The sequence below is a fragment of the Sturnus vulgaris genome, chromosome Z (assembly GCF_052056855.1).
Source record: "Sturnus vulgaris isolate bStuVul1 chromosome Z, bStuVul1.hap1, whole genome shotgun sequence".
In the NCBI taxonomy this organism is placed as follows: Eukaryota; Metazoa; Chordata; class Aves; order Passeriformes; family Sturnidae; genus Sturnus; species Sturnus vulgaris.
In genome coordinates, this window is record NC_142283.1 from 70,576,493 (window position 1) to 70,680,380 (window position 103,888).

Genomic DNA, 103,888 nt, shown 5'->3' on the forward strand with positions numbered 1-103,888 from the left:
CACTGCTAGTGTCAGCCAGTATAACATGGAGAGAGAGGGAAAGAGCATCCTCATTTCCCTTAGATGGGTTTTAGAGGCCTTACCACAGGGGCATACTGGCAGGAAAATTTAGAAAAAGCATGCATGGCCTATTCTCCACCAGTTCTCTATCTAAAAAGTGGACTTCAAATCTACAACAGTTTATGTTTCACAAACACTAAAGTTATTTGTACAACATAATGTGTCTGCAGCTGTTTGAGCATATTCAAATTGCTTCTGAAATGTTGAAGTCAATTGTATTAGGCCACTTGAGGGATGGTGTAGTTTGCTTTGCGTAAGCAAAGACTGGGAAGAAAAGTAGAAAAGTAAATCTCTGATAATTAAAATATGTTCTAATGGAAGTGTGGACAAGAAAGATTGCTATTCCAATTGGTTTTGTGTCAAAAAAAATTCAGTAATTTGCATAGCTGCACTTACTGTGCTTTTTCTTAAGCTTCTTTGATTTTGTAATCTGGAATTTCTAAAACAAATTTTATGACTCAACTATCAGTAATCATTGATGAGGGTACACAGATAGGATCTGGGATCAGAAATTCTATCAGACTATACCTGCTAATATGTTCATCTACTTGCCTTGTAAGACTCTGATGTGTTGCATGAGTGACATGTTCTCTAAGCATTAGTCTGGAGTTTTCCTCTGGATTATCAGAATTAACAGCTGTGATCAGCTGGTCTCAAAATCCGAAGACTTTCTTTTATGTAATGTTACAGTGATGGTGTGTTTACCTCCTCCCCTGTGAATGCATCTAACACTGACAGCATCACCATTTAAACACAAACAAACCACCGTTTTTCATTATCAGTAGCACTGAGGGTCACACAGAGTAAGTCTGGACAATGCAAATAACTGGATAAGTTAATTATATACTGGTTATTGATTAAACTATGACAATAGTGCATTATTCACAGACTTCAAGGAGTAGAATTGAATAGTTGTCCCAGATTGTAACTGCACTACAAGCAACATATACATTTTTTTGGGTGGAAATAGGCTGCATATGGAGATAATCTTATATAAAACAGCTGGCATTGCCAGTTTTGCAGCTAGTGAAATTTAGGGAATAATTTATGTAGAAATTTTTCCAGTTACTTTGTTACACAGAATATTTTGTGCATTACATAGGTATTTTTTAAAGTTCACTGTATACTTTGAAGCATATAGAGCTAAGGATGCCTGGTTTTCTATGGATTTGTATCTTGAAATTTACATTATGTACTATAACCCAGAGTCAAAAATGGGCATTTCTCTGAAGCATTTTTCAAATTGCAGACAATATTGAGGCATCTGTTTTCATGAAAAATTTTTAAGTACCCTATGCCCAAACCAAATTTGGTTTTGGTCAGCCAGGGGTTAAAAAAATTATTACGGTGGGAATTCACTCCTAGTCCATATTTGTGTCCTATAAGGATACCAGGTTTAAATGCCTATATTTATTAGTTTAATTTTGCATTAAAGAATCTGCCCCTTAATCCATTGATATATTTACTGTTTTAAAGTCATTGAAAATGAGGCATGAAGACATATCATATGTCACGAATTGAATATATCTCAAAATAGGTAAAGGGTCATTTGACATATATGTGTGTCTTCTTGCTGTATATCAGGTGTATGTTCAAATCAGGAATTGTGGTGAGGGAGGGTTTAGTGTCTAATGAACATTTTGTAAGTAGGTCCATTTATAAAGTAAGATGCAAACTGTAAGTAACATTCCACAAACTTTATTTTATATGTTATAGAAAGTTTAATTCCTTTTCCACAAAGACAATGGGGTATCAGACAATCAGTGTACTCTGACAAAGAGCTAGTCTGTCAGAGACTTCCTTCTGAGAGCTATGGATTAATCACTTCATAACCCGTGCATCAGTATTGTTTCCAGAACTTTAAGGTATCATCTACTGATTTGAATTTACACTTTAAAACACATATTTCATATTTTATGCTTATAAGCCTGCTGTGGGAATTAATTCAAAAGACCATAACATGATAATTACATGACTTAATAAAATACTGTTCCATATTTAAACTTAGTGGTTGAAACGGATTTGATTTTCAAAGACCAAAACTATTCAATATAAATCGACAATACACAAAGCACAAAATCTTAGAGGAGCAGCTAAATGGTCAAATAAGTTATAAAATAGAACAGAGTAATAAATTTTCAAAATCTCCTATCTTTTGGGTCTCCAGGATGTTGTATTACCTACTGCTTTGTACAACATAAAAGTTAATGGTTATACAGAATGAGGCATTTTTCTGGTTATCAAGGGAATTAGTTATGTTTAATTGGTCTCCTGGTAATCTGTTTTGTGATATTTTTCTTCAAGGCTAAGCTAATCAGTAGACAAAAAAATCCTCCTACCCACCGGCAAAGACTGGAGAGAGCCTTTGTCTTGTGGGAAGGTTTTAACGGCGGCAGCTATACTCATTTCCTAAGACTCTTGGCAAAGCACTGTGGAAGATAGGCAAGAGCTGCTGCTTCAATCCATTCCCCCAGGGAAGATTAGGAGCAAGGTGAGTAATGAGAAATGCGTGTCTAAGTGAAGCCTTCAGTGCAGAAGGACCGTCTATGGCAGTTAATCATGCAAACCCCCACAGAATTTCTGGACAGCTTGCTTACAATATTAAAAAGTAAATGAGGATCGATTTTTAAGTTTTTTTCAATTTTTTTTTTACCTGGGCTCGCCAGACGCTGTCTCGCAGCGCTGCAGCCAGATCCTTTCTGCCCTTCCTGACACTTTCAGATGTCACAACGACCAGAACAGGCATGGACAACAAAAAGAGCTTTTAACCTACATGTATCTCGCCAGCTCTCCAAACCAGATGCAGTATTTCGTCCTTCTAAAACACAGCGCGTGCTGTGTTTTCCCACCTTTCTGAATTCTTTTCCGAAAGCTTTTTCCCTCCGCCGCCAGTTTCCCCGGGAAGCAGGCCAGCCCCGCAGCGCAGCAATCCCACCGGCGTGCCACAGCCTGCGTGGGGCCGACCCCACAGCCGCTGCTCCAACGGGGCCTTGTGCCACAGCTTACGGGGGACTCTGGCGTGTGGGAGCACCGAGTTTAGGAGCACTGTTTAGTCTCAGAATACTGCTTAGTCTCTGAATTCCTGTATATTCCCCCAAGCTATCTGAAGTTTCGCTAATAAACTATTATCAGTTCCTATTTGCCTTTCTGCGGTGCTGTAAAGCTATCAAAGGCCGAGACAGGAGCAGCAACACAGGAGATTTACAGACACACCAACTAAGACCAAGTAATTTCTCCCTCTTTATAACACTATCGCTGCCTCCCGGAACACTGATAGTACTGGTGGGGCACTGGTGGCATTGTCACTGTCCCCTGGGACATGGGAGCACTGAGGGGCACTGGGAACACCGTTTGGCTCGGGAAGCACTGAAGGTACTGCTGCTGTGCGGCGGGACACTGGGGAGCAGCGGAGAGCACTGGAGACATTGTCAACTGTCCCCTCACGGCGGGAGTCGGTTCCGCGCCCCTCATGGCGGCCGGGGGCGCAGAGCGCGAGCACATCCGCAGCCCGGGGCCTACGTGCCTCGCGCCCCGTCCCGCGCGCCACCAGGAGCCGGGGCGGAGCCAAGCAGGGGCGGGTGGGGAGCGGGGCCCTCTCCTCTGCGCATGCGCAGGCGGCCCTACCCGGGGCGCAGGGTGGGGCACACCCTCGCCGCGCGCTGTGTCCCGGTTGGCTGGAGAGAGCGCACGCGCTGAGGCGAGCTCCTCGGCCACGCCCCCGAGGGGGGCGGCTGCCCGGCGGAGCCGCTCTCTATTGGCGGAGCCGGCGGCTGCGCACGGAGAGGGCGGGGCGGCGGGCGCGGCCGGGCCATGTGTGCCGGGCGCCGTCGCAGAGCGGCCGCAGCCGCTGCCGGCAGCGCTGCGCCCGTCTCGGGGAGCGGCGCAGAGCCCCGGAGATGTTCTCCTCCTGGGGCTTCCCCTGCAGCCGACTCAGCTTCGCCGGCCGGGCTGCAGCTCGCCGCTCCGCGGTGCTCTGCCAGCGGGCGGCGGCTTCCCCCGCCCCGCCGTGGCTGCCGCTGCTCGGATGCGCCCACCGGCGCCTACTCGCGCTCGGCGGGCTGAGCCCCTCCGCGGCGGCTGCGGCCGGGTGGGGGGCGGCGGGCGCCGCGCCGTGCGGGACGGGGGTGGCAGGGAGCGGGTTCCGGCCATCGCGGGTGGCAGTGGTGGTGAAGACGACGCGGTACGAGTTCGAGCAGCAGCGGTACCGCTACGCCGGGCTCTCCGAGGAGGACCTGAAGCAGCTGGTGAGCAGCGGGAGGGGCCGGCGGTCCCGGCCACCGAGGGCGTTGCCGGCATGGCTGCAGCAGTGGTGGGGGGATACCCAGGGTGATGCCCGGCTCCGGAGAGGATGCCCGGCTCCGGGGGCCCCGCCGGGCCGCTGTGTCTGAGTGTCCCTGGGGCTTCCCCGGGCCTTGGTGGGGCGGAGCCGGCGGCCGTGAAGGTGAGCGGGGCCGCTGTCCCCGCGCTCTGCCTCTGCTGCCGGCGGCTCTGCCCTCCCGCCGCCTCCCTCCCCGGGCCCCCGATCCCAATGGAGCCGCCGCGCGGCACAGCCTGGGAGAGGGGCACGAGCCGCGCCGCTGGACATTCATCCAGGCTGCCGAGAGATTTGTGTAGTAAGCGTGTTTGGGTTTTACTCTCGGAGGGATTCCAGCAGCCCTCAGCAAACTGCAGTTTTTCTGGTTGTGTGTAGTATAAAGACTGGAGAAGTGCATGCTGAGGAGAGCACAATGAAAAATCCCCTCTGTGTCTTAGAGTGGGCTGATTCGCATTTCTTCCGTTTTCTTGCCTCACATCCTCACTGCATCCTTACGTATTTTCCTCCATCCAGACAGCCAGATCTCTCTCAGATCCACCCTTCTTGTTGCAGTTTTTAGAGAAGCCTTTTTCTTTAATCTCTAAGAAACCTTTAAAGGTCCGTTACTGAAGGCATACTAAGGAAGACATTTCCGAGATTTGATATGTGCACCCACTGCCTTGTTGTCTTCATCTGCATCATGCTCAGTGAACGCACACAGTTCTCCCCTTACCCTGTGTCTGTCTCCTTCCGGTGTTCCTCTGCCACCGGTGGGCTGAAAGATGGTACCTGCAGGAGTTACTTTGGCTGCCAGCAGTCTCTGAAGTCCATGTCATGAGTTCATATTATTATGCCTTTATTTCGAATAAGTCCATTGCATTAATTTGTCCACACATTAGTTTATGTCTGAGAAGTCTGTCAAGGCTTTGGTCTCTTACAACTGGAAATATTTTAGATCTCTGTTAGTTTGCAACATTTGGATTGAACTTGTACATGTGCTTAACTTGCGTAGCAAGGACAAATGGCTGCATAGCCTTGCTTTGTAAAGAATTGAGATAAAATGTGCAGTATCTACAGCAATGTCTGTGTGCTTCAGTTGGTCATCTACTTCCTATCGAATTCCTTCCCAAATACTTTTTACATGTTTTGTATAACTCTGTAGCTACAGTTCAACAGGTTTAATGTCAGTCTGTGTCGATTCTCGTGTAGGTTCCTGTTACTGAGGTATCCCATACTTTCCTTCATAGGGTGGTTAGAGAAAAAAAGGTCTCTCACAGCTCAACTGTAAGACTTTTTCTTTTCATTTAGCTTTTTGTGAGAAGTTGGTTCTTGTTGCGAAGTATAGAGGTTGTCCTCAGTGTGCAGCTAAACCCAGGAAGAGCAGTCTGGGTTTGTTTGGTGACTTTTCTCTAACTGCTTCTGTATAGGCAGGACACTGAATCTGTGGGCAGCATTGCACATCCCTTAAGGTGCTCATGACTGTAGTGGTAGCTGCAGTTTCTTTACTCACGAGAATGCATATTTTGCTTGATTAGTAACCGGTGTCACTCTGGATATGTATTTTTTAAAAAGTAACTGTGAACTCAGTGGGTGATTGTAATAGTTGCAGAAACACTTCAGAATTTGTCCTTTTGGAGAAATTTACAGGTATGCAATAATTCTCGGTATTTCTGACAGTTCTAGAATTTCGGCTCTAGGATTGGTGCATTTTAAAGATCTACCTTTCCCCTTAAAATACTGCCTTGTGAGGAATTGCAGCAATAAAACTTGGTGTCGCCAGGTAGACAAAGCCCAACTTGCCTAACTATGTGTGTAGCAATATTGAGTTAAGCTCTTGCTGTATGGGCAAGAATACAAAGATTTGTGCAAGAACGCATTGAAAAGGTGTTGCAGAATTTTGTTTTTGAAATAGAAAATAAGAGAGCAAAGGAATGATTCTTGGTCGCCATTCCTTAAATTTTTTAGCTAACCTGTAAAAATTTCTGCATTTGCATTCTGCTGTGACTCTGGTCTCAGATCTTTTTTCCTCAGATTGAGTTAATGGCAGCCTCACTGAGATATTATATGAAGATTCAGAAGACTCTTATCGTCTCTGTTGGGGACAGAAATCACTTTGTAGCAGAGTGATTGCTGTGGAGTGTCCTTCCCCGCAGAGCCATTGTGGGCAGCTTGGGAACACGATGCATTATGCTTCCTGCTGATTGCTGCAGTCCGTGCTCCCTGTCTCTGTTTCGCCTGGGGAGACTTCAGAAGTTGCTCCAAGGAAGCTGATCTCAGAAATGAGCCCAGACAGTGTTTTTGGGTTTGCAGGTCAGTTGTGTTGAAGGTCCACACAGAGGCCAGGGTGGGAGTTGAGTTCATGTGAAATGTATCACACAGGGATACAGGCAAAGTGAAAGCAAAAGAGCATAGGAAAAGTTTGTCTTGATCAGAGCTGCTGGCCGACCCCGATGGGTTTGGTGGTGGTGGAGGTAGCATTGCAGGGGCTCCGTCTTGGGTGATCCTGGAGGAGGCTTGTGGTTTGAGGGAGCTAGCACCAAAGGCGAAGCATGGTGCTGTCATCCTCTGTCGTGGACCTTAAAATGTCCAGACGCTGGCTATCTGAAATACAGAAATTCAATTTCAAGACCATGTTGGAGGTTTAGATTTGAGCAACCATACCTGGGCTTGTTGTCTGTTTCTAGAAGATAACTGATGTCTGTACTTGGAAGCTTCAGGTATCAGTATAGCATAATTAATGAAAACTGTAAGCTTAATCAGTTCTGCCTGATCACCAAGACAGGAGAGGAGTCCTGGACATAGCAGTTTCAATCAGTGTGTTTATGTACTAAGGCTGAATATGCAGTAAGTAACTCAATGCAGAAATGGTGGTGCCTTTGGGTGCACATCCTAATGAGATGAGATTTGTTCCATGTTAAAGGAGGCTGAAGATGAATTGTTGGCATATAACAATGTGTACTAAAATACGATATGGATCATTGTATATATCGTTGTCTGTGATATACACAGTATAAATCACAATGCTCTCCAAGAAGAAGAGTACCAGTAGTGAGGGTGACTGGCTGGCGTTTCTAATAAGCCATAAAGGCCCTGGGCACCTATACCTTAAACCCTTCTGTGGTCTTTTTTTTTTGGACACCAAGTGTGAGTTATATTATACGAACACTATGAAATGTTGCTAAGTCAAAGCTGCAAGGTCACAATTCCATAATTCTTTCTCTGTGTAAACAGAGATATGAGAGGTAAAGAAACAGTCCAGACAGCAGAAGAGCAAACTAATGGAGGAGAGATGGAGAGCAAGGTCTACTTTCACAGATCTATTAAGCACTCCAGAGAGTGGTTTAGTAGATCTGTGAAAGATGAAATCTTCCATTGCCTCTCTACATGTGTGCTGTACATGCCTGCTCCAGGCAGTTGTTTTTACCTATCTTGTGGCAGATTCTCATACATGCTTACAGATAAGTTATTAAAATATGTTTATAACTCTACATATAAACACATCTGACTATCATAATTAGTAGTCTAATTCTGACCTAGTTTGAAAAGTGTAATTAAATGCTATATGCTGTTGCACAGGGAGGGTTTCAGAGTCTTTTTTCATGAGGGAGATTAGAGACATATAAAAATGGATTTCTAATACCACAAAACAAAAATGCTCCAAAATGACTCGGCAGCTTTAAAAAGTGTTACATCAGTAAATTTTGTGCATCATATAATGCAAGAAATACTTTCTTTGCCTTTATGAAATTTAAAGAGGCTGTTGGATTTCTAAAACTTGCAGTTACCAACTTTTAGTTATACTCATCTTTCTCCCAAGTCCTGACAGTTTGTTACCATAAGTGGCAGCAATTTGCATTTCTTGTGACCTGATTTACTGGGATTAGCATCTAAATATGACTAGTTGCAGAAGTGAATGATCCAGTCAGCTAATACTGAAGGCTATTTCATGTTCTGTTTATTTTACTCTTAATAAATCCATGCAGAGGAAGCACTGCTGTTGTCCTTACGTAAACTAAGATAATATAATGCCCCAGTAATAGATAGAGCTCATTTACTGTCTTCTGGTTTATGTTTTGTTTGACAGTGCAGGTGTGATAAGTTGCTGACTTGTACAGCTGTAAGGTACTTTGGGAAGATGAACAATTTACCTGTCCAAACACATTTCATACACAGTTCTAATTATCTCTGAAAACGTCTTATCATATGAAAAGTTACGTTTGTCTTGGTATTAATTGGAAGGAAGTTGTTCAGTATGGGCTAGAGTTGATATTCTGTTGTGGCTGGTTTGTATCTTTGGAGCAGCAAAGGAGAGCGCAGAGGAGGTTTGGAACAAGTTTCAGCTCTTTTGGACACCACTGTAACTAATTGCAAGGGCTGGTCATCTCCGTGATGTGAAGTTCATACAGCTTTACAGAAAACTGGTGTCTGCTCAGGGAAGAGGTAACCTGTTGTCAGGATATTGCCTCCCCTGAATGAGGCCACTGTGAACTCGCACAGGTGATGCATAGGGCAGCAGCAACATCCTGAGCAGGGCTGGCCAGGAAGGAAGGAAGGAGTGTTGCCCAGCAGGTAGGTGAGCTTCAGGTGGGGCTCCTGTATTGTGCACCAGAGCAACCCCACAGAACTGTGGATGATGTGTGTAGCAGAGCACTATCCTCCCACCCTCCAGCTTCTGATTTAGAAGTGTACAGCACCAGTTGTTGCTAGCCTGTGCAGTAAAGATTTCATGTCTCTTAGAAAATTCCCTCTTTTGGTTAATGTACTGTTTTACATTTAACTTGGTAGGTGATAGGTTTTTTGCTTTTAATTACTGAAAAATTCTTTGCTGCTTTTTACATTAAGTGGTGAAAGATACCCTTTTAGTATCACTTCTGAATTACTTTTCCTAGGTAGTAGTGTTACAGGCTTGTAATTCTCATACCACCACCTGAAGATGCAGTTTTGGAAGATAGCCAGGTGTTTTGTTCTTAGATTTCTGTTTTAGAAGACTCCATTTCAATACTGATGCCTGTGATTCTCTTGAGCACTTACTTAGGGAGTGCTACTCAAATATTTTCAGAGCACTGGGATTTTTGCAAAGGAAGGCAGGAGAATGAAAAAGCAATATGCAAACTTCAAAGTTGAACTGAATTATAATTTTAAAATGAAATCTGGTAATTCAGCAGACAACTAATAAAAAGTTGCTTTTCTGAAAATCTGTAAATATTAGGTCATTTAACCCTGTATCCCCTTGTGGATCCAGATGTACAGGGTATATTTGAATTTATTTAAATATTTATATTTAAATAGAAACTTCCTTAATGAATGAGATGATACTGTGGAGTTTTTCATTGTTCTGTCAAATTCAGACTACCCATGTTTTCTTACCTTCTAATGTGAATTTTTTCAGTAGATATTCTTTTTCAGAGCATGTAGAAGTGTTTTAAAGTTGTTCTGTACCTTATCCTGAAAAGAGGGAGAAGTACTAATTCAGTTTAGTGAGCATACAGAAGCATACAAAATTCAAGACACAGGTTGTATTCCACTAGGATTATGTAAAGCTAAAGACACTTTTTTTTCAGAAACGGAATTTTTTAACTAATCCACTGGAAACTTGAGATGGGTGTAAATACTTTTCAAGTTACACAAACGTGGTGTGCATTTGTTTATCTTTGCCTTTGAAGTTTGATATATTTGCATCAGTGTTAAGTCACATTATTTGCATCTGCTTTATTAAAAAGTTCTTCTGATGTTGTTCTAAGAGGGGTCTGGAAAATGATGGAAATAGTTAAATGCGATGTAGTAATTATTTTTTCCATGAGATTTGTTTTTCCAGTACACTATTCAAGTATACTCAGTCACATATAGCAAATAGATATAAAAGTAGGGAATTTGAGTGTAATTCTCCTAAATTAAACTTCTGGGACTATATCACGAAGCATATGATGCTTTATAGAGCTGAAGAAGGCTGCTTCTTGGAAGTGACTTGAATGCTAGTTTGAAGTACGTCATTAGTTGTGATTTACAGCATCATGTTGGTGTTGTGCTGAATTAATGAGAATGATTGAATTGCCCGGATTGCACAGACTTTCTATAAATCTGTTAGTGCAGAAAGGAGTTGCCGCTGTTTATAGTTAATACAATGATTTGCTCTACATTACCCTTTGAATTGCAAAGCTCTATGTGTATTCTTCAGATGTGGTTAAAATGACAATAATGCTTTAATGTGGTGGATGAACAATTAGAAAACAGTTCATGGCATTTTAACTTTTGTTCATGTATACATCAAACTCTTGCCCTAAAGCGGCATTTCTGTAAAACTTCCAGAACTTAATGTTGCAAGTGAATTCCGCTATTACAGAAGTAATGGTATATGAAATCTACAATATCTATATTTCACAGTCATTATTTTACAGAAGATACATTCAACTACAGCAGCATTTGAAGGCCTACCGTGACTGTGTAATAAAAGTGAAGAGTCTAAGTTACTGAAGAAAAAAGTGAGGAAAATCAAAGGAAAAAATATTCCTCGCTAAAGTAGCCCATTGGACATCTGCAGTATGAGGGGTGATGCAGAAACATATCAAATAGCGAGGAGCAATATTGGGAAAAATACTGAGCAATTGACAGCAAATTGGTAAATTAGTCAGTAATGCTGGTTGGGTAACTCCAGCCTTATTTCCTTACTTGTGTGACTGACTTACTGCATTGGTTAACTTAGTATATATTTTTTAAGAACAGGTGGCTAGAGGCCTGTATACTATGTAATAATCCAGACTGGGAAGGGAGGAGGAATTTGATTTGATGCTATGACTTAGACCTCAACAGTAGTTTGTATTGAAAAACTTGATTCACGTTCAAGGCCTTATGGAAAACTTAAATCTGAGCCTTGGCACTTCTGATTCACAGTAGAAATTTGTTTCAGGAACCCGATTGGTTTCTCTGATGCTTTAGTTAAAGCACATACTCATTATTAAGGTCTTCCTGTAAACAATGCGTTGCCTTTGGAGATAGGATTTTTTAGCTATTAAATTATCAGAAGCCAGTGCATTTGAAGTTCAGTCAGGACCTGCAGCTGCTCACTGAGACAGGTTGTAAGGTTTCACTTTAGAGAGGGTTTCAGAGCACTTGTGCAAGTCTGAATGAGCTGGACTGTAGGCCCTTGAAGGAGCTGGGTGTCCTAAAATGGGTTAATCCACTGGTACTGCAAACACAATTCTACTGAAACCGGCCCTATTGTTAGCAAAAGGTTGAGTGTTTTGGGTTTGTGGCCATGTTTTGGTAGCGGGGAGGACTACAGGTGTGGCTTCTGTAAGAAGCTGCCAGAAGGTTCCCCTATGTCTGAACAGCTGATGCCGGATGGATCCAGGATGGACCCTCCCTGGTACAGGTCGTGCCATTTAGAGGTGGTAGTGTCATCTTGGTTGGCAATGTATTTAAGAGGGGAAACAATATTACTGTGCAAATGTAATTGCTCTCGGAGAGGAGTGAGAATATGTGAGCAGAGCAGCTCTGCAGACGCCAGGTCGGTGAAGGAGGAGGGGCAGGAGCTGCTCCAGCTGCCAGAGCAGAGATTCCCCTGCAGCCCCTGGTGCAGCCCATGGGGAGGCAGCTGTGCCCCCACAGCCCAGGGAGGTCTGGGGGGAGCAGAGATCCACCTGCAGCCCCTGGAGGAGCCCACACCAGAGCAGGTGGGTGCCTGAAGGAGGCTGTGAGCCCATGGGAAACCCTCCTGGCAGGAGCTGTGGCCCGTGTAGAGCAGCCCATGCTGGAGCAGGTTTGCTGGCAGCACTTGTGACCCATGGGCACCCACAGTGGAGCAGCCTGCTCCTGAGGGACTGCACCCTGTGGAGGACACAGACTGGAACAGTTTCTGGAGAACTGCAGGCCATGGGAAAGACTTACGCTGGAGAGGTTTTGGAAAAATTATCTCCCATGGGAGATCCCCCAGGCTCCTCTACTTGAGCATTGTCTAAAACAACTTGAGGTGAACTCACTGTATTTGCCATGCTCATGTCCCTGTTCTGCTGTGGGGCGGGAGAGCTGGGACAAATGGAGGGATGGACAGAAGGTGTTTTAAAGATATGTTTTACTTTTCATTATCCTGATTTTGAGTCATAATAAATTCAGTTGATTTCTCAAAGCTGAGTCTGTTTAGTCTTTGATAACTGGTGAGTAATCTCTCTCTGTCTTTATCTCAATTTGTGAGCCATTCCTTATATTTTCTCTTCCCTGTCTTATTGTGAAGGGGTGCGATAAGATCAGCTTTGGTGGTCACCTGGCTTCCAGCCAGTCAGGGTCAACATGCTACATTAAGCCAGTGAGTGACTTATCAAACATTATTATTCAATAAGTCTGGATTTTTTCAATAAATACTTAAATTTGACTAGGTTTTTTTTCCAAATATGGTTGCCTTACTGTCTTGAGTCTTTATTATAGCCAAACCTTATGAGGTCTAATCATGCATTTGCTAGTTCTAGTGCAAGAACAATTAGACCACATTTCCTCTTTTAAGAAGTCCTTCTGTGGAAGGAAGGATATTAAAGATATCTCTCAGCCTCTCTTCACAGGAGACGTGCTCCAGTCCTCTGATCATCTCTGTGTCTCTCCTCTGGAGTCATTCCAACAGTTCTGTGCCCTTCCTGTGCAGGGAACCTAGCTCTGGGTGCTCCAGGTGGGTCTCAGCAGAGCAGAGGGGCAGAATCCCCTCCCTGCCCTACTGCCCACGGGGCTCTGGATGCAGCCTGGGGTGTCTTTCTGGGCTGTGAGCTCAAGTTTCGAGCCACATCCAGCTGTTCATTCATCCAGTCCTTCTCCATGGCTGCTCTTAATCCCTTCATCCCGCAGTGAGTATTGAGATTGCCCCGACCCAGGTAGAGCCCCTTGCATTTGGCCTTGTTGAATTTTAGGAGGTTTATGCAGACCACCCCTCAAGCCTGTCCAGGTCCCATGGATGACACCTCCACTGCCCAGCGTATCAGCTGCACCACACGTCTTGGTGTTGACAGCAAACTTGCTGTCTGTCACAGGTGTGAATACAGCAGTTGAAGCTCACAAATGATACTTGTTTTCTGCTATAAATTGAGGGTAGGTGTGCTGTTCTGTGCTTACTGAGAAAGTTAGTATCATGTCCAAATCTGGGTATCTGTTGTGTACAACCACCAAATTCAGCTCCCCCATCAGTTCCAGCTGGTGACTGGTAAAAACACTAACCTTTCAGAGTTGGGGTTCAAGCTTGCCGTGCCTGCCCTGGCAGACTCTTTTCTGTGAGACACTTGAAATGTGTCTCCAAGGTACAGATTTCTGTTGGGCAAGTTCTGCTGAGGCTAGCTGCTCAGTTTGTTTATCTGTTTTGTTGCTGGCATTGTATTATCTAAGATTCTGAAGCTGAACCATGCTTTAATCCCATGTACTTTGTATGCAGATTATTTTTACATTTTGAAATAGAGAAGCTTAATATTTCGTTTGAGCTCCTAAGAAATCTAGAAGTTTAGTGTGTGCCTGACCTGTGCGGAAAACTGCATTTGCTTTCAGTGTGACAAATTAAGCTTTGTCTTAACTAGTTAACACTAGAACATAGGATAATGATAATTACTTGCATATAGATTGACAGTCTTTGACTTCAATGATTTAGGAGGTTTTGAATGAAAGCCAAGTTTAGTCAGGAAAGCTAAGAGAAGTGTATGGCTTGAAACACATCCTATATTCAAAGTGCTTTCCCGTTCAAAATTTGATGTATTGAGAAAAATACTCTATAATTCTGTCAAAATCTGGTTTCTTTTAAAGCAGAACAAAACTGAACACTGACTTTGGCTATACTTGAGACGTGGTTAAATCTCAAGAGACAATTTCTGAAAATACAGGACTTAAAGCACTGTGCTCTGTTTAGAAACAGATTGTTATGTTAGGGCTCATCGTATTTTTGCCTTTAGGTTAAAATTCAAATTATTTTCTATTCAGCTGTTCATCTCTAAATCCATTGTATTGTTAGTTGGTTCTTTCTGTAGAAATTAAGCAGATTGTAAAGCAGTGATCTGTTCTTGTTTTCCAGCTGGGGTACTTGTGTGGGCATGTTTATTGTGGAAATTTGAGAGAGTAATTGTTTCTAGATCTGTGCTTTCTGTTGTTGTTAGTTTTTTGTTTTGTTTTTTTTTCTTTCTAGTCAGACATTTAGTTTAACTCTTGAATGACCTACAGTCATAAAACAAGTGATTGGTATACCAAGGCATTAACTCCACCCTGGTGCAGTTTAAAGCTGCACAAAGGTTAGTGCTGTAAATTGAACATAAGCCTAGTGATTAGAATATACATGCATTCATATAAGGCCAAAGTACATCTGAAAAGTTCCATTTAATCTTACTGGAAAAGTCTAGGAATGAGCCGCAAAGATGATCATGGGGCTGGAGCACCTCTCCTGTGAGTACAAGACAGTTTGAACTGTTCAGCCTCGAGAAGAGAAGGCTCTGAGGAGAGCTTATTGTGCCTTCCAGTTCCTGGGGGGACTCCACAGGAAAGCTCGAGAGGGACCTTTTGTCCGTGAATGTATTGATAGGCTGAAGGGAATGGCTTTAAGCTGAAAGAAGGAAGATGCAGTTTAGCTATTAGGAAGAAATTCTTTACTGTGAAGGTGGTGAGGCTCTGGCACAGGTTGCCCAGAGAACTTGTGAATGCACCATTCCTCAGTGTCCAAGTCCAGCCTGAATGGAGCACTAAGAAGCCTAGTCTAGTGGAAGGTGTCCCTGTCCAGAGCAAGGTGGCTGGAGCTAGGTGATCTTTCAGGTCCCTTCCAATCCAAATCACTCTGTGATTCTACTAGGATGAGATGCAGAAGGTGCTCAGTTGACGAATTCACTCCAGACAATATCAATGTTACTGTATTGAGAGAACATAATCTTTTATCCTAATGCTTAATGAGCAATGCCAGTAGGACTCAGCTATGGCTTTTCTTTTCCCATTTTCTAAATCAAGGGTCATAATCCAAATATGTAGACAACAGTGGGTATTCTGATGTTACTTGGCTTTGTGTTGGCTTCTATATTTGTGTCTAGAAGCCATGTTCTTGTTGTGCAGCGTTGTTCCTGCAAGGCAAGCATTACTAAAGGACAGCAGACCCACAGTTTAAACCAACTGAGGTGGGATTTGCCAGAGGTGCAGGCTAAGACTACAGAAGAAAGGCAGTCAAGCAAAAGTCCCTTGAATATATAACAATTAGAGGAACTTTGTAAAAAATCATGCTTTCCTTAAAGAAGGATCAGGTCAGGATATTCAAGAACAGCTATTCTTAGGTATTGATTTAGACCTTTTCTCCTTCAGTCTAAGAAAAAATAGCTCCATTCATAGGAAATGTTCTTTTCCCTTGAGTATGTTTTCTTACACGAGCTCTTCTGGAAGCCTACTTTGCATTGCATTTCTGCTGTGAGGTTTAAGACTACTACTGAAGTTGTGCCTGAATGTGTTTTTGTCCAATTTGTCCTTGTTTTCATATGCTAATGCACTTTTTGCTAGAATAGCTCTTGTATATGTATTCATGCATGTTTTGTGTGGTATTAAGGTCAGATTAACGGGCCTAGTTGTAAATCAGAGCTTCCTCCAAAGGAAGAAGAGCTTGAAATTTGTCTTCATGCAGAATCTAATACCTCTGTGCCTTTTTGAGGAGTCAGTTGACAAAACCCAAGCCTGGCATAGGTCTGGGGATCTGTCTGATGATTGGGCTTGGAAGCCAGGCTGTCCTTGTGCTGTCTGCATATCCCAAATGTCTTCAAGGTTCTTTAGGGAGGTGATCATGTGCAAACTGCCTGATCTTTGCCTTCAGCTCTTTTGAAGTAAAAAGCGGGTGCTAGTCTCAGTTTGGTCTTACACTTTTCCCTGAGTGCAACCCTCTTTCCAGCAGCAGCATGTCATAGTTTTAGTGTGGTACTCAGGTGCTGGATATGAGGCAGGAGCAGAGGCAGTGAGATATAAGTACATCTCTCTGAATACTGGGAGACGCCTTTGAGGGTGACTTGGACACTGGCACAGTTTGCCCGGAGATGTGGTAGAGGCTCCATCTGTGAGTATCTTCTAAAGCCATCCGGATCTGGACAGGTGGATTCGGGTGGACCTGCTTGAGCTTGAGGTTGGCCAGAGGCTCTCCAGAGGGCCATTGTAGCTCAGCCACTGTGTGCCTCTGAGCACAAGGACTGTAGGCACTTCTCTGGTTCTTTGGAGTGGAGTAGTTGAATGAATGAGAGCAGCTGATGATTAGAATTCTTGTTGGATACACTTGACTGTGGTTAGGCTCAGTCAGGCTTCCCCTTTGTAAGTTCTCAGATGAATGAACTTGCAAGTTATTAATATCCATACATGGAGAGATGAGGCTGAAGATGAACAGACTGTTGTGATCTCTGGAGCCTTTGCAGATCAGGACAATTGATAAACTCCATAGATGTAGCACAGCCATTTAAACTAAAGGCCCTAACTTCTCTTTTTTTTTTTTTTTTTTTTTTTTTTGCTTAGTAATGTGTGCTTACTTGTTCTAGAGCTAAATTCAAAGAGATTTGCAATGGCATTACCCATACCTCTCCTTCCTGGTAATGCCAGGGAAATGCTAGCTTTTGGCTTACCACTGATGTTGGTGGCTCAAAAACCTGCTAATGATCACACAGAATTACTACATTGTTACTGTTCTGAGATAAAAGGTCTCTTCCATCAAGTTGAAAGATAGCATGCTGAAAAATTAGCCAAATAAATGAGGTACCTAAAATTTCAAGATGTAGTTTGTGGTTTCTAGTTTGTGTGGAACTAACTGCAGACTGAAAAAAGTATGCTTCCGCAGTATTCTACTTTCAGATACTTGTTTCATTTGCAGCAGATACTTCTGGAGGAACCCTGATTTTAGTAATGGTGGGTTTTTGAAATTGTTTGATTATGGATTTCTTGTTCTTTCGGTGAAGCAAGATCAATTTGTGCTTCAAACGTGCAATTGAAAATTATCCTAGCAAATTAGACCAATGGTGCTCAGCAGCAGACGTCTGTGGAAGGCAAATACCTCCTTTTTTGCTTTCTACCTTTTCCTTTCCCCTCCAAGTGGATGATGGGAGGCTGACAGCAGATCCAGCAATGGGCAGTGCTGTAACTATCATAGCCCTGTGTAGTCTTTCACTCCCCAGGGGCATCGTTCAAATTCCTGGTGCAACACCATTGTATTCTACAGGACCAAGGGATGTCCAGGGTGCACAGGCATTGTAGCTCAGGAATAGGAACAAGAGGTTTAAATGTGTGAGGCAAGTATTGGCACATAACACCCTGTATCCCAGTTAATCAATGTGAGCAACCTTTGAAAAAATAACCTGCAGTATTGTTTGGGATGTTTTCTGATCATCCACATGCCTGTTCCTGTGTGTGATCATGTATAGCTGGCAGGCAGCTACTCCCACTGTCTTCCTTTAGTGGTGTTGATGCACCCAAGCAGCCTGTGAATCTCTGCTGGAAGTTGTTTCCTGATCCCAGCTATAAGACTACCTGAAGATTTTGTTCCTGCAAGTTAATTGCCAATTGCACTGAGTGGAACAGCAATCCATTTCCAGAGCAGCCAATTACATTCTTTTCTGTAACTTTGATGCTGAATCTGTCTTACCTGCCTAGCCCATGGCTGGATTTCTTGACTTGAATGGGTGTCAGATGAATAAAGATTTCATTCCTGAGTGTTGGATTGGGGGTGTCATGTCGTGACAGTCCTCTCCCCTTCCCTCTGGAGTGGAGAAGTCTATGAAAATGGGATTAGACAAGGCTGTCTGGCACCACTTTCTCTTGGAATGGTATAAAACTTCGAATAAAGGCACTTGAATAATTTGCTGGAAGTGCCTGTTTAGAACTGGCACAGATGAATTCCTCTACACAAACTCAAGGAGAAGTTCTGTTTCTCTGCTGATAAATTAGTTTTAGCTGTTCAGGGAAAAGAAAACAGTGACAGTATAATTGTAGATTAATTCAGGCTAGAAGGAGCATCAGGAGCCTGCTGCTCAAAGCAGGATCACTTTCACTATGAATGTATTTATAGACTCCTTTTGCTTAACATCCTTTGCACCCTCTTTCTTTCACTTTCTTTATCTCCACGCACACACATATTTGGCAGTATCAGCCCCAGACGAGGGCCCCCCTTGCTAAATAAGATAAAGAACGAATGGGGACTGAGTTACTCACAAAAAAACTTGTTGCAAAACTAATCTGCAACAAGTCAGTAATCTCACCTGCCTGTTCACGAGTGTATCTGTATAAACTGCAAAATGTTTCCATGGTCTGAAGAGTGTGTTGAGATTAAGTATTCAAATTCTCCAGTTTTGACGAAGGACGAGACTAGAATGCACTGCACAGTTTGTCTTGTTATTGATATCAATTTGTTTGAAAAATGTGGCATATAATCCAGGGGACAGTATTAAAGGCAGTAGGTAGATTGTCCTTAAGCTTGTTTTGATGCAGAAAAAAATGTCACCTTTGTCCACACTTGGCAGTCTTCCATTTTAGCTCAAATACAATTTGAAGGGTAATGCTGGAGGTATTTCAGGCTCTGTTTTCTTAATTGTTATTCCTGTTGCTTTTCCTATTGTTTGTCTCCTCTACAGCACAGTTGTGAGTTAACTGAGTGCTTCAGCACATATAGTTAGTGTAACTGTATGGATTCATGTAGAATTTAAATCAGCTGGCAGATTCAGGAGGAGCAAAGTGTCTGAAGTTGCATGGAAGTCAATGTAGTATGCTTGTTTGCATATTTGTAGTCTGTGATTCTCTACTGCTGAGGCCAATTAATTATTTTAATGAACTAGTCAATATAACCTGACTGCTGTAGATACAGAAATGTAATTAATGGAACGCTTATAAAAATGTATCTCTGTTGAGAGAAAATACATGCTTTTTTATAGCTTTTTTTTTGCACTGCTCAGGAGCACTTGCTTCTACAAAAACCATTTGTGTCTTACAGCTTGCCTTGAAGGGATCTAACTATGCTGGTCTGCTGGAACGGCATCGCATTCATACAAAAAACGTGGAGCATGTTGTAGACAGCTTACGGTAAGGATGTATGGATGCTGAGGATTTCAGACACAGTGCAAATACCCATGGATTGTGTGAAACAAAAGGAAGCCTCGTGTTACAAATGCTAGTAGAATAGGAATACTGAAAAGAGAGGGGTGGAGATGGACAGTCATTTCCTGAAAGAACTGTCATGTGAATTGGCTCAGTTCAGCTGACTAGCATGTTCTATTATCATCTTGAAAGTAGTACAGGATTTGTGTGTCAAAAGTTTTTAAGCCAATATGACTCTTAATTACTCCTTAGCTGCACGACAGCTTTTTGGAAGGCTGTGACAAGGAGCAGTACAGGACAGAATTGAGACTTTTCTGAACTTTACAGGAACGAAAGGATAGAAGTTCGTCTTGTTAAGCGTCGAGAGTATAACGAAGAGACAGTTCGGTGGGCAGATGCTGTTATATCAGCAGGAGGTATGACTTTATGGAAGGGAAGTATTTGTTTCAGTATGTTTTCATAGATATGTTTCTCAAAAATACTTTGTGTTTGAAGCAAATGGAAATATGCACATTCTGAAAACAAATTGCTAATCTAATTGTCAGAAAATCTGACAAAAAAGCAGTGGCCCATGCATTGTAGCTCATGGAAGTGAATCCCATTGCATGGCTATTACAAAAGTTTTTCACGTGTGAAATTATATAAACCATGAAATGATATAAACCGTGAAACTTACTATAGTTTTCAGCTAAAGAGGATAAAATGCTTGATGTCATGTGATTTTATGCAGCCCTAAAACCTACTCATTGTTTTTTGGGATGTGAGGTGTAGACTAACATAATACCTCATGGTCCCCTTGCTCAAACTGTCTTTCTTGCTTTCACACTTAATCCAGTGACTGGCGTATCAAGTTGGATGGTACAGGTAAAACTCTGCAGCTTCTGAGCATCTTGTGCCACTGATCAGTGTTTTCCAGATGAACCAAAAGAGCAATTAACCTGATTGTTTATTTTTAATACTGGATTGCAGCAGTTCATTCAGTGTTACTTTTTGGGATATGCTGTAAATACAGCATTGTGTTGTTGGGCTCTGACATAGTGTTCACTCATCTGTGGCAAATAGGCTTGACCACAGCTTTCTCTCTTCCCACTAGTCCAGTTTTGCCCTTAGGTACTGATCACCATGAAGAATGACTAGAAAGGTTTATTCCTGGAGCATCCCATTACACTCTTGTAGATTTCAAAGAACTTCCCTAAAGTGCCTTCCCTAAAGTTTGTCTGTGGCAAAATTTTTCGTGGTTGAGGCAAGCAGCTGGGAAGTGATACATCATCTGAGATTTTCAGAGCTTATGTCTTCATGCTGTTCAGAGCTTACATCTTCATGCAAAGACTGAATGAGGTTATAGTTTTCTTTCTGTTTAACAGACAGGAAAAATTACCAATATCTGGATAAACCAGTACATTTCAAGATTTCTACTTACCTAAGACTTCTTTTCCAAGTGTGCCTATTTGGGGCCAAATAAGACCTTTAAATTGCCTTTTAGGAGAACAACTGTGTTGAAACTAAAGTCATAGTTTTTATGTGATTCACAGTAACATTTGGTTTTGTTTCCTGTCTCGTGTGGCTTTGTTTAGCAATACTTTCCAAATTTACTTTTGTTAAAGAATTTCTTTTACCTGCTGATAAACATACAGAAGTTTCCGTACATCTCTTTTAAAGCTTGCTTCTGCCACGTTCAATTGCCTGGGCATGTGTAGCTGTCAGTTAAGCTGTACTTTCTCCAGTCATGTTTTTCATGTTTTCCATCTCAAATTTGGTTGTCACTACTCCTAAGAGTAGTTGTCACTACTCTTACTTGATAAGGTGTCAGTAGTTTTGTCCCACTGTAATTTTTGTCCAGCTTGCCTGAGTTGTTGTTGATATAAATGCACATAATACTAATGCTGGAGTACATTCTGTTTGGGGTACTGGAATGTGACGTTAAACTAACTTTGGATCTTCTTTTTCTGTAGGTGATGGTACAATGTTGTTGGCAGCCAGTAAGGTCTTTGATAAATTTAAACCAGTCATTGGAATAAATACTGATCCTGAAAGGTAAAAACATATTTGGGAAAGCAATGCTTTATTTAATATTAGACACACTGTGCATCTGTCTTCATGATATGTGAGGCATGCCTGTAGCATTTGACAGCATAAACGTCTGTTGTTGATACCAAGGGAATCTGTTGTTTTTTTGAGAAAAGTTTCCACAAGGAATTATTCTGTCCCACCTGAGAGGACATTAAGTAGTACTGGGAAAGCATGGCTATGTTACACTGCCACAAATGTTCTCATATACCAGTGTAGCAACAACTAGTTAACTTGTGTTACTAACCAGAAATTTGAGGCTAGAGATGGCAAAATAGAACTTAGCAATAAGGACTTGGTAAAAGCAGCTAAGTATGGTGCCTGAACGCACAGAAACTTAACTTCTTTGTGAAGAAGGTGAATCCAGTAGAGCCTCGGATGCAGAAGTTTGTTGTGGTTTCTTAATGTAAACCATGAGATACCTCAGAAAACTCAGTCTCGTGAGCCAGTTGTTGGCACTTAGCTGTCCTATTATAAACTCTGCACAAGCTGCACCCACCTGCCCACATCAATCTTAGAGCTCAGTGGATGCAGTGTGTTAGTACTGCTTGGTTGGTACAACCTTCAAGTGCATGTCGAGTGAAACGCAGAATTCACCAAGGCTCTGCCTGCTCAGAAGTCCAGATTTAGATTTCTGCTTTTGATACTGATAGTTACTTTATTCCTAGTATATAAAGTGGTAGTCAAAAGGTTTAATTCCTTTCATACCTTCTCTTCCAAAACTTTTCAAGTGCTCTGAGTAGCTATTCTGCATTATCAAGTCTGACTAGTAGGGTTCAAATAACAAGTGCCTTCAAATTGTCACGTGCTACTCATGGAAGGGAGCAGTGTTTATCTTCTAGTTTTGGCATGAGATTCTTTTGATCTCAGACATGTTGTTTAGCTGTTCATGTTGCTAACTTGTGTGTAAGTGGAGGAAGTTTTTTTTTTCTCACTTGCCAGGTTTATTAAGCTTTAATTGCTTGCCTAGAATGGTGACAGGAGCTATATTAGTGTTTACATACTCCTGCAGGATTATTAGCTGGGCATACAGTTTTTAGGGGAAGTGTGGGAGAAATATCCTGGCTCAGACACACAGACTCCAGGAGCTGAGAGCAGTGTCTTGTTGCTGATGTGGTACTGTGAAAGAATAGCAGATATTCATAAAGGTCTAAGAAGTGTAGCTTTGCTAGATGTAACACATAGGGAGATTTGCTTTATGTTTTCCAAAGGTACCAAATCTGAACAGTAATACTGTAATTTTTGTTGTCATTTTTTGCTACCAGATCAGAAGGTCACCTGTGCTTACCTGTGAGATACACACATTCATTTCCTGAAGCACTACAGAAGCTTTATCGTGGTGAGTTCAGGTAGGATTCACTGATCTTTGGTTTTCAAAAATATATAGGGGTTGGAAAACACCTAATTATGTGTAATTTCTAAGGAGCAGATGAAGCTTAGTAAAATCTTAATGGCCCAAATTGTGAATTCTGTGTAGATGTTTATAATGTTGGAAAATGAGTTTGTGGTCAAGAGTGAGACTGGAATACAAATGATAAAACTGACTGCCAGTTCCAGCAAAAAGTCTTTTGGTATGACCTGTAATAATTTATTTTCACTTCTGACTTAATAAACTCATAAATGAGGAACTGCATTCTTGAAAGGGGTATATTGATTTATGTATTTTAGGACTGCCCTGGTGTAGGGCAGATTTTGGAAGAAACTTTTCAAGTGGTCTCCTCTAGAAAGCAAATTCAAGCTCCTTCTCTCCCAGCTGCTTTGGGAGGAAAATCTCCTTTGAGAAAAGTGGGGAAAACTGTTTATTTAACAAGCAAAGTACTCAGAAACATGAATGATATTAAACAATAAAACCTCTCACTGTTCCGAGGAGATGGCAAATTCAGAGAGTCTGTCCTTGTCATGGGCTGTAGCTCGGCTGGCTCAGTCTCTCTCAGTCCCTCCTGCTGGGAAACGCTGCATCCCAGCCCCGGTGGGCCACAGGTGAGAGCAACTGGTGTTTTCTGGGTTTTCATTCCAGAGCAGGGTTGATAGTGTCAAGAAAAAGAAAAACCACAGTCCGGGGAAGTTTTGTGCCTCAGCTAGCTAAAAACTAACAAAAAGCCAAGGAGAGCTCTCCCCTGCTGTCTGTCCGTGCTGGAGAGAAGGAATGAGGGGGAGCAAGGGCAGCTTCTGCAGACAAACTGTGCAGAACTTCTCCCTCTTCACTCTTGGAATCTGTCCCAAAGGTGCAGAACTCAATATCCAGCATAAACAGAACAGCCAACTGGGGATACAAGCATCATAAAGTCACCCTAGGACAAGGACTCAAAAACATGTAGTACAGTGATGGCCATAAAAAGCTAATAAAACACATAGGAAATGGTCAGTGTGTTACATTTGGGGTTTTGGTGACTGAGATTAAGTGGTTTAAATTTTGCCAACAGATTAGTGTAAAGCGGAACATTACTTCATGCTGAATATAGCTTGATGTTTTCAGTACTAAATATTAAAATAGAATAATCTCACTCAATTTAAAAAGAAACAGGCTGAATTTTAGAGGACAGACTAGGGAAGAGTTTTTAATAACTACTTAAGAAGAGATACTATTCTGTAGTAGAATAACTTTCCAGAATATTTTTGTTACGAAAAACCACCAAACAGAAATCAGTCACTCATGTGAAAATGTATAGCAATTGATTTTTGTTTATACTTCTAGCATATTAAATTTGTGACTTGAAGTGTAACTGTATTTGAGCCGTAGAAAAGTTCTGAAATTAAATTAATACAGTTGCCAGGATAAATAACTGAAGGACTTTCAATATGTATTGCTAAAGGAACAGGTACTTTCAACTCGCATATTCTATGATTTAGAAAACAGAAGCTTTTTAGTCTCCATCATGTTAATTTGCTTAAGTAAAATTCATAGTGCTTATTCAGATAACCTCCTGTGACATTTGGCAATTCTGATGTTTTGTTGCAAACAAAGTTATATTTTTGTTGCTGACATGCCTCATTATGGAGCTGAAACCTCACCAGAGCAGAACAGAAAGGATTTCTCTAATTATTTTTCTGAAAAAATAGGAACTTTATTCTTAAGCAAGGACGTGAGCAGGTGTTTAATTTGAGAGTTCTTAGATTTGTTTGGCCATAAGCAAACTTTGAAATCCTTATCTGGAAGGGCTTCTGGTATCTTGGAGTTGCAGTGGATGGTAAGTTGCCAGAAACTGGAAAAGGGCAATTGTTTTTTTTTCCTTATCCCTGACATATCAGTTAGTGCAACAATCTGTGTTAACATGGACCTTGTAATCCATGAGACAACCAACACTAGTGATTTATAAAAGACAAACTCTATCAAATTAACCATGTTTTTTATCTTGGTGTTCAGTGGTGTAGCAGGTTCTCAGAATATGGGCATTAATAGGAGCACAGTCCCATTTTCTAAATTTGTGGGGCGTGTGACATGCTCTAGGCAGGAGCATTGTAAGGAAGCTACTATAGCAATACTCACTGCCTGCTTTCTGCATGGCTGTCTAAAATCATGCGATTTAAGGGCAGATAGGATGTATAAATGAGTCTCTACAAAGATGACAAGAGGAAAAACTAGCAGTGTAGTCATATAAAGCATAAGTCTCTTGTAGTTTTAGGAAAAACTCATTAGTGTCACCTGGATGTCAACAGTATGAACAGGGAAAAGCTGTGCTCATAACACTTTCTTGTGATTCACTTTCTTAGTCAAAACTATTGTTATTTTGTCTTATGAAATATCTTAGGTTGTAAGAGGAAAAGGAATTGATATTTCTAGGGAAAAAAATCTGAATATTGTAACATGGTTTTTATATCCTTCTCTTCCTGCAAATGAATTCCTCTTAAGCACCCTAAATTCCTGGGCCCAAAGGGATTGTTAAAATGAGAGGATACTTGGGGCCTTATATAGAGCTGCTTTTCTGGACATGTACAAAATAAAAGCAAAAGATGTTAGAAACACAGCTTGTATTTCTGTAAATTCTTGAGATCTCTTTATTCTCAAAAGCGTTGTATCAGTTATTCATTCACATATTAGAATCGCATGCCTAAAAAGGAGAGTTTGTTACATACCATTTTTGTAGGCTACTTTTGGCCAGTGTCCTTTTATTTTACACATGCGAAAAACCATTAGGTAGCAAACTGATAAATGTAAAGAATTTACTATTAGTATTATTAACTTTCTAAATTTAGAAGTTGTAGTGGAAACTTATAAAACTTGAAATATGACTTTGAATATATTTAGCTCCTAATCTTAAGATGTTCTGCTTTGAGAGTGAAGACTCTCCGATGCTATCTAATTTTGTGATGAATATTTCATACTGACTTCTTTCTCCTCTCTCAGGTGGCAGTGGCGGCAAAGAATCCGACTGTATCTTGAAGGAACTGGGATTAACACCACCCCTGTGGATTTACATGAACAACAGCTAAGCCAAGAGCAACACAGCAGGGCTCACATAAATGAAAGATTCCAGGATCAAAGTAGGTTAAAATCTGACAAGAATGTAATCACTTTGCTATGATAACTTGGAATAGAAGATAGAGATTTATAAAAGTTTTAGATATTTAAATACCTGCTGTCAAAATACCTGATCTTTTATAAAATGCTTTCTCTTAGAGTTACTGTAACTACGTGAGCATGTGTGTGTGTTTGTGTACACATGCTAACTTTAAAGTTAGGTTAATAGAGCATTGTAAAAGCTGGTATTGGACTACCATCAAGCAGATGAGACACTAGAAGTTTGGATCTGTCTGTAGATAATTTTTAACACCTTCAGCTCTTTTCTTTATGATGGGTTGAAAGATGCATGGTTTTGTGCCTAACCCGTGTCCAATACTGCATTTGCTCACTAAGAGGTCCTTGTCAACATGAACTATTTGTTAATCCCCTTTAATTACGTTGTGATATGAAGTTAATTCTCTGAACTTCATCAGAAATGTTTGTTAAGTCACTGGCAGTGAATTTAATTTGGCTGGAAGAGTGACTGACAGAAGAGGTGACTTTATTCTGCCTGGCTGCCTGTGGCTTTTCAGGGAAAAGTGTCTGAACTTAAATGTCATTGCTGATCTTGGTTTAAATATTTGTTGTCTCCAGTAAAGGACAGTGACTGGCCACAGAGTAAATCAGTGAAAATATGAGTCTTTGAAGAAAAAGGAGCATTAAAGTCTAGAAAACAAATCCAGAAAGCAGAATCTGTCCTCCAGTGAATTGTGAATGGTTTTTGAAAACTTGTGTTTGAAATCCATGATTCAAAACGGTTATATTTGATATCTGCAGGGTCTGATATTTCTGGTCCACATCTTTTACCAGTGAGAGCACTCAATGAAGTCTTTATTGGGGAATCTCTTTCATCTAGGTATGTTTGACTATTTGTTGTTACAGCAAGGCACAATTGACTTAGTTTCTTTTTATGACATTGCAGTGGGCACTCAGTGATGAGATTTTACTGTCAGATTTCAGTTCTAGTCTATAAATATTTAAAACTGATTGTATTATCTCTGATTACAAAATGTATTTTCAAAGATTCAAGTGCATTTGGTTTTTCTGGTTTTCTGCCTCCTCTCTGGTTATTCCTTAATTTTTCCTGGCTTTTTTTCTTTCCCTTTTACTGATGATTTAAATATCTGTCCTTAAACTGCCTCCTCTCCTGCACATCTTATTTATCTTTTCATAAGCTTTTAGTATGACCAAGCAGAAATAGCTTTTATCACAACTCCTTTTTCTGCCTTTCTGTCATTAGATGCAAAGCCTGCTTTTGGCAGATATTGATAAACATTGTTATTGATGGAAAATAGTAATTTCGTCCGTTTAAGAAATGTGTCAAATCATGGTACTGCCTTATCCAGGATACATTTGACTGTCCTTTCTGTCCTGAAGATCAATGCATTTTTGGCATCCAAACAATAAGAAGGACACAGGGAATATGACTGGGGCTGTGGTAAAAGACATGAGTCAGGATGTCTGCTGTTTTTTTCAGACAAAAAGACTTTAGGAGCTTCTTTTAAGGACTTACTCTGTGTCAGTGATGAAAACAAGTAAATTGAAAAAAAAATCCCTAGAAAACCTGTCATACCCAGCTTGCAAATATTGCATTAAACTGAGTCAAGCTGTGCACCTGTGTTCTTAATTTACTTCCAGTTCTCTAATCTCCCCATCTTCTCAAGAGTGATTACACAGCATGCCCTTAGTTACTGAGTATAAACTGCTTGACCTAACAGCCAAGAGCTGTTTCTAGTGGATCCAGACTGAAATAATAGCTCAGTAAGTTCTGTTCTCTAAGAAAGGTGAAGCTCAGTTATGCATGAAGCAGTGAATGTGGCATTTCTGGGATGATACCTGTTAGTCTGAAGCCTGTATCACACTTTTTGAATTGGGCAGTATAAATATCAACAAGTTCATAAATATACTCGTGGGTAATCTGAACCTTGTAGAGAGAAACTTTGGTCTCTAGGCCTAACACTAGGAATCCCCTGACAGATGAACAGTAACATGAAGGGAGATGATTGTACACCAAGACCTAGTACTTTTGAGTTTTAGGAATAATTTGGAGAGAAATGTAAGTCTGTTGATTGTGTAAAGCTATTAATGAAGAATCACTGGATTTTTCATTACAGAAGTGATCAAGAATTCAGGTTCAATCATGCTCTTACTGATGTTGAAGTGTTTAGTGTTCCTTGACTAAATATAATGAGACCCAATCATAGCATAAACACAGTTTTTGTACTACAGTTATGCAAGGAAGGTAATTATTTATAGTTTTATTTGTAGGTCCAGCAAGCCCTACAGATGAACCACAGAGATGGTTTTGTGCATAAATTAACATGAGAAATGACTGCACAAGAAGTGCCTAAAAGTTCATGCTATAAATCATTTTAGTCCATTATAAAAACTGCTATAAAATAGTTCATCAGAAGTAGCTGTCAAATGGGAAACTGTGTACAAAGCCTGTGAAATTGTGATCCAGATGTGAAAGTAGCCCCTCTGAATTGTTATGTGCCTGATAAGGCTGTGTGTTCTGTCTTATTCAGGGAGAACTTTAAGTCCTGCAAACCCAGTTTTAAATTCTCGCTTCATAGGGCCTCCTATTATGAAATATCAGTTGATGATGGTCCTTGGGAGAAACAGAAGAGTTCAGGGCTTAATGTGTGTACTGGAACAGGATCAAAAGCATGGTGAGTACTCGTTGCTGCTTTGACAGAAAATACCATTTCAGATAAGCTAGATGAACTTATTTGGCCTATGCATTTTGTCCTTACTGAGGCTCTGTTGGGCTATGGGTAAGTCAGTCTGATATTGTCACTGTCAGTATGGCTCAGAGCTGTTCCAGGTGTGTGAGAAGAGCAGGGCACTCATTACTTGTGGGTGTGGAGTGAAGCCATGAAAGGGTGAGGAGCTGTGGCACTGAGACAGAAGTTTGCCTTAGGTGTAATTTCAGTGAAAGATGTGGCGTGCCACACGTGAGGATGAATGATTGGGAGTGGTGGGGGAAGGAGATTCTGCTGTGACTTGCAGAGACTATACTGGGGTGATCTATGAACTACTCTTGTTGGCTAAAATTAAAATGCTTAGATGATGTAGCCCAGTAAACTTAGAAAAATCTAAGCTCTAAGAAGAATTGGAAAACATGTATTTAGAAACTGTGTTAAGTGTTGTCTGGCACATCTACTGTCCATTCCCCTTTAAAGCCTCTTGTTTCTTTCATATTTAATTGACAGGGAACAATCTCTTTGCCAAAATACTCCCCTTAAATAAAGATGGCTATTTCTACATAGAACTGTGCTAGCTTAATTAGAGGGATAAATTATTTAAACTTCGGTTTAAACATGCTGCAGTACTGCATGAAAGTCTAATCAATTTAATTTTGAGATGCAAGAGATGTTTGTGCTCGTAATTTAAAGTTGTACTATAGGCACTGGATTTATGTGGCAGGCTAAGATAACTAAAACAGAAGCTTTTAATGAAATTCAAAAATGAGTATTCATGCTGTAACCGTGGTTACTGGGTTCTTCTCTTCATTGTAATTCAGAATTTTGTATTCAGGCAGCATAGCCTAGTCCTGGAGCCTGCCAAGGTTGAAATTGGCAGACTGCTAGGGAAACTTTCCTAGTGTTCAGTACCTTGGGAAAGTACAGTCTTAATTCAATATGGTTCTTATGCATTTCATTTATACACTCTGTGCTGAGCATACCCAGAACCAGGGACCAAGCTCAAGGATTTTCCCTCTCCTTGCTGTAATGAGTATGTGTTGCTGGACTTCTCTAAACTGAGGCCAGGCCTTAGTGAGTGATCTCCCTTAGCCTGTTGTCTAGGGTCTCTCCTGAAATTTCAGACTTCCTGGGACTGAGGGACATTTAAATGTCCAGGTGCTTTCTGTAGCTGCCAAAATGTGTGTAAAAGGTTATCTTGATAGCTTCTGCTCAGGCTTGCATGTAGGCAGTAAGTGTAAGAGGGAGAGCCTTGGACAGCCGTGCTCAGCAGCTCTGTGGTCAGATAGGGACATAGTGGACCTGTAGTGCAGTCTCAGGTGTTTTGCTGCCGTGACAGAAGTGCTGGACTGAGGGTTTTATGCGAGATCTTCATGGTACTGCTGCGCAGTGGCTGTGGTTAGTGCCTACTCCCTTTTGAGCCTGGGCAGAGGATGGAGACTTTTTTTGGAGTTTTGACTTAGTTGAGACTGAGGCCATGTTGATTTGTTCATCCAAATGTGTCATATGCAGAAGAGCCTGATCTGACTGTTTTTCTCTATACACCAGTTCTTGTGAGATTCAAGACCACACCTTAGGTATAAATAAACAGGTAAAATATTTGTAAAGAAGTGTTGGGCTCATAAATGAGAACTAAGAGAACAAATCAGTTAGCAAGGGTTGGATAGACCCTTAGGTAAGAAGACAACCTCTAGAACTGTTGTGCTTCCGTTTTTTAGTGCAGACTTAATTCTGCAGTTGCTGGGGTTTTAAGGCAGGGGGATTATTGACAAGGAGACAACATCCTATGCTCTTCTTTCCTGAAGACCTTACTTAATGGATTTTGAAAGTTTACAAGGCTACAACTAGATGCCAAAGCAAGAGTTGATTTAAGATTTTTTTTAAAAATAAACTGTTATCAGCTCACACTTAATGGCATTTTTTTCCCCTCCCCAAATGCTGAATTTAGTTTTTCATCACTGTGGAAGATTTTTTTGGTTTTGCTTGGTTTTTGTCCTAAGTTGTACTGTTTAGCAAACAAGACTTTTTCTCTGTCTAGGTCCTATAATATTAACAAGGTTGCACATCAAGCTATTGAAGAGATCCTTAAGATTGGTGAGTGAAAAATGTGGCATTACTAGCCAAGTTTATATAAAGATAGATCTATCTAACTGGGGCTCTCTCTCGATTTAACAGCGAAAGAGCACGGAAGTTTGAATATGCCATTGAACACCGAACTGGTACAGAAAGGTTAGTGGAGAAAGGCAAGATTATTTTTTAAAGTGTTTTTGTCCAGTTCATTTTGTTTGTATTCTGTACCACTCAGCTTTCATGTTTTAGCACTCTTGCAGTAATAGTCTATCTTACAGACATTAATTAGCACAGTTGGCAAACAATGTCTTACTTGAAATAAAAGCACTTATTTAGACTTCTGTGTATCCTCTTAAGGAGAATTTCAGTTCTCCTAAAATTTCAAACAGTTAGTATTTAATCACCAGAAGAGAGCTATTGAGTGTTCATCATGCAGTAGAACTGAAAGGAATCTTCCCTAAAAGTAATTTTTTTTGCATGTAAAGACTCTTAAACATCTGTCAAGACTTGATGTTTTGTCTTGAAAGAGAAGCCAGTCTTCCCTGGAGGAGTGTGTGTTTTTGAGAGTAACTGATTTTCTCTGGAAAAACTAATGGCTGACTCCTCTGCTTACAGTAACAAATGATTACAATGAGTCTCTGCTCTACAGTCCAGAGGAACCAAAGATGTTTTTCAGTGTTCGAGAGCCTATTGTAAACAGAGTTTTCTCAAGTAGCCGTCAGCGTGGCTTCTCTTCAAAGTAAGTGTTGGTTGCAATAGCAAAGAGTTACTTCATTCTGTGTATCTGTCAAAGTACGAGCAATCCAGGACTTTGCCTTGTTTCAACATCCAGTTTGTGCTTTGAATGACTTGAGTATTGTTCTTGTAACAGCAGGATGAAAATGTTTCCTAGTAGTGTTATGGCTTTTTAATGTTTGATCCCTGCACAATCTTACAGAATAAAAGAATCTCAGTGTGCCCAGTTTTGGATATGTGCCATTTCTCAGTATGAGACACAGACATTGACAATTGGAGTGAATTCAGGAAAGGGCCACTGGGAGGATAAAGGGTCCGGAACAAGTGATTTTTAAGGAAAGACTCAAACAGTGCTTCCCTTTAGCCTGGAGGAGAAAAGACTAAGGGGGAATCCAGTTGCTGTCTTCAGCTACCAAAGTATGGTTTCAGAGGACACTTGAGTTTTTCAGAGCAGAGTATAATGTAACAGCCATAATTTTTTAGGATGTGAGATTCTGATTAAATTTTCACAGTGGGAATAGTCAAGCAGTCGACTAGGTTGTCTCTATAGATTGTCTTATCTCTGTTTTTGGAGATGCTCGAACACCTGGGCAAGGTCTTAAGCAACCTAACCCATCATTTAAGTAAGGCGTGCTTTGAGCAGAAGGTTGAACTAAATACATTTCCAAACTGAATTATTTGCTAATTCATAATTTTAACTTAGGGCACTTGTGCCAATGGAAGTTTAGATTCAATATTAGGAAACATGGGAAGGGTTGTAAAGCAGTGGAACATGCTGCCCATGAAGTAGTGGAATCATCATCCCTGAAGGTATTTAAAGACACGTAGGCATGGCATCTGCAGACATAGTCATGGGTTCGGTAGTGCTTGTTTAATGGTTGAACTCAATGATCTTGCACATCTTTCCCAATCTAAATGATTTTATGATATGTGGAGCTTGCCACAGTTAAATATAAACACGTGCAGCCATTAGTTATATGATCAGAATAACTGAACATACAACAATAACATGGAAAATATTGAAAGCAATACAGTATTTCAATTATAATTAAATGTAAATTCAACCTTTTGTATCAAAGCAAATGTCTAAAGGAGCTCTGAGACAAATTCTTTAGTCTGTCTTGTCCAGCTCTGAAAGAGATGCCTTAAATTTTATAAGATTAGATTTAAACTTATTAAATATGGCATAGTCAGACTCCAGTATTGACAATAGTAATGCTGCAGTTCTTGAAGTTGCCTGACAAGCATCCTAACCTTGAGCTTTTGTTTATAATCATTCAGAGAGAGGAAAAGTAATTAATGTAACAAAATAAATTACATCAATGTCCAAATTATTTGAATCTCAAGTATTGCTACTTGAAAATATATATTTCTTATTATAAGAAGACCACATATTAGAATCTTAAATTAATGGTAAACTTTTCTGTGAAGATTAAGTAAATCACAGTTAAATGGGATCATCAGTAGCTTTCTTTAAAAATTACAACACCAAGTGTTATATTACAGGCTGTGCTCAGACTCTGGGAGCAATAGGCTCCATTGGCCAAGTCCTTCAGTCCTCTCTGGACTCTTTGCTAAGTCCATACAAAGCATTGATAACTTGGAGGGTTCTAGTGCTTATATATATATAACCATGCTAAGTGGAGGTTAAGCATTTACTGGCCCAAGCAAAAGAATGTCCTAGAATCAGTTTTATTGTTAAGTGCTTGTGTGAAATACGTAAATTTTTAAGCTGTTTTGTGATAACTTCCTTGTTGGGTTTTTGCAGAGTCTGTGTCCGTTCCCGTTGTTGGGATGCTTGTATGGTTGTGGATGGAGGAACATCTTTTGAGTTCAATGATGGGGCAATAGCTTCGATACTGATTGACACAGAGGATTCACTGTGCACTGTTCTGCTGGAAGAATGAAGGACCCTGATGTCTTTTGCTGAAACATTTATGCATCCATAGAGGGAAACCATGGGGATATCACAATGCTGCATTATATTGGAAGTTGGCCTTTTCAGATGCAAGAGCATTTGGAAGAAGCTTGAAATGCTTTTCATTCCTTTGGGTTGGGGAATCATTAGCCTGATATTTAAGCTCTTTTTGCATCTAGTGTAAAATATGTCTGAAGTGTTACCTCTAACTTTAGTGAAAATTGACATTTTAAGCTGTTAAGGCAAACATGAAAGCTTTGTAAACACAGGTAAATGGGTTCAAGTATTAAGTCAGTAGCATTAAATATTGAAATGTACAGTTTTTTAGTAACAGTCTGGGACTGATGAAACTAAATACTTAATACATACACTTTTGTAGAAAAGTTGACTGTCAAACTAGCAATTTGATGCAAGGATATATAGATTTTGGTAAACCATGATGTTGATGTAAAAGAAATGAAAATACAAATCTTTTGTATGCTTTTCAAAAATTGTACAACTTTGTAGTTTCATACAACTTGTGGCAATTTTTTTTTTGTTCTTCCAGTATTTTTTCTACTTTGTAGACTTACATCAAGAGTATAAGTCTGGTTTAATACATCTTGAATGAGGTAGCTTTTACTCTTTCTGTTTGGCTAGATAGGGACTTGAAACCCAAAGGTTTTCTTTACCCCTTCATAAGGAATATGCAAAATATAGAAATCAAGTTGTAGTAGGATAAATTCCTTCACTGAATGGATTAAGTAGAAAGCAGATGATCAGAGACACTAGTATATGAAGTGTCTATCATTAAGAAATAGATTTGGCCTTATTAAGTTGAATGGTTTGGAATTTTAGGTTTTTCTTATATTTAAAGAAGAATGAGATATGCTGGGTACTAGGAGTTGGAGCACAAGCTAATACCTATGTCTTCCAGTTTTCCCAGCATGTTTTTACCTTCTCCAGAGAATTTAAATTTCCAATACTATGATGAATTCTAGTAATATGTAAATGACAACAAATTAATTTCATGTGTCTCTGCTCATGTTAGGTAGTCAAGCTGACAATAGAAAGAAAAAGCTCTGATTAAAGAAGAACCAAGTGACCTTTTAAATCTTTTAGAAAAACTGTGAACTGTGACTGCCTTTTGAAATCTGTGCTTATAATTGCATAGGTGAGGCAGAATTTGACAAAACAAATATTCCTACAGCAGGAACTCTTCTGCTACATGACTTGAAAATAGTATGTTTTGTCTACTACAGATGGGTTTCCAAGAGTGAGTTGTCTTCAAATGACTTTTGAATGAAGAGACTTCTGTAACAGATGTTCTCAGGTCTAATGGAAATGTTCTCCAGTGTGGCCAATCCATCAGTGTATTTATTGCCACTTGCAAAATGTAAACTGCTCTTTATTGGTGGAGGAAATGGACAAAGGGTTTTTTCCTTCTAGACTTGAGAGTGAATAGAACTTAAAACATAATTTAGAGGATATTGATTTGACCAGACCATTTAGTTCCAGGAAAATGTGAAATCGCTGCAAGTGTCTGAATAAGCTATCACTGTGTACATTTCACCTTCTAAGTGTGCTGCAGGGTTATTTACACTGTCCGGTTGTTAGGATTGTAGAAGGGAAAATCAAAGTAGCCAAATAAGCTTTCAAAAATTGCTAAGTTCAGGAGCTAAAAGAATAAAGCTCTTACTGTCTAAAATAATGTGCAAAGCTTGTCTAAAGGTAAAGACACAAAAGACTAATGTTTCCAAAAGTTGTTCCACAGCTAAGGTGTTCTAAGTTATTCTCAATCCATCTGTAACCAGTTAGGGATTGTTTATTATGTGCCTCTATCCAAGTACACTAGTCAGTATGTTGTTAGGATTCAAAAAATCCCCAATCTCACCAATGCCATTAACACTATTTTATTACTTCCTAGGACTCTATCACTCTTAGATCAGATGTAGGTGTTGAACACATGCACAGCAAATCTTTCCCCTGCTTATTTAGACATTTGTATGCTGTAATATTTTAATGGAGACTGGTTAGTCTGATCAGTAAGCATACCTCTTAAACATGCCTGTCATTCCTTATTATGAATGTCGAGACTAAAAGGAAATGTTTTCAGGCCCTACAGCCCCAAAGGACAATCTAGATTAGGATTTAGTAAATTTTCACAATCAAATTCCTAATTTAGCAAAATGGAAGCCTGACCTACTCATGAGTGGCCTCTACTGGTTTTGTATGTAATTGCAGCTCTGTTGAGGCATTTACTGGTGAATGCTTAAATTGAGTAGGATAATTCAAAAATCTATAATTAATAGTAAGCAGCTACCTTTTTTTTCTTAAAAGAATTGTAGGACCCTTTTAAAGGATCCTTTATGATGAAGGATTGCAGTACAGACAACTTACTTGGTAAACAGTATTCCAGGAGAGGACTGAGTCTTGGTTTAACACTGATTTAATCTGCACGGACTGGCAGTGATTTTTACACCCCTTCTACTTACTGATTCAAGTCCATGGTCTTTTTATTTAGTGCTAGTCTACACTGTGTTCTGCTAAATTAGACCTGTTACTCTTTGCTTCTTTTTTTTCCCTCAAGTGGTGTTTATATATTATGTAATAAAAATTAAAAGGTTAATTGATAAATGAAGCTGTCCTGTGCCTTATTTCAACCTTCAAAAGTGTTTCATGTGCTCAGTTTCTTCTCACTTACTGTTTCAAGTTGTTTTTAATGGTTTGTGAGCCTTAATGCTCATGTAGCACAGAACCTAAGCAATATAGAAGGTTTTGTTATGGAGTGCTTAGGGCTACTTATTGTTTCCCTTAGGATAAGGTCAGTTGAGCACCTTATCCGGAGGGTTTTCATTATGTCTGCTACAGCTGCCATCATAAGCAGTAAAAAGGCAACAGTGATGCTGATCCCCTTCCAACACTGAACCTGGTATGTAAAGTTATTCCTTCTAGTTAAAGGCCTACTACTATTCCAATTCGGCACAGGATTTAAAGCATAGTCTAATATATGCTGAAAGTATTTATGATAACACCCTGTCCTTGAAACCACCATTGAGACACAGTACTTTGAAAAATTTCTTTTTGACCCATGACACAAAGTTGGTGGCAAATCAGGAAAAGCATTCTCCCATCCATCACTCATTTTGTACAATCTGGCAATTTCTTCAATCTCTACTAAATGCAAGAGAAGATGCATGGAGTTACATTGTGCAGAAGAAGAACTTACAGTAATGCTGTGCTGCAAAGATGTACTTTTTCTTCTTGAAGTAATTTAAGATATAATTCTAAAGCTGCAAACTGAGGCAGTAGAGTATTCTGTAACCTCCAGCCTCCTATCATTCCTCCAACTTTCAAAAGGTATGTTGCCCATTAACCCCTTCATAAGGGATACAAGCCCTATTAACACCTGTTACTTACACTGTTAAATTTAATAAAAAACAAACCAACTTAGATTACCAAGATAATGCTTTATTTACTATATTCTACAAAGTCAAGCTGATTATCAGATTCTAGTACTCCTACAATCTTTCCACAGTAATTCATCTGTTCTGCATTACCAGGTATTCATTCCTGAATGCTTTTTCTCAAGACTGGAATGGGAAAAGCTGCATCTGTGCAAAGGCCTATGGTAACAAGTTGGCTACTCTTAAAAACATCCATGAATAAATTCAGCTGCTTTCTTACTGCATTCATGGGAAAAACAGCAGGATGTTTATGTCCTACAAAGGGTCCAAGTTTTGCCCTAGGAATTACCAGCTTAAACACATGCTGGAACATTCTAGGCTTATGCATGAGGACCCTGATAACAGATGCAAATGAAAGGTTCATTTAAAGTCCCTATCTTGTTTTTTTTTTTCCTTTTTCGACAGTTACTCAGCTTCTCCTACAACTTTCAAAAAAAAAAAAATCAATACTAGACAATAGTGGTTAGTGATACAAATACAAGAAATGAAGTGCTACTACAAACTAATACAAAAGAGAAATTAATGTCTCTTGATAGCACCAAAGCATCTCTCCCTTACATAGCAGTCCCAGGTTCTGGGTTTTGGTCATATCTAGAACTCTTTTGAGCCTTCCTCCTGCAAAACTTCTACCAATTTATCAGTTGAAATTGAAGGATCATATCTATGATCAGGCTCACAGAAGCTACAGTAATTTTCTGAAATACATAATCAGAAAACCTAGGACCACAACATGAAATAATGGATAACCAGCATCTTTTTTTACAGATGCTAATTTTGAATGGACTTTTCAGACTTTATTTGGCTAAAAATGAAGGCTACTAAAGACAAGTTTCCTTTGTGGCCTCCTAAATACAAACTTTACTATAGCTCCTTTATGCTGCTTAGCTGCTTCGGTGTAGATATCCCCAATTTACTGTTTTCAAGTTTAATTCATTCATCCTATTGTACCTTTTCTTCAGTTACGTAGTTGAATAGATTTAATACATACGGATTCATTTTTAATTCTGCAAATTCCTTTATCAACCCTGTATCTGGCACCTCTGCAAGCTGTTCCAGAAGCTGCAGACAGTTGCTAGAGGCTGACATTATGTAATTATGGTGGTTAATTTTTTTTTTTCAAAGATCCCCTGTAAAAAAGAAAGACTGAAAGAAATATTCTGTAATTGCTCACAGATCATCAAATTTCTCAAGCCTTTACATACAAAAAAAATGGATATATTATCAAACAACAATAGGGTGTTGAAACCAAGTTAGGCAGTAACAGTACTATGATAAAAGGTGCTCAAGCACGTTTTTTCCTAAGGAGCTTCAACACACAGTGTGTCCATGGCATCCAGTGCATTGTACATGATCACAAGAAACTAGGATTTCTCAGTGTCAATCTGCATTTGATGCCCCAAATCTCATGGCTCTTTTTATTGCCAACAGTTGGCCTTGCAATGCTGGTGAAGTGTGAACCATTGATCTTCATGTCAGGCAGTGCTTCCTCAAGGAGCTGCAGGGAACTATCAGTCACTATTCCAAATACCTGAAGAGTCTTAAGTGTTCTAATTTCACCAAGCTCTCTAGAATGAGAAAAAGATGAAACAATCATGAAACTGAAAACACTTTTTGGTGTTTTTCAGCCTGCACCCAAGCTAGATAACCCCATTTCTACTCATTTTTTTGAGGAGGGTCAACTACTTAAGCACATGTTTAATTGAAACTAGTACTCAGCACTGGCACTTCATGAAACTGGCTGAGTAAATGACTTATTTGCTAATGTCTCACAGACGGAAAACAAACTCATTCCTCTTCTTTCATATCCTTGGAGTTAAAAATCTAGAACAAGTGAAGGAAATTGCCCAGATGAAGTTCCGGGATGTGGCTCAGAGGACACAAGACCCTAAGTACTATCAATGAATCTCTAATTTGTAGCAATATTTGGTGAGTAGCCAGACCCTGCTCTTGATTGCTTTACATTTACCCAGTCATCATCTGAACTGTGTATCTCATCCAGCAGGCAATGGACAAAATAAAAAAGCTGAGGCACGTGCTGCCACAGCAAAGGTTCTTCAGATCCTCATTTTCCATAGTCCTTTTCCTCAACCTTTTTTCTTATTGTCGGCCATTTCCTTTGTGTTGACATCTTTCCTGAAAGTATTGTGATTGAATGCTTCTATACTAACAAAAGGCAGAATCAAGTCACTCTATGCCATGTTTCAGTCACAATCAATAACTGATAAAGGTGCACACAAAAGCAAATATACACAGCTTACTAGTCCCGCCAGTACTGTGAACTCTGCCAGCTTTTCCAAACTCGCTGCACACTCAAAAGTCTGGTATTGACAACAATACTGGTCAGTGGCAGGACTGCCAGCAATGAGTACTGGTATAATGCCACTAACAGAAGACACGAGGCATATATGGAGACAGTTCTGTAAGTACAGACTGACACTACTGAAAGATTATCTCAGCTTTGGTTCTAGCTGACAGGTTATTTTATCTTAGTTTTACCACCAATTCCTCATACCATTAAGTTTTTTGAAACAGTATTTGCCATTCTAAACCTAAAATAAAGCAAATTCAAATTAACTTACCCTCTGCATGAACGGCAAACCAAAGCTAATTAGAGGTTACTTACACTAAGGCAGCAGGTGATATCTGATAACATCGACTAAGGCACAGGTGTTGTAGGAACACAAGTTGTTTAAAATACTGGAAGCACTCAGGCTTTAACATCATGCTGTCACTGTACAGAGAACATATTAAAAGGTTTAAGTATAGAGCAGCAGTAAATTTGTTATTTTGAAAATTCAGGCAGAGGAATTTTTTGAATATCTATTTTTCCTACCACCAAAGTATGTTTTCACTGAATATGAAAGCAACCCATTTCTCATGTATGTGTTGGGCAAGTGAAGCAGAAGTGTCTCTTCAAACAGATACTCTGCTGCAGAACTTATGCCATGAATAGGCAAGTTCTTCAGAGATTTCAAAATACTGTAACTGACTAGGTAGGTCAAAACCAAAATAACACCTTTTTTTACAGCTACATGACCAAGTAACAAATTTGTATTGATGCCTTTAGTTTTAAGTTTTCCTATTCTCCTTGGATGTGCTTTTCTGATGTGCTAGGGTGATGAAGACAAAACAGTCCTATTTTAGTTAAGAACTCAAGCACAGTTTCTCCAAACTTCAGGCCCTAAGCACAAACTACGTGGAAAGGTGGAGGGTGGGTTCATGCAAATTAACCAGAACCTATAAAAGTGTAAGATTTTGTGACCAACCCCCTCCTTTCCTTCCATCTTGGAGCCATCCAGGCAGGGGCCGAAACTGTGGCACTTGTACTGCTAGGGTGTGGCTTTTGTAGGCCTTTTGTAGGCCTCACAATAAATACCCATTTTATTCTCCTTAACTCTGTGTGCAGCCTCTGTTCCAGCACCTCAAGGCATCAGTATTAGAGATGACTTAAAACCCTCTCTCAGATGCTAGGCTAATGAACTGTAGACATCTAAATACTTCCCTCCATTTACCTATTAATTACTATCTCTTGGTAGTTAACAAATCCTGTAAGTATCTGACCTTTATGCTAGGGTAACAAAAAATTATATTATTATTATTATAATAATTGAATTGTTATTATAATATTATTAAATCTTTTAAAGGTTTAGCATGAGTAGTATTTTCTGGATATGTAGTGCTACACAACCTTGCCTCAGTGCTAATCCCCTGAACCACAAGGATTTAAGGACTGGCTGCACAGGTCTTCTTACCTGAGATCTAAATGGACAAGCAAAGGACATCTCTCCACCAGCGTTTTCACATCTGAAAAGAGGTCACATAGAGTAAGTCCTTCTTCCAGTAAGAAAATGGACATGCTTTACACAGCCTACATATGTCCACACATGTTCATTTATATCTTTTCTTCTGGAACCCCACAACTGAAGCACAATTTTTAAACTAAACAATACATGGTTAAGACTTACAGCATACAGTCTGCCTATGAAGATACCTTACATGGACTTCTTTTAGCCCTCTGCAAAAGATACATTTCATTCAGCAAACTATCCCTAGAAGAGAGTTGAATCAACCATCAATTTAGGAAGACAGCAATTCCAGTGGTATTTTTGTGAAATTTCCTGAAACTTAGTAATGGTGAGCTGCATGAAATACTTACATGTAGTGAAAAAGTAATGCAAATTTTCCATGCATCAAATATTCTTTCAGAGCACCAAATCCTTCAGGCATCTCCACTTTTACCCACAAAAAGTTCTCTCCTTATGACAAAAAGTTACGGTTTTTCTGATTTAAATTGTAAAATTTTTACTTTCTTTTCACTGTCTGCAAATAACACTGAATCACCCGTGGTTCAGATAAAAGCCATAGCAAGGTGCTCAACTAAACAAAACAATGCCTTAATTATGATGATTAATGTATTATTCAAGTCTTATGCTTGATAAATTGCAGTGGAACAGAGTAAAGTCACTCAGAGAAAGTATCTGACAAATAGAAGAGGTCAGCACATGGTCTCTAATTAGAAGGGTCTTCAATTAGAAGGCCCAAGGTTCAAACTCCTAATGTGAGAAGATTATGTACCGTATTTGTTTATGGGTTTGGGGCTGAGATAAGAAATTTCGCCTATTTCCCCACAAAGGGAATGGATGAAGGAGTCTGTGTGGGTCTTAAACAGAAATGAGAGGTCACCCCCTGCCTGTCATCCAATGCCCTATTGTCATATTCACTCATTGCAAAAATTAAATTCTCTTTACCACAAAAGGACTTTCACCCTTCGGCTTCAGTTCTTCTTCATTTTCATGTACCCTCCCCTAAATCTTGACTTACCTGCATTTTCTATAACCATCCAACATAATAAATCTTTTCTTCCTAGAACTATTAGCATGTAAATGGTTAAATGTTGATTCCTGAGATAATGTGCCTTCCAAATTAACTGGTATCTGGATGTCAGTCTGAAACTCAAGCACTTACTATGATTGTTCTCTTTTAGAAGATGCTTTCAGCAGACACAACAGCAGAGGCTTTAAGAAAGCTTTCCAGATACTGTTCCTGGCGCTAATTCATAGCACAAAGTCCTGCTTCCAGGACTTACTTCACAAGTAAAGGCTGTTCCTTTCAGCTGAAGAAATGAGTTTTCACTTGACTGTTCCTAAATTCAGAAGAAAAATCATCTCACCCTTCACAGCAAGAGTTTCTGTCAGCAAGAACTTCAAACTATAAAAACTACAAAAGTTTCTGTTGGTATATGATTCTTCTATACAAAGAGTGAATGCCAACCAGAAGAAAATGTAAAGCCTGCTGCTTCATCCCACAGTGGGATAAAGGTTTGTCACACTGCTATTTACCTGCTATTTGTAGATTCTCTCTGTATCCACTTAAATTTAACTGAGTGACCTTTGAAGTAATGTGATTGACTGCTGCTTTGACGTGAGTGGCTGTAAATTCACACCAGGACAAGTTCAGCTCCTCCAGCCTACAAACAAACAGAGTTGATAACAAGAATGGCTGAAACACAGTTCAAATTCTGGTATTTTCCATTACAGCTGACACTTTTAAAGGAAACACTTGTAACATGTCTACTGCAAACTTACTGTATTCATGACTAGCAATTCTACTATGACAATAATTAAGCACTAATGAATGGAGCAGGTTACCCACCCAAATCTGTACTTGGATATTTTCAAGACGCAACCAGAGAACATCCTCACCCACCTGGACAGTCCTAATTTTAGGCCCTGATCTGGGAAAAGGGTTAAAGTGACTTCCCAAAGCCACTTTCAACTGGAATGATTTGCTAATATAGTAGAAGTATAGCAGTACAGCAGTACAGGCTCTCTCCAGGAACTGCCACAAGGAGACACTGTCTTTTCATCGGGTTTGTGACCTGAATCTGTTACAGCTGAACAGATGGTCACATTGAGAGGAAAAACCACTATCCATTATTAGCATTGGTCAGATGAGCAATTAATCCTAATTAGCATAAAATAATTCATAGTTTTATATAAACACTGGTCATGCTATGAGCTCAACTCTATTTACGTGCTTGATTACCTATAGTCTGTCACCATGGGGCTGGGACAAAGTACTGTTCTGTGTCCAGGTGTTGTAGCTGTGACCAAGGGACAAATATACAGCGAATGCACAACTAGAGCATTTAGCTGGCACTCTCTACATAAAATGAAAAAACAGTTAAATTGCCACTAGCATTCCGAGGATCAGGTTTGCCATCTGGTATTCACTGTGCACTGCACAGACTGCCATCCCCTAAAGAGCTCACGATCTGCGTCATCAGACCAAGCAACACAACGATTAAGGCTCTGGCTGCCCAGTAACAATTCGATTAAAATACATGCTTTTGCAGAAAAAAATGACTATTTATGTTGTCCTGCAGGTCACAGGAAGTCAGCAGAATGACTAGGATATAAATCCTGAATTCACTGGAGCCCAGTTCCATGACGTTCTGCCAGCAGATGGCTTAATCACTGGAGCTGTCAATCTGAACACAGCCCTTCATAAACTAGAACATTACTGAAGGATTATTCTAACGTGGAAAGGCACAGTGTTCTCAAGTACTCATGTCATACTCTGATTGCAAAGGGAGCTCTGGAACTCCACTTTCCAGTTCCAAAACAGACACTTCATCTTTGTGAGAATCACATACTATTTTCATAAAGAAAATCAAATTTACATGATATCAAAGGAACATAAATGGGTTTACCCACCCAAAAAGATGATGCAGAAAACCCATGAAAAACTACCAAAGTACATCTTTGCTATTAAAAAAGAAAATAGCTTAATGGAAAAAAATTACCTGACTATTCAGCTTATAATCAACTGTTAGGCATCCAGAACAAAACCAGGCACATTAAAAAATTACATTACAAAACATTGCACATGAAAAAAAAACATTAAAAAGTATTAGACACAAGAATAACAGGGATGCCCAAAGAAAAAAGTAAATCCTTTCTTTCAGGAATAGCAAAACCTCTTTTTTCTTACATAGAACAGCTGCTCAACATCAGCTCCAACGCTTCAGCAGAAAACCCTGAGCACCCACAGAGATTTAGTCGTATCAAACTGGGATTTCTAGCAATGCTCCTGTAGAGAGAAAAAAAAAAAAAAATAAAAATTTGATAAAATTTAAATATTGGAACATTGCTTGCTTTGCTAGGATGTGACTATTTTAAAGACCTAATTTCCTGGACAGGGATTTGTTCATAAAACATGAAGTACTGCATCTTTAATCAAATGACCAACCTGAGTCACTAAGGGTTTTAACTCTGTACTTGCTGCATCAAGGCACAACAGTTAAAGGGATATCTGTCTACTTACTTGACGCTGCTGACATGTCTGCACATTTATAAACTAGTAAGTTTACAAGGAAATTATTTATTTCCACTTTCTCTGATAAGCTGTGGTGTATGTTTATTGGCATACAACAAGAGATGACTACACCTCTATAAAAGACAAAGCAAACATCCCATTTCTGGTGTCACCCCTCTGCAAGATGGAGTTATTCCAGGACAAATGATGTCCAAAGAGCATCCCCTGAATACATTTGTTTCCAAGACTAGAGCAAACGTGCAGTTAACAAAACCTGGAAAAACTCTTACATTCAGTACAAATATTTGTTCAGAAGGCAATAAAACTTCATCAGTAGTGCTTAATTAGTACCCAATTTTCAGATAGTTTTAACTTTTACTACTGATCATATGAAAAGCCAAACTATACTGGTCTGTTTGTATTCTGGTTCCCCCTTCCTGGAGTGAGGAAGGCAGCAGAAAGCAGGACAGCCAGAGTCTCTGCCATCTGACCTATGGTCCCTGGCACCTCTACAGTCCCCTGGTGTGACTGAACAGGTTGACTGCATGCCCATTAGTGTCTTTGCAGTTGAACCAAGGAACACTTCTGCTTGACAGAATCTGTAATCTTCCAGGACTTCAGAAGTTCAACAAATAAGTGAGCAACACTGCAGAAGCACTATGGGCACCTGGTGGGAGAACTACTGAGAGCCCCTGGCATAGAAAAGAACCTGCACACCAAACACAAAGGTCTCTTGGGAGCACAAAAATGGCAAAATACAAGTAGCTCTGCCATACATCTTAGCTATGGGAATATGGACACATAAACCCGAGAGAGATGAGTAGTTTTTCCAACCTCCTGCTAACTCTGGAGAATTGGGAGAAAAAAAAAAGGCACCTAAAACTGGCCATTTTAAAAGACTCCCACAATGAACAATTTTCCACTGCATTCTTTCATTAGCCAGCACAAAACGATGGAACCATAAAGAAGGTATTTACTGAATATTCCCAAACATGTCACTCACTTGATGATGTTGTCAGAAAGCACTAGACCCTCCAAGCTGAGGTTCTGCAGCTTTTCACATAGACAAAGAATACTGTGGAGATCTGCAGCAGACACTGTGCAGTTTGACAAATCCAGGTGCTGAATTTTAAGAAGACTAACAAAAAAGAAGAAAGAGAAAGGTTACTAAAATTACATTAAAACCTGCTCCGTATCACAAATACATCCCAGACACTAAAAGCATGCAAAACTTGCAAAAAAAAACTTCTACTGATTCCTTGTAACACCTGAAAGTCTATCCTTCTGGAGTTGAATGAATTTTTTGTATGTACCACATAAAAATGGTGGAGATTATGTTAATTCTTTGCTCTACAAGATACAAACTGCAAGGGCATTATGGTGCTTGGTATTTTCAAAAAGAAAAAAAAAAAATCACATCAACTTGATTTTAAATAACTGACAGGTGAATGCAGGTCCTCCTGTTTCAACCCAGGCTTAACCACTGATTAGCTCTTCCACACTCCAGAGACAGCACAAACACTGCTTATGATTGCTATTACTTAAAACCAAAAACACACAGACTGTGAATATCTGAGACACAGTTTCAGGATCCAAAACATGCAGAAAAAGCCTTACTTGCTTGTTTTAAACAATGGATCCCCAATGCAAGATCTTGGGCAACGGAACACAGTAACACCTGCAGGCAACAACTGTCCAAGAACGCCTGGCAGCAGATTCCCACCAGTCAAATCAAGAGTCTGCCAGAGAGATTCATCAAACCTGGGGCATAGAGTTTTACTTGTTAGTGAGTTCAAACAGGTGATGGGTCAATGTTGTAAGTGCAAACACATGAACTTTCCAGTGTCAAAAACAGACAGAGAAGGGAAAGCTATTTAATAGACCACAATACAATAATGTTGAAACATGTGAGGCATCTTTTGATTATACATATTCACATATGGCCTAAATTGAATTATATATATAAATAAGATGAGAACCAGACCATTTGCCAGTCTGTGGAAATATGGAAACAAAGGTTTTCCTTGGTACTAAATGACGACAAGTAATACTCACGAAAGTCGATGCCATCTCTTGCAAATCATAGAAACTTTCAGTAAATCCTTTAAGGGCAAATAGGCAAAGATTGCCAAAAGCAGTTCATCTGGAAGTGCATCCAAAGAAATACCTTTAGGGAAAAAGCAAAACGTGATCTAGTTAAAGCTGGTTCATTTTTGCCTGCTGGTCAGATGCCTTGTTTGGTTTGGTTGTTACAAGCCCCTCTACAGTTTCTCTGTAGCCTATACATCACACTTAGCCCCACTATATATCTCCCTTGCAGCTCACCACTGTAGGAATACATTTTTCCATCTTTGTTTAGGCACGTCTGGTAACTGCATAGGTTCCAATAATATCAACTTTGTACACATAGTAGAGCCATTGATACTACTCACATATTCACTTAGGGAACAAGAGCACCTTAACTACTGCCTTTGTAGTCTAACACTTGTATGATTCTCTGGGATTTTTTTTCCCCTCTGCTGAAATGCCCACTCCTCCTATTGCATGCAAGGGTCCCAGAAGATGAGCCATGCTGCTGTGTGATACAGGCAAAAAAATCGGGTACTACAAACTGCTTCCTAAAACATCCGTGCTACCACCACTCCAAGAATTATGTGAAACAACGTGGTGCAATCACAGTTTCTCTCAGGGCTCCAGAAGGTATCATGATTCATGACATAGGAGATTTCTGGGTGGTAGAGCTCAGTAACAGCTGCCTTTGACCCAGCACTCCATCTTATATAAAAACAGGATTGTCTGAAGGCATTCCCACCTTCTGTGTTACAGCATAATGCCCGGAGAGAGCTGCTTATTTATTTTGCATCCCATACTCAGCCAGAGTAAGATCCACATTTTGACACCAGGGAAAGAAATATCCCTTTCAAGAGTCCTAGAACCCTGCTCTTTCCCTTTCCAGCCCAGCAGCCTTCCACCCTTTGATGTGCTTTCCCTGTAGCTCTCTGGCATGGTCCCTCACGTTGTTCATTTCCATTGGGAGCTGGGACACAGCCCCAGTGACACACTTCAGCCTGCACTCCTTACTTACCCTTCTCCTCCTGCCTCTAAACAGATAACTTTTCAATTGACTTTGGTTTTAGACTGATTGATTTTCGCTTGCTTTTTCTCCGTGTACTTTACCCATGTAGTAACTAGAGTGAACGTTGCCAACAAACTTTGTCACACTTTTGCTTTTATATTAAACCTACTTTTGCTGCTGATTCTTTGAACAACCTTAAAACATCAATCCACAACACAGCCCTGCTGGGCCAAAGTGCCACCTATGTCACATACATAAGAGCAGACAGGCACAGGGACATGCAGCACAACCTCCCCAGCACATACACACACACAGGTGCTCATGGGGTTAGGCAGCAGAGGACCATGCTTTTCATGCGCCACAATTCTGGAGCTAGACGCACCACCCCTGTTTAAAGGCATACATAAAAGAGGATTTATCACCCAAGCCTGAAAACCACTAGATCTACAAGTGGCAATCTGCTAGGTAAGAGCAAAAGAAGTAAACAATAAAGCAGGGCGAACTTGAGATGCCCAGACTCCATCTCTACTTGAAGCAGAACCCAGACCAGGGTGACAGTACCTGACTCTGCCTCTCGGAGCAGCCATGGCCGGCGCACGATAACAAAGTCCTTTTCGTTGTCCTTCACCTTCTGCCGTTTTGGAGGAAGGCACGGCGACGACACCAGCAGGTCCTGCGGTGTGTTTTCATTGCGCAGCTTGTCTTTCTTAAGGGCCGACACTCCCACGCCCGAGAGAAGCTCCGAGGTCTTGCCGGAGTCCCATTCCAAGCTGGTGGAAACATTAGTGCTAGAGGATGGGATCTCCTGGAGGTGCTTTCTGCAGACACAGCAAAACCCAGAGGCTCTAAGGGTACTGCCAGACTGACACCAAACACAGGATGGGGATCCTTGAAGCATTTCTGTCACTCCTACTCCACATTCACAAGCAGGGCGATTAAGTGTGGGATCTGCGAGCGCTGGAAGCACAAGCAGCGGCGAGAGCGCAGGCGTGTGCTCGGTCTGGCAGACTTTGGGGAAGATCCCGCCAGGGATTGAGCGCGCCCCACTCCCGGATGGGGCGGGCGAGGGACCCGGAGAGCGGAGCCAATAGAGGCGGCGACACACGGCAGCCTCCCAACACCACCAAACCCGGACACAGCCGCGACAGCACCGGGCGGGACCCTCGCACGGCGGGGCGGGATGCCCGGGCCGGCGGGGCGGGGGAAGCTCTCCCCGCGGCTGCCGCCCGCTGCGGGCGGGGGAAGCGGCCCGCAGATCCCGCGCACGCCGGCCGGCCCCAAGGGCAGAGCCCCCGCTCCCCCAGGACCACCCGCGGGGCCGCACACGCACGTGTGATCCCCGCACCGCTCCCACGGCCAGGAGCCCCTTCCCGCTCCCCCGGGTCCCGCACCGCTCCCGGAACTCCCAGGCACAGCCCCTCAGCCACCCCCACGCAGCCAGGGGACCCGAGGGAGCCCGCGAAGGCTCACGCTCAGCCCCGGCGCCACAAGGCTCCCGCGCAGCCCAGCAGCGGGACTTGTACGCCCATGTTCCGGCGCATCCCCGCATCCCGGTGTTCCAGTATCGCCGTGCTCCCGTACCTGTACATGGCGCTGGAAGACCCGCGCGCGCCGCCGCGCGCCCCGCGCCTTTCAGCACCGCGCCATACCAGCGCCGGCCGGAAGCCGCAGCGGGGGGGGCGGGGGGAAAGCGCAGAGGCTGCCGGGAGTTGTAGTTCACAGCCATGTGCCCGCCCCGGGGCGGGGCCGTGTCGGGCCGGCGGCGGTGAGCGGCGAATGGCGGCGGCACCGACGCGGAAGAAGCCGGGAGCGGCCGCCGCTCCCTGCGCCACGCTTTGAGCCCGGTGCCGGCCGGGATGGCGGGCGGCGGAGCCCCGCGAGGGACGGGGCGCTGAGCGGCGGCTCGGCCGTGGTGAGGAGGCGGTGGCGGGCGGGACGCGGGACCGGGCGGAACGCGTCCGCAGTGCCGAGTCACGGCCGGGCCGGTTCTTTCAAGCGGGGACGAGAGCCGAGTGGGAATCGGCAGCCCCCGGGCACGTCCCCTGTGCCAAGGACGCGGAGGGAAGGATGGTGGCGAGGCAGCGCTGGGTGAGGGCGGTCGACGCGTTCGTTTCCAGGCTCTTTATGCTGAGCATTCCCTCCCTCCCGTCAGGGACCCCGAGCGCGTCGCGCTGGGCCGTGCGGTTCCGTGTCCCTGGAGCTCGGTGCTGTGCCGCACAGGCCTGTGCGCACACGGCCGGGCGGGGAGCGCTGGCACATTCCACCGTGGAAGGTTTTCTCTGGGGACACCTGAAACTGCCCGTGTGTGGCTGGTCCTGACCCTCGGCATTCGTGTTCAAACCCTGCAGTCTTTTCGCACAGTGTATCACAGCCCGTGGGAATTTCAGCAATGCAGCCCTTCCTGCGTTTTTGGCTTTTTTTTTTTCCTTAAGTGCTTGTTTTGAAATTGATGGGGATGGAGAATTAATTCGGAGCACACCTACAACCTCGCTCTTAGTCAACCACTTGCTTGCAAATGCTGTCCTTTGTTCACTGCATAACGATGGAGAGACGTGCATGTAAAATTGAGGGTGGTAATGGAACCCGTGGCAAAGAGTGCACAACTTTAGGTCACATACAAAGAATGATATGACTCAAATTAACATTCATATAATCTTAAAAAAATACTTCTTAACCGTTTCCGGTTTTAACTTAAGTCACGGAACAGTTGTTCAAAGGTTATTTAAGCAGATAATCAGATGAAAAAGAGGTAGAGTTTTGACTTAAAAAAGAAAAAGCTGAGTTTATTTCACCTTTTCTGCAGCCCTTTTTCTCTTCGTGAATCATGTCACTCTTTTCTATTAATGTATGGGAAATTGTGGGATGTTTTTCCAGAAAATCCACGTGTTTTTTACAGTCTGGAAATTAACGATTAGTCTGTTTGCCTGAATGCAGTGTTGGGCTGTAGTCATGTGACTGCCTTACTGACACCTGCTTTGTGTGAGTGCATTAGTCTGGTAGCCCAGATAGTGATTTCTATTCTTTTTTTAGATTCTGCTTGCAACTGTATAATGCTTGTATTTGATTCTATTTCTGTTCCTACGATAAGTGAGTTATTTTCTTCTATGTTTTGTTTTCAGCACTCTTCCCTAAACTGTTTGAAATCTTCAGCCTCTGTGTTGGTTAATATATTAAAAATTTGACTTGGTGATCTTGAAGATCTTTTACAACCTTAATGATTCTGTGATCCTTTAGTGGAGTACAAGGCAGCACCATGTAAAGCAAATGAGCTTGCCATGGTTTTGTACTAATGGTCCCTGCTTGCATTTGAACACAAAAATCTTAATGTTCCTTGATCAAGCATTTGTCTTGCATTTAGTACTGAGTGGAACCTAATCTCCTGCAAAATCAGAGACTACTGCTATTTTGAGTAGTGTCAGCACAGCATTTTTTTTTTAAATTCGAAGATACAAAACTTGTTTGCCTAAATATCGATCTATTGTCAATTAAACATTTAGTCAATTTAAAATTTTTCATCATTGTAAAATAGTTCAGCTGACAGGTACTAATAAAGGATCAGTCAGTATATAGACTAACTAGTGTGTCTTAGAAGAACAAAGCCATGCAAATTGCTTTCTTCACTAATCTCAGACGTTGTTTCTCTCAAATAGTGGATTCAGATAATTTCTCTGGTTGGTTTTCCTGGGCAGTTTGGGGCTATTTTCTTTCTTTAGATAGTTTCTCACTGAATAAAGATAAAGCAGCTCTTTGTTGTATGTTTATAAATACTTAATATTTTCCCCAAGCTGTTAGGGCCAGTGTGTAATAATAAAGTAAACAGAAAAACCCAAACTTACCAACCAAACAAAACCCAGGATGCTCCCCCTCCCCTGAATCTGAAACCAACCTAAAATAAATTCCCACAACACACTATGCAGACTGGGATATTAAAATAGCTGAAGAGACTATTTCTGCTGTTGTTTTGACTCTTGCTCTTCTCTGTTTATAAGTTCTGAAATGTAACTTAGCCCATTTTGTTGTTTTAAGATGAAAGCGTCAAGGGCTTGTAGTATGGGGCAGTTCTATCAGTACTAAAGGCTGTAGTCTACTACTGCATGTCTGTAGAGTCAAGTCTATAATTTTGCCAAGCAGGGCAGGCTTCAGTAACCAAACTCTGAGGCTTTTTTTGTCAAGTGAAATATGCTGGTAGAATCTCAATAAGAATTAGCAGATTGTGCCCTGACATAAAAGTAGAAGGTCATCAGTGAGCTGGCTATTGATATATTGCTGGAGATGGCAACTTTTGTACTTGCAGGTGAGCTGTGAACTCAGCTTGAAGTAGGAGATGCTGTTGCCCAGATGTTTTTGGGGTTTTTTTGGTATGTTAAGGCTCTCAGTTCTGTCCCTGACTGTCTCTGGAAGGGATCTTCCATAGTTCGGCAAATTTTTTGGTGACAGGTTTTCTTCAGATGTAATTTTGATCTTTAAAAATACAGAATAAGGCTGCTTGATTTTTCACATGTTTCAACTGAAATATCCAAAATGTCTAGAAATGCAGCTATTTCAAATCTGCTTGGTCTCTACCTGAGAATGCTTGAAGAACAAGGGGAAAAAAAAGTCTTTAGTATTCTAGAAATGTCTGAGGTACCAGACAGGAAAAACAGAGGCATGGTGGTTGTCTTTATTAGTAATGTTTGAAGGACAGGCAGAGCTACAGATTGGCAGACTCCTTTTTGAATTCCTGAAAAAAATTCTGGCGTTATTTGTAAGTATGTAGTATAATAGGTAAAAGACAGCATCAGTTTATCAAAAACAAGTAATTGAAGTTACCTAATCTAGTTCATTAATGACTGATAGACCTACTGTATAAAGAGGATCAGTTTATAATCTTATATATTACTTAGTAGGACTTTGATTCTGTTCCTTAGGATGTTTTTGCTTGGGAAAGAAAGCTGAGAAGAACCACTGTTGTGGCTAAGGAGGCCATTCCTTTGTCAAATACTTGTAATGGTTTTCAGAGCTTCTCTAATGAAATAGTTTGATGGTTAAAACTATAGAAGGCACAAAACTATGAGAGATTTACGGTCTTTCTGAAAGTGGTAGTGTAAAGCAAAATACCTTAAAGATTTGGAAACTTCTGAGGGGGAAACAGGTACTGCTGAGCAGTTTTATGCCTGTGTTAAGCAGGAGCAGTCAACCACAGAAATACAGGATAGACAAGTAGTGTTATGTTTCCTTGATAGAGAGAATTTGGAGGCCTTAATAAAGCTGAATTTGTGCAGAAAATATCCTATTCCTATTTATACTTTTTAGTAAGGCGTGTGGAGCAGTGTTTACCCTCTGTTAGGCCTCCTCAGGCACTTGCTGGTAGGCTGGGGGAATCCTTCACAGATATGCTGAACTCTTTCTAGCCCTTCTTAAAGAATACCATATTGGAGTGTCTTTGTTAAATTTGGTGCTGTATGAAAGCGTGGGGTTTTTCATTCTCTGCTGTTTCATTTAGTAATTTGAGATTTCTGTACTAGGCAGAGTAGTTAGTTCATTTGTAATGTAGATGTCATGAGTGCAGTTACTCTTAGGTTGGCAGGGTAATTTAATACTGTTGATAGTAGGGAGTCTGTCATATAAAGGAAATTAAGGCTGAACTGAGCCCTTCATGATGTGTGCAGTGTTAGTAGCTGGGTAAAATAAAAAACTTAACTGATTTTTTTCTATGTCTGAAAAGAAGCAGGAAAATCCTAAGCTAACATAAGAGCGTGTCCTTGTATTTTATTGGTTAAGTTGTGCTTCCTGTGCCAGTCTTTCAGCTTTTAATCTTATTTGTATTAATCTGTAATTGCCTGGTTGTTCAGAAACTGAGTATGCCAATAAATACTTCTCCATTCATGGTGAGGGCTCTTGTTACTCTGTCATTGCTTTAATAGGAGCATCTTCTGAACCGTCGTAGATTGTACAGTGCAAAAGAGCTCTTCTGAAGTAGTTATTTCGGGACAACAGTTTTTTTAGCGATTCTGGAATTTCAGCCAGCTGATACTAGGTAGCTGTATGCCAATAGTGAGATGGCTGTCTAAATAAAGAGATGAAACAGGGTGATAGGTAAGGAGCTTACCTTTCTTTGAGCTAACAACCAGCTTCAGTGGCAAATGCTGCTTTCCACAGGAAGGCATGGCTTTATAGCCTGCAGTAATGTATTTTAAGGCCTGATTCTAGTAGCACAGGTCCCAGATATGTCTGCACGGTTGGGTTGGATTTAGTTCACCAGAAACGCTCCTCTCAAGCATTGCATTTCTCACTTCGTGAGTTTTCTTCCATTTAATCCCTCTATGTGCTGGTTTTAAATGGTTTCTATCTAAAAATTTTGAACTGTTATTTTGAAAATGTGTGTACATTAATTCAAAACAGCTCTGTTTTTAGTCTCAGTGTTTTAAAAAAACCCCAGGCCTTTCTTTTTCTGTTTTGAGATTAAAATAGGGTCCAGGTAAGAACATAAAGATACAGTTTACTGATAACTGCAAAGTCAGTTTTGTCTTTGAAAGTGAGTTAAGTTGTGGTAGAAATCAATTCCCTCTTTACTTAGCATATGCACTACATTTTTATAATACTTCTGGAAGTACCCTCATGGTAGTAGCTGAGTGCAGCATCTTGCACAAAATCTTTCTGCCTTCTGTTTTGGTAGAAGCTTTTTAGGTGTGACTGTAATAAAACTTTGTGACTAATGAAATGTATGCTGTATAATTTTTTTGTTTACGTAGCAAAAGGTGTGGCTGTAATGGGCACGAAAAGCTACATGCCAGATAGCAGTGCCTTAGTGAAGCTGATACTTAATTGTTTTGTTATTTTTGCTTCTGTAGAATTTGCTGCTAGACTGTAAATTGAAAAGACTTCTCTGCAGTCAAGTACTTGCTTCAAATAAGTAGTTGAGAAATGGGTGAGAAATATCCTGAGTTTTTAATGTACAAAGGATCTATCTAAAGTAGACTACAGACAGATAGTAAGGGGATGGTTTGTCCTAATGGAAGTGTTGATAGTTTGATAAACATGTTTGACGAAAGGCAGAAAAGAAAAGCTGTGCATTTTGACTAGAAACAGGAAGGTAACTCGAGTTATTTTCAGAATACGGAATTCTCTGTGTCACAGCCAATACAGAGTAAACAGACTGCTCTTACTGTTTGAAATTCGAATCTGAAAGTAGAAAATGGGGAAATTTCATTCGGGGAAAAAAAGTCAAAGAATAATTGTTCCTCTGCGTCCTCAAGGTAGTAATGGCATCACAAACTTTAGAGTTTTTTAGTGTAAATAAGAGAGTTTTCACTGCTTAGTGCCTTCAAGTATAACAGATATGCTTAAGCAGTTTACTAAGAAATTAGTAAAAGAAATGGCTGACTTTACCAAGTTCTGAAAAGATTTAAAAGTAAGTAGAGGGGAATTTCAGTAATAGCATTTCTTTTAAATCCCTAGAAAAGTGGAAGTACTGGAAGTCTTAACAGCAAAGCCATGGCAAAAACAATTTCACTTAAATCAAACCAGCTAAATGTTAATCTTGATGGAGAGGCAAGTCAGACTGGCCACAGCAATAAACTTTTTTTTTTTTTTTTTTTTTAGTAATGCATAAAATACCTGTGGTAAAGTGATGCTTATTGAAAAGGTCTAAAGCAGTTTAAATAAAAAAGTAAAAGTGTAACAAGTCAGTGAAATTTTCTGTCGTGGATTTATGCAGCTCACTGTCCCTTTGCATAATAGCTTGTCTGTATGAAGCTGTATGAACTTTCTTAGAGCAGCCTGATGGTAACAGAATAACTAAACACAGAAGGACGAGCAAAGCAAAAATACATCATGGCAACCTATACCGAATGAATTGAGACCCTTGTTTCTCTAAATAGCACAGCAGGAGTAGGAAGGTGAATTAAAATTCTTGAAATTTCAAACGTAAAAGAGGTGCATTACAAGTAGACTAACACATAGTTGCTGTGTTTTTAAGCTCTATTAACTGTTACGTACAGACTTTAAATATGTATTTGAGCTCCATTTAAAAGTTGTTCATTAGCTACACAGAAGCATTTAATTTAAACATATAACCCTCTGTAAAAATTAGTTGATTACTTCTAAAAGGGAGAAAAAAAGAGCAGCATAGATTTTCATCTTGAAATTTGTGCTGGACCTAAAGTTTGGCTAGTAGTCTAAGGACAGAGATTTGCCTGCTGGATCTATTGTATATCAAGATGATGAACAGGAGTTGTCCTAATACATTGTTGGAAATGACAGCATTGGCATGACATATTTTGATTTCTTCAGAGGACTTCGGGACACCTTGCTGAAAATCTTTGGTTTTGTCTGATAAGAATCCTGGTCAAATGAAGTATGAAAAGTTTGTTAATATGTTTTAAACTGTCCATTGAACTACTCTTCTGTGTAAATATCTTCCAGAGATTTTATTTAAATGTCTTTTTGTCTTGCAGTTCTGATCTGCTTTCCCAAGTGAGCATAGCGTAGCTGGAGCCAACATTTAACAATGAGTGGTGCAGCGTTGGGCCTCGAGATAGTGTTTGTCTTTTTCCTGGCCTTATTCCTACTTCACCGGTATGGAGACTTCAAGAAACAGCATAGGCTGGTGATCATAGCAACGTTATTGGCTTGGTATCTCTGCTTCCTGATTGTATTCATACTGCCTCTGGATGTCAGCACGGTAAGAAACATGCAGGACTTCCTGCTTAATTGCATCAAAGGTGTATGGTACTTCTCCAAATGATTGCAAAAGACCATCTCTTAGAAACATCAAAGATATCTTCCATGTAGTAGCTTAATAAATTAAGCATGACAATGTCTTGTGTTTATAATTAGTTTTATATTTTGTTGGTCTTATCAGATAACAAATCTATTTCTAACATTTAAAATTTCATTCTTTGTTTATAACGATTTTTTAATCTATTTAGGTGGCATAAGGACACTTTCAGTATTTTACTTGACTGCTGATTGCATGTTGATTTGAATGTTTATTGGTATAATTAATTCCAAATGTAAAACTGGAGTACAGGAAATGTCTTTAAAATACGACTTACTACTTTTTAATAAGTATTATACCTCTTTGGTCATTGATATAAAATAAATTGTCTTTTAGACTATTTATAATCGATGCAAACTTGCGGTTAACTCCAGTCCTGCAGAAAGTAATGGCTCTTACGTTACCCTTGCTCCAAGGTATGAGCTACGTGTTTTTTTCTTTAGACTGTATTTTATGATTTTCTTTTTTAAATGATAGGAGCATATTGTGTTTTTAACATTGTTAAATTAGTGTTATCTGTGTGCTGTAGAATTTGAAGTTTGTAAATGTACAAGACAGTGAGGGAAAAGGTGATGAAAGGTGGATCTTTATCTGCTGGGAGTAATTACATAGTAATTATGTAGTAGTTCTAGCTGATTACCCAACTATCCTTTTTTTTGTGTCACTAGATTTCCTCTTTTTTTTGTTAAAGCAATAGGACTAAGCTTTTTTGTGAAGTTCTGGTTATGAGGAGAGACTTTGATGAATGCTTATCCTTTACAATCTTAAATACTTTAAACCTGAAAATCTAATTTTATACCTTTAATTTCTACCATATGAATGAAATTAGCTGCTTGTCTTACATGTCAGGGGCATATCTAATTGCTTTGTACAATTACACATACATAGTAATTGCAGTTATCTGAAATGTACTGTATGCTACTAAAGTAATGGTAGCCTGCTAGTTGTGTCCTGACAGGAAGAAAGTAATCCCTAAACATGGAGAAAGAGCCCACATTAGTCTACTTCTGTGGCTGCTCATCCAGTAGCCTGCCCTGGCTGTTTCCCTGTGCTGTTGATGTGCTTATTGCAGTTACCTGTAAGATGATCAGAGCCTTTAAGATGCCAGCTGATACGTCTGTGCAAAGTAGTGCCAGTCTTGCTGCCCCAAAGCGGGGCCTGGAAGAATGCGGAAATGGTGAAATTACCATCACACAATATTGCACATTATGCGTTAGACCACCCAGTGGATGTTAATTAATTTATTTAATTATATACACAATTTGAAAACTATTCAGCAACCTGCCAATTTACCTATAGCTTCAGACAAACTTTTTTTCATAGAATCACAGAATGGTTTGGGTTAGAAGGGACATTAAAGATCATCCAGTTCCAATCCTCTTCCAGGGGCAGAGACAGTTTCCACTAGGCCAGGTTGTTCAGAGCCCATCCAACAAGGCCTTGAACAGTCAGGGATAGGATATCCACAGCTTTTCTGGGTAACCTTGCCAGTGCCTCACCACCCTCACAGTAAAGAATTTCTTCCTAATCTCTAATTTAAACCTGCCCTCTCTCAGTTGAAAACCATTGCGCCTTGTTCTGTCACTTCGCCCATATAAAAAGGGGAGTTTTTATAAGCCCCCTTTAGGTACTGGAAGGTGCTATAAGGTGTCCTGGCACCTTCTCTTCTCCAGGCTGGACAACCCTTACTCTCTCAGCCTCTCATAAAGGTTTCAGCACCTTTCGTAGGAGAGGTGCTGAAACCCTTAGTCATACTACCTGTCATTCTATCTTAAGCTGGTAGTTTTGAAAATATTAAGGCTGTGCACATAAAAACTTACAACTCAGGCTTAACCAGTTGGACCCTGGAAAACACCAATTATTTCTCTTTAGGTAATCCTATCTAAGTTGACTTTATTGCCCCTTGACTCAGCCTTGCTTCATTACCCAGACAGGTGTGTGGAAAAAAAGCCCAAACTGCCTTAGTGTAGATGGACACCTTTTCCTTTGTTTTGTTTTGTCTTTTTTTTTTTTTTTTTTTCCCTGAAAGGGTTCATACAACTTTTTTGATCTTCTGTAGTGAGCACTACCTGTCAGAAGAGCATTGGCTTACTGAATCAAAATTTATATAAAACTGACTTAATCCAGCTGGATGGCAGGAGAAACAACTAATACATTCTTTGTATGACTAAATGCTCTAGATCATAATTTGCCTAGATATTTTTTAAAAACCTGCTTCACTAACTAAAGTTTAATGCTTCTCTGCCTAAATAAGTGTTCTTTTAGTGAATGAAATAATTACTACTGAAAAACAAAAACTGTCGCCTTAAAATGCTCTATTTAATAGTTCTCTTCAGTCTTGGGGCTTCTGTTTGTTTTTTTTTTTTTCCTCTAAGAAAGATGTCCTGTCTAAATGCATTAGTTGTGGTTATGAAAATGATAAATATTTCTAAGTGATTATTCAGTTTATTTGTTTGGGAGATGGTTGATTATTGACTGTGTACTCAAATAGTATTGTACTACTTTTAAGTTCTTTTCAAAGACTTTAGAATTCTAGATTGGGATTTAGAGAAGATGCTTTTTATACTTAGGGCTCTGCAACTAACAGTCTTCTTTACATTGTAACAGCAAGCAAAAATGTTTCAAACCCTGGAGTTATATTCCTGATGGAATCATGCCAATTTTCTGGCGTGTTGTATATTGGACTTCTCAGTTTTTAACATGGTAAGTAAGGCAAAAGAACATGGCAAAGACTGTGATATAGTTTTTAAGCAGATTATATTAATAGTCATAGCATTCTTTAAAAATATGTATCACTATGGCAAAGAACTTTTAAATTGTATATTATTTGCAAGTAGTGAAATTTTTGTAATAATTACTGTACTAATTCAGTCATATTCTTATTTTCTTGCTTCTGTGGAAGCAAATTTCAGGTGGCAGCCGTTTACCCTTGGTTCACTTCTGTAGTTGAAACTAAGCAATTTACACATGTAGGTGTTTATGGATAGATTGTCTGAAAAAAAAAAAGGGTTTTAGGCAGATCCTAAAAGAATTCCATTAATAACTTGGGTGATTTTTGAATAATATTGTAAATCACTTGGTTTTATCGGATATATTGCATAAAGCTCTAGATATAGCCACAGAAAAAAGATTTGTCTATGGGGTTTTGGGTTGTCTGTGCTTTGTGTGGCTTCTGATCAACCTGTCGTCAGATAATTATTTTTGTAGTTACTCAAGGATATCAGGGTTGGTAGTTCATTCTTATTTATCACAGATTTTTCATAGCAAAGCTAACTATATTGTTTTTATCTGCAGCTTGTTTAAGGTTTGCCATCAGACAGGTACATCTAGAATAAAAACATCTAAGTAGGCTAATTTCTTAGAAACTTTGGAGTCTAAAACTTTAACACCCCTACCTCAGTAACCTGACACTGCTAAAGTACTTTTTCCGGGGGGTTGGTGTTTGGGAGATTTTTTTGGTGGGGGTTGGTGGGTTTTTTGTGGGTTTTTTTGTTGTTGTTTTGATTGACTGATGTTTTGTTTTATTTTCTTTTCTCCTAGGATTCTGCTACCTTTCATGCAGTCATATGCTAGATCAGGAGGGTTCTCCATCACTGGAAAGATTAAAACTGCTTTGATTGAGAATGCCATCTATTATGGCACTTACTTGCTGATTTTTGGAGCGTTTCTAATATATGTGGCTGTAAACCCAAACTTCAATTTACAATGGTAAGAATAATGTTGTAAACACTTCCATGAATTCTTACAGACACGTCATGGATAGTTTCTTGTGTGGATGAAATGGGTCTTTCTGAAACAACTAGTTTTAATTATAATATTTTGTTAGAAAGTTAGAAAGTTATGTTAACTTTTTATGTGAAAGGGGCTTTTTTGAATATTTATAGAGATTTGGGGTTTGGTTTTCTGATTTTGGTGTATACAGCAGAGGAGTCCTCTTGTATTTACAATGGTGCTTTTTTCTCCATACAAACATATTTGCAAAGTTAGTAACTTTCAGTGTTTTCAGAACAATGTGTTTCAAAAAAATTCCTGTGTAGTGCGTCTGAATGCTGTAGACTTTAAAGGTGAAGAGGAAAGTTAAAATAATTAACATCTATAAATTGCTTATAGTTTTCCATACCAGATGGAATAGAAATCTGAGTACAAATTTCTGAACACAATATTCTGAAGACAAATCCTGGGTTCTGAGGCTGTTTCTTACAATGACTGCCATTGTGCTATTTTGACCTCACTGTCAGTAAGTTTGATACGTTCATGTTGTTACCTAAGGGAATGTATTGCTTTAGGAGAACAGTTTCTTTGAGAGCAAATAAATAAATTCTTCCCTTCCTAGTGGGCAGGATATGAGAGATACAGGAAAATTGTGGCAGCTTCAATATGGCCAAGCAGCTATCTGGCTTCAGGCAAAAATTTAGGTGAATAAGAAAACCTGTAAATTTGAAAGCCATATTGGTACATATTGATACTTAAAGGCTGGTTTCTTGCAGGCAGGGTAGGAGGATGTTATTTATTTGAGTTTTTTATACTGTTTTGTTTCCTCAGGAACCAGCTTCAGACTATTGGAATAGCTGCTGCAAACACATGGGGTCTGTTCCTTCTTGTGTTGCTTTTGGGTTATGGTTTGGTGGAAATCCCTCGTTCTCACTGGAATGGAGCCAAGAGGGGTTATCTACTCATGAAGACTTACTTCAAAGCTGCCAAACTGATGACTGAAAAAGCAGATGCAGAGGAGAATTTAGAGGATATTATGGAGGTAAGTAACTAGCTTTCCCTGTGGAAAAAAGTGAAGGCTGCTGTTAGTTGTGTCTGAGTTCATTGGAGTTGGACACTTGCAGCATGACCATACTGTTAAGATACCTGTAAACTAAGAAAATTATCATAATGTGCCACTTGATAACACTCGATCCTGTGCAAGACTCAAAACAGAACTTAAAACTCATAGCAATTTGATAACGTTGTTTGTTGAGTCTGTTCTTTTATTAACCCTTTTGGAGCAGTACTGGTCACTAACAAATAACATTTCAGAATGAGCTTGAACGTTCAGTGTACAGATGTTTCACTAGTGTTCAAATTGTGTACCACTTTTATGCTCTGCTTGTAGTGTATTTCTGGAATCTTGAGAAGAGTTTCCAAATTGTGGGGCCATACTTACGTGGTTTTTGAGAAGAGAGTATATATCGATAACTGTTTTTTTCAAAGTTTCTTTTTAGACACTATTGTTAAATGTTAGTGAGCAATAGGCTCTAATGTAGTTCAAGAACAGAATGGAAATCTAGCCCTTTGAAGAGCTATTCCTGGTTCTTCTGCTGAGTTACAATGGCTTGGAATAATGCGTGTGAACTGTTGTAGGGTAGGGAGGAAATTGGTGTTATGTGTCAGTACAAATTAGTAATAGTCTCCATTCATCTGTAATAGCATTTTGAAGAAACTGCTGAAACAGTTAAAAACGTCTAAGTGGAGCATAACTACAAAACTTACTAGAAAGTGAGCAATGACAACTTTTTTTACCAGGATAGCACTTAGATAGAATATTTCCACTGGGAGGGACCAGCAACAGGCATCTGATGCAGCTGTCTGACCATTTCAGAGCTGACCAAAAGTTGAAGCAAATTACTAAGAGCATTGTTTCAGATGCCTGGAGAGGGAGATGCTGATCTCTTTTCCCTGCTAGCCAGTGACAGGATGCATGGGGGTGGTTCAGAGCTGCATCCAGACTGGAAGCAGTTCCTTACCACAGATGGTAAGGTGGATGGTCTCACACTGGAACAGGCTTCCTAAAGACATGGTCAATGCCCTGAGTCAGTCTGTGGGACTTACTCTTTATCTCCTTTTCCTCTATAACTTAAACAAGAAAGTCTTTTCCATTTCAGCCTTCCTGCATAGAAGCAAATCCTCCACGCATTTGTATAGCTGTGTTGCACATTCCTGTTCGTTTTTTAAAAAATGCATAAGTGTTCTTTACAAATACTTCACTTACCTTTTATGAGATATTTAGTAAAGCTATAGCTTTTAGGAAGCTCTATTTTTTTAAGCTTTGATGACTATCTTTTCCAATTGGGAGGGCTGCAACTCTGTTTGATCAGTAAAAATTCATAGTTTATGAAAAACTTATTTAATTAGCATTTTTAATTTAGCATAGTTAAACTACTCTGATATTTTTTCTCTCAATAGGAAGTCCGTAAAGTAAGTGAGAGTATCAAATATAATCACCCCTTGAGGAAATGTGTTGATACAATACTGAAAAAGGTAACCGATTGCTTATCTTCAACCATAATTATTCAGTTGAGAGGAGGTGTTTCCTGCACATACACAATACTTGTATATTACTTTCTTTTCCTCTTAATATAAAATCTCTAGTTGACATCTTCTGAGTTTCTGTTGAGACTGAGTTGAAATTCTTTGTGAAATACTTTCTTATGACGTGTGTAATTATCAGATGTATTTTGACATAGTGTTGTAGAAAGAGAGAAAAATGTATGATTAGAGTGAGCTTTTCAGTTGCATGAATGCCCCAAAGTTTTGCAAATAGTTAGGAAAAGCTACTTGCTTTTGTCACCGAGCTAATTTTCCTTTTTTCTTCAGTTGCATGAATGCCCCAAAGTTTTGCAAATAGTTAGGAAAAGCTACTTGCTTTTGTCACCGAGCTAATTTGCCTTTTTCCTTCCAGTGCCCTACTGAGTACCAGGAAAGAATGGGTAGGAACATGGATGATTATGAAGATTTTGATGAAAGACAGAACAGTTATCCCAGTGAAAAAAGTTTGGCCAAACTTCACAAGCAGGTATATTAATAGATGGGAGAATGCCTCACTTATGCTAATGTAGTATGTGCTGGTCTAAGATTTTGAATGCACTTTATCTGGATTGTTGAGTATAGTGGGCTTAAGCTGCTTAACAGAAACTTTTCTAGGTGAAAGAATGCACAGACATTTAATATCCCAAGCGATCAAAGTTCTGGATGTGTAAAAAGTGTTCTTCTTGTGTTACATCTTGATAGTGTTAGAGCTCTCTGTGAATAAGCCTTGTAGTGGTTGATTGACAGTGCATTCTGAAAAAGAAATTACAGTAAAAGCTTGATATTTACTGAGATGCAAAAATAAAGTAGTAGGTTGGGAAAAGTAGGATTTAATTGCTACAGATGGTTTGTAATGAAAGAGCTGCAAAACTCAGTAATCATGTATGTAGTACGTCTATGCTTTATGTATTCAGAGAATTAACTACCTGCTTTTTTGAAGATACAGCCTTTGCAGTTCTGCAATCTACACATTTTCAAGGGATTTTGAAAGGATTTTATGCCATTTTTTGAAACAAGTACCTTGTAACCCTAATTTCTTGCAATTTATTGTAGGTCATCTATTCAGTGCAGAGACATCGTCGTACACAGGTCCAGTGGCAAATTCTTCTAGAGCAAGCATTTTACCTGGAAGATGTGGCAAAAAATGAAAGCAGTGCAACTCGACAGTTTGTTCATACCTTTCATTCCCAGGAACCAGAAAATAAAATTATTCAGTATTTCTACACACCAACGGTTGGTAAGTGCTGTCCTGCAGATTTTGAGTATATTAAGGCATAACTGATACCATTCTGTAAAAAACCCAAGTGTTTTATGTTCAGGAACAGCAGAGTGAAGCAAGTCTGCAATGTTAATGTGTTTATGTAATGGAATAGTTCTTGGCTATAAGCCTCAGTTTTATTTACAGATTTGGTAGCAATAAAGCAACAGCACACTTTGAAGCCTTTTGTGATGGAGTTCTGTTTCTGCTTGTGTAACTTTCATTAACCTGTTCTGGATATGTGTGTGTGTTTGTTTTTTCCAGAGTGGTACTGGGAATGCCTTCTCCGACCATGGTTTTACAGAGTGCTTGCAGTTGTGCTGGCCACATTCTCTGTAATTGTTGTGTGGTCAGAGTGCACATTTTTCAGCACAAAACCAGTTCTGTCGCTATTTGCGGTTTTCATACAGCTGGCAGAAAAGACATATAATTATATATACATAGAGGTAAGTTGGAGATAATCACTTGAAAAAAATATTTTCAGATCAATGGTTGTGATAACAGCAGTAGATAGAATAGATTTAAAAATAAATCTCTAAATAATCTGTCAACTTTAGAAGGTCTCTAAATATATGGCAGCAAACTTTGTTTCTGTGAAGGAAATCTGCCTTTTGCCACTTGCTAAAACTCTCAAATACCAGGTGAAGTCATGACCCAGCTTGCTTGAATATCATGGGTAGAGTAATTTCTAAAACACTATCTTGGAGCATAGGTGTTAATTAGACTTTCTAATCAGCAATGTGTGTGACCTCAGTTTCCTAAACAGGAATTTGCAGATGACCAGAAATCCAGTCACATGCGTGGCTGGCACGGATTTATCAGTAAAGATACTGAGCTGAAAAATTCCAGTAGAAGTAGGAAAGGTTGATTTGAAAGCACTTGGGTTTATGCCTTTTTTTGTGGGAAGAAATGCCAGATCAGTCATAGTAATTATTGAGGCAGTTGCAGCAATTTTATTTACATTAACAAGAAGTAGTAGAATGTTTCTAGGGTCAACTGTGTTAGCTTATGTGTAGAATGTTATAATTTCTAGTTTAAATTGTTCTGAAAAGCTGGTATTCTCATATCTCAGGTGGTATTCTCACATCCCAAAATGAAAAATTAATGCAGGAGATGATCTCTGCATATGACAGATTATCTGCTGAACACGTTAAAATCTTTAATAGAGTTCAACATTTCAACAACTTAACAACACTTTTTTTCCCCTAGATGGCCTGTTTTCTTACCATCTTTTTCCTAAGTATCTGTGTTTACTCTACTGTCTTCAGGATCCGTGTATTTAACTATTACTACTTAGCTTCACATCATCAGACAGATGCATACAGTCTCCTTTTCAGTGGCATGTGAGTATTTGGTATATGTTTTGCAGGAGTTCTATCAAATACTGAATTGAAAATATCCACGAAGCTTCCATTTACATTCTTTAATTTGTAATTTACAGGTATAATTCCTAATGAGCTCTACATCATTATTCTATAATAGATCAAGTTACTATGATGCATCCAGTTATGATTTTGTAGGTAATGTAAGAAACTCTTAAAGGCTGTTGTCTCTTGCATTTGTGCAGGTTATTTTGCCGTCTTACTCCACCGTTGTGCTTGAATTTTCTGGGCTTGACCCATATGGATGCAACAATCTCTCACAAAAACACTCAGCCAACTGCTTATACATCTGTAAGTAAGAAAATGTGGGTTTGAGTTTTCAGCGTGGTTTGGAGAATAGGTAGAGTATTTTTAAATGCATCTTATAGTAGAATTCAGATATTCAAGTCTTTTCAATCTTTTCAGCAGGGTGAAAATACTTGGTTATAGGCAAGGAGTTTGGTAATAATTTTTAGAAGTCATCAATAGTTTTTTGGAGTATTTTTTGCCTCTTAAGAAAGTAAAGTATTATACTTTAGAGTTCAGGGTGTTCTTCATTTTGTAATATCAACTCCTGTTTTAGCTTTCACTGGCTTTAGCATGTAGGGCATCCCTGTAGATCAGGAGCAATCCTAACTTCCTACTGTAAATCAGTGAGTTTGGTTTTATTGAAGAATTGGTTTCTGTGGCAAGTTACATCTCACTTCTGTGTTGTTAGTAGCTAGATTCTTTGTGTTGTCTAGAGACTTTTCATGGAAGATGAGAAAATCTGTCAGATTTGCCCTTGTTCTAGAGTAGGTGAGACTACAAAATCTAGCATTTTAGAAACCTCAGAGTGTGGGAGGTGGCTTTTACATCTGCTTATTCTCAAGCAGTTCTGTAATAATACTGCCTTTGTTAAAGTTACCGTAAAGGATTGTGTATTTATGTGAGAAGGCATAATCTTCATGGGTTTTGTAGAATATAGCTAATTAGAACTTGTTCTTGTGTATTGTTTTTCCTAGATAATGGGATCCATGAGAGTGCTGTCCTTCATTGCAGATGGATTCTATATATATTACCCAATGCTTGTTGTCATTCTCTGTATTGCTACATACTTCAGGTAAGTGATTTGTAAGGTAGATCTTCCATGCTTCTTTACATTAGCAAAATCTGTTTCTTCTAATTCAGGAAGAGATTCAGTACTGCTTTTCCAGCTGATGAGTTGTGTCATTCTAATAAAAATGCAGAACCTAAATTCATAGATTGCTATTTATGTAGGTGAAATGTGTACATTTAAAAAATATAGATTGTGTTAACTCAGTTATGAGTTAATTTAAACTTCATTCCTAGATTTTAAAGGGTGATCTGTTCAAACTTTGGAGCCTGGGAACATTTAGATTCTCTTTCTGAGATTAAAGTTACCATGAGAATGCTGTTTTCAGTGAAGTTTTCTAATAATTTAAGCACTAGTAGTAATTTTAGGTATTGAACTTTCTAACAGACTTAAGTTTCTGATGTGTTAACAAGTTTCTGGTCATGTATACTGGTTTAAGTAATTTGATCTTGTTTCCCTAAGTCACAGTTTGTTGGAGGCTAGAAGGGTAATTGCAGAAAATGCTCTTACATTCTTGCTTTGTAATTTCAAAATGTCTGGTTTTGTGCACTGTAAGGGATGAGATACTTTTAATCTGGTCTTGCTGAACTACATTTATGTTAATATTTTGCATTACCATTCAGTCAGAAGCAATCTCTGAGCATGTAGTAAAATGCCTTGGTTGTCCATTAACATTAAATGTGTATCTATAGATAGTAAGACACCAAGTATCTAATTGTGAGTTTTCCCTCCTTACCTTTAGATTAGGTGAGGAAAGTGGTGATGGAGCTAAAAAAACAAACAACAAACAGGAAAGCCAGTGACAAGAAAAGAGAAATTTGTGTTACCTCTTGTCCATGATGATCACTTTGAATGCCATAGTGAAAAGGAAGAATAGAAATTAAAGGGGAGAGGGTTGCTTTAATGACCCCTGTTAATTAAGATACATGCAAAAGCAAAGGTTGAATTAAAATCTGTTGAGGCAAGCTGAGTCTCCTGTGTTTAATCCAGAAGTCTTAAGGTAGTATAAAGAAAAAATATATCAATACTCCAGTTTGGACAAAGGACAATCTTACAAAAACAGCAGTTGTGTTTTCTGGTGTGAAGTTGAAAAGATGAAAGTGGCTTCATGCTATGTAGATGCAGGACTGGCTTAAAAAGCTGGAGCAAGCTTGCTGTCTGATGGCTGCCAGTGGCTATCCAAAAGGGCATCCAGCATCCCTACAGCTTAAAAGTATGCATTCTCCTGAGTGAGCCCCTGAGGTGAAAGTGGATTTCCTATGCTATTGCTGTTTCGAAAACACAGAAATAATAATAAGCAGAATTTTTGTAGTAATTGTCTTCTGGCAAAGAAGAGTTGATGACATATTATAGGTACAAATTCTGTTATATCTGAGAACACTTAAAGCAAGCATGTAATGTTAAAAGCATCTTAAGCAAGTGTCATTTGCACTACTCTCAGACTACGAGCATTTTAATTTCTCTGTTTGAAAAGGGTTATTCCATCACTTCCAGTTGTATTTAGGAATGTGTTACTGCTCTGGGTCGCATAGGTCACCCTCCTGTTCTGGGTCACCAGTTATTGTTCTGGGTTCTGAATTTTCTGTGTCCTCAGCTGGTATAATAGTCCATCTTCTGTGTTTTTACTTTTTACTTGGATTGTTCATAGAGTTCTGAATAGCTTGTTTTACATTTTGTTCTGTAATGTATCTAAACTACTAATTGTAAATTAACAAAGGAAATTGCTTCTTCTTTTACCAGCTTAGGAACTCGTTGTTTGAATCTTTTGGGATTCCAGCAGTTCATGGGTGATAGCGAAATGACCTCTGATTTGATTGATGAAGGAAAAGAGCTGATCAGAAGAGGTAAATTAGGTCCTCTGTCATAGTCTTCCTGTAAAATCATAATACTGTAGAATCATCAAGGCTGGATAAGACCTCTAAGATAAAGTCCAACTCTTAACCCAGCACTGACAAGTTCATCACTGAACCATTTCTGGAAATGCCACACCTACACATCTTTTAAATGTCTCCACGGATGGTGACTCCAAACTTCCCTGAGCAGTGGACTGACAATCCTTTCGGTGAAGAATTTTCTCCTAACATCCAAACTTCCCTAGCACAACTTCAAGACATTTCCTCTTGTCTTGTTGTTTGTTACTTGGAAGGGGCGACCAATGCCTACCTCACTACACCCTCCTTTCAGGGAATTGTAGAGTGATAAGGTCTCCCCTGAGCCTTCTTTTCTCCAGGCTAAACACCCCCACCTCCGTCAGCTGTTCCTCATCAGACTCATGCTCCAGACCCTTCCCCAGCTCCATTGCCCTTCTCTGGACTTACTCCTGTACCTCAGTGTCTTTCCTGAATTGAAGGGCCCAGAACTGGACACCAAATTTGAGTTGTGGTCTCACCAGTGCCCAGCACAGAGGGGCAGTCACTGCCCTGCTCCTGCAGGCCACACTATTGCTGATCCAGGCCAGGTGCCATTGGCTTTCTTGGCCACCTGGGCACACGTTGGCTCATGTTCAGCCACTGTCAACCAGCACTCCCAAGTCCTTTTCCAACAGGCTGCAAGCCTTTGGCATTACATGGAGTTGTGACTCAATTGAAAGTTTAAAGGAAAGTGGTGAGTATTTCCACCAGCTTCCTCTGTGCTTTTTGGTCAATCCCATGTGGCCCCACAGACTTGTGTCTGTCCAAGCAGTGTAGCAGGTCACTGACCATGTCCTCTTGGATTTTGGGGACTTTATTCTGTTCCCCATCTCTGTCTTCCTGCTCAGGGAACATGGTACCCAGACAACACCTAGTCTCAGTCTTAAAGACTGATGCAAAGAAGGCATTAAATACTTCAGTCTTTTCCTCATCACATAATGTATTTTTGGATTATGTTTGTCTGAAGTATTGCAGAAAAAAAAAGCATACTGTCTGTCAGTATTTTAAAAGCTGTACTGAGGAAGGCCACAGCACAAACTGCAATAAACTTACAGTGCTGTGGTCACTATGCATGATGGACTTCATTGACATCCTAAGTGAAGTACTAGTGTTATTCATCCAGTATCTGAATTAGACATATTTCTAAATATTTTGCAGTGTGTTACTGATCAAATAATACTTTAGCAGGTGCTTGTGTAATCTGTCATAAAGGATGGTTAACATCTAAATTGTTAGATGAACAATTGTTATCATCAACAAACTAATTTTTCTTTTGTAAGTGTGTTGATTGAGGTGCACAAATTCAGTCATTTCCTTCAGTCTTTATTGCTATGTCAACTAGTTGTGTTTTATTAGAGAAAGCACGTTTATTATGTAGAACTGGAATTATCTGCTGGTGTGGAAAGCTTTTTATTTTATATTAATTTTTATTGAAAGTGTTTCTTAAAAGTTGCTAAAAGCCATTTTAATTTTTGAGTAAATGTTTAGAAACTAAAATTTCTGGATACAGTATTAGGAATACTTTTATTCCCATAGTTGATGAAAAACAAAACCTGGGTTTACTTAGAGTAGTAGTATTTTTTTTTTTTTTTTTTTTTTTTTAGAAAGATCAAAGTTTCATTCCCTTAAATAAGAGGTTATGATGACATTGATACTGTAATGTTACACTTCCAACTTTATAATACATATGGACACAAAGTATTTGGGTCACAGGTTGGGCCTCAAAGAATTTCATGAAGATCTTGATTTAAAAAATGCTGAAGTTTTTTCTTGATATCATACTTTCCCAATTATTTCTAATGGTGTGATTTTTTTTTTTTTTTTTTTTTTGCTTTGCCAGCTGGTATCCAAATGTTATGCTATGATCCAAGATATCATCATGACAAAATAATTTTGATAGGAAACTCCGTAATGATAGACAAGCAGCTTTTTGTTTTGTTTTTGTTTAATTGTAAGTGTCTTGTATTTCAATAAGAATCTTAATTAGTTAACTTAAGATTTTCATTGTTTATTTTAAAAAATCACTAATTATTTTCCTTATATGGAGCAGACAAAGTTGTTTTTTTTTCTCTTTTTAGAGAAAAGGAAACGACAGAGGCAGGAAGAAGGTGAAACCAGAAGAAGGGTATGAGATTTATTTAGCTAATTATAGTATTATACTGCAGTATCTGATACTCAGTTTCACAAAAAAAATTCTCACAAATAATTGCTGGAATCAGTTTAATCTTATGTAATAGTCTTGACTGGGGGTTAATTATAGAAGATTAGAGGACAATTTTAATGGCACTACTTGGACACTATTGTTACTCTGTGGTGTATGCCAATAGGTATAACAAGCATTAAAAAGGGTCCTGATTTCTAGGATACAGAATAATCTGAAATGGCTTATTACCAGTCTCTTATACTGATACTGCTCTGCTTGAAAAAACTGCAGTTGCAGGGTTGAAACGTGGACTGAAACATGGACTCCTCTCAAACTTGCTGTTTTGCATGCTCATTGAAAAGTCATTGGCACAGGTTCTATTTTGTATTTTGCCAGAGGAGGGAATTACATTTAAGACAGAATTAATAGTTTCCAGTGAATAACAAACAGAATGTTTGATTCAATTCATGTTTTCTGCGCATATTGTATTGAAAGATTTGTGAAGCTTTAGTTTTTCACTAGTTTATAACAAATTCTAGTCTAGAAAGTCACAATAAAAGATGAGAGGATGCATGAAAGATAGTACTGGGACTAAAACCTCTTCATTTTCCGAGCTCAGTTATAATTTAATCCTAGATGACAGACAGTCCTGCATAGACCTTTCTTTTGATCCTTTCCCTCCATCTCATAATTTTAAAACATTAATTTATTGAGAAGCAAAATAGCAAGTGTATCGTACATTTAATACACGCTGAAATGACCTGACACTAAGCTACGAATTTTTCTGCTCTATGTGAATCTCGTTATTTTTCCATTTTACCGCTAGATGGAAGTAGTGATCAATAAAAGCAGCAGTTCCCACCATAACTTAGAGCAGTTGGCTGAACTCTGAGAGCAGATTTGAGATGCAATTTGTTTTCTAAAAGTCTTTTTCTTAAGAACAGTTATGATAAGTGGTTAGTGAAGGAACACATTTTGAGTTTAAAACGAAACAAAAATTCTTCCTGTATTAAGACACTGAACAGTTGTGTTTCTTTTTCCTGCCAACTAACATTTTTCTTCATGGTCTTTTTTCCAGGAGTGGAAGGAGCGGTATGGAAATAGAGACGATTCCACCAGAAGCAGAGCTGTCCACACAGACCAGAAAGAATCCAGCTTCTCAGAGACCAATGCCAATAGACGTAAGCTTTGTGGGTTGGAGGGGAAGTTCATTTTGTTTTGTTTCAGTACATTGTCTTCACAACACTGGCTGTGAGAGTAGTTTCAAATATTTTCCTTTTTGTCTTAGATGCTGTGTGATAATGTTCACTTCTGTGGCTCAGTGCCGTCTTGCCATTTAAGGCACTCAAAAGAGCACTGTATTTTTTTCCATTTCCAGCTAGTTGGGATCAGAGATTCTGACTACTCTTCAGACCAGTTACTTGGTCTTATGGGATATATAATGCTTGCCATTAGAGTAGCAGTTGTCAACAAAGAAACTTCATGATACATCTTGAAGCTATGTATTGTAAATCTTAAAATTTACGTCTTCTGCTTGCAAATGAACTATCTCAGATTGGAATAATGAAGCAATCAGATGACCAACAAATGTAACATCACGTGTATATGTACTTTCATTTAATATCTATTAGCAAAATACTTTTTTGTGGATGCTTTCAACTACCAAAAACTTTGTCAGAATATGAATGATTTTTTCTGTATTTTTTGTGCTCTTGTAAGCTGCTAACAACAAGTAAAATGAAACTGAAGAAAAAGGAGGAAAAGGGGACGAGAAGGGAAGCTTTGAATATGCTTTTAAGAAAACACTGGTAGATTTCTCCCTCCTCTGTACAGAGTTGAAAACCCGATTTTTCGTGGTAGACTAACTGAAATTACGTTTTAATGTTCATCATGTGATTATGTAGCATTCCAACTCTAAAACAAGCCATAGGTTCTGACCTAGTGAAAATCAGAGAGTGAACTGCAGAACGCCTATTTCATTAATTCATGAAATTGATTTTTTTTTTTTTTTTAAACAAACAAAAGCGAACAAAAAACCCCTCCAAACAGCTTAGTTAAAGCATCAATCTGGGAGGATGGATGGGTGATTTAAAAGTAATGCTTACCTGTAGTTTCTCATTTTCCTTGATTCTTTGCAAGGTAGATCTCAACCTGTTTGAGGGGTGAAAGTTATAGTTGCATTTCTGTGGAGATACAGAAATACAAAAACCTAAATACTACAAATTTGAGCAATTTTGGTTTAATATTAAATCTACTCTAAATTATTGCACTTTTGCTTTGGATGAGATTGCTTTGTTATTTTTACACTTTTTAAAATTTGATGTCTCCATACACTCTAGGCTGTTCACAAAGCAAATAAGTGTCTTTCATTCTTTTTACTTATTCAGCACTATCAAAGTATACCCGTTCAAATGGTAGGACTGAAAGAGATAGAATAGAACTCCTCCAGGACGCAGAACCGTTGGATTTTAATGCAGACTCTGTTAGTGATGACCCCCTTGAATCGGACTCAGGAAGGTGAGGAATATTCTCTGTAATCTCCAGTTAAAAGTTTCTGATGTCTTCTGTTTTCTGACCTATGACAGCTGTATCAAATAATTTAATAGTAAGAGTCTTGTAAATGAAGGTTATAGTTTCATCTTTTTTCCTTTCTTCCTTTTCCCCTATGATAAGGAAATAATTTTAAAAGCTCTTTAAACCTGAAGGTGTTCCAGGTTTTTTAGAAATGTCAGAGTGAGATTTGAGCTGAATATAACACTATATATGGCATAATTTGAAAAATGCCGCATATAAAACTGGCGAATTACCTGCATGTTAAGGAAACATCCCAGTGTGACCATTCTGGGGACAGTCTGGGGGGTCACACTTGTGCCACCCCAGACTTTCACTGCTGGGACTAAAGCCCCTTTACCACAGGCAGCTCTAGTGACCCTTTCACTCCCTATTCACTCCACTCTCACTCAAGAGTCAGAAAAGTTTCCCTTTCCAGCTTGACCACAGGTTTCCCGTAGCAGAGTCACAGGTATCTGGTTGCTTTAATCGTGGTGCAGTGACAGCTTAACAGCTCGAATTGGTGGAACCCCAAACAAAAGAATCCCTGAGCTTTTACACAAAGCTGTACTTCTACTCACAACCTGTGTGCACCACAATCCAGGCTCTTCCAGCTGAGCCCTTGGTTCCTGCATGGTCTCCAAGTGACTGGGCCAAAGGTCTCTGTGCCCTTTGTTAGTTATTCATGGCACCTTGCCTAGGGCTCCCCTTTCCTGCCATCCAGGGCACAGCCTGAAGCTGCACACCAAGCTACCTGGTCTAGGTGTATGCCTCAACAGACAGATGTACAATATAAGGTTTTCCCAGATTTCCTACAAAGCTCAACTTGATTTCCCAGTATAAAATCCATTTTGAAAAGGCTGCAGGGAAGGAAACTGAATCTTACAGGATCTGCTGCAGGAATACAGCTGGGTATCAGATCTTGGAACTACTAAAGTAAATTAAAATCTGAACTTCCTGAACAGGGAGTACCAGACTGCACTGTTTATCTCTGTCTGTAGTAGAGACTTTTGTGATTCCATGGCTGTGACTGCAACACCAGATTTCTTTGGTTATAGATACCTTATGTAACTGCTAAGCTCTGCTCATGTGTAAGAAACAAACAGTATATTATATGGGTGCTTTTTTGGGGGAGGGGAGGATGGTTATGGTGTAGAACCACTAAATAACAAATAATTTAAAATTCACATATAAAAACTTCTCATTCGTTGGTTTTGCAGCTAAAACTAGCTTGTCCAATTAAAGAGAGTCACAAAAAGTAATTGTTTCAGTGGACTTACATCTGTAATGTCAATAAACAAATGCCAGCTCAGAAACATGCAAAGAATGCTGTTAAACCGCCAGGTTTCACAGGTTTATTCAGACAACTGGTTTAGTCTCATGTGACCATTTTTGAAAAACTGAGGCTTTTTAAGCAAAAGAGTTTAAAGAGGAGCTAGCCTAGAATATCTGTCAGCAATTGGCTTTTATGCAGTGGGAAAGGGATTGTCTACTGAAAAACACGAATATGCATATGTAGTTATTCTGGAGCAAATACTTTTCAAGCACAGCATCAGAAGTCTCCAGGCATCTATGCATGCTTTGCAAAGTGGAGCATTCTAAACTTCTTCTTTAAAAAGAAAATCAGGAGCTTCAAAGCTTAGTTGAACTTCGCCTAGTAATCTTAATTTCATTTCATGGAGGTAGTAAATCAAGAGTAATTGCATATGGAATTCCAGATAATTCAGAAGTAGCTTATGTAACATTGATTTTCAAAACTAGAGCTCCTGCAGTGGATAGAACATTCTTGGTCAGTAAGGGCAGTTAGGACACCAGGTTCCGGCTTTGTGTTCGTTTGGGTTTTAGTAAATACTACAGCAAGGAACTACATTGTGCTTATGTTGGACCTTATTTGTGCTTTTAAAGTGTTTCTAAAATATATTGACCAACAATTTGTTAAGTTTCTATTTTCCCACTAAGCATACAGGCTTTTGTTTTCATTAAATTTGATACTGTATTTCTTCTAAGAGCACCCCATGAGATGTACTGTTAAGCACCTGCAGCTACTTTATGGGTGCTGTTGTTTGTTTGGGTTAATTGTGTTTTGAGTTTTTGTTTGTTTGCTTAGTTGTTGATGTGGTTGGAATTTTTTTTTTTTTAAAGTCCTGTTCAACCAAAGCATCCAACTTCTTTCCTTTGTTTTAGGAAGCATAGTTCTTTAAGACTCCCAGTATTCATATAACTGTTTCTCTTGGTCACATGAGGTTATGACTGGTTTTCAAATTCTCATGGAAGTTAATTCAGTAAAACGTCAAAGCCTGTAATTCACTGGAGTTAAGGAGTAAGATTGCAATGAGAGTTAGATGATTTCATGGGTCTTCATTTTTTTGTTTCCTGTGACACTTTTTCACTTTTAAAATTGATTCTGCAGGTACCAGCCTGGTGGAAGATACCTGTCAATGTCTCGAAGTAAAATATTTGATGATGTCTAAGCTCATCAGTGCTAAAGAAAATTCAGTGGAAATCTAGCTCCTACTCATTGCTTGGAAAATACTGTATTTGTGATATATCACTGAACCATCAAAGACTTAGAAAAAAACATGAAGGAACAACTCTTTTGGAAATGCACGTGTATGATAATTTCACCACTTGTGATAGGAGTATGCTTCTGCTACTTTAGGTACTGTTGTGCATCAGTGTGGGCTTTTGTGTCATGACCAAAATGAGAAAACTATTTAAAGTTAATAGGTGGTAAATATACCTAGGGCTCAACTTGAATTGTAACAGTCTGGGTTTGGGGAAGAGTTCTTTCAGAATTTTTTATTTAGCATTTTAACCAATGCTGTGAGAGCACTGATGCATCAAAAGTGCATTTATATCAATTACAATAATAAACGCTTTCTATAATTCTTCTATTTGGACTTTATGCCTAGTCCAAAATCTGCTGAAATAAAATAAGACTTCTTTTGCCTTTAGTGGTATTTGAATCAGACCCCATATAAGGAAAATGGCTTTCTTTATAAAATCAGAAAATACAAGTTCCAGTATTTAGAGGGCTACAAAGGAGATGGTGACTCCTTTTACAAGGAGTCACATGGAAAAGACAAGATGTCATGGGCACAAGTTACTCCTGATGAGATTCCAATTGGACACAATTGAAAATTTTTGTACAATTAGAATAATCAGCCATTGAAATCATGTCCCCAGAGAAGCAGTAGATTTCCCCAACATTGAACGCTTAAAATTTGGCTGGGACAAGGTGCTGGGTCATCTTGTCTACACTATGCTTTTGCTCAGAAAGGTTGGACCTTAAAATCATAGTCACAGTACTGTTTGGGTTGGAAGGAACTTTAAAGATCATCTAATCTCAAGCCCCTCTGCCATGGGCAGAGACACCTTTTATACTGAATTGCTCAGCTCTCCATCCAGCCTGGCCTTGAACACTCTCAGGGATGGGGCATCTGCAAGTTCTGTGTGGCAACCTGTGCCACTGCCTCACCACCCATACAATAAAGAATTTCTTAAGATATGTAATCTAAATCTTGCCTTTTCCAATTTTCACCCATTTTCCCTTGTCCTATCACTACACCTCCTGATGAAGAGTCCCTCTCCAGCTTCCCTGTAGGCACCTTCAGACACTGGAAGGTTCCTGTGAGGTCTCCATATAACCTTCCCTTCTCCAGGCTCAATAACCCTAATTCTCGGCCTGTCTTCATAGGAGAGCTGCTCCAGATCTGTGACCCTCTTTGTGTCCCTCCTCTGGTCTCACTCCAGCAGGTCCCTGTCCCTCCTGTGCAGGGACCCCAGCTCTGGATGCAGTGCTCCAGGTGGGTCTCAGCAGAGCAGAGCAGAGGGGCAGAATCCCCTCCCTGCCCTGCTGCCCACGGGGCTCTGGATGCAGCCCAGGACACGTTTGGCTCTCTGGGCTGGGAGTGCCATGGCCAGGGCATGTCCAGCCTCTCACCCACAGCACCCTCAAGCCCTTCTGGGCAGGGCTGCTCTCAGTTTGTTCTCTGCCCAATGTATAAGCTGTGCCTGGGATTGCAATGACCCAGGTATAAGACCTTGCTCTTGGCTTTGCACAGACCCACCTCTCAAGGTCCAGGTCCTCTTCCCTTCAATATTGACTGCACCACACAGCTTGGTGTCAACAGATAATCCTTGAAGTTCCTTCCATCCTGGTACTCATGATTCCATGGAATTTTTTTGGCATAAATTTTGGAGTGATACGTGTTGGTCAAGAAAGGCTGTAATTTTTCTTTTCCAACATAATATGCCGATACATGATTTTAGCATGTGTAAATAGTTGAAAAATTGAATATGGACCTGAGTGTCACTGTCATATGAGCATATGTGCAATAGTAAGAATACATTATTGAAGATACAGTGTCTGCTTAAGATCTTTACAGATGTAATGATTAAAAATCTTGGCACACTAGTGTTTTTGTAACTGTAAAAGAAACATACTATGAAAATGGAGTTAGATACTGAAACATAATTTGCACGCACCTCAGGCACGGCTTCAAACTGTAAGTATTTCTTGAAAAGAAGGGAAATACATAGCATGACTAGGTAGTGGTAAACACTTCTAATATCCTGAAGACCCTGGTTGCATTATATATCAGTTTTTAAGGTGCCTGTATTTTGCAGTAAGTTGTTGCAAAAAGAATACTTTGCCATTCAAAAATGCCAATTATTAACAGTGTAAAAAAGCTTCACGTTATTTCATTAGTGTAGGCATATTTTTAAACCATAGTTAGTTGAATGAATTTTCAAATGTAATCATAAGGTAAAAGATGTGGTCAAATTAATGATAACTTTAGTAATTTCAGTAATTTAAAATGTTGCTTTTTTCCAGTTTGTCGGAAATCTTTACCACTTGGGAGCTTTCTTATGTGCTTTTTGCAAAGTTTTGTTCAAAACTGAAAGAGAACATATTTTTGTCATACATTCTTTATCATGCTTAAAAAACACATCCCTTAAAGCAGCTAGGAATGAGTTATTCTGAAAAGTAAGTTTTCATGAATGACATATTCTACTAATTTTAAAAATAGTTTGTGTTTTCTCAAGTAATTGTTAATGGGGATTTAACTCTACCTCCTGTGATTTTAGTACATGTATTCTAACAGTAGTGGTATTTGTAATACATTGATCTGCCTGTTTTGAAACACTGAATTGTTACTATGAAGAAGAAAAATATCTTTATTTGTATAGAAATAATTATATTAATAAATTGGCAGACATACAGTAATTGTCAGTTTTGTTCTTAGATGAATACAGTGATGTCAGCCATGCCCACAGGCATTCAAGCTCATGCAATTTCCAGACTACTCATATTGAGGCCACTTTTTACTTTGATTATTTGTGTTTGTAAATGCTTGTTCCAAATCTTAGGCTGGAATTTTATCAGGGACTGGAAGCTGAGAAGATGAGTCTTTATTCAGGTATTTCTTTAGCAATTCTATGGTAGCACCTGTTTAATTTATTTTTTAACTACTTAGTAGTGCTGTCCTGAATTCATCCTTATATGAAAGGAATTGTATCTGTTCTTGGGCACCCATCCACATGAATGTTCTTAGACTCTATATTTCTGTTTTAAAAATTTGTATCTCATTTAATTGTTCAGTGGTTTATTTATAAAAATCTAATAGGCAGAAATAAACTCTAAACTCTTTGTTTAACTCTTGAGATGTCACTGCAAAGGGATCTAATTCAGGGCCAGTAGAAAAGCTATTTGAAGGAGCATCTGTTTTTCTGAAAATCTGTGAAATAGCCTTGTCTATTTCTTGGTGACCAGACAGTAAGATTGAGCCTTCTTGGGTCCTGGTCTTTCCCCTCTCAGTGAAATGGCTGCAAACAGAATTTTTAGGGGAAACATGGTCAAGATTTTATATATAACAGGTAGCTAGTCCCTGGTGCAGATTTCATTGGAACAGAGTAATTTGAAGAGTTGACTGTAAATTAATGGCAGTGGGATTTCAGATTGTAACGTAGACATTCTGAGCTCACTGAAGTGGGAATTCACTGGCATATTTGATGTTGCAGTGGAGTAAGGGAGAACCAATGGCTGGTTTTTGAGTTCTGAAAAGCTCTACTTTCTTTGCAGAGTTTTCTTTACTGTGTTTGGCAATGCCTGGTGTCACACACATCCTCAGATGCTGTTCAGTTAAACAAGGAGTTGATAAGTGAAGTCAGGTTTCATCCATAGTGTGCACTGCTGACCAGAAGTTATCCAGACTCTAATTACATGCAATTTATTGGCTAATTAATTTAAAGTATGTTTTGAAAATTCATTATGGGTTCATATGACTGAATCTGGAATACTTTCAATAAAGAAAGTACTACTGTAGAGTACTAATATAAAGAAATACTACTATAAAAGAGCAATATTTGCTGTTCACTACGGCTAGTTTCTAACAGATTTGGTTAGTACTCATACAGATAATGCAGAGCTTGGATGAGGGCTATGTCCCTAAGGATTTACCCCACTCCTGAAAGCTGTGTATGCCCATCCCTGGGAACATTCAAACCCAGGCTGGACAGAGCTCTGAGCACCCATATCTAGTTGAAGATGTGCTGGCTGATTGCAGGGGGGTTGGACTAAGTGGCCGTTACAGATCCCTTCCAACCCAAACTATTCTGGGATTCCATGGTGTTTCTCAGCCAGATTGTGGCAACTCTTGATGGGTTCTTTCCTTGACAGCTCCAGTCCCAGTAGCACTACAGCTACGTGAAGTTAAAACTAGCATTGATATGTTTAAGCAGTGAGTGTACTGTAGACTAACAGTGTTCCTGCATCATTTCTGATGCTCCAGATGAGGTGATTTTAAGTAGATTTCCTTGCAAACTGTGCTTTTGGGAACTGAGTATTAATGTATTTTTCTGTCAGTGTATATATAGAGTCATATTTATTTGCTGCTAAAGAATGTCAATTATATATTTCTTTATTATGTCACTTCTGAATTACTGAGAAGTTAGTGTATACATTTTGCCATCATTTCTGCAGTTTTCTCTCCATCAGTGGACACCAAAAAAAACCCCAAAATACCAAAAATCCCACCCAAGTTAAGTACAAATGTTTAAATGTCTTCCTGTCAAAGATTTAAATGAGTGTAAAGAACGTGTGCAAGTCACAATGAACTTCAAAAAGCAGTGTGAAAACAGTACCTAGACTGTGCTGGAGTTCTTAAAAAGCACGGATAGCAAAAAGCTGTAGTCAGATTTGTAGTTTTCTTTTTCTTAATGCGTATTTTGAAATGTATATTGGGAAATAAGTCCCCTACTCAGCTAAAGAGGAGTGTATCTCTCAGCCGTGAAGTGAGGAAGTGTTTTTATGAGGGAGCGTGGAAGATCTGTAACTTCTAATCTGTTCTCATGATGATGCTTTGGGTAAATGACAACATAGCTTCTTATTTAACTATAGTAATGTGTTAAGAAAGAAAGAAACTTCATACTCGTATAAATCACACTACTGGAAAAATCATGGTATATAATCTGCCTTTATTTTGCAATCAAAATTTTTACCTGTAAAGTAATCATTAACTCTATTAATAGGAATTGTAGAAAGCTGCTGTCTTTTAAATATTTATTCATGCTATTTTAAAATATAACATGAGCAATGGTTTTTACATAGGAAGTATTAAAAAAATTATTACTATGATTTTCTATAATTATGGTAATTTGTATTTTATTAAATTTGTCTTGGAATACTGTAAATATTATGTGAAAAATACTACATTTTATTTCAGTTTTCATTATGCTTTAATTACTTGAAATCTGAGGGACATTCATAATACCAAATAGAGATCACTTTATGAAGGAAAACTTTTTATGAGGCTTCTTAAAGAAATCTGACTGGTTCATTGCAGACAAATAGGTGCATCTTAATTATTAACAATAGCACTACTAAGGGGATATATTGCGTCCTAGCTTTTTAATTTTTCTTTGAAATTCAAGAAATTGTTGACTTTTTTCAGAGCAGCTTAGTTGTCAATCTTGTAAACTTTCTGAAACTTTTACATTCCTTTTCCCTAATGGGCTCTGCAGGATATGTACTGCTTCATAGCAGTCACCTAATACTAGCTGTGCCTCTAATTAAGTAGTCTAATCTGAAGCTGAGACACTCCTACACCATTTGATTATGTTAACAGAAATTCAGCATTCCTAGCAAAAAAAAAAAAAAAAAAAAAAAAAGCACGTTGAACTAGATCCCTTTTAAATACATTAGTTGCTGTTGTTTTTATTGCATTGTATTTGGTACCCTCTGTTTGGGTCATATGGTAAGCCCAATCAAATTTATTCTTTGTTTTTCTTAGAATGCATTGGAATGTAGTCCTCAAAAGCATGCTTTTGTGTGCATGTGTGTCTTTTAGAATGCAGCTTCAGTTATTTCCTCAGAATAATGTTGTTATATTTGACATATTCCTGTGAACTTCAGTAGTTCCAGAGTGATACCTTAGCTGTCACCATAGGAATTAATTATTTTCTATAGAAATACATTGTGTTTCTGTAAAGGTATCTGGAAAATAAGGGAATTAATTTCTAAGTATAGGTTTAGTAATAGACCTTAATTCTCCAGTGTATATCAAGATAGACTGTAGGAGTGCTGCTTATGGATAGACTATCTTCTTTTGCCTTATGATGCAAGTATGTATGCGTAATTACCTTGTTTTGAAATTCACTGAATTCAACATTTTTCTCTGTAGTGTTCTGAATTACTGTTGTACTGGAAAATATTTTTGAAATGTGTGTTGCAATATATATAGTCAAATACTTAAATTGGCATGAAATAAATAATTTCTGCAATACATTTTTGCTGGTGTATTTAGATATTCATACTTCTTTTAGGTGTTTTTGAAAGTAGTCTTTCAGAGAAACTTGACCTATATTTTTTTCCAGATAAAAGTTATACTTTTACTTAAAGTATATTCATACTTTAGAAGACAATCCAATCTTGTTTTGGTTATCATTTTGAATCTTCTTGAAGGCAGATTAAAAAGGGAAATCGAGAAGAATACTGCATACCTGCTGGTGTTGTCAGGGAAGCCTGTGAGGACCCTGCATGCTCCTGGGACTGACTTGGTACTGAGTATTTCTGTGGGGCATAAGGTGGGATGAAAGGTAGGGTCCTTACATCTCTCCCTCTTCTTTGTGATAAAGGACATAATTTCTTCTGTTCATCCAGGCCACTGGTGAGAATAAAGGTAAGAGATGGATCCACTGAAGCTGTGAGGAGACAGGCATAGCAAAAAAATTGACTCCATCTCATCTTCTAATGATTGCATATTTATTTATTTTCAAAAAAAAGGAAGATTTTTTTTTTTAAATATCTTACTGTCTCTGTACGTTGAGGGAGGTGATTCTGCCCTTCTGCTCTGCTCTGGTGAGACCCACCAGTGCTGCATGGTCCCCAGCGTAAGAAGGCTATGGATCTGTTGGAACAAGTCCAGACGACAAAGATTGCAGGGGGCTGGAGCACTTCTATTAGGAGAGGTTATGTTGAGTTTGTTCAGCCTGGAGAGGAGGAGGCTCCTGGGAGATCTCACTGCAGCTTTTCAGTGCTTCAGGGGAGTTTACAACTAAGATAGGGCCCACGATGGATAGTGCTTTTAAACTGAAAGAGGGTGGATTAAAGTAAAATATAAGGAAGTCTTTTACAATGAGAGGGGTGAGACACTGGCATAAGTTGCCCAGAGAGGTGGTGGATGTCCCATCCCTTGTAACTTTCAAGATCAGGCTGGAGGGGGCTCTGAGCACCCTGATCTAGCTCAAGGTGTTCATGTTCATTGCAGTGAGGTCGGAATTAGGTGACCTTTACATTCTTCCAACCCAAACTAATCTGTGATTCTGAGTGATACGTGTATTTTTTTCAGAGGTGGTTTGACTAGGGAAGTAAATCATTCTCCAGATAGTTAACCAGCCACACTCTTCCTCCAGACTTAGTGTGATAACTTATTACTCTTAAATCTACCAATCTACTATCTGTGCAGTTGAGTTAATGGAATTGTCCTTATTCAATACTAGATTTCAGTTATTTGTTGTCAGATGTTTATTTGCTCAGAGACTAATACAAATTCTGGTGTTTAGTTGTTAGGAGTTGCTAATGAAACTACACTGAGTGTTCGGTGAATTTTCCATTTTCTGAAATACCATCTGCCTGACTGTGAAATTACCAGGTTTGTGAATTAACTCTTCCCTTCCCTCTGCAGCTCCACCTGCAAAGTGCCGTGGTGCTTGTTCATCGTGGTCTCTGCTCTGCGTGCTGTGATAAAGATCTTTACCCTTTCTCTCCATAAACGTCTTGTCATTGCATCTTGTTCTGCACTGGTTCATTACATGCCATTGCCTTCAGGATTTTTTGAGAGCTTTATCAAAAAGCCAAAGTTGGTCAGGGCCCAGCTGAGAGAGAAGGTAATTTCTCTTCCCTTCACGGGCAGCATGACCTGGACTGCAAAGAGAGATTCAGCTCATATACAGAGGTCAGGTCTTGGAGTGATTTATGAATGTGGGCTGCACACAAACACAAGGAAAGCGCTTGGGTTGCTGCCGCAGAAACATCTGATTAAAAATGTGTGTTTTGAGTTGCTCAGTCAACATCTAAGCAAGATGTGCTGTAATTGAGGCAGTGCCTAGACATGTCTGTGGAAACCTGCTAAGCTTTTGAAATCCAAGTGAATGCTTATAGTTAAATAATCCACAGTCAATAAAAAGTTTAGTTTAAGAGAGGTCATCTATTCTAAGTAAACTTCATAAAGTCCAGATGCTCGTGGGAATTTTCCTTGTGTATTCTCTGTTCCTCTTCTTCCCCAGAGGCTGCTTCTTACATAAGCATTTATACTCCTAAAACATAATGCTTTTTATTTTGGAAGATTTTGCTGGTTTTAAATCTGTCTTGAATGAGTGTGCCCAAAAATCACCAACAAGGGTATGAGAAAAAGTCAAATTTAATATTAAACTACTACAAAGCAATAAAGCAATTCACTCTACTTACAAAGGACAACTGAGGCACGACAAAGGAAAGCAAGCAACAACAAAACAAAATCCCGGCAATCAAAACAGAAATTAATTGAGAACTACCTAGGGGTGGGGGGGAGGTGTGTGTGTGTGTGTGTATATGTAAGGGCAGTGTAAACAAGGATGAAAAGGAATGCAGCCTAAAGTTTAACAACGCTAACTTAGCAGTACTTAAGTTTAACTTGTATCTTTATTTATAGCTTAGTTTTAACAATCAGAGAAATCACTTAACAGCATTTAGCCAAAATTATAATTGTAACTTAACCTAACTTCCAGATTTGCTATAGCATATGCTCAAGGGTATGCATACAGACATAGTCAGTACAATGTAAGGTAGCTGTGGAAAATCTGCCTCAGAGGTCAGTGAAAATACTCCCTTCGGATGCTTTTGCATCTCCCAGTGGGCAAAGGGTTGGGCCTCGAGGAGTGAAGTATCAGCCCAGGGCACATTGTGTTTTGGAGATCCTCCAGGTACAGCAGACCTGAGGGTTTGGTGGCTCTGAGAGGTGTCCCCCTCAGAGGGACATTGCTGCTCGCAGGCCTGCTGTGGTCCAGGAGAGCTCAAAGGGCCCCATCTTGCACCTCTGTTTATTGGGTTGCAAGAGAGCAAGCTTTAGTCATAACAGTGTCTCACCCTGGCCACAGTTTGGGTTGGCACTTCCTTTGAAACTGAGAATAGGAATGTTATGTCATTCAGGCCAGAGAAATATTTTCCAAGGCTGGTCATGAGAAAAACAACCTTGTTAGGATTCGTGGGAGCAGACAGCTCAGGAGGAGCTGAGCCCAGGTGGTGTTTTCAAGGACAAGGCCTAACAAGCATTTCTCAGATAACACTGGAAAGGAATGGCGGGGGGGTTGCAACATCACAAAAATCTGTGGGAATCACGAAGAAAACACTGAAATGGTGTGTGACTCCCAACACATTTCAGTGAGCAAGCAGCAGCTTTCTAGCCCAGGTTTCACAAATAACACACAGGTCTATTGCACGAGGCCTGTGGCAGCCAGTGTGGCACAGCACCGCTCCCTTCAGAGGCAGCTGGTGTGTGGGCAGGAATGAGGAAAAGCCAACCTGGGGCAGAGAGAGCCAGGACAAAGGGAGTGTGTTGAGAGGCAAAGCCGAGTGTGGCAGAGTGTTTGAGCAGTGCTGGGAAGGGAGGTGTGGGTTCTGCTGGCTCCTGGGGGTGAGTTTATCACCTTTTGCTGCTCCCAGTCTCACCATGTATTTTCTGCAGGAAATCTGATAGCAGCGTGCTGATGGCTGGCTCCTAAGGTGTAAGAATATGTAGCTTTGACTACAGAGGAGCAACAAAAGCCTGTGTTGGGCTCAGTACTGTGCCACCACCTTGTAGCTTTTGCCTCTCATTTCTGGTATTAAACCCAATCACAGTTCATGGCTTGAAGTTAGGGATATCCTGACACAGGGAAATTGAGGAAGTGATTTGGTAGAGAGTGTGAGCAATCGTTGTGCAATTCAGAGCATCAAAATAAAATACTTGTGTTTTTGCCTCTCAGACAATTCAGTGTCAGGTTGGGAAGGCATAGACACAGGGAGTCAGGCCTTCTGAAAAAATGCTTAAAAGGGCTTCACAGATCACCAGAAAGTTGTTTTCTCTGAGTAATAAACATTGCAGAGACTGTGATTAAAGAACACTGATGGGCTGTGAAGCAGTAACGACGCAAGTGTTGAACAGCAGGACTGGGATCTGCAGGCTCAGGGAAGCAAGTGGCTAACCAGGGTCTGTCCCCCACAGAGGGGGAAGCCCTCTGCTAGAGGGCTTGACAGCATGAATTATGGTGAGTGTACCCCTTCTGTTGGTTCTGAGTGATTTGGAATTAATTTAGAGCCACACATAAATAAAAATCTTAAAAACGCTTCCAGAGAATGGGATGAACTTGTTTCCTCTTGAAATGCTGGTGAAATATAATCAGATATTCAATCACAATTTACTGGGAACAATAACACTAATGAGCTCTCAGAATTGCCAGGAGCCATAATTACTAATGAGCTATAAGACTTAACAAGCTTGATTCTACTCTCATTGAAATGAAGGCCTTTGTCAGCAGCAGTAGCCAACTATGTCTTAGGTGGTTATTTCTCTGGGAACTGTTAATGGGCTTGACTGAGCTCATTAGTATATTTGAACAAAGAACAGATACTAAACCAGTCATTAGATTAGCTATAGATTCTATCTCTTGGAGCCCATAGATTGTTGATCCTTCAAAGGGATCCAAGCTGTAATGTTCAGTGTGGCAATTTGAGCTTATCTACCACAGGGCAAGATGACACTTCATTTACTTTGGAGTAGATATGCTGATAAATACTAAACCAGTATCTCTCCAGAAAAGTATGTTCAGGAAAAAGACTGAGAATATCTGGCCCAATGTCACAATGAAGGAATTTGAGCTTTTATTTTTTGCTCTGAAATCTTTCAGCACTTGCAGAGAACAATAAAATACCAAAATCTGCAAATTATTCTTGGGTTCCAACAGTATAGCGTTACATTCAAAAGTTGCTTCATTGGTTGCTTATACTCGAGATATTTTTCATTTCTCTGTTACTTTAAAATCAAAAACTGCAACACTCTCTGCTAACTTCCACCTTGGCTTCTGCCAAAAAATCAGGAAGAGCACCATAGCAATTCTTACCATATGTAGAGTCAAGTTTCTATTGGATTTAATTTTTCTGTCTTTGGCAATATTTTCAAATTTGCTTTGTTCCAGACTTTCTGGTGACATAAAGTGATCCTAGAAAGATGCAAAAAAACTTTTCTTCACATGGCTTCAGATGTCCACAGATAAGTAGGGATGAACTATAGAGACATAATATACAGAAGTGTCCATGCCAGCTTGTGGCTTGCTTGCAGTAGGACACTGCTACAACACACACCATACTTTTCTACAGCAGAGCAGGAAGGATATAAAAACATCACCGAGGTTATGCCAAACTTCTCCTTCAAGAAACTGAGGTCTTTGTGCATAATAGTGGTATGCCAGTTGATTCATGAAACTCAGGTAAGTGCTGAACTTCTATCTGTAATGGAAAAAAAGCAAGACTCTTTAATTGGGTTCTACTGCTTTTGTACATTTTAATTGCTACTTCCTTGTCAAATCTATAAATTGTGACTTCTTTAAATTTTAATAGTTTAGAAGTTAACCAAGTTAGCCAACTCTTCAATTTATTATTTTGAAAATAATTAATATCCCTGAAGAATAGAAAATATCCTTTATTCCTGTTACCACTTCAGTGCATATTTGTAAGATTAAATTTCTTTCAGAGCATGTCTGCTTAAGCAAGACCACGTACCTTGTGTCAGCAGCCTCTTTGTCAGCTGAATGTGTGATTGTCCCATCCAAACACTGCCATTTGCCATCCCACACCACCACACACTCTTCTGGACTGCTTGCTGCTTTCCTTGCAACAGGAAACTGTGGGCTGCTTTCCAACAGACCCCAGTTAAGGTAAGTATCATTGTGTTTGAAATAAGCTTGGTATTCACATGAGGCAAAGTCCTGATGTCCAGAAAGCCATGGACTACCTGGAAAAGCTCTACACAACAAATTGAGCAGATGACGAAGACATATTTAAATATCTGTCTATGTGTACAGCTAGACAGCTTTTTATATTACACGAGCTAATTTATTTTATATTTATTTTTACTATTTCTATATTTTACATTTTGTTGTTTTTATATTTTGCATTTATCTTACATGAGCTGACCACATGTCCTGGTTTAGGGCAAATTTGGGGGAAAACCTCCGGAAGGAGCCCCCAGACAGCAAACCCCACGACTCCTCCCCCCCACCACCGGGTTCGGGAAGAATTTCCTCAGAGAAGAGTGGAAAAAAACCCCTGTTTATTTAACAAGCAAAACACTCCCCAGCACAGGAAAAAAACAACACCAGCTGACAAAAAAACTCTTTCACCGTTCTGAAGGGATGACAAACTCAGGGAGTCTCTCCGGCGAGTGGTTGCCCAGTTATCAGTCTCCGGCGCTGGGGAATGACTGCTGCAGGTCACAGAATGCAGACTCCCAGTGTTTCTTGGTGTTTCCCAGGTCCCGTCCAGAACAGGTTCAGATGGTATCCAGGAGAGGGAGGGGACGGGGTGGAAAAAAAAGACAGTCCAGGGAAAAAGTTGGACTGCCTAGCTGAACCAACTAATAAGCAAAAGCAAGGGCAAAGCGAAGGAAAGAAAAAGAGGCAGAAGCGAGCAAGCAAGCAAGCAAGCAAGCAAGCAGAGCTAAAACCTCTCCTAAACACAGACCATGGGGGAGGTGAGCCGGCTGATAACAAGACAAAACAAAGCTTCACTTTCAGAGTCAGTCCTGAAAGCACAGGACATAATACCAAACATAATCAGAACACACGATTGGAGATACAAACACCATAACATCACCCTAGGACATTCCACCCCTTATCTCCATATCGTGAACATACTAAACAGCATGTAAAAACTTCAGCAAGTAGAAATTTCCATCTTTCATCTACTCAAACACATTTTCTTCCATCTCACTTGCTCAGACCTTTGACACTTACACATTTCCTTCTGTCTCATGCCTCACCCCACAATCAGATCTCCCTGAGGCACACATCGTGTTGTTCCATCTCTCTGCATTATCCACCATGCACAACCTGGTCCTTGAGCAAAGACAAGAATGGGTTTGTCTGTACTCGAGGCAGAATTGATCCAAACTGCCTTCCCTAACAAACCTCTGATATGTGCCACTGGGACTTTGTCTCCATCTACTATATTCAGGGGCTCAGACTGGGCAGGGCCTGCTCGGTTGGTGGAACCTCCGGTGTTAACTAACCAAGTGGCCTTTGCTAAATGCTGTTCCCAGTTTTTGAAAGATCCCCCACCCAATGCTCTCAAGGTGGTTTTTAACAGTCCATTGTACCTTTCCACTTTCCCTGCAGCTGGTGCATGGTAGGGGATATGGTACACCCACTCAATGCCGTGTTCCCTAGCCCAGGTGTTGATAAGGCTGTTCTTGAAATGAGTCCCATTGTCTGACTCAATCCTCTCAGGGGTACCATGCCTCCAAAGGACCTGCTTTTCAAGGCCCAGGATGGTGTTACGGGCTGTAGCATGAGACACAGGGTAGGTTTCCAACCATCCTGTGGTGGCTTCTACCATGGTGAGCACGTAGCGCTTGCCTTGGCGTGTCTGGGGCAGTGTGATGTAATCAATCTGCCAGGCCTCTCCATACTTATATTTGGCCCACCGCCCCCCATACCAGAGGGGCTTCACCCGCTTGGCTTGCTTGATGGCAGCGCACGTCTCACAGTCATGGATAACCTGAGAAATACTGTCCATGGTTAGATCCACCCCTCGGTCTCGTGCCCACTTATAGGTGGTATCTCTACCCTGGTGGCCTGAGGCATCATGGGCCCATCGTGCTAGGAACAACTCTGCCTTGTGTTGCCAGTCTAAATCTATCTTCAACACTCCTATCTGTGCAGCCTGATCTACCTGCTGATTGTTTTGCTGCTCTTCATTAGCCCTGCTTCTGGGAACATGGGCACCTACATGGTGAACCTTCACAGGTAGTTTCTCTAACCGGGTAGCGATGTCTTTCCACTCTTCGGCAGCCCAAATTGGTTTTCCTCTATGCTCCCAGTTAGCCTCTTTCCATCTCTCCAACCATCCCCACGGAGCATTGGCTACCATCCATGAATCAGTATAAAGGTAAAGCTTTGGCCACTTTTCTCTTTCTGCAATGTCTAGGGCCAGTTGAACTGCTTTGAGTTCAGCAAGTTGACTGGATCCACCCTCTCCTTCAGTGGCCTCTGCTACCCGTCGTGTGGGGCTCCATCCGGCTGCTTTCCACCTCCGATTCATCCCCACAATGCGACAGGAACCGTCAGTGAATAGAGCATAGCGTGTTTCCTCTGCTGGCAGTTGGTTATATGGTGGAGCTTCTTCAGCCCGTGTCACTGGTTCTTGTTCCTCATCTGTGACACCAAAACTTTCACCTTCGGGCGAATTTGTAATTACTTCCAAAATCCCAGGGCGATTCAGTTTTCCAATCCAGGCGCGCTGTGTAATGAGGGCAATCCACTTGCTCCATGTAGCACTGGTGGCATGGTGGGTGGAGGGAACCTTTCCTCTGAACATCCACCCCAGCACCGGTAGTCGGGGTGCCAGAAGGAGTTGTGCTTCTGTGCCAACCACCCCTGAGGCTGCTTGGACTCCTTCGTAGGCAGCCAAGATCTCCTTCTCTGTTGGGGTGTAGTTAGCTTCAGACCCTCTGTAGCTCCGACTCCAAAATCCTAATGGTCGGCCTCGCGTCTCACCAGGCACCTTCTGCCACAGGCTCCAGGACAGACCATGGTTCCCGGCTGCAAAGTAGAGCACGTTCTTCACATCTGGTCCCATCCTGACTGGGCCAAGGGCTACTGCATGAGCAATCTCCTGCTTTATCAGGGCAAAATCTTGTTGCTGCTCAGGACCCCAGTGGAAATCGTTCTTCTTGTGGGTAACCAGGTAAAGAGGGCTCACGATCTGACTGTACTCAGGAATGTGCATCCTCCAAAAACCTATGGCACCTAAGAAAGCTTGTGTCTCCTTCTTGTTGGTTGGTGGGGACATAGCTGTGATTTTGTTGATGACATCAGTAGGAATCTGACGCCGTCCATCTTGCCACTTCACTCCCAGGAACTGGATCTCTCACGCAGGTCCCTTAACTTTACTCTTCTTGATAGCGAAGGAGGATCCTTCCAGGAGAATTCAGATGATTCTCTCTCCTTTCTCGAACACTTCTGCTGCTGTGTTCCCCCACACAATGATATCATCAATATATTGTAAATGTTCTGGAGCCTCACCCTTTTCTAGTGTAGTCTGGATCAGTCCATGGCAGATGTTAGGACTGTGCTTCCACCCCTGGGGCAGTCAATTCCAGGTGTACTGCACTCCCTTCCATGTGAAAGCAAACGGAGACCTGCATTCTGCTGCCAGAGGAATGGAGAAAAATGCATTGGCAATATCGATAGTGGCGTACCACTTTGCTGCCTTGGACTCCAGCTCGTACTGCAGTTCCAGCATGTCTGGCACAGCAGCACTCAGCAATGGAGTCACTTCATTCAATGCACGATAGTCCACTGTCAATCTCCATTCTCCTTCAGATTTACGCACAGGTCAGATGGGGCTGTTGAAGGGTGAGTGGGTTTTGCTGACCACCCCTTGGCTCTCCAGCTCACGGATCATCTTATGGATGGGAACCACAGCATCTCAAGTTGTTCTGTATTGTCGACGATGCACTGTGGAAGTGGCAATTGGTACCTTTTGCTCTTCTCCCTTCAGAAGTCCTACTGTACTTGGATTCTCGGACAGTCCAGGCAAGGTGTTCAATTGCTGGATGCCCTCTGTACCACAGCTGCTATCCCAAATGCCCACCTGAATCCTTTTGGGTCTTTAAAATACCCCCTTTGGAGGTAATCTATGCCCAAAATGCATGGGGCCTCTGGGTCACAATAGGATGTTTTTTCCATTCATGTCCAGTCAAGCTCACATCAGCTTCCACCAAGGTAAAGTCCTGTGATCCACCTGTCACACCAGCAATAGAGACAGATTCTGCCCCCACATATCTTGATGGGACTAATGTGCATTGTGTACCAGTATCAACCAAAGCTCTATACTTTTGTGGTTCCGATGTGCCAGGCCAACGAATCCACACAGTCCAGAAAACACGGTTTTCCCTCGCCTCTCCCTGGCTAGAGGCAGGGCCCCTCTAAGCCTGTTTATCCTTCTTTCCTTGGGCATATGTCTTAGAGGTTCCTTCAAGGGGATCTGACATATCATCATCATCATCATACTTGGCAGCTTGGCTACGGGCAACTGGAGCTGCTCTCCTTTTGGTGGAACTTCCTCTTTGAGTCTTGCCTTCCTTCAATTCACACACCCGTTGTGCCAGAGCAGCAGTAGATTTTCCATCCCATCTCCTCATGTTTTCTCTGCAATCACGTAGGAAGAGCCACAGCTCAGCTCGTGGGGTGTACCCCCTCTCCCCATCAGGGGAACGTCTGCGTTGGATACCAGGGCCTCTAATTTGTACTGCTGAGATTTGGAGAATGTCCTCTTTAATCTCCTCCCTGAGTCTTTTATGATTCTCCTCTATCTTGTCTTCTAATTTCTGCAGACGTGTTTCCACAGCTGCAATTCTGGCATGTGTTGGGCCATGCACGGCATCTGCATATGCTCGGAGCTTCTTTGCCATATTGAGCACGGTCTCATCCCTCTCATCCCACTTCATTATTGCTAAAGCAGAAGCGTATTCATGGGGCCCAAGCCATACAAGTTTTCGCCACATCACAGATGTACATGGTACCAAGTCCGGATTCCTAGTTGTTATGTCATCTGAGAAGATAATCTCTGCCACTGCCATTTCTCTCAGGCGTTGGATTCCTTGTTCTATCGTCTTCCACTGGGTCTGCTGCATATAAAGATCGTCTGCACACAGGTATCTTTGTGCTACAGCGTCCAGGACCCGTGCCCAGAGGCTGTGAGGGTTAGGCCCTCTCATCATTCCTTGGTCGATGGCAGGATCATGTGACAGGGATCCCAAATGCCTGGCTTCAGTGCCGTCCAGAATTGTAGCCTCGCCTGCAGCATCCCAAAGATGGACCAACCAACTAATTATAGACTCATCAGGTCGTCGGGTGTAATCCTTTCTTAGGCCATGGAGGTCCTTTAGGGAAAAGGACTCAATATTGGCCTCTGATCTTGTACCAGTTGCTTTGACACCTGGTTTTATGTCAGGAGGCGTTGAGGGTCCTTCTCCTGCATCATCATCGTCATCCACTGGTCGATCAGTCTTGTCTGTGCACTTTCCACTTCTCGTGCTGGTAGCAACAGCCATTGGTTGAGGCTTACTGACAGGTTTAGCTGCTGGCTTAGGCTCAGTGTCTGGTGTAGTTGTTGGCCTCGAGCCTGGGGTGTTGGCTGCAGCCTGAGTGACTGGGATAGTGGCTGATTTATCTGCCTGTCCCTCTTCCTGTCTCTGCTGCCCTACAGTATCTAGCAGGGTACGATAAGCATATGCCAGGGCCCAGCTCACTGCAATGATCTTCTTCTCCTTAGAATTATCATGGCACTTCTCTTTCAGGTACTTTGCCACCTCAGCTGGGTTCTTAATTTGTTCACATGGAAAATCCCAGGATGTAGGGTCAGAAAATTCCTTTAAGATCTGGCCCATATCCTCCCATTTCCCACACCACTCAGGATTTCTCATGCGTGGCTCTACTCTGGGGTCAGGGGTCTCAGCCCCTCTAGAAATCTCAGCTCACATTCTACAGAAACTGCAAACTGTATAGAGAAAGCTTGCCAGATTAAACACCAGAAAGATGGTCTCTTTAACATTCAGGGGAAACTGAACATTCTCTAATAAGGATGTAACAAATTCAGAGGAGAAGAAGGAAAACAAAGGCTGAAAAGCCTCATCCCCTGCTTCTCCTCTAACAAACTGAGTGCACAACCATAACCAAGAACCATACATTCCTGGAACAGACTCCAGCACCTTTATAAATCTCCTGCAGGCCATTAAAACCAAGCCCAGCCCGATGGATATTCTGGTCAATGCCCCCCTGCTACAGAAACTACGTATTAGGGACAATACCGGAGCTATTTCTGGATAAGAAAATAAACCCAGGGACCACAGAGGTATTAAGACCTCAAAAAACCCTAGGGACCAGAAACACATGCAGGCCTCCACCCCAAAAGACATGAATTCCAACAACATGGCCAATAACTGCTCTATACCAACACAAAGTAATTTGAACCAAATTATTATTAGAACAGGGTTTTTTCCCACTTTCTCAAGCCCCGAGATGGGCACGAAAATATTTGTCCTGGTTTAGGGCAAATTTGGGGGAAAACCTCCGGAAGGAGCCCCCAGACAGCAAACCCCACGACTCCTCCCCCCCACCACCGGGTTCGGGAAGAATTTCCTCAGAGAAGAGTGGAAAAAAAAACTGGTTATTTAACAAGCAAAACACTCCCCAGCACAGGAAAAAAACAACACCAGCTGACAAAAAAACTCTTTCACCGTTCTGAAGGGATGACAAGTTCAGTCTCTCCGGCGAGTGGTCGCCCAGTTATCAGTCTCTGGCGCTGGGGAATGACTGCTGCAGGTGACAGAGTGTAGACTCCCGGTGTTTCTTGGGGTTTCCCAGGTCCCCGTCCAGAACAGGTTCAGATGGTATCCAGGAGAGGGAGGGGACGGGGTGGAAAAAAAAAAACAGTCCATGGAAAAAGTTGGACTGCCTAGCTGAACTAACTAATAAGCAAAAGCAAGGGCAAAGCGAAGGAAAGAAAAAGAGGCAGAAGCGAGCAAGCAGGCAAGCAAGCAAGCAAGCAGAGCTAAAACCTCTCCTAAACACAGACCATGGGGGAGGTGAGCCGGCTGATAACAAGACAAAACAAAGCTTCACTTTCAGAGTCAGTCCTGAAAGCACAGGACATAATACCAAACATAATCAGAACACACGATTGGAGATACAAACACCATAACATCACCCTAGGACACCACATAAGCTGCTCAATGAGAAACTTGTTGAATATTCTACAAGACGGCTCCAATCTCATTAAACCCCTGAGCCCATTGCAGTGATCCTTTCATCTTTCTCATCAATTGAAGAACCCCTTTTCAGAGCAGTCCCCACAAGATTTGGACAAGACTAGAATTTTTCAAGAGGACCTCCTTCCCCTCCCTTGCCAAGGGCTGAACTCTTGGCACGAGCAGAAGGAGTTCAGTGGGTTTGGATCCAAGCTGTGACATTTCACAATTTCCATGTTAGGAGCCCTTAACACATTGTCCCTTTCCAGGAAGCTTTTCTAGGCAAGTCCCTAGGCTAGACAGTCAATGAATTAAGCGCTTTGTAAACTTTGCAAAAGAAGCCTCGTATCATCTAAGGATTGCTCCAGTGTGTTCCTGGCTTCTGAGTTAAACATTAAGGCAGGGGACTGATGCCTTATCCATTCAACCTACAGAAGATTTCTCACGCTGATGACCAGGGATGTGCCAAGCAAAAATTGCAAACCTTGAAAGAAAATGTTACACTACCCAAGGAAGAGATGTGTTGCTTTTTTGTGCTTCCTTTCCACTTGCCTACAGTTTGGGTAGCAGGTGGAAACTGCATGTTGGTAATAGACGAAGTACTACACTGACCTTGATTTCATAGCTAGAAATGTTTTGTATTTTATTCAAAGTACGAGATTCAACAGGGATATACCCGGACTTGAAACTGTAGGACCGAACTCCCTGAATGAGTTTATCTAAAATCTGTTTTATCTGGCTGCATTAGCTTTGACTAGGAATAACTTGGTAGAGAATTGGATGTGCATGGAGAAGGGAGAGAGAACTTCCACTTAATGACTTTTGCAGCCTTACTTAATTATTTGAAGCCTGTTATTTAAAAACCCACTGTTTGGGACTGCAAGGAATGGAGATGGGCTATGCAGATAACCCAAACTGCTTAAGGAACTGTACACAGAAATGACAATGTAACTACCCTCCACAAACCTGCCAGGGCTGCTGGCAAACCCTTTTTTATATACAGCAGTGCAGTCTTGGTCATCAGGGTACTTAGTGCCTTGCCAGGTATTCAACTACTGCCATTTTAACTCCCATGATAGTTGCAATATTTTCAAGTGGGAGACATTGTAATATACTGCCTTTAACTCAGCCTTCATTTCTTTTTCCTGTGGATTTTTCAGAGGCTAAAATTAATCTTTTCTTCACAAGGAATAGGTGACATATGCTATTACACCACTTTGGAGTAAAAGGAGGAAAATAGTTCAGCTTATTTGATTTGAATCATGTTTGTGACAATATCTGTCAGAGAAGAGGTCAGGCACCAAGATAAGGTTGAAACTCCAAATTTTCCAAAGGTCCAGAGCTGTCTATTTTTCTTTAGATGAGGTCTGGTTCCTTACAGGCAATGAGGGACTTGTGTGACAGTGCAGTTAGGAGTATTGACATCTGTGCCAAAGCACTGCTGAAAGCAGCCAAAGCCACCATCTTTCTCGATGCTGAAAGCCTTTTTGGTAGGTCGTCTTTTTGGTGACGGCAGGACAGGGCTGTGCCAGGTCAATGCAGGCAGGGAGCCATGTCAACAGAAAAGCTGGACTCCCACACTGGAGTTTCTGCTCAGAGGAGCCTCTTGCACTCCAGGAAGCCACACGTCATGGACCGCAGCACAGCACTGCAGCCGCTGTCCTTGGCAGAGACAACTGCTGGTGGATTAAATGTGCCACTCCTGGAACTTACATAATATTTATAGTACAGTTAGAATTAACATTTGTCTTGTAATATGCTATTCTAAGAATTGTTTTGTTACTTTTTGTGAGCTGTTTTTTTGGTTTTGGGTGGGAATTTTAGTTTGCTTTTTTTTTCTTCTTGGCATCATCGAAATAGCCATCTTTGATGGCATCTGGGGGGTATGACTGTACAGAAACTTGTGAGGTTTTGTCCATCAGAAGATAGTGACTTCCCCCTGCAGATAACAAACATGTCAGATTATGCAATTTCTGGGTAGATAATGTTAGCAAATTCTTGTTAGCATTATCTGGCCTCAAATGCAGGAATGGTGTATCAGAAAATGGCAGTAGTTGTAGTCTGATTTCTTGTTCACACGTCTGAACTAAATTTTTCACTAGCATGAATCCATTTGAGACAATATGACTAATTTCTTTTTGAAAACGATAAGCCTTCAGACAGAGAAAGTCATTTACAAATACTTAAATGGTGACTTGTGGCAGTATCCTAGAATAATTGTGTCCTGGTGGTTTGTGCTGTGGCAGGATCTCCATCAACATCAGTGTCTGTTATGGAGATGCACAAGACACAGAGCAAGAACATGCATCTGTGTGAAGGGCTGGGGACTGGGTGACTAACTTTAGGGAGTAGTACAGATATCAGGCACTTCATTTCTGTTGACTCAGGCCTAAACATACAGTTAGATGCTACACTTCTAAAATCAGCAGGAACTTTGTGAGGGCATAAAGTTATGACATGACTAGTGGAAAAGATCCTGTACCACAGTAGGGTGTGTAACATGTTGTAACTGGACGAATGGAGTTTGAAATAGGGGAATGGCGTTTGAAATGCAGTTTTATTTAGGGAATCCTGCTACCAATTTCTGCAGCATGGAGTGTACCGATTTCTCAGCATTTCCCTGTTTGATCTGTGCCACTGTCCAATGCTCCTTGGTCCCTTCCCACACAAGCCATGCAGGTTTTGACTGCACTGTACATGGTGAGGTCATGAATGACGGCTTGGGAGCAATGCTCTCCTGCTCCTGGTGGCACTCCCATCCAACCTGCTGCTAGACAAGAGCACCTGGTTTATAAAAGAAAGCCTTTGGTGCATTTGGGGAATTTAACATAGATTTTCTTGTTCCCAGCACTTGCTAAACTAAAGGTCAGACAGAAGCTTTCTGGCTGGTGTGCAAGAAAGAATAATTCACAGATAGGGCATGTTCCCTCACAAGTTGGACAGGAGGGTCTGTGGTGGATGATAGAAATAACTGATGTCAAAATCTGCTGGGCATCACCAAGATATATTATCATCTCTATTTAAAATTGTTCTTGGTTATCTGCTAAACAGGGACAAGTAGAGGTTCAAGACAAAGACATCATTACCCTGCAACTCAGAGAGAGAGAGGTATCACCTGCCTAACTTCCCAGCAAAGAAGAAAACCACCCATTTCAAGGGAAATAGTAACAGGGAGGGGCAAAGCAACCTCACTGCTGAGACAGACCTCAACTCTGTGGGTGTGAAAATAATGACACACAACATAACAGTCTAACTTCCCATTAAAGCAGTTCGCAGCTGGCAAAATGTGTCAGGTACCTCAGAAAGAGCAGGACAAATGTTACAGTGTCTTTTGGCCCCCTGCTAGGAGCTGGGTTTGAAGAGGTTTTCTTCTCCACTGTGTTATGTTTTATTTTATTGTTAATTGAGATCTGCAGAGTATGTTATCTCAAATCCAAATCGGATGGAGAAAAATAAGAAGTACAAGCCAGTTAAAACTCCAGTATGGTTAAAAGTGTCAAATAAGATGTCAAGTGTCAATTACTTGTCAATGTCGAGTAATATTAATAATGCAATTACAATACACTCACTTTTTGTCCTCTTTTTCAGGATTGTGCTCACCCTTCCATTGCTCTTCTATGCTCTTCTATGTCTTAAAGTCATACAGTCATACAACAGAACACAATGAGTTGGAAGGGACCACCAGGATCATCAAGTCCAGCTCCTCGCCCTGCACAGAACACCCCAAGAGTGACACCACGTGCCTGACAGCATTGTCCAAACACTTCTTGGACTCTGTCAGGCTGTGCTGTGACCACTGGCCTGGGGAGCCTGTTCCAATGCCCAGCCACCCTCTGTGTGAAAACACTCTTTCCTGATATCCAACCTAAACCTCCCCTGACACAACTTCAGGCCATTCCCTTGGATCCTGTCACTGTCACAGAGCAGAGCTCAGTGTCTGCCCCTTTGCTTCCCCCATGGAGCTGTAACTGCAGTGAGGTCTCCCCTCAGTCTCAGCCACTCCTCACACGGCTTCTCCTCCTGAGCCTTCACCATCCTCGCTGCCCCCTTTGGACACTCTCTAATGGTTTCATGCCTTTCTTACACTGTGGCCCCCAGAGCTGCCCCCAGCACTGGAGGTGAGGCTGCCCCAGTGCAGAGCAGAGCAGGACAATCCCCTCCCTTGCCTGGCTGGTGATGCTGTGCCTGATGGCCCCAGGACAGGGTTGGCCCTCCTGGCTGCCAGGGCACTGCTGGCTTGTGTTCAACTTGCCATCGACCCAGAGCCTCAGAGCTCTTTCCATGGCACTGCTCTTCAGCATCTCCTCCAGTCTGGCTGTACATCCAGGGTTGTCCCATCCCAGGTGCAGAGCCCAGCTCTTCCCCTTGTTGAGCTTCAAGCAGTTGGTGGTTGCCCGCTCCTCTCATTTGTTGAGGTCTGTCTGCAGGAGCTCTCTGCTTCATGGGAGTCAACAGCTCCTCCCAGTTTTGTATCATCTGTGAACTTGCTTAGCATCCATTCCAGTCCTGTCTCCAAATAATTTAAAAGGATGTTGAAGAACACAGAGAACATGGAGCCCTGCAGAACCCCAGTAGTGACAGGTCATCACTGGGGTGATGTCACCCCAGTCACTGTAGCCCTTTGTGCCCCACCTATGAGCCAGCTGATAACCCATCACATGATGCATTTGTCCAGCTGTAAGCAAGACCGTTTGTCCAAGATTCTGTGAGAGACAGGATCAAAAGCTCTGCTAAAATCCAAAAAGGTTATATCACTTGGCTTCCCTTGATCAGCTAGGTGAGCTACCCTGTTTTAAAAGGAAAAGAGGTTCCACAAGCAGGACTTTCACCTCATGAAGCCATGTTGGCTGTGGCTGATACATGTATTGTTCTTTCAATACATCCCAGAATAAACTTTTCCATGATTTTACCAGACACTGAAGAGACTGACTGGCCTGTAGTTTCCAGCATCCTCCTTCGTGCCCTTTATGAAAACTGGGATAATGTTTGCAGTCAGCCAGAATCTCTCTGGATTCCCAAGATGCTCATAAATCAAGAGAGATCATGTGATGGCATCAGCCAGTTATTTTAGGATTCTCAAATGAATCCCATCAGCCCCACAGGTTTGTAGGGATACAGCTGGAACAGCAGATCCCAAACAAATTCAGGGTCAACAGGGAGTTGACCATTCTCGCAGTCGTAGTCGTCCAGCTCAGGACATGGAGACCCCTTGGTCCATTCTGTGTGCTGAAGGCAAGGGCAAAGAGTGCATTAAACAAGTCAGAATCTTCAGTCTGCAGACTTAAAACTGAATCTTCACCTTTTCCTATCCTTTCTTGAAAAATTATCACATTGATGCTATAGGATCAACCTGAGGTAATTTGTCTGTATTTCCTAAGATGAAAATACATTATGCCTTTTTTTTCCTTCCCACTGGTCTGCAGCTACATTTTACAGAATTTACTGTATGTGTTTTATTACACATACAATAAAGACTCTTTTTTTGTTCTCTTTGTTACTCCTAAACCTAGCATTGTCCAGCTCCAACTCCGTATTTCTCTAACTGGCCACTGCTGGGGAGCTGCAAGGTCTCCACTGCCAAGCCTGTGCCCCAGATTTCATCATTTCGTGCCCTATACTGCTCTAAGCTCCATGCAGTGTCTCCATCCTGGTATTGTATTAGATGTAAATATCTCTCATAGAAGTACTAATTGTTATTTATATCTACATAAATCTGTACCATATAAAGAAAAACAAAATTAAAATTAATTACCGCATGCAACTCATCACTTAGAGAAATTATTGTAATAGAAAATAAAACAAATCTATGGACAGATCAAGAAAATTTCAGAGAGAGCAGGCCTGCATGCCCTTGTCCTGCAGCTCTGCAGAAGCATGGTGCTTGTTTCTAGCAATGGCAGTGCCATGTTACAGAGCTACCGTCTGCACTTCTTGCCTGCCCTCACAGCAAATTGGGCAAGCTGTCATGTGGAGAAGGCTTTTAAATTTTTAAATAGTAGAAGTACTACATCCACTGCAAGTCCAAATGCCTCTAGTTGAATGTTCACTGATGAAAGAGATTATCCAAATTTTGGAACTTTTAGAGATCAATAGATGTGAATGAATTAGCAAAGCAAGGAGCTGCTCTTTTTTAATTTTTAATTTCCAAATTAAGCCTTTAATGCACAAACACATTTCAGGATCTTTCCTACCATTAATACTGTGCTGCCTAACTGGAATCAAAGGCATGAAAAATCTTCCTTGTCAGATAATTCCCTCAGCACTGTGATTTTTTCATTTCAGTGGTTTGTAATACACGGGGGGTAGTAAGCAGATGGAACTAGTTTACATTAGCCCATTCATGTGAATTCTTTTTTAAAAAGGACTTTTATAGTGAGATCTATTTTGCTGAAGTCTTTAAAGTCATTGTAATAGAAAGAGACAGAAGAGTTTAGAAAGACATCTCTAATTGGATTTCAAAAACAGCAGTGTGGGGACTTGGCAGTTTTTCCAAGTCAGCATTGACAAAGCCACAGTTCACAAGTTCTAGCTGGAGTCTCCTGGCTCACTGGTCTGCTTCATCTATGAAGAGCATGCCCAGACTGGATGCTGGAGGTTGATACTGGAAAAAACAACCCACAAGCAAGATCATATGGAGACAGAGATAGTGGAGAAGGGGTCTGTCTTCATCTTTATCCCACATGCATGCCCTGTGAGTGCTGTGGGCTCAGGTCAGTACCCCATGCTGTGATGGCAGGTCCCCATTCCTCTGCTGGGCATTGTGAATATCTGTGGGAGACATCTGCTCCTGTGGAAGCTTTGGGGGAGGTTGACCCCAAACTCCCTTGGGCTGGCCTAGAATGTGCCAATGACACCTACACATGTCCACTGCTCTCACTGTAGAGAATGCATGCACTTATTTTAAGAGAGACATTTTCCCAGAGATCTAAATTCTAAAGACTTATGAAACTGGAAGGGGTGCTAAGCAATTTTAATTCCACCAAGGCTGAAAATTAGCATGCTCAGAAGGCCTAACGACCTAGCCTGGAATTACAAATCTTTAAATCTGACTTCTCTACCAGGGCAAATGGGAAGAAATGAGGAGCTTTACAGTGTGTGCCCAGATGGCCAAGAAGACCAATGGCATCCTGGCTTGGATCAACAATAGTGTGGCCAGCAGAACCAAGGTAGTGACTGCCCCTCTGTGCTGGGCACCATACCTTGCATCCTGACTTCAGTTCTGGGCCCCTCACTTCAAAAATGACATTGAGGTGCTGGAGAGAGTTCAGGGAAAGGAAATAGAACTGGAGAAGGGTCTAGAGCACAAGTCTGATGAGGAGCAGCAGCAGAGGGATCTGGGTGTGTTTAGCCTGCAGAAACAGAGGCTCGGGGGAGACCTTATCACTCTACAACTCCCTGAAAGGAGGGTGTAGCCAGGTGGAGTCAGTCTCTTTTGCCATGCCTCAAGCCAAAGGATGAGAAGATATAGTGTTAAGTTATGCCAGGGAAGGTTCATACCAGATATTAGGAAAAATATTTTTCTCTGAAAGGGTGATCAGGCATTGGAAAAAATTGCCCAGAGTGGTGGTGGAGTCACCTTCTCTGGAAGTGTTCACAGGCATCTGGATGTGGGAATATGTTTAGAGATGATTATTGTGGTGCTGGATTGACAGCTGGACTCAATGATCTTGAAAGCCTCCTCCAGCCTTGACGATTCTGTCATTCTGAGGACCATGCTTAGACTTTGTCTCCTTTTCTTCTTGTGCATATGTACCTGTGATATGCTGGCATTTGACCTGGTTGCCAGCAGTGCTGTTTCCAGTGCTGGAAAATACCATACCCATACCTCTCCTCCATCTCGGGCTTTGGTCATGAGTCCCAGCAAGTCTGCATTAAAGCCCCCATTGCAAGGTTGGCAAGCCTGTTCATAGACATTCTTGCAGGATTTTTACAACAACATCACCTCTTTCCTTCCAGCCCTTATTTGAATGCATCTCAGTGAAGATATATTAATCTGTTTTGAGACCTGACTGTGTCTTCTGTCTGCTGACTCATCTCTGAGTCTCTTATTCACAACTGGAGAAAAGAGACCTTCACTGAGGCAGCAGCAGCTCCTGTGCCAGGAGCTGTGCATCTCAGGCCTGCTGTGCAGAGGAGCCTGGCAATAGCTCATGATCTGGGTGACAGAAGTCACTTCTGAAATGCAGAGGCAATGGAGAGAAGGGGCTCTGGGTCATCACAAAGTCCTCTAGAGTGGTTGTGTATCAGCAGCCATGCTGATGAGTATCCCCAGCATGCTGAGTGCTGAATTGTGCTGCCGTATCAAACATGCCCTGGTTGAGAAAAGCATCCAGCTCACATACCACCAGTACATTTCTGGAGTCAGGAACCAAAACAGCTCCTGCTAATTTGGAGAGGAAGCTCCAGTGAATAACAAGAAAAGAATACATCCCATTTGTGGTTGTTTAAGAAACGATACCACACAGGCTGAAGTCATAGCTGCAGTCAGTTTGGCTCCATGGGCTGGCAAGCACGGAGTTCCCTGCCCTGGCAGCCAATACAGCTCCCCCCTTACCTCCCCCTCCAGATACTCCTTCAGCAGTGCTTGGCCTGGCTCTGCCCTCTCCTCTACGACTACTGATGTTGCTTCCCACCACCTTTTCCTCTGCTGCCTAATGGTGTTTGCATGATCCCCGATACCTGTAAAAATCCACATTTCAGAGGATTGTAAAAAAAAATTATCAAGACTCCCCGCCTTGGCATATGCCTGTGCCAAGAACAGAGACTTTACAACCACTCTTCCTTCTCCAGGACATTCCAGTACTTTGTGACTGTCTTTAGGGAGGCCTCTCTGAGGAGCAGCTTGCTGCAACCTTCTCCTTTCTGGTTTTGGCTCCCTCCTCTTTGCCCCCTTCAGTGAGGACAGATTGTTCTGGTTGTTGTTGAAGCAAGCTGCAGACTGTTCTTGTTCTATTCTTCGCTACTTCCCCCACTTTGCAATGATTAAGGACAGCTTTTCAGCATCAAAAGGTATTTGATCCTGCTAAATGCTGGGCCCATTTAACTGTTTTCTTCTGTGGACAAAAGAGAGAGGGTTGAGCACAGAAGTTTCTCATGCATGTCAGGCCTCCATCGCATTGTTTCACTGTGGTTGACAGAAAATTGCCAATATTTTTGAGAAATGTAGTAGAATAAAAAAACCCCTGACACCCACAACATTGTTTTTTCTATTTGCCCTGAAATACTCAAGAACTTAAATTGTCATTATTTCAAGGCACAGGATAAAAATAATCAATTTCTAGTAAACATTAGTTGCTTAACTTCTTAAAAACTAAATACCTAGTGTTTTCATTTTCCATTATCCAACTGAAAACAGATTTGTGGTAGATTTTCAAGAAAAGAAAAATTTTAACGATAACTGCCTCTTTTTCTGGAATCCTCCTGGTCTCAAGTCACCTTCAAAATACTTGTAAAGTGCATTTAGCAGTTGACATAGCATTAAAAAAACCAAAATCTGTTTGTGTTTCCCAAGAGCAACGCAAAAAGGCAAGTAAAGGCAAAGGTTAGGAGTGCTGTAGTTGTGTAGCCAGGCAATCTATCTTACAGGGAACTTTCCTCAGCCCAGAGGGGTGAGATGAGGGTCACTGGTGTGGGGTCAGACCTGCGTGGAGACCGGGCTGGGGCTCTGTTACAAAGCACCCAGCAGGCAGGTTGGTGCTGACCACTCTCTTAGGAATTAGCTCAGTAGCATGAGCACAGTCTGCAT

At 40.6% G+C, this 103,888-nt stretch overlaps 3 protein-coding genes and 1 long non-coding RNA gene across 5 annotated transcripts; 2 read left to right on the forward strand and 2 right to left on the reverse strand.

The window, feature by feature from the left end:
• Positions 1-3,907: 3,907 nt before the first annotated feature.
• Positions 3,908-36,005, forward strand: NADK2 (NAD kinase 2, mitochondrial). 2 transcript variants are annotated; one of them, XM_014875547.2, is made up of 12 exons: positions 3,908-4,304; positions 19,290-19,378; positions 19,721-19,809; positions 21,346-21,427; positions 22,726-22,809; positions 25,806-25,942; positions 26,739-26,817; positions 28,490-28,633; positions 30,705-30,760; positions 30,842-30,895; positions 31,352-31,475; positions 33,240-36,005. In XM_014875547.2, exons 1-12 carry the CDS (start codon positions 3,957-3,959, stop codon positions 33,376-33,378), a joined length of 1,425 nt encoding a protein of 474 aa, XP_014731033.2. In that variant the 5' UTR covers positions 3,908-3,956; the 3' UTR covers positions 33,379-36,005. The 2 variants fall into 2 exon arrangements, with proteins under 2 accessions (XP_014731033.2, XP_088013169.1); XM_088157043.1 differs by having other exon boundaries at positions 3,911-4,304; positions 28,538-28,633.
• An 813-nt stretch (positions 36,006-36,818) lies between these two features.
• On the reverse strand, positions 36,819-48,894 carry SKP2 (S-phase kinase associated protein 2). The gene is made up of 10 exons (XM_014875543.2): positions 48,810-48,894; positions 47,790-48,046; positions 46,208-46,319; positions 45,770-45,913; positions 45,156-45,290; positions 43,829-43,927; positions 42,175-42,302; positions 40,588-40,639; positions 39,459-39,566; positions 36,819-38,400 (listed from the first exon to the last, which is right to left on the reverse strand). Exons 1-10 carry the CDS (start codon positions 48,815-48,817, stop codon positions 38,187-38,189), a joined length of 1,257 nt encoding a protein of 418 aa, XP_014731029.2. The 5' UTR covers positions 48,818-48,894; the 3' UTR covers positions 36,819-38,186.
• Positions 48,895-49,018: 124 nt separating this feature from the next.
• LMBRD2 (LMBR1 domain containing 2) lies at positions 49,019-81,386 on the forward strand. Its single transcript, XM_014875574.2, has 18 exons — positions 49,019-49,140; positions 55,664-55,890; positions 56,323-56,402; positions 58,594-58,689; positions 59,527-59,694; positions 60,529-60,739; positions 62,158-62,232; positions 62,654-62,767; positions 63,334-63,517; positions 63,803-63,984; positions 64,748-64,881; positions 65,106-65,211; positions 65,904-66,001; positions 67,736-67,839; positions 69,984-70,030; positions 71,127-71,229; positions 72,436-72,565; positions 75,009-81,386. The coding sequence occupies exons 2-18, from the start codon at positions 55,717-55,719 to the stop codon at positions 75,067-75,069; spliced, it is 2,067 nt and encodes a 688-aa protein (XP_014731060.2). The 5' UTR covers positions 49,019-49,140; positions 55,664-55,716; the 3' UTR covers positions 75,070-81,386.
• A 4,588-nt stretch (positions 81,387-85,974) lies between these two features.
• Positions 85,975-89,160, reverse strand: LOC148219911 (uncharacterized). The gene is made up of 2 exons (XR_015799607.1): positions 86,895-89,160; positions 85,975-86,621 (listed from the first exon to the last, which is right to left on the reverse strand). It is a non-coding gene; the product is annotated as an uncharacterized LOC148219911 (long non-coding RNA).
• Positions 89,161-103,888: the final 14,728 nt, after the last annotated feature.

Bases quoted from the DNA above. Each gene is read 5' to 3' on its own strand.
- NADK2 (XM_014875547.2), top strand. From the start codon at position 3,957: ATGTTCTCCTCCTGGGGCTTCCCCTGCAGCCGACTCAGCTTCGCCGGC. The intron at 21,428-22,725 runs GTAAAAACATAT...TTTTGCTACCAG, and splicing joins ATAAATACTGATCCTGAAAG to ATCAGAAGGTCACCTGTGCT. The intron at 30,896-31,351 runs GTTAGTGGAGAA...CTCTGCTTACAG, and splicing joins CACCGAACTGGTACAGAAAG to TAACAAATGATTACAATGAG.
- SKP2 (XM_014875543.2), bottom strand. The intron at 43,928-45,155 runs GTGAGTGACATG...TTCTCTCTACAG, and splicing joins CTTTCTGACAACATCATCAA to GAGCATTGCTAGAAATCCCA. The intron at 39,567-40,587 runs GTAAGAAGACCT...TTCTCTGTACAG, and splicing joins CTTGTCCATTTAGATCTCAG to TGACAGCATGATGTTAAAGC.
- LMBRD2 (XM_014875574.2), top strand. From the start codon at position 55,717: ATGAGTGGTGCAGCGTTGGGCCTCGAGATAGTGTTTGTCTTTTTCCTG. The intron at 55,891-56,322 runs GTAAGAAACATG...ATTGTCTTTTAG, and splicing joins TGCCTCTGGATGTCAGCACG to ACTATTTATAATCGATGCAA. The intron at 72,566-75,008 runs GTGAGGAATATT...TTGATTCTGCAG, and splicing joins CTTGAATCGGACTCAGGAAG to GTACCAGCCTGGTGGAAGAT.